At 41.4% G+C, this 144,179-nt stretch overlaps 4 protein-coding genes, 1 long non-coding RNA gene and 1 pseudogene across 22 annotated transcripts in view; 4 read left to right on the top strand and 2 right to left on the bottom strand.

Annotated features, from left to right (window-relative positions):
* Positions 1-12,725: 12,725 nt before the first annotated feature.
* LOC120610104 (uncharacterized) lies at positions 12,726-12,843 on the top strand (annotated as a pseudogene).
* A 35,714-nt stretch (positions 12,844-48,557) lies between these two features.
* Positions 48,558-55,500, top strand: WNT8B (Wnt family member 8B). Its single transcript, XM_039870905.1, has 6 exons — positions 48,558-48,625; positions 49,823-49,856; positions 50,573-50,771; positions 51,613-51,738; positions 52,515-52,657; positions 52,867-55,500. The coding sequence occupies exons 1-6, from the start codon at positions 48,558-48,560 to the stop codon at positions 53,410-53,412; spliced, it is 1,116 nt and encodes a 371-aa protein (XP_039726839.1). The 3' UTR covers positions 53,413-55,500.
* Positions 55,501-57,651: 2,151 nt separating this feature from the next.
* Positions 57,652-86,518, bottom strand: SEC31B (SEC31 homolog B, COPII component). 18 transcript variants are annotated; one of them, XM_039871495.1, is made up of 26 exons: positions 86,331-86,518; positions 83,739-83,862; positions 83,228-83,351; positions 77,087-77,282; positions 76,792-76,887; positions 75,703-75,846; positions 75,229-75,371; positions 74,277-74,376; positions 73,986-74,147; positions 73,325-73,459; positions 70,756-70,986; positions 68,782-68,856; positions 68,440-68,538; positions 67,943-68,081; positions 67,277-67,455; positions 66,884-67,010; positions 66,374-66,519; positions 65,507-65,680; positions 64,847-65,008; positions 61,325-61,505; positions 60,587-60,901; positions 60,268-60,326; positions 59,830-59,976; positions 59,428-59,538; positions 58,885-58,956; positions 57,652-58,749 (listed from the first exon to the last, which is right to left on the bottom strand). In XM_039871495.1, exons 2-26 carry the CDS (start codon positions 83,815-83,817, stop codon positions 58,570-58,572), a joined length of 3,576 nt encoding a protein of 1,191 aa, XP_039727429.1. In that variant the 5' UTR covers positions 83,818-83,862; positions 86,331-86,518; the 3' UTR covers positions 57,652-58,569. The 18 variants fall into 18 exon arrangements, with proteins under 18 accessions (XP_039727429.1, XP_039727431.1, XP_039727417.1 ...); XM_039871497.1 differs by having other exon boundaries at positions 83,739-83,825; XM_039871483.1 differs by lacking the exon at positions 86,331-86,518 and adding an exon at positions 85,818-86,324 and having other exon boundaries at positions 83,739-83,825.
* A 2,539-nt stretch (positions 86,519-89,057) lies between these two features.
* Positions 89,058-93,781, bottom strand: NDUFB8 (NADH:ubiquinone oxidoreductase subunit B8). The gene is made up of 5 exons (XM_039871504.1): positions 93,622-93,781; positions 93,244-93,370; positions 91,865-91,964; positions 91,288-91,443; positions 89,058-89,239 (listed from the first exon to the last, which is right to left on the bottom strand). Exons 1-5 carry the CDS (start codon positions 93,704-93,706, stop codon positions 89,147-89,149), a joined length of 561 nt encoding a protein of 186 aa, XP_039727438.1. The 5' UTR covers positions 93,707-93,781; the 3' UTR covers positions 89,058-89,146.
* A 96-nt stretch (positions 93,782-93,877) lies between these two features.
* On the top strand, positions 93,878-114,536 carry HIF1AN (hypoxia inducible factor 1 subunit alpha inhibitor). Its single transcript, XM_039871503.1, has 9 exons — positions 93,878-94,057; positions 97,736-97,954; positions 98,247-98,497; positions 100,551-100,699; positions 102,445-102,590; positions 103,393-103,499; positions 103,889-103,952; positions 104,191-104,301; positions 105,151-114,536. The coding sequence occupies exons 2-9, from the start codon at positions 97,778-97,780 to the stop codon at positions 105,193-105,195; spliced, it is 1,050 nt and encodes a 349-aa protein (XP_039727437.1). The 5' UTR covers positions 93,878-94,057; positions 97,736-97,777; the 3' UTR covers positions 105,196-114,536.
* Positions 114,537-142,255: 27,719 nt separating this feature from the next.
* Positions 142,256-144,179, top strand: part of LOC120609196 (uncharacterized) — a 20,241-nt gene continuing 18,317 nt past the window's right edge. The window contains exon 1 of the long non-coding RNA XR_005654701.1: positions 142,256-144,179. This exon is cut by the window's right edge and continues 2,736 nt beyond it. This is a non-coding gene — a long non-coding RNA (uncharacterized LOC120609196).

Below are 144,179 nucleotides of genomic sequence, written 5' to 3'. Positions count from 1 at the left end.
AGTTGGGCAGAGTGATGCCTCCAGCTTTGTTCTTTTTTCTCAGGATGGCTTTGGCAATTCAGGGTCTTTTGTGCTTCCATACAAATCTGATGATTTTTTGTTCTATTATTTTAAAAAATGCCAATGAAATTTTGATAAGGATTGCATTAAATCTGTATAATACTTTAGGTAATGTGGTCGTTTTAACTATGTTGATTCTCCCAATCCAAGAACACAGAATATCTTTCCATTTCTTTATATCTTCTTCGATTTCTTTTAATAGGGTCTTATAGTTTTCATTATATAGGTCCTTCACTTGTTTCGTTAAATTTATTCCTTGGTATTTTATTCTGTTTGTTGCAGTTGCAAAAGGAATTATTTTTTCCACTTCTTTTTCTGACACTTCATTATTAGAGTATAGAAATGCTATGGATTTTTGAACATTGATTTTGTATCCAGAGACTTTACTGTATTTGCTTATTGTTTCTAGTAATGTTCTTGTGGAGTCTTTAGGGTTTTCTACATAGAGAATCATGTCATCTTCAAATAGCGACAGTTTGACTTCTTCATTTCCTATTTGGATGCCTTTCATCTTTCTCTTGTGTGATTGCACTCGCTAGGACCTCCAATGTTATATTGAATAACCGTGGTGATAGTGGACAGCCTTGTCTTGTTCCTGATCTTAGAGGGAAGGTTTTTAGTTTTTCACCATTCAGTATAATGTTGGCTGAGGGTTTGTCATAGATGGCCTTTATTATGTTAAGGTGCTTTCCTTCTACACCAATTTTGCTAAGTGTTTTGGTCATAAATGGATGCTGTATCTTGTCAAAGGCTTTTTTCTGCATCTATTGATATGATCATATGATTCTTATTTGTTAATTTGTTTATGTGGTGTATCATATTAATCGATTTGCATATGTTGAACCATCCCTGTGCCTCTGGGATGAAGTCCACTCGATCATGATATATAATCTTTTTAATATGTTGCTGTATTCGATTTGCTAGTATCTTATGTAGGATTTTTGCATCTGTGTTCATGAAAGATATTGGTCTTTAGTTTTCTTTTTTTTGTGTTATCTTTATCAGATTTTGGTATCAGAGTAATAGTGGCCTCATAAAATATGTTGGGAAGTATTGCCTCCTCTTTAATTTTTTGAAAGAATTTGAGGAGAATAGGTATTAAATCTTCTTTGAATGTTTGGTAGAATTCACTAGTGAAGCCATCTGGTCCTGGACTTTGACTTTTGGTATGTTTTTTAATTGTTTCAATTTCCATACTGCTGATTGGTCTATTTATATTTTCCAGTTCTTCTTGATTCAGTCTAGGAAGGTTGTATTTTTCTAAGTACTGGTCCATTTCTTCTAGGTTATTAAATTTGGTGTTATATACTTTTTCATAGTATTCTTGTATGATCCTTTGTATTTCTGCGATGTCAGTCATAATTTCCCCTCTTTCATCCCTGATTTTGTTTATTTGTGTCTTTTCTCTTTTTTCTTTAGTGAGTCTAGCCAAGAGTTTGTCAATTTTATTAACCTTCTCAAAGAACCAGCTCTTTGTTGCATTTATTTTATTCTACTGGTTTTTTGTTTGTTTGTTTTGCTTTCAATTTCATTTATTTCTGCTCTAATTTTGATGATTTCTTTCCTTCTGCTGACTTTAGGCTTCATTTGTTCTTCTTTTTCGAGTTTTTTAAGATGAAGCATTAGGTCGTTTGGGCTCGTTCTTGTTTTGGAGGTAGGTCTGTAATGATATGAACTTTCCTCTTATGATTGCTTTTGCCATGTCCCAAAAGTTTTGATATGTTGTACTATCATTATCATTTGTTTCTATGTATCTCTTGATCTCTCTTTTTATTTCTTCTCTGACCCAGTTATTCTTGTTTAACCTCCATGTATTTGTGGTTCTTCCTGATTTCTTTCTGCAGTTGATTTCTAGTTTCAAAGCATTATGATCAGAGAATATGGCTGGTATGATTTCAACCCTCATATATTCGTTGAGGTTATCTCTGTGTCCCCGTATGTGACCGATTCTTGAGAATGTTCCATGTGCACTAGAGAAGAATGCAAAATAGCTGTTTTGGGATGGAAGTCTCTATAAATATCAATTATGTCCAGTTGGTCTAATGTGTTATTTAAGGATGTTATTTCCATATTGATTTTCTGTTTGGATAATCTGTCCATATCCGACAGTGGGGTATTTAGGTCCCCTACTACGATGGTGTTTTGGTCTGTTTCTCCCTTTAGTTCTGTCAGTAATTGCTTTACATGTTTCGGGGCTCCCTGATTGAGAGCATAGATATTAATAAGTGTTATGTTTTCTTGGTGTATGATTCCCTTTATCATTATGAAGTGTCCCTCAGTATCTTTCTTTACCTTTTTTATTTTGAAATCTATTTTGTCTGATATTAGTACCGCTACTCCTGCTTTTCTCTGAATGCTATTTGCTTGAAATGTCATTTTCCACCCTTTCACTTTGAGTCTATATTTGTCTTTGGAGCTGAGATGTGTCTCCTGGAGGCAGTACGTGGTTGGGTTTTGCTTTTTGATCCATTCTGCAACTCTGTGCCTTTTTATTGGTGAGTTCAGTCCATTTACATTTACAGTGATTATTAAAATATGAGGTCTTCTTATAGCCATTTTATCTTTTGCTTTCTGGTACTCAGTGTTTCCATTGCTTCCTTGTCCTTGTGCTTCTGTTTTCTTTATTTTGGTTGGCTTTTGTGGATTTTCCCTCTGGTCCTTCTTATTTTATGTTATATACAATGGTTCTGAATCTTTGGTGTGTGGTTACCATTATGAATATGGAAAAGATAGTTATATATATACAGTTGTCCGTTTTCTTCTGCGCGTGCCTTATCTCCATTCCCCTTTGCGAATTGGGATCTTTGAATCCCCCTCTTTTCAGTCGTTGTTATCTCAATTTGTTCCTATGTATGCTGAATGTTCATCACTATCTTATTATAATTATCTTCTTATTATTTAAGCTTATAATGCCCTGTTCTTAGTAAGAGTTGCACTCCTCTGCTTCTATTTGCCTGATAGTCACTTTACTCCTAATTATATAATTTGCTGATCTAGGATTTATATATATATATATTTGTCATTTTGTTTTAGGTGAACTGACCCCTTTCAGTATTTCCTATAGTGCAGGCCTTGTAGTGGCGAATTACCTCAATTTTTGTATGTCTGGAAAAGTCTTAATTTCTCCTTCATATCTAAAGAAGAGCTTAGCTGGATACATTATTCTAGGCTGGTAGTTTCTTTCACTTAATAGTTTAAATATTTGATTCCATTCCTTTCTGCCTTGTAAAGTTTGTGCTGAGAAGTCCGAGGATAATCTAATGGGTTTTCCTTTATACGTTACCCTTTTTTTCTCCTTGGCTGCCTTGAGAATTCTGTCTTTGTCATTGATTTTTGATAAATTTAATATAATGTGTCTTGGTAAAGGCCTTTTGGGGTTGAGATAATTGGGTTTTCTGTTGACTTCTTGAATTCCAAGCTCCAGCTCAGCCATAGCTATCCCAGGCAAGAATGTTCAGGGAACTCACCACATGAACTCGCCGCTCCTTCTCCCCTCCCCCTCCTCCTGCAAGGAATTCCCGAGGCTGCCAGATGCAGCTTCTTTATTATTCCCAGTCCGCCACCCGATACCTGGAGTTCTGACCTGTGGTAGCTCCTGTGCTCAGATCTCACGCTCAGAAGTGCTGGCGTGCAGTTTGGGTGTTTTTTTGTTGAGTTTTATATGTTCAGCTTATTGTTGTTTCAAGGGGAGAGATCTGGGGAATTCTCTTACTCCGCCATGTTTCTAAAGATCCTTGCATATATAGTTACCTTGTCTCTTTAGTTCCTTTCAATCTAGAACAGTCTTTTCTTGACTTTTGTGATCTTGACAACTTTGAAAATTAAAAGTCGCCTGTTTTGGGAATATCCTTTGATTTAGGATCGTCTAATATTTGCTCATGAGTAAATTTATGTTATGCACCCTTACCAGGCGTATCACAAAAGTGCTGATGCTATGTTTTCATTGCATCCTTTCAGGTGGCATATGATTTAGATTTGTCTCATTATTAAGAATATTAATTTTGTTCAGTTAATGGAGGTGGTGAAGGAAGGTTGGTGCTTAATCATTATTCCGTGGAGAGTTACTCTGAGAGTATTTGAATATCCCATTTCTCAGCAAATGAACGCCTTCCTCACTGTGCTTGGGGCCCAACACCCAGTTTTCAGGCAGCACCTTGAATGGATACCCCCTCACCTTCTTAATAACACCCCACTCTAGGTGCCACGGCCTCCCCCAACCATTCCCACCATGAAGAGACCGACCTTGCTTACTTAATGGCTTTTGGATTAAAATTGTTCATAAAGGGAAAGAAGGAAAGGGAGGGAAAGAGAAGTGAAGAGGGGAAGGGAAGGGGAGAGGAGGGGAGGGGAAGAAAAAAGTAGAGGAAGGGGAGAGAAAGCAATTCTGATTTAATTCATTATGGAGAATATGGAAATAATCTGAATTAATGTTAATTCAGCATTAAAAGACACCTTTTTTTGCATCTGAAAACAATAAAGATTTACTTCTTACACTAACATTTAATTATTATTCTTTTTCTTCATTGACAAGATTAGCTTATACTGTGATATTCATCTAATGTGGAAAAACTGAAAAAGATTTCTCTTGATCATATGGCAAATAATTTGCTGATCTAGGATTTAAAAAAAGTGCAGGGTCAAGTCTATCACCATCTCGCCTCCATCACCTCCACCTGGCTAGCTCCTGCCTTTTGCTTAGAAAGTATAGGTAGAGTTGGTGCCTCTACAGTGCAACTTGAGGGCCACCTACTATGAGTTCCCAAATATCTGCTAGAAAACATATTCCCCATTGATCTGTCATATCCCCACTTTCCCCTTTCATGTACCCTGAAGTTCACATGATTTGTCACACATCTGCAGAAGTTTAAAAAAACAACAACAGTCTGAGATACAGCTTTCCAGAAGACTTTATTTAAATGCACATTGATGGCCTGTGAAAGACAGGCTTTAAAGAAGGAGTCCTTTAAGCATCTCCTATTTGTGATTTATGCAACAAGTTCAGTTCAACGACTACCTATTGAATATACCCCTTGGACCAGTTACCGCTAGAGAGCTGGCAGGGAATGAGGCAGACATGATTCCTTGCCCTCATGGAGCATCACAGTATAAACATGGAATATAACAAAAACAGAAGCCACAGGGGGCTTGAAGAGGGTATAAAATGGAGAGCTCACCTGGATCAACTTTCCGAAGACATGAAGAAAATAAGAATTAGTAAGTTGAAAGGTTAGTGGTAGAAGAGAGAGAGGACAGCAGAGTGCTCTAGACAGAGAGAAAGGAATGTACTAAGGTTCAAAAAGCAGAGAATCCTGTAAATAGACAGCAAGGAAGAGGGTGGCCAGAGATAAAGTAAATGTTTAAGCAGGGAAGGGCCAGGCACAGAGGACCTTGAAGGCCATTGTAAGATGGACACTTGGCCTTCCATATTCATGGGTTCCAATGTTATAGATTCAACTAACCACAGATCAAAAACACTGGGAGAAAAAATGTTATATTGTTGCTGATGTGTACTATGTAGATAGGGCTACAACGGCTGCTTCTGTTTTAAGCAGGTGCAAACTTTTTTTCTTGTTATTATTCCCTAAAAAAAATCATAATAACTATTTACATAGCATTTCATTGTATAAGGTATTACAAGTAACCTAGAGATGATTTAAAATATATAGGAAGATGTGCGTAGGTTATATGCAAATATAACACCATTTTATTTATTTAATTTTTCATCAGGCATGAGGATTTTTTAAAAACATATGTTTTCTTATGTGCATTCAGGACTCATGCCCAGAGATATAACAAGAGGAGAAGTATTAATTAAGCAAACTTTATTATGTGTCAGGCAAAAAGATACTTGAAGGTTGGCAGGTTTCCCCAGTAATAGAATCCTAAAATCTTATGTTCTGTGGCTGGTACTGTTATCAGACAAAAGATGAAGCCATTTGAAAACCATCTATGCACACATTTCTGTAGGAAGGAGTCGAACTCCAGACATTTTCAAGCAAGACTCAACACAAGGTGCAGTGGCACAGAGTAAATTGGTAAGTGACAGGGAGGATGGGTGACAGAGAGAGATATGACATGGAGATTGTACATTAAAGAAATTTCCAGCAAGTCCAGGATGTTGACGAAGGTACATGTGGATAGCCAAAGAGCATGTAAGGATTTTAATACCACATTTGCAGTTATGACTAGAATACTACACTATTTTATGTAAGGGACTTGAGCATCTGTGGATTTCGTTTGGGGAAGGGAGTCCTGGAACCAATCCCCTGCAGGTACTGAGGAATGACTGTACAAACATTATGACTGCATAAACTTTATTCCACTGAAGGGCTTTAAACAGGGAAGTGACATGCGAGTTTGCCTTTTTAAGAAATCACTGTGGATGTAGTGTGGTGAATAGACTGCAGGCGCAAGAGTAGATGGAGGTAGAACTGTCAGGGAGCTATTTCAATAGTCCAAGTCAGAGGTATTGGTGGCAGGGGCATGAAGTGAAGAGGACAAACTGAAGAGATGTTTAGGAATTAGAATGGATAGGGTAGATAGAATTGATAGGTGATACAATGTAGGAAGGAGGAAGAGTCAAAGATGATTCCTTGTCGTTTCCTTGCTGGTGCTTATTACATCTATGATTAATTAGTCATTTGTGTGATTATTTACTCAGCGTCTGCTCTCCCCACAAAATTATATGCAGCACAAGGGCAGGGGCCAATTTTACTTAACATCTTCTCCCTGTGTACATGCTCTAGCATAATGTGTGGCACATCACTGTGCTTAAAAACTGTATTTTTGGTTGTAAGCAAATGGGCTAATGGTGGTATCATTCACTGAGTTGGGAACATGGAGGAGGAAGATGTTTGCAGGATGAGTTTTGACAGTGCTGAGTTACAGGTACCTGTGAAACATCCAAGGGGAAATAAATGTCCCTGGAAGCAACTAGAAATACAAATCTGCAACTCAAGGGAGAAGCGGTGAGCTGGACAGATGTGTGAATCACAATTACAGAAAAGGCAATCAAAGCCATGGAGTATGTGAGATAGCCTAATCAGAAGGTTTAGAATTAGAAAAGATAACCTGGGAGGGCACTTTGAGGAGGTAATACTTAAGGGTTGTACAGAGAGACTGAGAAGTGGCCAGAGTGTTCTGGGTAGGAGGGAATCCAGGAAAAAAATGGAGTGAGGTTTAAGAGAAGAATGCTTAAGAAAAGAGTCAACAATGTCACATGCTTCTGAGAACTCAAACATGGGGCAATCAATAACCAACCAGCTTCAACATGGTGGTGAGCAAAAGCCAGAGCGAATGAAGGTGAAAGCAGAAAAAGAGAATGAATTTAGCAAATGTAAGCAGCTCATTAATCAATTGATCAGATTGCGCTGCAGAGAGGATAAAATGAAGAACTAGAATCATAAAAAAAGAGAGAGCTTAGCGTGAGAAGTTCAGTCAAGCCCTTGATGAAGTGACAACATGCAGGTTGACAGGTAAGGAGAGAGCCCCATGGTGAGTGGGAGAAGAGTAGGGTAGACGATTTTGATTATTTCATCATTTTGCTTTAGTTCAGTCCTAAGCCTCAGTTTCAAAGGTCAAAGGATTTACTGTCAGGACTTAGTTAAGTAATGGAATTTCACCTCTCACTAATTTTGTTATGGTCCTCACTAAAATAGCAAGAAGACAAAGCTCTGGTGAGAAATTTTAGGATATTGCTCTATGCCTCTCAACCTCTCCTTTGCAAAGAAGCTATCCAGTGGAAAGAGCAAAGACTATTTAAAAACAACAATGAAACCTCTTATAGCTGAGAAATTGAGATTAATAGTTAGAACCTCTTCTTGGAGCTCCAGAAAGGCAAGTTTTTATTTCCTTTAATCTTTACCTATCTCTTCTTCTCCAGTTAAAAATTTCTAACCTCTTCTTCTTTCTTTGTTTTTGTGTGTGTTTTGGTTTAGGGATTTGATATGTTGTGTATCATCGTTCTTGCCCCTTATCTAGTTAGGAGAACTGATAAAACTATTTATGTGAAATGCTTAAAACCTTTAAAATCAATGATAAAAATCCAAGGTGAAACTTCCTTCCCTAAAGGTTAATAAATTAAACATTAACCTAAAGTTCCATTTACTACTGAAGCTTTATATATTCAATCCACTGGCTAGCTAGAAAAATGGAAAGATAAACTACAGATTTCATCCCTCATCTTAAAATTTCTAGAATTATAAGATCAGGAAAAACTAGCATGAAAAATGTCATTTCAAGCCTTAAGTACAGAAAAGCAGATCGTCACAACAGCCCTGACCTCTGAGGACTCACACTGACCTGCCAGGGACCTTGGATTCTAACAGCACTTCATTGAGGAGGCTGCACGTTCCATCTACTTTGCCCGGCCATCTGGTCAGTGCCTTTGCCTCTTAGAGGCCACATCTTCCTAATTTAAGAGGATGGGGAAGAGTCTCCTTTACTCTACGTTCTCTATGTCCAATCATTTTCACAACATTGTGACCACTCCTACCATACATCTTGTTCAGAAGAGGTTAAAGTTGGTTTGAACAGAAATCGAAATGCAGAGAGAGCAGAAAGCAACATTTCATGGCACATATTAGACTGTTATTAATAGGGTGTGTTAATTCAGAAAGTAGGCAAAATTAGGAATAAAGAAGTTTTACGAAAGCTGTCTCTTCAATACACTTTGGCAATAGCAAACAGTTTTTTGTGCGTGTATTCCTCACAAAGCTCTGCTCCCAGTGGACACGCATGCTAATGAGGATCAAGGGGCTTAGAGGCAAACTTAAAAATATCCAGGATTGGAGCTCCAAAAAGGCAAGTTTTTATTTCCTTTAATCTTTACCCATCTCTTCTTCTCCAGTTAAAAATTTCTAGATACAATTAACTCCTTTCCATGAATGTTTCTATCTATCATTATAATTTAGAAGAGAGCCCTTAAGTCTGTCCCTAAATTTCATTCATTTAACAAATACTTGTAAAGTTTCTTTTATTTTCCGCCATCGCGCCAAGCTCTGCAGTTACAAATGTGAATTAGATTTGATGCTTGATTTCAAGGAATTTATGGTTTAGTGGTGAGTCAAAAAAAGAAAGAAAGAAAGAAAGAAATTTAAAGAATTCTGGCAACCTAAAGCATTTCCTGAAATATAAAGGTAATAACACATTGGGTCTACTTTTGTAGATATGTACCATCTTCTGATTTTGTCTTATTGAAGCCATGATTCCAAGTCTAAATACACCTGTGTGTGTATATACCCTTAGATATTTACACTGTTAAATTTTAAACTGGTCCTTAAGTAGAGGGCTTTTGCAATTCATTTATTCTTGGGTTTGTTTCAGAGGCATTTCCTAATACTGAAGCACTTATGAGATGATTTAAGCAAACCCATCAATTTTGAGAGTCAAAGAGCATATCTGATAATAAGTATAGGGTACAGTGTCCAAGAACTTTTTGTTCTTCCTAGTTTTTATGGTTTTGTTTGCCTTGTTTAAAGAGATGTGTTTAAATATTATGTAGAAATCATATTGAACAAACAGCTTTGCAAAGCTGAGTTGTGACATTTGACTGACTATTTGCTCTTATAATTTCACGTCTGATCATCACTTGGTGATTGAAACTGAAATATACAGTCAAAGTAAGACAAAAGTTCACAATGTTTTACCAGAACAATTATTTAATATCTAGCCTTTCCTTTCATTTTCTAACTATGGATCAAAGTTTTGACCATAATGATTCTTACCTGTAATCTCTTTACTTAATGAACGATAAGTAGATTAAAGCAGAGCTATACGTAGCCCATGAGCCTGAAATCAAGTTATCTCGTGTATAGTAAATATTGCAATTTCATTTCATTTTTCATTCAACAAGTATTTACTGAAGGCCTTCTAAGAGACGGGCACAGTTCTAGGTGTTGAGAATATATCGGTGAATAAGACAGATAAAATACCCTCCCCCTGTGAGGCTTACATTTTAGTGAGCTTACATTCATTTAACCAAAGATTCCAAATAACAAGTTTTGAGAATGGACTCCATTTTTATGGAGGAAGAGAGACAAATGACAAGAATCCCAAATCATTTGAATGGTGTAGCATGGCAGAGTCGAAGGGCCACTGGATTTTCAATCAGGAGACATTGATTGCAATGGAGCTGTACTAATCCTTGTCATTTTCTGGGTCTTAGTTTTCTAAGTTTTCTGTTAAACAATGGCATTGAATTGGAATTTCATAATCTCAAAAGTCTCTTCTAGATTGAATAGTCTATTATTCTATGATATGTAATAGGCATTTACTTACTTATGTAATTAATTAAGATCAACTTACATAGCATGAAATGAACAAATCACAGAGATTTATTTTTTAAAAGTATTGAAATGTTCAGGAGTCATCTTAAACTCCTACACCTTCTGTAGCTACAGTACCGTGTAGAATTACATGTTATGTTCAGAGTAATGATCTTGAGACATTATAAAATGCTGAATCAGTGAGAGAAGATTTAATTATGTTCATTAGACTACTTATTAAGAAAATGTACTGAGGCAATTTAGAGATTTCAAACAAAAACTATCTTCTCATCAGCCCATAGTTAATCAGAAACCTAATTAACCAGTGTGCTCTTTTCCAAGATTTTACTGTTTTTAGGTTTATTTATTCTTCTTTATAACCATGACCGAATCACTGATCAAGATCCCAGCCATTTCACATTTATACCACTAAAATCAATGGATTATTTCTCCCTCAAATAATACGAAATGCTTCTACCAAAACAATCACTTCAGAGACAGGAAAGCAATTATTTAAATAAGAAATAGACATCAACAAAGTGATAAAATTCTGAGTTTTATTTTCAACAAATAAAGTGGTCAAGGCTCAGGATAAGGTAGATATCTAAAGGGACAGGTGCTGAAGCCTTTTAAAGTCATAGGTGCCTGGGAGAGCAGGACATTTTAAGCCAAGCTTAGAAGATATTTAAAGAGTCATGGGCTGAAGTTTGAGAACAAATTTATTAAAGAAGCAGGGATAAGGGAGTCACTTGTCAATGACCTGGTTAGGAAGACCCTGAAATGATCTTCCTCAAGGGAAGAACATGCACTCCTGTCATCTGCCATTACAAAAAAATTAAAAAGTAAAATAAAAAAATAAAGACATGAATGAAGTAATAAAATTCTGAGTTTTGCTTTAAAACACTCCAGATTAAAAACCAAGTAAAAAATAAGAAATAAAATATCCAAGTGTACTATTATTTGAATAAATATTAATCCTTTTCAAAATCTAAATATTTGTAAGCATTAAAATATGCTAAATAATGTACCTGGAAAATGTACCTCACTGATGAGATTGAGTGTTGGAATTGCTCCTTTTTATTCACTATATCCAAGAAGCTAAAGCTAAGACAGAATTCTTTGATATATTAGTGGACACTAAAACTGGCTCAAGTCTGCAGAATAATAAAGGAAGGTTTAAAAATGGTTTGGGTATTCAATTTTTGATGGTAGCAGTCAGGGAGGATTTGAAGCTTGGCCTATTGTATTAAATCTGTAGATTCATTCATCAATCTGAATTCATTCCAAAATTACAAATTTCTTTTACATTCCTTGTAGCATTTATTTTTTAATTTAATCAGTGAAGAAATTTTAGTTCTTATTTTGACCATGAATATCTCCTCAGAAGTTATTATTGTCCACAACAGCATTTCCAGTTTTTGGAAAAAAACTAGGCTTTAAATCCCTTTCTTCACATTGCCTTTGATTAGACTTTCTCTTCCATTTTCCTTTTCTCAACTACTTCCTCTCACTGGTCAGTTAAGTCAGTCTTTTGGAAACATTATTTTTTGATTTCTTTTTCTCTCCTGGTTCTTCTTTACTACTCACTCTTTTAAAAGGACCTCTCCTCAACCTGTCAACCTAAACATACATATTGAGCATGTAGTGTACCTCTAACAACGTGGGAGGCGAGTGTGCAAGGGATGTAAGAGATATAGATGTGGAGCCTGCAGTCAAAGGGCTTACAGCCTAGTGAGGGAGACAGCAAACATATCAGAGCTATCAAAGCCATGAGGAAACCATTACATTAAACCATGCAATCTGGCTATCAGTGTAACTCTAATTCAGAAAACCAAGTAGCTAGAAGATTCCAAGCAGAGAAACAAAGCCACACCGCCATCTTCCAGGAAATCTTACACAAATCTGCAGAAATGCGCATCCTTCTTGATGTTTTCTTCCAACTTCGAGGCCTATGTGCAGCCAGTGGAAAACAAGAGGAGAATGCAACCAGATGGACTGGTGGATTGATGTGAGCCTTAATATGTCCTCTTTCTAATTGTTTTAATTTAGCTGGATTAATTTAATTTAATTAATTTAATTAAACATGATTAGGCCGTTGAAAAAGTGTCCGGGTACAAATATCATAAAAAGTGTGTATGTGCATGTGTGTGTGTGTGTGTGTGAGAGAGAGAGAGAGAGAGAGAGAGAAAAGGAGACAGAGAGACAGAGATAAACAAACAGAGAGAAACTTAGCTAGGTGGGATTCAATCAGAACAACACTATAGAAACCCAACCTGCTCCACTAACTTAAACTGATGTGTCATTGGGTAGAATGTCACCAGGCAAGAGGCCTGATCTATTAATTAACACCTGACTCATGTGTACCATACAAAAAAATAAGTCTTTTAAAAACATATCTGAGTCTACGGCCATGCCACTCTGAACAAGCCTGACCCCGTCTGATCTCGGAAGCTAAGCAGGATCAGGCCTGGTTAGTACTTGGATGGAGAGCACCTAGGAAGACCAGGTGCTGTAGGCATAAAAAAAATTTTTTAAAATAAGAGATTGTAAGATGACAAGGTCCTTGCAATCTGTGAGGTCAACCAAGGGTTGCTGTGCCTAAAACAAATAAATAAATAAATAGATAAATAAATAAATAAACAAATAAATTAAATTAAATTAAATTAAAAAATAAAAACCTATCTGACAGCAAGTACTATCCCAGATAGACATGTCTTTATAAAGTCACACACTGACTTGGGGATCTCTTGTATAGTTTTACCCAGACCAAGACTATCTCAGAAGTTGGCTTTTAACCTTGGCAGGCTTGTGTCTGCCTACACACTTGGTCTTTTCTCTAGTTTATTCTAGTTTTACAACGTGGAGGTTTTTGATTTCTGATCTGGCAGGGATGTTCCATCCCATGCCTTCTCCCCTGAGATGTTTACTGAGATCATCCGTAAAGATAAGGAAAACTTCCTCACCTAAAAATGTAAGGAGGTGGTGCACTCTGCAGGATAAAATGGCAACTGCAGTCCCTGTGATATATTAGGACAGTGTCCTATGCTTTTTGTACCACTGTATTGTTTCCGTCCACAATGTGGCACTGCTGTCCTAAATGTCATTTACAGCTGGTTTAGTGTGGGTGACAGCGAGGAGAAGGTCTAGGGTAAGAGCACAAAAGAATTAGGAGATGAGTGTAAAGCATAAGAAATATAGTCAATAATATTATAATAACTATGTGTGGTGTTACATGAGTACTAGACTTATGGGGGTGATCACTTAGTAAGTTATAAAATGGCTAATCACTATGTTGTACACCTAAAACAAATATAATATTGTATGTCAACTATAATTGAAAAATAAAAAAATAAAGAATTAGGAGGAGGGAGAGGTTAAGGAAAAAAACAGGTTCTATTTGCCAGATAGGGCTTCTCTAGCACCCCAAATCAGGCCCACTGCAATTAAGCAAGTTATCCCCTAGCCCAAGTAGTCCATTTTGGAATCATTTAATCCAATAATTCCCAAACCAGGCCGACCAACAGAATCATCAGGGGAACTCTTTTAAAGATACAGATTCATAAATTTGGGGAAGGGCCCTGTCATCTGTCTTTTTCAAAAAGCTCTCCCAAAGATCAATGATGTCTCATTTATATAAGATTTGGAAGGGAAAAATATTTTCAGGGGACTCAGTCCTTGCAGGATTCTGCAAACTCAGCTTCTGTTTCTCAATTCAATAACAAAATGTAGTGAGACTCTATTTTGAGTCAGTGAATTCTCTAGGAAATCAAAGCACAATTTATTAAATAAGCTCATCTATACCTTAAGGAGCTTACTGGTCACACCTCTGTCCAGGGTTTTTTCCTGTCCATTTGGGCAAAGGATTTATGACCTGACATATTCATAATTCCCTAGTATCAGACCCCAGTCTTCTTTCTATGTACTGATCATCTCAGTTAGGGAACGGGGGTTACCTGGCTATCTTTGGCATCATTTGGAACTGAATTTAAATCTTAATTCATCAACTATGGGACATTAAAAAAGTTACCTAAAATTTCTGAACCTTTATTTATAATAGAAGATGGCCATACTTGCTTCTGAAGGCTGTTATAAGTCCTTAGCATCCTGCTTGGCACATAGTGTTCAGTAAATGTTATTTATTAATAATAGTAGTAATATTAGCTTGCTACCTTGACCTCTAGAACTTCTCTCCAACACCTGTGCCATCTAATGACTCTCTAATGCCCTGCTTTGAGAACTACTTGACCTTGCTGCCAATAACCTGTAAAGAAAGCAAATTAAAGAAAGTGTTCTTTCCTCCCCAGAATCGTAGCAGGCAGATAAAATAAATATATTTATCAATCCTTAATTCCTTTCCCTACTCCTCTCTATCTATAATGTTAGAATGATACAGTTGGAACTTATCTTAGCAAGAGTTTTCAGACTTTGGTGAGCTCTGTGAATTTTTTTTAAAAAATAACAGCTATAATGTATTATTTTTATACATTTAAAAAAAATCAAATATAGATGTTAGAAAGATGGCAGTGATAACAGCATAGTTATTTAATCTCCCCAGATCCCCACATAAAAACTGAGAGAGCAACAGATAGCAAAACCAGAATCCATGAACCACATTTTGCAAAACTAGATGAGACAGTATCTTCATGACTCCCATATACAGGCAGGTGAGAGCAAATCACCAACAGCCACAACATCTGCATAATTTCAGCATCTGTGTGAGAGAAAGCAGAGGAAGCAACAGGACATCAGACAGACCCCAAAACAGAAAAACCCCAAAATAATCAATAGAAACTGAGTTGAGTCAATTTGAGAACAAGAGATTAAACTGGAGGAGTTTGGCCTAATCCTATTAGTAGATGAATGCATGGAGCCCATGCTAAATTCTGAAGTGGCTAGAGCAATCTAGCCCCTAGAAACTCTTGAAACTGACCAGCCAGGGCTCCATTCTAGGACATGGCCACACACTGAGGGGAAACTTCTAGATGTAGAGTCAAAATTGAGCAGAATTAAGATAATAGAGCCAAGGAAAGAGTAGCTCTGGATCAAGTGCGGGACAGGAACAATATCAGGAATTTGCAGAAAGCAAGCCATGATATCTTTAAACACTATACTCATATCTCCTAAAATTTTAGAAAAGCAAACAGCAGATTAAAAATAAACAACAGGGAAATATTAAAGTTAAATTTAATAAAAGCTATTTTATGGAAAAGGAATATAAAAGGCAGAAGAATATTCTACAGGCAGTGAAAGCACACCAGAAATAGATTTAAACTATTATACTCTGCTTCAAAACAAACAGAAAATTTTTTTTAATGATACAAGACACAAAGAATATTGGAAATCAGATGTCAAAAACTTAAAAATAAAGTGACAGAACTCGTGAATTAGAAATAAACTGAAATTTTAAAAATTCAGAAATAAAGACTAAATGACCAGGAAGACTAGAGTGAATAAACAAAACAGATAATGACATAAAAACAATAGAAGGTGAAAAAGAGAGAAATGTAAAAGCCAAAAAGAAATAAAACATTTAAAAAGAAAGTGACAAATATTGAAGATAAAATAAGGACCTCGAATATTCAGATAATGAAAGATTTATACTCATTTCGTTGGGAGAGATCCCAACTATATCAGGAATATAAATATTTAAAAGTTTTAATTAGAACCCAAATACCACCTTTCTAATAAAGATATTCTCTAGCTAGTTAGAAAAAGAACACTCAGGATGAAGAGAGTTATATGGGTCAAGAAGCCCCTATATCTTGTACTGGTCTAGATTTATGGGTCTTGTAGCTAATACTATTTGAGGAGTCCTCATTAAGATAAAGAATACAAAAATGTCTTATTTTTGGAAATTTTACAAAAACAAGGGGCCTTAATTTAGCCCTATTGGAAACCTACCTCTGCTCAAGCTACTTCTACTATCAGTATAACCTGTCTTCTAGCTATTTTTATATGATTTTTTAAATAAAGGCTTTATTTTTTTAGAGCAGTTTTAGGTTCACAACAAAATTACAATGAAGGTATAGGGATTTCCCATGTACCCCCTGTCCCAACATGTGTATAGCCTCTTCTGCTATCAACATCTCCACCTGAGTGGTACATTTGCTCAAATTGATGAACCTACATTGACACATCATAATCACCCGAAGCCCATAATTTACATTGGTGTCCACTCTGGGGGTTTGGCATTCTATGGGTTTGTTTGGACAAATGTATTACGACATATATCCATCATTACAGTATCATGCAGAGTAGTTTCACTACCCTAAAAATCCTCCATGCTCTGGCTATTCATCTCTCCACCCAAGCCCAGGCAACCACTGATCTTAATTTTCATAGTTTTGCCTTTTCCAGAATGTCATATAGTTGGAAACAGTATGTAAACTTTTCAGATTGGCTTTTTTCACTTAGTAATATGCATTTAAGTTTCCTCCATGGCTTTTCATGGCTCAATAGCTCATTTCATTTTAACAATGAATAATATTCCATTGTTTGAACTTACTACAGCTTATTTAACCATTCACGTGCTGAAGGACATCTTGGTTGCTTCCAAATTTTGGCATTTATGAATTAAGCTGCTGTCAACATTCACGTGCAGGTTTTTGGATGGACATATGTTTTCATTTCCTTTGGGTAAATACCAAGGAGTATGATTACTGGATTGGATAGTGAGAGTATGTTTAGTTTTATAAGAAACTGCCAAACCATCTTCCAAAGTGGCTGTGCCATTTTGCATTCCCATTAGCACCAGCATTTGGTGTTGTCGATGTCCCAGATACCTGGTAGAAATGCAAAATGGTATAACTGGTTTGGAAAAGTTTGGCAGTTTCTTAAAATGTTGAGTATACACCTACTGTATGAACCAGACATTTTACTTCTAAATATTTACTCCAAATAAATGAAAGTATATGTCAATACAAAGACTTACACCAAATGTTCATAGCAGCTTTCCTTGTAATAGCTAAAAACTAGAAACAATCCATATGGCCATCAACAGGGGAATGTGTAAACAAGATGTGATATAGCCATATAATGGAATACCACTCAGCAATAAAAATAAATAAACTATTGATAAATGAACAACATGGAAGAATCTCAAAAACATTGTTCTGAGTGAAATAACTCAGAGAAAAAAGTACATACTGTACGATTCCATTTATATAAAAATTCTAGAAAATGTAAACTAATCTATAGTGACAGAGAGTAGATCAATGGTTGTTTGGGAAATGGTTTGGGAAGCTGGGGAGGGGTAGAAGTTGATAATACTGTATTGTATAATTGAAATTTGCTAAGAGAATAAAACTTAAATGTTCTCTACCCTCCTCTCCAATAAGATAAATATGTGATATGATGGATGGGTTAATTAACTCGATGGGAGAAAGTTTTTCACAAGGATATGCATATTTTAAATATCTTATAATTATATTTGTCGATGACAATTCAAAAAGTTGAAAAAAAAAAAGAGACTAGGGAATGACTGATGAGGAAGGATAACCATGACTGTTGAGAAACAGTAATAAAACACCTTCACAGAGATCCCTCCAGGAAATCTAGGTGACTAAACAACAAAGACAATGGTCAGCCAAGAAGCTGTGTATAGCCAGAGGTGAGGAGTCCCCTAGCTCATCAACAGAGGTATGAGTAGTTGGGTGAGAACAACTCTGTGTATTACTTGGTGCTCCTCTTATAAAAATTTAAAACCTATTTCTTCAAGAGTCCCTAGTAAAATAAAATCCCAGAGGGTTACCCAGAGGGCTGGCTTGTGGACAGGCTCCTTTGGTTGCTAGATATCACATTTCACTCTTGTTGGACTTAAGCTGAATTATTATCATCTGTCTCCTTGACTTGCTCTACAATTCACCAAATTAAAGCATTCTTCTCTCTCTCCATCCTGTCCCTTAGCAGATTGCTATTGCTGACACAGAGTAGATGCCTTCATTATTCTTTCCTTTATCTTATTTATTCTGTTTTAAAAAATTGTGGTAAAATAATAACATGAAATTTACCATCTTAACCATTTTTAAGTGTAGGTTCAAAGGCGTTAAGTATTGTGAAACAGATCTATCCTATTTCCTCTTGTGCCAGACCATCTCCTTCTCTGTTCTTCTTTCTCTTAACAATATCCTTGTCATCCAGATTCAAAATCTCAGAAACGACCTTTGACTACTTCTTTTATTCCACTTACTAATTCCAGTTTCACTTGTAAATTCTGTCGACTGAGTCAGCCTCCAGCATGTTTCTCATCTCATCTGTCCCTTTCTTTCTAATCCCTCTATCTTACTCCTAGTCTGAATCCATGTCACTTTTTGCCTGGATAATGGTAACAGCTTTATAAATGATTCTCTTATCTCCAGAATCTCCCCTTTTGGATCCTTTCTTAACCAAATTAACATTTTTGATAAAAGTTTTTAGTCATGTTATTCCTCTGTTCGAAAAAAAAAAAACCTTCAATGATTCCACCTACGAAATAAAATATGGTGCCTTCAGCCTAGCGTACAAAGTTATGTGATATCTGCTGTAACTTATCTTTCTAGCCTTATCTCTAATAAGCATAGCGTGACTTCAGGGGATAGACAAGCAGGAAAGAGTCATTGTCAATATACAAAGCAGAGAATGCAGCTCCTTCAGACCATTCCATCATACCAATATGACACTGATTTCATTAGTGCTTTAATTTCAAAGAATGCCTTTCCTATATCATGAAACAATGTAAGTGTACAAGCCGTTGTGAAATCACAAGCACTAAAAGTGAAAGGTTTATGCTTCTTGCATGTCTACATTATTTTTCTTTTGGAAATAATAGAAATACAATTCATTTGGAAAACCGCATAACCAAAGTACTGGAGAAATCTTCTGATCTGTTCATTTCTCTTTATGTCCACTGCAACCACTCTTGGCCAAACCACTGTCATCTCTCACTTGGACTACCACAGTAACCTCCTAAGTGGTTCTCCTGCTTCTGTTCTATCACCCCTCTAATCTATTTTTCACATAGCAACCAGAATACATTGTTCTAAAATATAAAGCATCTACTTCCTTGCTTAAAACACTCCTATACTTTTCCATTGCCCTGAGAATAAAATCCAAATATTTAGAAGACTCTTTCTAATCTAGTCCATTCTACCTCTTTGACTTATCTCCAGCTATTCTCTCCTCTTCGCCTACTATGCCTCAGCCATACAGATCTCTTTGCTCCATGAATCTGCCTAACTTGTTCCTACTTCTGGAGGAACCTTTGCGTTTACTATTCCATTCTCCTGGAATGCTCTTCCCTAGATCTATGCCAGATGGCTCCTTCTTGTCTTTCAGATCTCACCTCATATATTACCTTCTCGGTAATATATGCCTTGCATGACCACACAACCTCAGATAGGCCTCTAGTCATCTCCTATTATTTTGTTTCTTAGCACACAATATCCAAAAGTTTTAAATTATTTGTTTATTATCTATCTCCCTTGCCACCACCATCTCTGTATTGTAGACTCTATGGCAACAAAAGTTAGCTCCTGTCTGCTTCTCAGATGTCTCCCTTGTGCATAGAATAGCATCTAACACATCACAGGTACTCATTAGATATGTGTTAAACGAATAAATGAATTTCCTTCAAGCAATCTGGAAGGAGGCAGCCTGTTCTCTCCTTAAATATCTCCAGAGAAGTTTCCACCATTCTTATGAAAATGAATTGCAGTATCAATAACTTTCAGTTGTCAGAAAGGCCCTCCTGATATCCAGTCTAAACCCTTCCTAAAGCAATTGCTGTTTCTTCTCACTTGGTCCTCAAGGGAATCATTAAACTGCCTTTTTATAGTCGGTAATACATTTGCTATCAGGATCTCTTAACACCAACTCTACACCTCACACTTCCTAACACTGTTCTCTTCTGGTCCTTGTCAGAGTTCTCTGTCTCAAGCTTCACGTGTGAGCCCAATATTGAACACAAATATTTCTGCTTGAAATAATGCCTACATGAGAAAACCTTAAACTTTAATTGCCTTAAAAAAAAACAGTCCTTATATCACCCTGCTTCTTTTTTTTCTATAGGTTACACATACTCTTTCATAAGAGTCTTTTATGAAAATGCTTGGATCTTCTCAAGAATCTGTAGGTTCCAATGAGAAGTTGTGAAACAGCTAAAGTATGCAGATCCTAGAAAAGATTCTCAGTATGACTGACTTATCTGTGTTTTGGCCACTCCACACTATGCAGGTTACAGGCATAAGGTCTAAAATCCCAACAAACCAGGGAATGTTGAAGAGATAACTTTGGTGAGAAGTCATTAAGACTAAAAGTGGGCTTTGGAGGTAAACATCTTGAAATTGAGATGGGGGAAAGTAAATAGAACTGAGGATCCAAGTAACCAAGGCTATCTATGAGTAGAATTTGGTTTTGTTAGACAGTATAGCACTGTGATAAAAATAACAAGCTTTGGTGTCGAGCACACCCAGATTCAAATCCTGACTTGCCACTTACCAACTAAATAAACCTGGGCACCTTACCTTGCCAGTCTAAGCCTCAGCTTTTTCACTCAGAAATGTAGGGGAAAATAATACCACATCGCTTACAGAGTTGTGAGAATTAAATGACTTAATTCATGTAAACCAAATAGTAATCGCTCAATATATTTTATAGGATTATAGTAATCGCTCAATATATTTTAGTTACTACTATGAATTCTATCTTCTCTAAATTGATTTATTTCTGTGATTTTGAATTTTATTCTTTAACTCCTTAAATTTTTTAAAATTAAAGTTTGTTTGCTTGCTACTTAAGGACTAAACTAAAGTCCTTGGCTGAACTAAAAAAAGAAAGAACTTTTTGATACCTGAGACAGGATATCTAGGGGTATCCGAGTACATTGAAACACTGGATGTGCTGATGACAGCAGCCATCCATGCTTGTATAGCTCTCTGGGACCAAGTATGGAAAAAAAGGCACATCAAAAATCCTCATATAACTTTTGACTCCTCCAAAATTTTACTATTAATATAAGATGAAAATAGATTTAAAGACTAAAAACTTGAAATGAGACAGAAAGGAATATTTCATGTTAATAAAAATTCAAATCATTACCAAGATATTACATTACCATCATAAAATTTTATGCACCAAACTCACAGCTTCAGAATTCAGATTTGTTCAGATGCCTTCAGGGAAAAACCAGGCTTTAAGCTCAACTTATCTTTTTAGATTACTGCTTTCACTTACTTAATTATTGGTTTGGTCTCAGAATATTTCTTATAATCTTGTCAACTCATCAAATTCATTCAAACAGATTTAAAATTTTTATCCAGCACACACAGATGTTTTTAATGCAAGAGTTGCTCAGGGAATTAGCCTTTCATACTAAAGTGAAAGTTCTGGATCAAGCCTCTTAATTGTATAAATTCGAATTTTTCATTCTTCTCCGTGTGTTTATCATTCCTTTATTTTAAAATAGACTTTACATTTTAGAGCAGTCTTAGATTTACAGAAAAATGCAAAAATAATTTAGAGAGTTCCCCTACACCTCACTCATTTTTCTCTATTATCATCACTTATATTAATGTAACTTATATTACATTTGTTACAATTAATCAATCAATACTGATAAAGTATTCTTAGCTAACGTCCATATATTACTTATATTGCCTTAGTTTTTACCTAATATCCCTTTTCTGTTCCCTTTGAAAAGCTGAATATGGATAATAAAAGATCAAGGGTAAACACTAAAAAAAGAGAGTGTACAACTTCCAAGTTTCTAGAGGGAAATAAGGAATGAAAAAATATTCAATCACTTTAAAAGGCAAAAAAAGAAAAAGATGCATGAGGTGAGATAAACAGAAATCACACCAAAAAAGGAGGAAATACAAATATATCAGTAATTATAATAAATGTAAATGGATCAAATGGTCTCATTTAGTGCAAACACAGATTGATTTAAACCATATCTATATAGATGGGGTTTATAAGAGAGACAAGACACAGAACATTTCGAAGAAAAATGATGGAAAAAGATGTACCATGGAAACACTAACGAAAAAGACAATTTGGTTAGCTATATTAATATCAGACGAAATAAACTTTAAGGCAAAAGCATTACTTGAGATAAAGAAGACCAATTCATCAAGAAGGTTTAACAGTTCTGAACAACGTAATTCACAATTTTATCTAATGGACACATCTAAAAGATATCCAACATGACAATGTATAAATTCTTTTAGAATTAAAAAATACTTAGAATTGAATGACATAAATATATCGCTGTGTGATACAGCTAAAGCAGTACTGGAATAGAAATTTATGACTGAAATGCTTTTGAAAAGAAGATGATCACAATAAGCCTGCTTGAGTGTGTCCCCAAACGTGTCAGTTTGGCTTCCCCCAGAGCAAGTGATCCAAGAGTGAAAACAAATTGGCATACAACTTAAGAAGTTAGGAAAAGGAAAACATAATAAATTCAAAGAAGTTAAGTAAAAGGAAGGAGATAATAAAGATAAAATCAGAAAATGATATTTTACATATCACTTTCTATGTGCTGGGCACTGTTCTAAATTATTAGCACTTAAGAAAATCTTAACAACAAAGGAGGTTAATAAAGCCAAAATTTTACTTTTAGAAAAAACTATTAAAATTTGAAAACCTCTGATTGATCAAGAAAAGAGATTAGGGGGGATCCAAATAGTAATAGGTATAAAAATGAGACCATTATAAATATGACAGAGATTAAGTAGATACTAAGAGTATATTATGAAAAATGTGTATCAACAAATTTGAAAACTTACATGAAATGAACCAATTTTCAGAAAAAAAATTATAACTTACTAAAACTTACTCAAGGATAAATAAAAACCCTGAATAATCCTATAACCACAGTCATTGAAACAATGGTTTAAAATCTTGCCACAAAGAAATCAGGTACAGATGGTTTATCAGTGAGCTCTAACATATATTCAAGAGCCAAACATTCAAGTTCCACCTTATATAAATGAATCCAGAGTATAGACAAAGATAATTCACTCCTCAATTTATTCTGTGAAGCTAGCAAAATCCGGATACCAAAATTTGACAAGGACTTTACAAGAAAGGAAAATTACAGGCCATACTCAATAATATAAATGCAAAAATCCTAATGCAGCGGTGTTAGAAAACTAAATCTAATAATGTACAAAAATGACAATACAATATGACCTAGTTAGATGTATCCTAGGAATGCAGACTTGGTTCAGCATTAAAAAAATCAACCAACATAATTAATCATATTTGCATATTAAAGAAAGATAAAATGTTCATTCACTAGATAAAATGCATAAGATAAAATTCAACATCAATTTATAATTTTTAAAAATCCCTTATAAAACTAGGAATAGGTGGGAACTGCCTTAATCTAATAAAACCTCTACAAAAACTCCCTATATTAGTTATTCATTATTGCATAATAAATCACCCAAATGCTTAATGGCTTAACAAAACAATATTTATGTTCTTATTTATAGTTGCCAAGACATGGAAATAACCCAAGTATCCTTTGAAGGATGACTGGATAAAGAAGATGTACATATATACCATGAAATACTACTCAGCCATAAAAAAAGATGAAATATTGCCATTTGCAACAACATGGACGGATCTTGAGAGTATTATGCTAAGTGAAATAAGTCAGATGGAAATGGACAAGAACAGTATGATTTCATTCATATGTGGGATATAAAACAAAAAGCAACAAAACAAACAAACAAACAAAAACCTCACCCACAGAGACAATAGAATGGTGGTTCCAGAGGGAAAGGAGGATGGGAAGAGGATGAAGAGGATAAACGGAGTCAAATAGATGGTGATGGAAGGAGATTAGACTTCGGGTGGTGAGCAACAATAGACCATACAGATGTCGTATTATAAAGTTGAACACCTGAAATTTATATAATGTTCTTGACCACTGCTACCCCAATAAATTTGATAAAAACTATTCATGTTCTCACAGTTTCTGTGGGTCATAAATTGGAGCAGCTTAGTTGGATGGTTCTAGCTTAGAGTTTCTCATAAGATTGTAATCAAGAAAGGATAGTACTGCAATCAGCTGAAGGCCTGGCTGGGGTTGGAGGAGCCTCTTTGAAAGTGGCTCACTCAGAGAGCTGGAAAATTGATCCTAACTGCTAGCAGGAAGCCTATTTGCTACACTGACCCTCCTATAGGGCTGCTTGAGTGTGCTCCCAACATTGCATCTGGCTTCCGGAAAAGAGTAGCAGAAATATTAGGAACATTTCTCAGTCGCATAAAGCAGCAATCCCCAAACTTTTTGGCACCGGGGACCGGTGCTCCTGTGAGAGTCAATGCCTGACGCTCTGAGGTGGAGCTGAGGCGGTGATGCTAGCACTGGGGAAACGCTGCAAATACAAATGAAGCTTTGCTCGCTCGCCTCCTGCTGTGCTGCCTGATTCCTAATAGGCCACAGACTGCTGCTGGTCCACTGCCCGGGGGTTGGGGTCCCCTGGCATAAAGGATACTTACCTACGAAAAAATAATATTTAATGGTGAAATGTTAGAAGCATTTCCACTAAAATAGGGTAAGATAAGGAAGCCTGCTACTACTACTTACACTGTATTCAAGTTTAGCCAGTGTAATAAAATAAGGAAAAGAATTGAGCAGTGTAAATATTGGAGAGGAAAAGCAATTTGGTGATATCTATCAAAATGTCAAGTACGTATATCCACAAGTTTTAGATGGCCAATCGAATACATACAGTTTTCCCTTTTTCCTACCAGGACCGCTCCTCGCTAAAATAATGGCAATGAAATAACATATAAATAAATAAAACGCAGTGGTGAAAATTATGAGGGAGCTCATAAGCAAATGAAAGATTTCAACCACTATTTGGAAGTTAGAGAATGGATACAGAAGAGGAAGTTAGTGCCAAAAGTACATGTAGAAGGTGATACAACCAAGGACGCCGATCAGTCTGACTGAATCCTGAAAAAGCTTTTAATTGGCAAATGCCAGATACAACAGAGGGAATAAAGGAGATATGGTGCTTATTCATTTAAAGTCTGAATGCAGAATAGTTGACCCATTAACTCCACTCTTCCTTCAACAGCCAAGGATCTACCCCTTTGGAAAATAATTAAAAAATTTAAAAAATAGATCAAATGGCTCAATGAGAAAGGGTTCAATATGCAAAATGCAGGCTCTAGAACTTTTTTTGTTTGTTTAACATCTGATGTGTGGGATTTTACCACTCAAATGAAAGGGTCTGAAGTGTTAAAATCTGAGATTATGCAATATCTGAATAAGAGTACAAGATTTGTTGGAATTACATGTTTACAACTAAATATACCATGTGTTATGAGTTCCATTGTGACCTCAAAAGATATGTTGAAGTCCTGACCCCCTGTATCTTAAAATGTGACTTTATTTGGAAATAAGCTCATTGCAGATTTAATTAGTTTAGATGAAGTCATACTGGAGAATAGGCTCTTAATTCAGTATGACTGGTGTCCTTATAAGAAGAGAAGAGACACAGAGACACAGATAAACAGGGAGCGCACCATGGGAGGACAGAGGCGGAGATTAGAGTGATGCCTCTATGAGCTAAGCAACGCCAAGGATCGCTGACAGCCCCAGAAACTAAAACAAACAAACAAACAAACAAACAGCTTGGAACAGATCCTTCCCATGAGCCCCCAAGAAGGAACCAAACCTACCGACACCTTAATTTTGGATTTCTGCCTCCTGAACTATGAGAGAATGCATTTCTGTTGTTTTAAGCCTCCTAGTTTATGTTACTTTGTTAAAGCAGCTCTAGGAAACTAATACGCCATACACATTAGTTTTGTATCAACTTTTCTTTCTCGGTCTTGTATATTTCTTTCCCTCTTAGAATCCTTGAAAAACCTATGGCAAAGGAACAGTAAAGTAAAAAGAAATGAGTTAACCAGGACCCCTAGGTTACTGATTACTTGCTGTCTGGACTTTCCCTACAAAGAGACAGAATTCTGAATAGAGGCCATGTACTGTGATAAAGGATTGTAGCCACAAGTTGTCATTCAACATTAAACTCTCTGAGCCAGGTGTCACTTATTTAAGTTGATGTAGTTCTTTTGGTACAAATAGTTTGACCTCTTCCACCCACTGCTATAGGACTTCTGGATTCTCTAAGTCATCTATTTTAGAAAGCGTTTTGCTATCCCATGCTGCTTCTTTCTGCTCTCAGCATTCTTCTTTAGGAAAAAAAAAAATACATGGAATAGTCATGATACACTGAGAAGCTCAACTTGACAAAGTTACTATTTCCTCTCTCATTCTCTCTCTCATCCAAATTCCCAAGGAAGGAAACCTGATTGGCTCAGCTGGGGTGAGTACCAGCTTAGTTATAACCATTTGTGGGGAAAGGTACATGGTACAAAATAGGGCTCCCACTGGAGGTAATAAGGTAACTCATAAAAATAGTCATTATGAGCTGAGTAGACACTCCTAAAGTGTTCTGCTAAAGTTATTTTTTATACTAATTTGAACATGAATCTCCTTATACATACACCCTGATAAACATTACCTGATTAATTCCTTATGATAAATTCCTAACGGTAGAGTTATTGGGTCAAAATGTATTCATAGGATTAAAGTTATAAATTTGTTTTATCAAATTGTTCTCCAAAGCATTGGATTAGTTCACATTCCTACCAGCAGTATACAAAATGACATTTTGACAAAACACAACATATTTATTAGTATTGGATTTTATTTCTTAATATCTTTGCCAATTTGATGAATAAAGGTGGTACCTCACTGTTTTAACTTGCCTTTTCTCTTATAATCAGTAAAGCCAAATATTTTCATCTGCTTTTTGGATATTTATTTCTTCATTTTTGAAGAGCTAATTCATACAAAGTAGTTGTTTGTTTATCTTAATGGTTTGTAATAGCTTTTTATATATTAAAGAAATTTACTTTTTAATATATATACAGAAAATATTTCTATTAGTATTTTTATTTTGTTTTTTGTGGGGGGAGGTGCCTGATTAAATCTGACAGGATACTTTTACTTAATATTAATTGTCCTCAGATTAACTAATAATAGATTTTTAAAAGTACTCTGGGGACAATGGATTAAATATTAACAAATGAATCTTGAGTACTTCATGAGTATGAAGTGCCAAGCAAATATTCAATCATCGCAGCCTCTGCAATACTAAATAGCCATCCAAGTCCATCCACTTTTATTCAATGCTGTAGTTCAGCCTTTGTCTCTTCCCACCTGGATTTCTGCAACTGGTCTTAAATTGTCTCTGCCTCCAGACTCGTCTCAGCCATCTTTCATCACTGTCAAAAAATAATCCTTCTGATATACAAATTTTATGTGACACATCCACTTAACTTCCCATGATGGTTTCCAACTGCCTTCATGATAAAATCCAAACTCCCTAGCGCAAGGCCCTTCCCCACCTGCATCCTACCTGATTTCTTTGGCCTTCCTTTTATCTCCATGTCACACACACTCCAGCCACAATGGACTCGTTATAGTTCTTCAAAGGTACTCTATTGTTTCACAGATTTGTAAAACCTTGTTATTCCTTCTTTGTGGAACCTCCTTCTACTCTGTCATTTTGGGGAGCTCTTATTCAGTTTTTAGACTTAATCTTGTTTTTGCATATTCTAGGGAGCCTTTCTGCCTTTCCCCACTGTTCCTTTAGGTGTATGGCCTCTACGCGTTCATAGTGCTCCATGCATTTCTCTCTTTTAGCACTTTTAAGTGTTGACTAGTCTGTCTTCCAGAAGACTCTAAATGTGGTGACAGTCTCCTCTATCACTAAAATTCAGGGTCTTACACAGGGCTTGACACCTCACAGGCCATTAAGTTATTGCCAATTAAATATATAGACAAATGAACATTTCCATGTTTCTCAGGAAAGTGTATAACAAAATAAATGTGCCACTATCAGAGTTTTAATTAGGGATTAAACATCACAGAGTGAGTGTGAGGACATTAATCATAATTTAAGAGTAGTATCACTGAGAGTATTCACTATATTGCTTTTCCGCTCTATGCCTTAACTGACACATTTTTAGGTCTAAAAGAATATTACCAAGCAAACATCTTCAGAAGATAAACTAGGGCAGAAGAAGATTAAGACATTTGGTTGTAAATACTTTCATATATGTTACTGGTATAAAATTCCTGAAGTCCTAATAACATCTGATTTTCAAACACATATAATAGTAAAAGTTATTGAAAAATATAATATAATTCATTTTCAGAGGAATAATGCAAATGTAGCTCATTTTTACATAGAACCCTTGATTTGAGGATACTGAGAAGAAACTCCAGAGCTAAGATCTGGAAAAGATGAGAGGAACTTAAAAAGTTTATATAAACTTCAAAGTTGTTAAGAGACTAGATATTAATTGTTCTCACAACATAGTCGCACATCTTGAATATATACAAATTTTATTTGTCAATTATACCTCAATAAACTTGGGAGATGGAGAGGAAAGAGAGAGTGAAGGACCTAAAGTTGTTTGTGTGAGAATCAAAACTGACCAAGCACATTTCACAATAAAGAATCCCAAATAAAGGCCTGGTCTAGAAGATTCTAAGTGGACAACAAAATTACCTGGTCAAAATATTCAGGTGAAGACCCCTAAATCATTTGGCCTGAATAATAGTGAATTAATAATTCTTTATTTTACAGTTCAGTTTGCCAGTGTAGATGTGGCTAGAGAGGGTTCTGGAGCAAGAGAAATAAGGATAAAGCAAAGAAAACAAAGATAGACCATTGTTTCTGGGGAGCCCTGAGCAAAAGCAGAAGATGTGGCCAGGTAGAAGTAAGTTGGGGGCCCTCTGAGGATCCCCCTGCATGGTGACTAAGGCAGCCTTTCCTCTCTAGTGGGACAGAAGGGACAGCAACTCAGATGTGTGAACAGGAGGCTTGGGTGCCTTAGTGGCTTAGCCACCCAAGTTTAAGAGGGTAGGAATTTAGCTGCCTATTGAAATTTCGTCCCTTCTTTGATGATCAAATTCTATCTTCTTCAGAAAACTTTCCCTAAATCAGCCTATATGATTTATAATCAGTTTGTAGCAATTTAATACCTCATTAAATTGCATTCTTATATTATTACCTCACTAGGTTATAAATGTCTTTGGGGCAGAAATCATGTATCGGTTTTAAAAAATGTCCGTGATGCCTAGTGTAGGGTTGAGAATGTAATACATGTTCAACAAGTCTAAGTGTCTGATGGAAAGGATGAGAGGAAGAAACCATCGAGCTCCCTAAAGTTTCCTGGGCTCCTTTCTTAGAGAAAGGGTACCAGGGATGGTTGGGCTATATCCTCGTGTTCTCAAATCACAGGCTGAGGTTCACCCAGTACATGGTACATTTTTCTCTGAAGAGAGCTATCCTAAATGCAAATTAAGTCTCAAAGCCCTACAAAAGACAACCAGGAAAGCACAGTCCTTCCTAAATCCCCTTGGGGACCAGGCTCTCCTCTCTGTGTCTGTGTCTGCGAGTGAGTGTGCATGGGTGGGGGAGGTTGTGGTGGGGTGGGAGGCATAGGCAAGAGGGAGGAGAGAGACTCCACGCAGTAATTATGTGGAGGGGATTTGCCCTGTCTCTTTTCCTCCCCCCACCCCTCTTTCTTTGTCCTCTTTCTCCGTGTTCCTCTCTTTGTCCCCTTTTTCTCGTCCCCTTCTTCTGCATTTGTCTGGGAGGATCCTGGAGTGTTCTTTTGATCGACTCAATCTTTCTCTGGCACTTGAGTTCTGATTGGCTGAAGGACTTAGAGGGGAAAAAAAAAAACTTTAATTAAGTAGATAATCTCTTCTTTGGAAGTTTGGCAGCTCCATTTCACCTCCCCTTAACTCTGTTTGGGATCGCTTACACACCAAGGAAGTTGGGGTTTGAGGAGAACTCCATCCCACTACCACGAGGAGAATACTTCCCCATCTCATCTCTCTATCTCCCAAGTTTTTAGAATTTCCTATCTGTTACTCCAGAGGATTATGTTGCTTATGAAGCCTTCTGTGTGCATCTTTCTTTTCACCTGTGTCCTCCACCTCAGCCACACCTGGTAAGTAAGCTGGGCTCCTACCTGGAACTTAGAATTAGGTAAATGCATGAAATATATGAGAGAGAACTCATTTTTATTTCCAGAAATGTAGGACGCCTTGGGATCTCTCCTAGGAAAAATTGTTCAATGACGTGGGGCTTTTCCTCTATTTACTGCTGATTTCAGTAAATCCTCAGACCTTTACTAATAAAGAAATAGATTAAAAGATGGAGGGGTTTCTATTTTTTCTAAACTGCAATATCACAAATATCCTAAGTGGTTTTGGGGAAAAGACACTAGCCCTTTTTACCAAATCCTGATGTCAGCATTGCAAAAAAGAGGAAGGTGGTTGAAAGCAAGTTCTACTCTGTCGAATATGATCTTTGAGGTGAAGGCTGGAGACAAAAATTCAACAGTATCTTATTTTGCACTTTTGACAAATTTAATTTTTTCAGAATACTCTAAGTAACCACTCATATCATCACTTCTTTGAGATTAAAAATTAACTTGAGCTACTAAGTTGGTACTGGGTTAACAAACATGTTTGAAATAAAACATTTTGGAAATCTAAACTTTTCTACAAATTTATTCAATTTACTCAATTTACAAATATTTCTAAATTACTCAGAAAATGAGGTAATGTGTATAAAAGTGCTTTGTATACCATAAACCACTGCACGAATGATAGATGATATTATCATCATTTCCACTTAGCTCTTAGAAATCACATAAAATATCTATACATGGAAATTTTAATAAGTGAGTATGCAATAACATACAGATATAAAATAAGATTTAGGAAATGCATGTTGCTAGGGTGCTTGGAGCTTCTCCCCAACTGAGACTTGAGTTCAGTCTCTCGCTTTATCAGTTCTCATTTTGACCATCTATCTAACCAAGATATGAATCTAATTGCTACTAAACTATTGAGGAGGAAGCAAGAATAGGAACTGCTTTGCTGAAATCAGCTTCCCGTGTTGATTGAGAGTATATTCTTATCCTAAATAATTATAGCCCTCTTTATTAGAGAGTTGATAAGAAGTATGCCAAAATCAATAGAATGATTTGCCCGTTAATGCAACATTTTGCAACATTTCTAATTATAAACTGAACCACCAAATAATTGGTCAATTTTAATTGGCATTTTAATTAAATATTTTATGTTAAAAAAAAAATCTCTCTTCTCTCTCCCTCATGAGAACAAAAACACAAAAGAGAGAGACTATTTCAGAGCATTTCTACTGATGTTCATGGTGTTCTTCAGCTGATTCAGTATCAGCAAAAGAGAAACACGAGATTCCTTTTCCCAGTCACCAGGGCAGTGTGAAGAATTGTTCTATAAAAAATACCTTTACTGTGTGTTTCTTCCCTGCTGGAGGGGTCATGTTCATTTCATTCCGATACTGACACAGCCACACTGAAAGGTGGCTGGGTTGCTTGTCTGTCCAAATTCAAATGTCTGGATTCAAAAAGAGAGAAGAAAAAAAGAGATGTGAAAGAAAGTTCTAATTTAAAAACAGAGTTTAGGAACCTCTTCTTGCCTCGCTTGACTTTGAGGATAAAAATGTACAAATCTCCTGTATAATGCAATTAGATTTTAATTGCTTTCCCCCTATAAGCCCCAATTTGAATTAAACATTTATACTTTGCCAAGAGTCTGTTTTGGGTAGCATTTGAAATGTGAATTTTAAATTTAACATTAAATTTTGATTATTCGTATAGTAGAAATATCAGGGTTTTGCATGAGGTCATCTTTCCCTTTGTGCCATGCAAAGAAATTTGACCAACCATGGCCTTTTAGATGTTTCTCTTAGTATTTCATTATTAACCTTTTATATGAGGATATCAAAGGCATTTAACAAATAGAGAACCACAATTTCTGCTCGGCTGTTCAATTGTAGGCTTGCCTGAAATTACTGTCTAAAAGAGTCCATCGACATAAATTCCTGGGCTTGAAAAAGAAAGAATAAAGATGACATGTACCTACAATGTGCAGTTTTACTAGGTATCTCAGTGCAAAATACTTGGGAAAAAAAAAAAAGCATTCTCCACAGTTTCCTCTTATTGAGACCCTTCTGAGAGAATTATCTTTTAGTAACTTGAGAAAAGTCTTTTCTTTGAATTTGTTTTTCTTAATCCTAATGACTCCAGAAAAAATAAAAGAGAGAGAGAGAGAGAGAAAGAGAGAGAAAGAGAGAGAAAGAGAGAGAATGGGAAAGCATGATACATACAGCCAAGCAGATGGCTATGATTATAATGGTGGTCAAAGATACATCATTTGACTTTCCATTTCCGATACATTTACTCATCTGGAATGAATGACCCTAAAACATATTTTTCCTTAAATATTGCCTTCATTTTACTCCAGATGGTGTCTCATAACCGGGTCTTGCCCAGCTCTGATCATTTCTCACATGCACACTCTCTCTCTCTGCTCAACTCAATCACCAAATCGGAAAGATGCCCTGGGACACAGAGGTTAACTACAGCTCTGCTGGCATTCTTTAACAGAGATCACTACCTTTCCTCCTTTCCAAAGGATTTAAACAGAATCAATTTCTTTTCTGCAGTAGAGCAAGAATTTATCTGAACACTCAGGGTTTTAAAGCAACTTTGAAATACATCATCCCTTGGTTCTCTATATTTATACTTTTAGAGTAACTTTTCTATAGCTCTTGAAATTTCATCTGACAATGACATGCAGAACCCTGATTAGCAAAGCCTTCAGTTATTGGAAGGAGATCTTCAAATCCATATTCTCACTAGGCATCATTGATAACTAAAATTATTGTTCTCTGTACATACGTGCTACAACTTTTCAAATGTATATTATGACCAGCAAAATACACACTCACCTAAGAATTATTGAATTCATGGTATTTTGTTCTCATATTAAGTTTTTGTTGCGTTTTCCACACTAACAGTTACAAAAAGAATAAGTGCAATCAAGTGAGGATCCACTAAGCTTTGTCACACCAGAAAGGGATTCTCATTCTCCCAGAGGCTGGGAAGTTCTCAAGTTAAGGAAATAAAGTCAAGTGTGAACATTGCTTTGGAATCTGGAAAATGATATGCCAATAAAAGATTCACATACCTGATAGTTTCCCCGATTATTAAAAATCCATTGCCCACAAAAAAAAAAAAAAAAAAAAGCTTGGGATTTGGGGGGTAACTCTGAGAAAGTTTAGGTTAGCAGCTGCACTGTAGGAAGTTCTTCTAAGGGCTTGAAACATGATCAGAGAAACTTACTACCCGATTTCGCCATTGATTTCCTCAATAACTTGAGCCCTGTGTTTTTTCCTTCAGAGTCTCTATTTCTCCTGACATGAATAATAATAATTATTATTATTGCTATTATTATTATTATTTACAAAGGCTATGATGGCCTGGGAGGAGACACTTTATTACAGCTTTTCTTAGAAAACCAGTTTGTGTAAGTGGTGAGGAGGATGCTCTGCAGCGCATCTTCATTTGTGTGTGTGTGCATGTGTGTGTGTGTGTGCACATGTGCATGTGTATGATAATATGACACAAAGAAGGGTCTCCTTTTTGTGATATTATATAGAAGTAAATGAGGTCTAAAAAAAGGACCAGAAAAAAAGGAGTTTCAATCCAAACCCTCTCTCTTCCATAGAAGGAGTTTACTTTTTTTTCTTTTACCCAGCTGGGACAATTGGTTTAATGTTGCTCTCTATTGGGTAATACTAGTCTCTCTACAAACTATCATAAAATCCCCCTTTCCTGAGCTCCATTTGCCCTTTTCTATTTCCATCAGAGAGGCAGAGGAGAACTCAGAGGGCTTAGAAAGAGAGATCAATACAATTTTACTTAGGATAAACCCTCATTTTTCAGAAAGCAGATTTTTTTCTGAGGTGACTAGGTTAAAAGTTGGGGGAAACTCTGAGCTTGGTTCACATAAATAACATTCCCCATTGCCTCTTATTTGAAATATACTTACACTCCAAGGACCTCTTGAAAGAAACTGCCATCCACTCTGGACAGACTCTCTAATCTCATTATAAGCTGAACTTTTATGGTTTGTTTTTCTCAATCTTTATTGCAGGCCCCTGTTATTGATCATATCATTTCCCTATATGCTTCTTAGGTTAGAGTTTTTCCAGGCCAAGAGAAATCATACCATAAGGGGATCACTTAAATTCCCCTTTATCTGACCAGTCCAAATTCTTAATAGGTTTTTTTTCCCAACTTCAGCATCTTCCGGTAGCAGCATAGTACGAGGCTACATTCCAGTAGTCTCAATAGTTCCTGTAAGTAGGCCAATAGTTCAATATTCTTGTGCAGCTCTAAAGATGAAAATCTTGTGTTTTCTAGGCCAAGCTTAAACCATCCTGCATAAGGAAGAATTTCTCCTTCATTTAAAACTATAATTCTGTAATTCTCCTGTATATGCAACTAGATATGGATAACAACTGTAATTTTTAATAAATACTTCTAACAATAAAAACACTCTGTAATTCTCTTTTGCTTCCATGAATCTCAGTCCTTTTCCTTTACTCAGGCTCTTCAGGCTTTGAAGGTTCCATTCCATACCAATATCCAGAATAATAAATAGAAAACCAATAGATTGGCCATATTATCCTGTCTGGCATTTCTTCATGTCAATTCAAGGTGTCTGGTAGAGCCCAGGTTGCATAAATTATTGCTTCAGAAGAACTCTGTTGTTTAATTTTATATTATGGAAAATTCTTTTACAGAGAACAGCATAAATAACGAACGCCCATAATTCAGCTTCAACAGTTATCACCCCTTGGCTAATCTTGCTTCATCTATACTTTCTGTAGCATTTTCAACTGCATATATTTCTCTTAGTCTAAATCTTCCATATACTACTGTGGTTCAAAACGGGAGAAAGAAAGTTAAGAAAAGGAATCCCCTATCTTGTGTCCAAGAATTCTAGACCCAGTAAGTAGAGTGAATTTTGGGAAACATCGAACCTATATGACTGCCCTTAGGGGGAAAAATCAAGAACACAAATTAGTAAAAAGAGAAAATTCATTCAAACACATAGTTGAATTTATTTAAGTTTGAGCTGTGGCTGGTTAGACAAGGCAGCAGAAATTGATAGTTGGATGAGATTGAGGAGAAAACACTTTACTGCCCATTGTATTTAGTTCCATTAAGTAGTGAAAATGGTACCACAGTGCCAAAGCCTGCCAATTTCCCTACCTTGAACTGTTCACCTAGTTGTTTTATAGAACAATTCTTAGAGTTACCATGTACACCGACTTTCTTAATCCTGACATAAACTGGCATTGCATCCATCACCGCAGTTGAGAACATGAATCTTTTCTAAAGTTTATACTACAAGGACCAAAGTAACAAAATCTGAAAACAAAGCGAAATGCTCTGGTTCCATAATGATCCTGGACAAGATTCCTGCAATCCCGGGCTTTTTCTGGGAACAGTGGCTGGAGCTGTTCCTTAGCAGCTTTCACTTAGAAACCACAGAACAGAGAATGAGTACAGCTTATTCCCAGTTAGAGTCCTCATTTAAATGCTAAGTGCTGAAGTGCTTTTTTTTGTAGCTCAGTGTTTCTCAGTAGAGTTTGCTACAATACAAAAAGAAGGAAGGAAATGAGGACAGGGAAAGACAGCCTATCGCTCTATAAAATATCCTGGAATACAAATGACATTCCAGTTTCAGCGGAGCAGATTATCCCTTGAAAATCTGTGATTTGCTTGGGAAAGAGTCTGCCTGAGATTGTTTTGCAGAGACCCACAATACAAAGTTGTCCTGTAAGCTTTTACATGGTCTTTGCCAGTAATTATTTCTCAAGGACTGGATTTGAGATAATGTGAGATTTTAATATAAATTTTAATATGAGGACTACTATTAAAACTGACACATCTACTTAACTTTTTTTTTAAGTCAACGGGTTTACAAGACTTTTTATAGTATATTTTAGGGCATCGTATTATAGAAAATTCACATTTGTAAAAAATTTTGAGAATTATTTGTAGGGCTAAAGTCCCTTTGAGGAAAGAGATGAAGTTTAAATCAGTGAAATAGCTATGAGGATATGACCCAAAGCTACACATTCTTTAATTTTTCCTTTTATACACATCTTGAAAAAAGACTTCATTTAGCCCCAATCTTTACTGCATCTCTTTCTCTCTTTCCTTTCAATGTCATACTCTTTCAGTGAGTCTACACTAGCTGTTGTCATTTCATAACCGTTCACTCACTATAATCTGGCTTCCATTATTCTACTGAAATAGATTTCTACACTGGTATCACCTTTGTTCCCTCTTGACAAATTCTTAAGAAGGAGGAAATTTGTCTTTGTAATTCTGAATACTTCTTTTTTCTTCAAGACTTGAAGTATCTTGTGCCTTCTACTTCTTAATCCTTCCCCTAGCTAAATAGGAAAGAGCTTTTTTCGATTAGTGATATGTTACAGTGGATAAGAATCAATCACACTGTTCACCTTTGGAAAAAATTTGCATTTTAAACTTAACTCTTTCTAATTGTAGGGTGAATTGTTCTTAGCTTAAATATCCTTGAGTATTGTCAGAGGGGGTATTGAAAAATTTTGGACCAATGGGATATTATTTCACGGTTATTAGTAAGGCCTGCCTTCTCTGTAATTGTGTGTGTATGTGGACATATCTGTGTGTATGTGTTAATGCATCTGTGTTCTATGGGTCATATGTCGTAGCAGATAGAGAGAATCACAAGGAAACTTGCTCAGAAAGAGCTGTCTTTGGTCTGTCCCTGGCCCAAGGCATCTTGCTAGTTCCATGAGGTGGAAAGCTGGCTGTCAGACATTAATTCTAAGAGAAAGTTGCCTCACTGGAACAACTTCTAGCTACAGCTCCAGACAGCTCCCCTGCTGTGTACCCTCCTCTTAATCTTTTACTCCTTTTTCCCTGTACTCTCTCTGTGCCAGATCTCCAGAGGGAGATCTGCATCTACATTCATTCACTACCATTTCTCCTTTCCCCTGGGCATTCATCCCAAATGACAGTAATTACATGGTCTCTTCTGAAGTAGGCCAACTAGAGCTTCATGACGCAGAGACTTTTTATGGACTTCGAGAGATAAGATTAAAGGAGAAGGAGACACCAAACCTGTTATTCAAACTTGTGGGAAAAGTGAAGAGAGTAGGAATAAAATGGGGGATCAGAGGGCATTGAGATGAAAGTACTGGGCATTAAGAAAAAACGCCAAACTCTGCAGATTCATTTTCAGAAACTTTACGTTTAAAAATATGTGTGGGGAAGGGAAAAGGGTAATCCTAACTTAAATTTAAACTACATCAGCCTCTGGGGTTCAAACGTATCCAGGCACACTTGGCAAACTAGTTAGGTTGGTCTGCAAGAAGCTTGCTGCATGAGACTGAGTGCTTTCCTGGGAAGGAACTCTTATACTGAGGGGAGAGGGAGTCTGGCACACAAACTTGGCCTAGGAACAAGGTCTTAGTCATGCAAAGGAAGAGAAGTCTAAAGATAGCATAGTGCTTGGCACTACTGGTCCAGTGCCCATTTGTGTCATAGGCTATATAGAATCAGGCATGTGTTCTCACCATGATGGCTAAGCTGATAACAATGTGATGTGTCACGGACCACCTTGTAAGTGGTGTTAGTTTGGAAAAACACCCCCAAAATAGGGAAAAATGGTTGAAACATTGGATAGTGATTTAAACCTCTCACCCATCATTAGACATAACTGACAAAGAATGGGAATTTGAAATTTTCTGTGAACTTCCAAAGGTGGTAAAATAATAATAAATAATAAAAAATGATTAAAAGTTTCTTCAAACGGTATTAAGTGAAGAGAAGCTTTAAAAATTAGAGTGTAAGGATTAAAAATGTTAGGTCGAAAAAAGACAAACAAAAGAAACTTGGAGATTTTCCAAGAGCTAAAAGAGAAGCTGTGGCATTTGTATTTGGGTTGATCCAAAGTCCCTCCCATCCTGTACCAGTTCCCTGGGGAAAAAAATTCACTGGTGACCAGGCTGATTATAGAATAGGCAATTTGGGAGGCAGTCTAGCCCATAAGAGAAGCTACATGCTGAAAGATGTGGCATTTGCAGAGTTATAGAACTCTAGATCAAGAAACTTTACACTGTGGTTCGATTATGGTGACGTTATAGTCACTGAGTTGCTGCAAGGTTAAAGTTCCCTAGAGCAGAGACGAAATGGGAAAATAACAGAAAGTGCACAGGGCTCTTAGTGGTTACCCACAGCCTCAAAACTGCTAATGCATCTGTACTTGTTGTTTAAAAATAGTTGAAAAGATATTTAGTAATGAAGAAAATAGGAAGAATTTAGACACACATTAAAAGGAAGGAGAAGGAAGTTATAAATGTTGATATTAGAGGAATTGTGGCAGAAAGTAGTAAAGACAAGGACAAAAGGACACGATTTGGCTAACCGACATAGATGGGAGTGACAACAGCAGCTACTTACAGTGAAACGTTATTGTGAGAGCTCTGAATAAATGATGGAGATAGAGGGTGGGTGGGGAGAGAGAGAAAGAGACAGGCAGAGTTGATTGCTCTCCCCAATTCTTACTATTGATGGATTAACTTGGGAGAAGGATAAGATGGCATTAGAAGCTTGTAGGAAAAAGTATAAATCAAAAAATGAATTAAAGACTCATTCCAGAATTAATGACAAAACTGTGCAGGTCATCTGAGAATGCAAAATAATAGCTATGGTATTAAAGGCTTCCACAAGTGGAGGTACTTAGAATTTTTCCTAGAGGATAGATGGGCCTTGGACAACACCTAGAATCTTTGCCAGAAAGACAGTCTATGATACCGAGAAAAACTACAGGGAAGAAAAGAGATCCACAATTTTAGTGCCCAGCACAGAGACCTAGTCCCTCAGGGCAGTGACCAGTGAGAGCTTTGAGAGATACAAAACCAGAGGCACTATATCCAGACACAAGAGAAGAGAATATCCACCAATTTGTTACTGTTGCAGTCGGACCAGTCATTTTCCACAAGACTGAAGCAATAATTTGAGTCTCCTAGGCCCTCAAATTATTACTTAAGTATTAGATGCTTGTAGGCACCTCCCTATCCTCCTTCCGAACCAGTGTTTCTCAGAGTGGACTCTGAGTATCATCTTCACTACAACTGTCTCAGGAATGTGTATACACAGATTCCCACACCCGCTCTCTCACCCCTACACACACCGCTCGACAAGAGTCTCTGGAGCTGAGGCTCAGGAATCTTCTTATTTAATAAACTCCCCAGAGAATTCAGGTAATTCATTTTGATTCATTTTTAAATGGGCTTAGCATGTAAGGGCAGGTCAGGAGAACTGCAGGCTCCAGAAGTTTATCTAAATGAGTGAATATGGAGTCTTGCCAAGAGAGCGTTCGCTCCAAAGAAGAGATTAGAGAAGACCCAGGAACGAAGCTTGTCACTTGACTTTGTTAGCAAGCCCCCGAGTTTCAGTCCACTGAAGGGAGGTAGAGGGTGACTAAGAGGGTATGATAAGCAAAAACTGAAATAACTTTTTACTAAAACTCTTTAAGACTTTTGCACACAAATGGCAGTTTCGATACCCAAGTAGAAAAGCAAAACTCTCAAGGGGGTTAAAGGACATTTGTCCCACATTTAAAAAAAATTAATAGACTATTTTTATTAGAAAAGTTTTGGGTTTACAGAAAACTGGAGCAGAAGATAAGAGAGTTCCCATATGTTCCCTCCCTCTCCCTCTTGTCATTGAGATCTTGCATTAGTGTGGTACATTCATTTGTCCTCACTTTTTCAATGCATAGAATCTGGTGTGAGCAGCAGCAGTCTCCAAAATCATGCCCAGGGATGTGGTGTTCCTCAGACGGAGCAGAGCCTATGCCTGGCAGATATGGGTGCCTGGTGGACATGGAAGCAGAGGAAGAGCTGGAGCAATGGAAGAATAGAAAAGCAGCAGAGACAATGTGATAGTTAACTGGGCTTGTTCATGAGTGAGACCTCCAAAAAGCACTTATCAAGAACTTTTCAGGGATCAGGATTCCCGGATTAGCAGATGGGAATAAGAGCAAGGGAAATATGGGTTGTAGAAAAGCACAGCACTGAAGGAGCAGATGCTCCAGAATTAGGTTCCAATTCTGACTAGGTTCTGATTCTGGCTTTATCACTGAACTAGCTGTGTGTTGCTAGCTAATCACTCTATGTTGTGGTTTCAGTGTGTGTAAAACGGAAGACATATAGTTTCTACCTCATATAATTGTTGTGATAATTATGTGAGCTTAAAACATGTAAAGCACTTGAAGCAGTATTTGGTGTACACAGAATAAACACTCAGCGAATAGTATAGTAACTACCCCATGGGGTTGTTATATAAATTGAAGATATTGATACAGGTAAAGCACTCAGAAGAGTTCCTGTCATCTTCAATAAATGTTAGCTATTATTGTGTGATAGAAATTAAATTCTATATGGTGTCAGTATATATACTGGAAGACTAACAAAAGGAGAAGAGATAAAAAATTTTATTTGGCAGTGTAAAAGTAAAACTATAATTATTTATGTAAATTGCTTGCCACTTAGGCCTAATTACTATGAAGCACCTAGTATTAAGTATGTCAGGTAGACTTGCTAAAAGTTTTGGTTATGACACCATCCTCTGTGCACATGTACTCAGTGCTCATTGTTGCTCTGGTATGATCATCTGCTAAAGCAGCTCGGTCATCCACTCACAACGTTAAAAAATTAGTGGGAGCACTGGCTTGCCACGGACTTCCTTTGTCTAATCTCCTCAAGTCTTTTTTCTGGTCTCATTACCCTTAAATTTTCTATTGCATCCTATGATGCTTCCATCCTCTTTTCAAAACTCTTTAATTCAATGTTTTTATAGCGTACTTACTATGTTCAGGTGCTATAGCAGGAGTTGGAGAGGATACAAAAATAATTAAGTCAGCCTCACTTATAGTCACAAAAAAAGAAATAAAGGGAAATCTTGATATAAGTTGCTGTGAGGCTTCAGGAAATGCTGACTCCACGTTTTGAACTAGATACTTATTTGAGAATACGTAAGATTTTTACATTATTGCTTTATTCACATACTGTAAAATTATAGCTTTATTCACATACTGTAAAATTATAGCTTTATTCACATACTGTAAAATTCACCCTTTTAAAGTGCATAAATCAATGCATTTTAATGTATTCATGAACTCGTGCAACCCTCACCACAATCAATTTTAGAATATTTTCATCACTCTAAAAAGAATCCCCATATCCATTAGCAGTCACTTCTCATTTCCCTCCCCTCAGTCCCTGGAAGCTGCTAATCTACTTTCAGTTTCTATAGAATTGTCAGCTCTGGAAATTTTCATAAATAAAATTATACAATTTGAGACCTTTTGTGTCTGGCTTCTTTCATTTAGAATGATATTTTCAAGATTCATCTATGTGGTAGCACATATCAGTACTTCATTCATTTCTTTTTTTTTTTTTTTTGGCCAAATAATATTTCATTGTACAGATATACCAGATTTTATTTATCTGCTCATCAGTTGATAAATATTTGGGTTATTTTTATTTGGGGCTACTATGAATAATTCTGCTATGAACACTTATGTACAAGTTTTTGTTGGACATGTGTTTTTAATTTTCTTGGGTATATACCTAGCAGTCGAATTGCTGAGTCATATGGTAACTCCAGGTTTGTACATATACCAAAAACACAAGTGACCAAAGAAAATATTAACCTTTTGAGGAATTGCCAAACTATTTTCCAAAGTAGCTGTACCGTTTCACAATCCCACCAGCAATGTACGAAGGTTCTGATTTCTCCACATCCTTATCAACAGCTGTTATCGTCTTTCTTTTTTATTTTTGCTTAGAGGGTAAGAATTCCTGTTGGATTTCCCTGATGACTAATGATGTTGAGCACCTTATCATGCACTTATTGGCCATTTGTATATCTTTGGATATTCAGGTCCTTTGACCACTTTTTATTTGGGCTATAATTGCACTTTTTATTTGGGCTAAAATAAGTGTCTAAACAGATATATAATTTACAAATACTTTCTCTCGTTCTGTAGGTTGTCTTTTTACTTTCTTGATGATGCCTTTTGAAGTACAAAAGTTTTTAATTTTGATGAAGTCCAATTTATCAATATTTTCTTTGGTCACTTGTGTTTTTGGTATATGTACAAAAACCACTGCCTGACCCCAGATCATGAAAACTTAACACCTATATTTTCTTCTAAGAGTTTTATAGTTTTAGCTCTTGCATTTAGATCTATGATTGATTTTGAGTTAATTTTTGTATATGATGTGAGGTATGGGTCCAATTTCATTCTTTTGCATGTAGATATCCAGTTGTTCCGCATCATAGATTGAGAATACTAATAAGCAAGATTTAACAGAACAGCATGAACAAAAGCATAGAGGCATGAGTGTGTTGTTGTCCATGAATCAGCTGGACCAGAGGATTGGACAAGGAGTGATAGCCGGAAAAGTATGTAGGATCAGATTACAGAGGATCCAACTTCATTCTTTTGCATGTGGATATCCAGTTGCCTTTGAGTGGCAAGAGATGGAGAACTATGAAAGATTCTTGACCAGGATAATATAATTGGGCCTTCAGAGGATTGATCTAGCTGCAGACTATACACTGGATTGGAACAGGGTAAAAACTATAAGTAGAGAGGTTAGTTACTAGAGCTTCCACAGTAGTCTAAGTCGGAGACCACAGCTGTGACAGTGAGAGTCATTGAGACAGTGAGAGAGAAAGGAGAGAACTGGTATGTGAAAAATATAATAGAGATTAAAATACACACAGGTCTTAATAACTGACTGGATGGTGAGAGTGGATTGAGAGAGATCTGGGGAAATAGTGGCTCCACTAACAAAAATAGAGTAGTCTGGAGAAGTGGCCAGTTTGGCAGGGAAGATGAGTTAGCTTTTAGAGATACTGTCTTTACGATTCGAAACATTACCAGTAGAGAAGTCTAGCATTCATTTGGAAATGCAGCCCTGGATCTCAACATGGAAGTCAGGGCTGGAGGTAAAGACGTGGGAGACACTGTATAATCATGGTAGTTATGACCGCAGGCATGAATGAGGAATTCTCTCCTATTCTCTCATCTCTCTAGATAGCTGCTCCTTTTCCTCAAAATATACTTATTCCTGCTCCCATCCCTAAATGTGAGTTCCTTTGTTCTTCCATTCAACAAATTTTTGTTAAATGCTTACTATCCCTAGGCACTATTCAAAGCACTGGTAACACTTGGTGAACAAAACAGACCCCACCCACCCACCCCCCAAAAAAATCTGCCGTAATGAAGCTTACAGTCTAGTGGGCAAAGGCAAAGAATAATAATCATGAAAAAAAGATGTAGAACATAGTGTTCTGATGATAGAAGTGCCACAGAGAAAAATGATGAAACAGAGAAAGAAGATGAAAGGTGTTGCAATTTAAAATAGGATGATTAAGGACAGCTCAAGGAGAATGACATACTTGATTAAAAGGCTTGATGCAGATGAAGGAACAGGCTATGTAAATATCTGAGTAAAAAGCATTTCAGGCAAAGAGGACAGTTAGTGCAATGGCCTGGAGGCTGAAGAGGACCTGATAGTTCAGAGGAACAACAAAGAGACTATGTGGCTAGAAGAGAGTCGAGAGAGGAGAGTAGTAGACTAGGCCAGAGGTATAGCTGGAGAGGCCACATTGCATAGGGTTTTATAAACCAGGATAAGAATTGGGCTTCTGCTCTATGTGATATAGGAAATTACTGGAGGATTTTGAGCAGAGAATGGAAAATTCCGACTTATATTTTAAAAGGATCAGTCTTTAAAGGGATCAATCATTCTGAGAATAAAATGTGGGAGAATAAAGGTGAGAGCAAGGACATTACTTAGTAGGCTTAACAGTAAACCAGGCAAGAGCGAATGATAGCTTGAACCAGGGTGCTAGCAGTGAAGGTACTGAGAACTGGTTAGAGCCTGGATATATTTTGAGCTGAAGCTGGCAGGTTTGATGACAGATTGAATACAGGATGTGAGACATAGAAAGTAATCAAAGATGACTAAGATTTTTGCCTAACAACTAAAAAGAACTGTCCTTTACTTAGATGCAGAAGACTGCAGAAGGAGTCGGTTTGAGATGGTGGCAGTCAAGATCAAGACTTCAGTTTTGGATGTATTAAGTTTGAGGTGCCTATTAAACAAAATGAGATACGAAGAATATAGCTGGATATGCAGGTCTGGAATTAAAGAAAAGGTCTGAGAATAGTTGGGTGGGTTCAGGAAGGCATAAACCCTTTGAATGACACCCAATGTGGGTAGTATCATCAGCAACTGTACATCTGGGGAATGGGAAACTTGTACCTCCGTCTAGGAGTGTGCTGCTTGTACCACGTTCTGCAGAGCTGTCTCCATCCGCTAAACAAATTTTATATCTTCTATTGTTAGCACCTTTCTTCCAATTGTGTAATTGTCCCTAGATGGTACTCATACAAACGCTTGAATTCCTTCTTCTTTGGCTCCCTTTTTACCTTTTAATATCACACCGTCACTATGCTTTCTGTGACCTATATTATATTTTACCCTCAAAAGAAAATCTTGCCATTGCCTCATGAATCAAGAACAAAATCCTCTTCCTTTGATGCTCACCACAAGGGCACACAGACTTTTTTTTTCCATTGAGCTAAATCGACATTTAACATTATATTAGTTTCAAGTATACAACATGATTCAATATATGTACATATTGTGAAATGATAGTTGCAATCAGGCTAGTAAACCTCTGTTGCAAGTCTTTTCTCAATCTTTTGAGAAAAAGAATTGAGAAAAAGAATTGGTATGAATGAGTAAGCCAGCCATAATGGTTCAGATATGTCTGCAAATAAGGGGTTAATGACACAAGTCAATTTATGGGAATGTTGTCCAAATAAGGCCTTCGGTCTTGTCCCATAGCAGGCGCTCAATTAAATATTACTGATTAATCAATTGAACTAGATCAGTATATCATACAAACCTTCAAAAACAGAAGAATCCTCTAGTATCTCTGCTCATCACTCCCTGTGATTCCAACTTAGTATCCTGTCACAGCAAGTCTCTTTATCCAGGCTTATGGCAAAGCTTTCTCTTCTGCCATTCAATTTTTGTTTCATTGCTTTGTCTTATTTCATGATACTACCTGTCCTATGAAATGGGAACTGGCCATTGTCTGGCCTTGTAATGTCCGAAAGACATTGAAAGTTATTCCTATCATAAAGATTGTCTTTCTAAGACAAAGGGCTTGACTGACTTTTCTGACACCAGCCTTTCAGGATCAGAAATTTATCTGCAAACCTGGAATGGCTTTGGCAACTGTGAATTCATTTGAATAGTGTTGAATGTATTTTTGTACTTTGCTGATACTACCACCCCCAAGAGAGCAGTGCTTTTTAGTTGACTTAATTTTGCCTGCCAAACTGTGAAAAGTGGGCTTTAGTTTTGTTAGACTCTGTAGTCTCTTATGATTTTCTAAAATTCTATTACATTTCTTTCCAAATCTTCATCATCGTCTCTCATATGGCAGCCCCCCAGTTTATTAATACTGTTTTTCAAAAACTACCCACATTTTAGGTGTGTGTTTTGTATGAAGAGAATCAGCCCAGCTCTTTTGGCCTCTCACAAAAGACTGAACTTTCTCAGTCTATTTCATTTCCAATCCACTTTCTGATAACAGCTGGCATCTTATTGACCTTTAGAATTGTGGGGTACACCAACTTTCATGGAACAATACAATATGATCTCATGTTATTTTCTTCCATTATAAAGGGAAAAGAAAGATAATAGGTAATATGTTTGGATTAATTTTCAAATGCCTATATTGAAGTCCATTTGCTAAATCTTCAGCATTGAATTTTTATTTTTATATAATTATAGACTCGCAGAAGTTTGCAAAGAAATGTCCAGGGAAGTCCCACACAAGCCACCTCCAGTGTTAACATCTTACAACTATAGTACAATATTCATAAAGCTTATTCAAACCACCAGTTTTTCATACTCATGTGCGTGTGTGTATGTATATATGTGTACAGCTTGATGCAATTTTGCCACATGTATAGCTTTGCATAATCATACCACAATCAAGACATTTAACTCTACCATCACCACAAGACTCTCGGGTGTTATCCCTTTATAGCTACATCCATCTCCCATCCCTAACCCCTGGCAACCATCAGTCTATTCTCCAGCTCTATAATTACCTATTTCACAATTGCTACTTAAATGAAACCATGCATTATGTATCCTTTTGAAATTGGCTTTGATCATTCAGTATAATTTCCTTGAGGCTCACCCAAGTTGTTGTGTGTATCAATAGTTCATACCTTTTTTTTTTGCTAAAAATTTTTTTAATTTTTTAATAATTTTTTTAAAATTTTAGTTTCAAGTATACAGTACATTGGTTAGACATCTATATAGTTAGTAAAATGATCCCCCCAACTGCTCTCTCCCTCCCGACCCTCCATCTACCCAATGCATTGACGTTAACTGCATTCCCTATGCCGTGCTCCCCATCCCCATCCCCATCCATCAGCTACTAATTTGTACTTCTTTAACCCTTCATCCCACTCTCCCAGCCTCCCAAACCCCGCTTCCTTCTGTCCGTCACCAAATTGTCCACTATATTTGTGAGTCTGTTTTTGATTTGTTTGTATTTACTCCTTAAATTCCGCATATAAGTGAAATCATATAGTATTCATCTTTCCCTGTCTGACTTAAATACCTTATAGGTTCATCAAAGCAATATCTTTTTCCATTCCTTTCCTTTTCATATATAAGGGTCTTGTTTTCTTATCCTTTCAGCCACTTTATCTTTTGGTTGGAGCACTTAATTCTTTTCCATTTAAGGTACTTATTCATAGGAATGTAGTTGTTACTATTCTTTTTGATACATGTTTCTTCTTCTTAAAGAAGTCCCTCCAACATTTTCTGTAATTCTGGCTTGGTGGTGATAAATTCCTTTAGTTTATTTTTGTCTGAGAAGCTCTTTATTTGTCCTTCCACTTTGCTGGACAAATTATTCTTGGTTGTATATCCTAGGTCTTCATCCTGTTGAATATTTTTTGCCAAGCCCTTCTGTCCTGCATAGCTTCTTTTGAGAAATCAGCTGCCAGTCATATGGGTGTTCCCTTATGTATAATTATTTGTATTTCTCTTGCTGCTTTTAATATTCTTTCTTTGTATTTAAACTTTGGCATTTTAATTATGATGTGTCTTAGTGTGAGCCTCTTTGGATCCCTGAGTTTTGGAATTCTCTGAGCTTCCTGGTGTTTTATGTCCATTTCCTTCACCAGGTTAGGGAAGTTTTCCATCATTATTTCTTCAAATAGCTGCTCAGCATCTTGATTTTCTTCAGTTACACCGATCAGACGAATATTTGGAGCCTTAATAGTGTCCCATATCCTCCTTAAATTATTTCTATAGTCTTGCCATCTTTTTCCTTGCCATTCTGATTGAGTGTCCTGTTTGGCTTTCCTGTCCTCTAGATAGGGCATGTGATCCTCTTCTTTATTCACTGCTTATTCCTTTGTTTATTCCATTTACTATACTTCTCATCTCAGATAATGTGTTCTTCATTTCAGACCGGTTCCCTTTTCTAATTCCCATTTCCATTTTTACGTTTTTTATCTCTTTGTTGAAGTTCACACTGAATTTATCTACACATCCCAAAAGTTCATTGAGCATCTTTATAGCCAGTGTTTTGAACTCCGCATCTATTAGATCACTTAACTCCATTATATCTGGATCTCTGTTCTGTTCTCTCATATGATTTCTGCTTCTTTGTCTTCCCATTTTGACTACCTTTCTGTGTCTGTTTCTATGTACTAAGTAAAGCTCCTAAGTCTCCTGGTCTTATTAGTGTGGATTTGTGAAGTAGGTGTCCAGTGGCACAGTCCTAAGAGGGGCTCAGCTGCAGGCCAAATTTAGCCCAAGCCTCTACCCCTCAGGGGCCACCTGTTAAGATTCAGCAAGCAGTCCATAGATGCTGTGTTTATAGTTGCCTCAAAAGACCACACCAGAAATCGAGGCCAGCTGCCTCCACCAGTGTGAGTCTCAGCAAGGAGCACCTGACTCACTGAGGATACACCATGGGTGGGGCTCGAGTTGGGGGAGGTGGGATTTCAGAGAATCCTCTGGGCGGAGTGACATTTGTTATTCAGTTTGATGACGTCACAGCTATGGTGGCGCTGTGTCTGACGCACTGGTAGGGGGGAGGGCTCAACAGGGAACAATGGATACCGCCTGCACTTCTGTACCGAGTGAGTCTCGCCTCAGTCCTCACTCCGACAATGTCTCCCTGTAAGTCCCTGGTGCCCCTGCGCGCAGCCAAATCAGCACTGGTGCTCAGAGAGAGCAGGTCCATCGCCCTGGAAGTCCGCTCGTGGACGTGGCCCCTTTAAGAGGGGTCTGCTGCTGCCACAGCCTCCGTCTTACTCAGCCGCTCAGGACCCGGCAGCCCCGTGTCCTCGCCTCGTCCTACCTTCTGCCGTTGCAGGGTGCTTTCTTGGATTTCTCCGTAGTTGTATGGCTTGTTCATCTAGATCCCAGGCGATTTTTCCTTGTTGCTGCTCCTTGTTTCCCTCACAACTTTGATTTGGTCACCAGAGGGATGAACAGAGCCTCTATCATCTACACTGTCCCCCCACCCTAGGTCATTCATTTTTATTGCTGAGTAGTACTCCATGGCGTGGAGCACCATAGTTTTTTTTAACTACTCACCCTTTGAGGGACATTTAAGTAGTTTCCAATTTTGAGTTATTATAAATAAAGTTGCTATGAGTATATGAGTACAAGTTCCTGAATAAAATTAAGCCTTCATTTCTCTGGAATAAATGCCCAAGAGTAAAACCCTTAAGTCATCTGGCAAGTCCATTTTTAATTTTAAAATGAAAAGGCAAACTATTTTCCAGAGTCAAATTGTTTTTGGAATTTAATTATGACTCAATTCCTAGAAAGATATTTCACTGTTTACCACTCTCTGGTTAGAGAACTATCCTTCTCAGAGTCCAGTGGAGTCAGAAGGACCTGGATTCAAATCCTGCTTCAATTACTTATTAGCTGGGTGAGCTTGAACAATATATTTAACTTTTTCAAGTCTCAGATTCCCTATTTGAAAAATAGGGATAATAATTCCCGAGATAGTAAGGATTTGACAAGGTCAACATGTAAAATATTGAGAGTAGAGCATCTGGTACACAGTAGTGAGTTAATAATAGCTCTTTCCACCCTGGCAAAATGATGGTAAAACATTACTCTCAACATGTTTGGTATTTGAAATTGTAAAAATTCAAAAGAAGCATATTAGCTCCTTTGTACATATTCTTTTTTACTAAACGAATTATCTATTGCAGATTCCTTATGCATAATTTTTCCTTGGCAAATTCATTTTCCCTTTCTTCCTATCAATTATATTTTCTGAAGTAATACTTACAACTCTTGGCAGCAGAAATGAGTTGGTGCGTCTCCGTTATGCTCTGTGGTTTTCCTCTCTTCTAGGTCAGTGAACAATTTCCTGATGACTGGTCCAAAGGTAAGAAAAAAGTTCCTTTTATTTATTTGGATTTCACTAATCTTAGCTTCTTGATGAAGTCTATACATGCCAATTTTTAAAATTATATCCATATCTTTTATTATGCTGTATATAGACAGAAAAAATGGTGGCACAGAGACGGTTAGGGGTGTACCCCAAACCATACAGTAAACTAGTGTCAGAACCAAGACAAGAACTCAGGACTATTGATTCTGAATTTATGGCCAGAATTTCCAGAGCCAGAAAAGTCAACAGCCTTTCACAGTGTCAGGCTGCAGTCATACAGCCTTCTCAGTGCAGTGGTGGGATGCAGTTTTCCATCTTCGAAATGCTGGCATTTTACCGTATTATTTCTAACAACATTTCCAGTTCCAAAATGTTCTTTTCTAAGACAGTAATGAGATGAGAACAGTTGAAAATTCATGAATTATGTAATCTGGGGTAATTTTGAATAATATAGTGAATAAAAGCTAGTGAGGTCTATTGTTTGATAAAGCTGAATTTCATTCCTACTTCTACCATTTGCTAGCTGTGGGACCCTGGGCAAATTGCTTTATTTCACCTCTTTGAGCCTCAGACTCCTGTTCTGTAAAGTGGTTCTTATTTCACAAGGTTATCTGTAAAGTTAAATGAGACAGCAAACTTAAAATGCTTACTGTGTTGTTATTTTGGAGGGATGGGAGAGTGAGCAGGAAAAGCAGGGCTGGCCATTTTAGGGCAAATGTCTCCCAAGTCCAGCTGCTGAAGTCAGAATTTTGACTCCTGTATCCTTGCAGGCTTACCTGATCTACTCCAGCAGCGTGGCAGCTGGTGCCCAGAGTGGTATTGAAGAATGCAAATACCAGTTTGCCTGGGACCGCTGGAACTGCCCCGAGAGAGCCCTGCAGCTGTCCAGCCATGGCGGCCTTCGCAGTGGTAAGGAAAGCCTCGGCCACAGCTCCCTGGACCCCCTGGCCACAGGTTAGAGCCCCACTCTCCAGGGATGGCCCCCTGCCTTCCCTCCACCCTTATTTCTCACCTGGTCTCTATTCTCAGGTCCTTTCTCTCTCTGGGATCTTCTCTGTTCCTCTTCCTTACCTAAAGAGCTTTTTACTTTTTTCCCTAATACCTTCATTGCTCAATGAATGGACCTTGCCTCATCCCCAATCCTATACCATCCCTGGCTTCCTGGTTGGCTAAAGCCTTTCTGACATCAAGAGGTAGGTAGGGGCCATAATTCTTTGTGCCTCTTAGCCCCTTCCTTCAGCAGGCTCAGCAGAGAGGTACAAGGCAAGTGAGAACTTACTCGGAGACCAGATTCCCGGAGAGAAGATAAAGAGTGGCCATGCCAGTAAATGGAAGAGCTGCCAATCGGAAGTTCTTTTTAGGACTAGCTGGCGCATGCCTCTTAGTCTTCAGTGTTCCAGGAGGAAGTGGGCATGGGTTCTTTACAACCTGACCTTTAGATTCATCTCCTCCCCTATTTCTTCCCCAGGCTCTTTCCCCCCTAAATCCTTTCCAATTGTGTATATCAACAAAAATCTAGTCACCTAATCATAAAATGTGTGACCTGAAAAGATAGGAGGGGAAAGAGTAGGGCTGAGACCTGAGCTGGCGTAGACCCCGGAAGAGAGTAAAGTAAATGATAAAGGTGGGGAAATAGGATAGAGCTGGGAAAGGAAAATACAATGATGACATTAAAGGAAGATAGCATGCCTGATATTTCTTCGGGTTGCAATCCCTCCCTCTAACTCATCCAATTTTTGTTTCCTGCCAGCTAATCGGGAGACAGCATTTGTACATGCCATCAGTTCTGCTGGGGTCATGTACACTCTGACTAGAAACTGCAGCCTTGGGGATTTTGACAACTGTGGCTGTGATGACTCCCGCAATGGACAACTGGGTAAGTAGTGATATTGGGGGTGGGTAGGGCAGGCCCACCCCTCGAGAATGAAAAGCTTGGTGGGGAGCTGGGTGGGATAAAGAAGAGTTGTATTCTTCCAAATCTGAAGAAGAACGGGGCAAACCAGTTTAAGCCCAAACTCTACAGAGACAAACCAGGCTAAATGGAGCATGGCCCTCCTCCCACGGAATGGTTTCCTTAATTTAAACACAATAATGATAAAAGAACAACGCTCCCTGAGGACAAGCCCTCAGATTGGGGAGGGGGAAGTCCTTCCACGTTGTCTATCTCAGTCTCCTTTCCACTCTTTATCTCCATTGTCCTCTCCAATACTCTCTGCCCTCTGGCTCAACTTCCAATTTAGTTGTTAAATATTATTTAAAGTACTCCTCTCTGTCCCTCTCAATGCTCCCGCTTTCCTCTCTCACCCTTTTCACGCCATTCTTTCCCTTCCGTGAGTCAATCTCTGGCAGGGCACGTGCACACTCTGCCCGAAGGCCAGAAACTCTGCAAGCAAAACGGTGCACCGGCACCTTGTAGAGAATCCACTAGGCAACTACTTACGTCATGGAGCCCTGAGCAGCGGATTGGCTGAAGGTGGACGTGGGCGCGCAAAATGGCAAAAACAAATCTAGGCTGAAACTAATCTGGAGAGAAGGCACTCGCCCAAACTTAATCCTTCCCCAACCCAGATCCCCTAAACCCAATTAGAAACAGCAGCCCAGGAGGGTCCACGTAGTTTGCTCAACGACCTTTCCTCCCCTGCTTTTTTCAAGGAGGTCAAGGCTGGCTGTGGGGAGGCTGCAGTGACAACGTGGGCTTCGGAGAGGCAATATCCAAGCAGTTCGTCGACGCCTTGGAGACAGGACAGGATGCCCGGGCTGCCATGAACCTGCACAATAACGAGGCCGGCCGCAAGGTGAGTCCTGCAGCCCCTGGGGTTAAGCAGATGGCTCCATCCATTACCAGCGCTAGGTGCGGACAGCTCTTCATTTCACTTAAGTTTGGTAAAATGAGGTACTAAGGCGGCTGGCCTCGCAGACAGGCTAGATACCTGGCAACTCCCCAGAGGCAGAGACTCCCCACGTGCTTAATCCCTGGCCCGCTCATTCCTGGCTCTCCCCTCAGGCGGTGAAGGGCACCATGAAACGCACGTGTAAGTGCCACGGCGTGTCTGGCAGCTGCACCACGCAGACTTGCTGGCTGCAGCTCCCCGAGTTCCGTGAGGTGGGTGCGCACCTGAAGGAAAAGTATCACGCAGCTCTCAAGGTGGACCTGCTGCAAGGTGCTGGCAACAGCGCGGCGGGCCGTGGTGCCATCGCCGACACTTTCCGTTCCATCTCCACTCGGGAGCTGGTGCACTTGGAGGACTCCCCAGACTACTGCCTGGAGAACAAAACACTAGGACTGCTGGGCACCGAAGGCCGAGAGTGCTTGCGACGCGGGCGGGCCCTGGGCCGCTGGGAGCGCCGCAGCTGCCGCCGGCTCTGCGGGGACTGTGGGCTGGCAGTAGAGGAGCGCCGCGCGGAGACCGTGTCCAGCTGCAACTGCAAGTTCCACTGGTGCTGCGCTGTCCGCTGCGAGCAGTGCCGCCGGCGAGTCACCAAGTACTTCTGTAGTCGCGCTGAGCGGCCGCGTGGGGGCGCGGCGCACAAACCCGCGAGAAAACCCTAAGGGTCTCCTTTCCCCACTCCTTTCCCCATTTGTCGTTGGCTTCTTTTAGAGACTCCGGTAATAGAGGAACCAGGGGAATGGGGATCCTGCACTCCCAAGCCAAGGGATTCCGAGAGAGACGCTGCAGTCTCTGGAGTCTGTCACCCAGTTCCCCTGCGCTCCACTGGAGCCGTCTGTCTGGTTCTCACCACCCATAATTAGGTCTGAGAACTGAGAGTTTTGAGCTATTGATCTTCCCTGAACGAGGATGAGAATAGACATTTCCCTCTTCCTTTCTTAGCTGCCCTAACGCAGGACCTAGCCTATGGAGCCGTAGAAACAAGAAGACCCCTTCTCAAATATTCAGGGCCCGCGGGTAAAGCCATGGCTTTTTTTTTTTCCTTACCCCCAGCCCATTGTCTGCTGCCAGATCTCTACCACAACTGCATCTTCCTTTTACAGAGCTACCCCTGTGCTTCTTATTCCCTGCTGTTGGTATAGACTCCCTGGGAAACTCTAATGCCTTCTCTCCCCTTCTCCCTTTCCTTCTTTCCCTAAAGAGAAACGGAGAAAACTGATCCAGGAAAAAAGCATGTTTTGGGGGCTAGTTCCTAGAGGCAGGTGTTGAAGATGGGGGAAGTGGGACCCCTTGAGTGCTTGCTGCCTTGCTGAAAACCAAGGGTGCTACTCATCTTTGTCCCACATCTCTAATGGACTTTACCAGTGGGGCGATGACCTTCCTAGACAATCATCCAAGGTGCTTCACATACCCACAGTGTCTAGGAACTATGTAAGGTCAGATTACCAGTCATTTCCTACCCTGTAAAGTAACCTTCTCCCTCTCCTAACCTATTTCCTCCTAGCAATCAATTTTACCTCTTCTCTTTCCACAAGGGATCCTAGCTCCTCTGAGCCAAGATTGAACTCAATAAAGCCAATTTTCCATTCATTTCTTGGTTTGTACCTCTAAAGGCAGGCCATAAGGAAAGAGGAGCTGGGACCCTTCCTGTTCACTAACCTGGTTCTCAGATAGGCAGAATTTAGGAGCCTGGATACGTTCCTTCAATTAGTAAAGTTTCTGCAATGAAACTTGCTAATAGGAGGTTCAGCACCTTGAATCTTTAATGTATTGCAGTCACTGTGATATGTACCTTTTTCCATATCACAGGGGAAGGCAGGTAGGAAATAGAACCTCTAGACCCCTCCCTTCCCTCTTACCTTGCCAGAATACCATCCTCCCTAGAGCCTGACTTCCCTGATGGCCTTAGTTATCCTGGCCTTGCTGAGGCTAATCTGCCAAGGATTAGTAAACCATCCATATAAATCTTCCACTAATACATTCACTCAATAGCTTAGAGCTTGCTGTTTGTGGTGCTTGAATCTCCCGGTTCTCTTAGAGAGATGCAGTACAGCAGGGACTTGCTTTTGAAAGAGGGCTCTGGGAGGGGAGAGCAAATTCCTGAATGATGTTCTGCAGCCCAGGGGACTTCCCAGCCATTTCCCTTCCCCTAGGCCTGTCTTGGGTCTGCTCTTCAGGAGCACAATTAGTCAGATGCTAGACAACCTCATCCCACCTCTCCCAGAGCAGGAGAGAACACAGAGGAGGTGTGGCACCAAGGAGGTAACAAGGGCTGAGGCTCTAGGGGCCAGCCCGTGAGAGTGGAAGGGCTCGTATATTCCAAATTGATACAGTGACCAGATCAGACTCCAAAGCCCTGGCCTCATTCCTATACCTCTTCTGGTCCTACTAATACTTACGGAGAGAGGTTCCCCTTCCTTCCTTACAGGGGACTTACTTCCCTTCAGGGTCTGTGGAGAGCAGATTGTAAAATGACAAGGTCCTTGCAATCTGCAAGCGCAACCAAGGGTTACCTCGCCACTGCAAACTCCTTCTGAGAACAAGATAGTACAAATGTAGCCACAGGAAAATAAATAAGCTGAAGGTCATGAGAAAATGAGGCCCCGGAGAAGTAGAAGAAACAGTGTAGCTATGCTTTAGAGAAACTGCTTATGCCAGCCGCAGTTGTATGTGCTTATATAAAAGCAGCTTGCAAAAATAAAACTGCGCCATTGCTCCTCCATCAGTGGGCAGTGGACCTCCTGATCCCAGCTTTCTGTCTTCTTTCTTTTCTCAATCTCCCACCATTCCCACTCAGGTTGATTTTTCAGGGCCGCACTGGACGTGGCAGGATTTACCACTTGCTGGACGCGGCAAGAGTCTCCTAGTGGTTCATTTCCAGCTCTATTGGTAAAAGGCCTTTGCTTCTTCCCCCAGCTTTGATCTGAGCTTCTTGAGTCTCCCAACTTGCCCTTCTTCCCTCATGAAGCTACAGCATATACCAACCTGGCTGCCCTGCTTGGCAGAATTATTTGATGGTGTACAGTAAGAAAACCTGGCAAGGCAGCTAGAAAATATAAAAGTACAGTGTTGTAAAGGAAAGTTGCATTCTCCAGGAGGTCTCTCAACATAAAAGGAGAACTATTGTGCTTCATATTTGGTAACTCCAGATTAATACTCAAAACATGTCACGCTGCCAGAAAGTTCCTTCACAGGTTATTTTGTATTCCCAACTGGATATATCGATAGCAGATTCATTTAAATTCTATAAAGAAAACATTACTGAGCTACCTTATATCTGTATTGCTTCCTCCCACCCTGCTCCTTGCATTATCCATCCATTCATTTGTTCATTCAAACACTGGAGTGGAAATAGAGTGGTGAACAACATGCTGCTCTCCCTGGATTCACGAAGTTTTAGGTTCTCTCTCAGACTCAGTCACCGGGTCTGTGTTTCCCTTTGCAAATGTGGACAATTCCAGAACAGCTGCTTGGGAAGACACTTCAGGTTAGCTAGTCAAACCTTTTTTGTTTTACAGATTTAAACTGATGCTGAGAAAGATGTCTGGCTTCCACCAGCTTGTAAGTTACCATGGGGTACGTACTGGAACCCAGGCCCCTTCTCGCCTCTTGTGTGCTCTTTAAGGAGCCCATCTGTCTCTGACAGAAGCAGAGGGAGGACCTGAGAAGTGACAAGGACACTGGTTGGGGGGAGGGATTGCAAAACACTGTCTCCTTCCTGTCCCTGGCCCGTAAGCCTACACACAGGCAGGGCTTTCTTTTCTTGAAAAGAATCTCAGCCTCAACTGGCCTTAGCAGCAGGTTAGGGCAAAGACAGAGACAGGGTCGTGCTCAGCGCTGGTGGTGCTGGTGCTGGTGGGAGGGGAGGGCAGGCCAGGGCACTCGCCTATTGTGGGTCTGGATTGGATGCTTCCACTCATTCATTTCCTTTTAATTAACCCACATTCCTGGAGGAGAAATATTTATGTTGGCTCCCATAGAGCCAATCTGCAGACTGGAAAGAAGGGGGAAGAAAGCCTGCCTTAGCAAAACAATATCTCTAAAGAGCTCAAGAAGAGAAAATAAGAGAACAAAATGCCATTAAAATAGCCTTCTACCCCCATTGGAGTCAATGAAAACTTCATTTCACATGCTAATCCCCCACTCCGCCCCCTTCTCTTCTCATAACACCTTTTCCGAAGTGTTTGGGAAAAGTGTTCGCAGTCAGTACACAGCTCCCTGCAGCTCAGACTTCTCCTTGTGTTAGTTCAGGGCCCCAAGTGGGGCTCTCACTCCAGCAGCGGCTTTTTTCTCCCCCCCTTTAATTTAAACAAAGACTTCGGAGTTCATCAACCTCCCACTGAAATTCACAGCTGCTGAACAAACTAATCCCCTCTCCCAGCCTTTCTTTCCTTCAATGGGCTCTTGGCTTCAAAGACACTTTGGGAAAGGACTTTGCTGGGGCTCACACTGCTTCATCAATAGAAGTTAGTGCAAGTATTATCTGAAGAGCAAGTGGCTTTATAAACAAATACTGCCTAACAATCCCTTCCTCCCAAACACACACATCTAGCCCGCAGACATGATGGGATCTACAACAGGATTAGAGATAGTACCCCCTGGCTTCACAGCCAGCCCCTTTGTGCAGCTGAGCTCAGTCCTGAAGTGGTGTGGGGAAAACCCTGGAGCTGACTGTCAGGCACGGATGGATAGAGAAACACACACACACACACACACACACACACACAGCAGAGTGGCCACAAATGCTGCAAGGAGTCTATTTCAGTGACAATCTCCTTTCTTCAACTCTCTTGACTCCCCATCTGTCTCCAAGCCTCTCCCTTGCTTTATTAAGGTGCAAGAAACAAGAACAAAGAGAGAAAGAGGGGTAAATACAAAAATAAGACCCAGGAGACAATTCCTGCGAGATAACTGAAGAAACCAAATCAAAGCAGCTTTATTGCACATTAAATACATCAGTGCCTCAAATGTAGCACCCAACCATGAAAGTGCAGCCAGAGAACGTGGCCCTGAGACATGTGGGGGCTGAAGGGAAGAAGGGCCTCCAACCCTTGAGCAGTGCTGGAAGAGTTTTTCACTAATGTGGCTCCTATTCTAAAACTGGGCTTATACGCACAGAATGAAAGGTCTAGGGCCTTGGTCAAGTCAGAGGCCATAGGCTCCCAGCAAAGATAGTGCATCCCTCCTACCTTCCACCTAACCTTGCCCACCTTTACTAATGCTGGCAGATGAGAAGTTCCTTTTGAAAGGGGCCAAAGTTCCTTCTCTTGGTCTGCTCAGCACTCACCCCTCATGTCCATGACTTGTTCAAAGGATGAACAGTCAACTCTACCCCAGCCTTTGGGGCTCAGAGAAATATGGACCTGGAAATATGAAAGCAGAGGCAAGGAGAGGGTAAGGTCAGGCTCATTACCCACAGAAGGTGAAAAACGAAAGACCCACAAGATGGGTAGAACAGAGGTAGACTTGGAAGTAATGATCCTGCTCCCCCTGTCAGAAGCCACTTAAATAGAATATCCTTGATGGGGAGGGAATACACCCTGCCCCAGGTCTTGTCGGAGAGGTACAGTCTTAGAGAAAGTGCAGAACTGGCTCTATGTCAGCCTCGAAGGCTGGGCATGCCTTGGGCAGATCCTAGAAGGCCAGGCACACAGGGGTAGAAAGCAGGCACTCTGCTAGTTTGGAGCCAAGAGTACAGCATCATATACCTGGCAGCTAGAAAGAGGGTTGAGAAAAACAATCTCTTGTGAAATTCCTGTTCCTCAGGGACGAGTTAAGTAACAGTAGAAGTGACCTCCCTGTAAGAGAGGCCGCCTGGCTTACACGTGCAGCTTCTGAGCAATGGTGAGGACAGCCTTCAGGACAGGCATGAAGCTGGAGACCTCACTGAAGCGGCTGCAGCCCACCACCTGGGCATGCACTGCGAGGCCCTGCTCAAAGTTTCCTGCATCCACACATCGGGCCACCTCGTGAAGCCCAGCCAGGACATGAGGCGAGAGCTGCGGAGGGATTGGCCCTTAGGTTAGTAAGCCCAACCCAGCCCCAGTCCCAAGGGGAGGGCCCCCCGGGCTCCCTTTGGCCATGGGTGATGGTGGAAGAGCAGGAGGCAGAGGAGCACTACGAAATGTACTTACTGTCCCCTCGCAGAGCTTCTCATATAAACTTTCGAGACGTTTCGCTGCCTCATCCAGCTTCCGTTTTGTCTTCTGCAAGGAGGAGAATGGATTCTAACTCCAGCTCTTAAGTCTAACACTACATAGGACTATAAAGAATCATAGCAAATTAGAGCGAGAATGACTTAATGCTGCTTCTTTCATTTCACAGAGGAGGAAATGGAGCCCTGAAGAGGATGAGGGACTTGCTCAGGCTGACACAGCCAGTGAATAAATGGCAGGTTTCCTTACTCCTGGTTTCACCCTCCTCCCAGTATTCTCTGCAGCCTTTTCAAGAGTTAAGTCTCAATGCTGCTGGGTCCTACTACCAAGGTGCTAGACTTCAGACCAGATAAGTTCCTCCCCCTCCCCACCCCTGCATGGACATGAAATAAGCATAAGATACAGACAGCACGTCCAGGGACAGGGAAAAAAGAGTCACACAAGGAACTGATCTATAGCTAAGGGGTCCTGGAACTAGCTATGGGGTGTGAGGCAGGCATCATGGGGAAGGTTCAGACATACTAAGTCGGTGGCAGACTGGGAGCAGCGTTGTAGAAGCACCTCAAAACTGGTCTTCAAGGGCTGATGCTCTGGGGGCAGCTCCTTCCTGTCCATCTTCTCTGGTGGCCATTGCTGAGGAAGGAGAAGGGAGATAGGATAGACACACAAACCATCCTTCTCATAGTTTCCCTAAGGACTAATCCTCAGTGATTCAGGATCACATTGCTCCCACTAGAGCATAGCAGAGCTGGGGAGGGGATGCCTTCTGCAACAAAGACACCAGGCATCTGCTCCTCCTCATTCCCCAGCTCAGAGTCTGCCTCCACCTTGAGGAATTAGGCCCATCTACCATGCTCCTGGATTTTCTATACCCAAGAAGGGCTAAAGGCTTCCAAGGGAAGGGGAACACACTGTTCTTGTCACCTGCAGACCGCGTTCTCCTGGCGCTCCAGGGGGAGCATGACCCACACTAGGGACATGGGGCTGTGAGGAAAGAACCCCTCGTGGCTCAGAAGTGAGGCTCATAATTGGAGCGGTAATTGGTGCTGGGGACGTAAATGTCGCTGGCAACTAAAGAGAGAGAAAGAGAGGCATATGAGTCTAAGCCGAGAGATTCCCTAGGCCCTGATTTGAGAGAGAGGCAGAAATTATGAGTGAATAGGAGAGAGAATAGTGAGTGGGGAACCAGAAAGTGGGAAAACTGGTGTATGTATGTAAGAAGGAAAGAAGAGGGGGCTGAGGGGAGAAGAGTGAGTGGGAAAAGAAAGGGAAGAGTAGGTGCCTAAGGATGGGAAGGACTGGGCTGAATTCTGTAAGGAAGTAGGATGTGAGTATGAAGGGTGGGTGGAGAGGTGCACTGACCTTTCTCCTCTGGAGGTTTGCCCTGGGAGCTGGAACACTTTTCAAGGAATCTTGAGTTCCTGTAAAGTACAAGGATAGAGGTATTTAGGGACATGGTCAGGTACAATTGGAAATTTTTAGTCTGAAGGCCATTGAAATTATTTTAGTTGGGAGTCTACCACACCTCCCTCTGCAGACCAGCTATACTTTCAGTTGGCATTCTCCAGCCCAAGGGGCCTCACTTCATTGGCTTGAGGAAGAGACTCCCAAGTTGGTAATGGGGAGGGGAGGAGAGGAAGGCAATGACCCAGAAGAGAGAAGCCATAGAAGGAAGACTGACCTGGATGAGGAGTTAGGATGTCAGTGATGGAGAAGGCACTAGAGCATGGAGCACCTGGTCCTCCTGGAGGGTGTGCTGCAGGGAAGCTGACAGGAGGGGCTGGGGGCTGGGAGCTCATAGGGCCAAGACCTGGTGGTCTCACAGGAGGCAAAGGGAGCAGTCGAGCATTCTCAGGCAGGGAGGCAGAGCTAGGCTGCATGATGTTTGATGGTGCCATGAGAGGAGGGTGACCAGGAGGAGGCCATGTTCCAAGGAATCCCACAGGGTTAGGGGCTTGTACCCTTTGCCCTCTTAACAGCTGTGGCTGAGATAAAGCTGAAGTGGAACAAAAGCAGGTCATTTACCATCAAATTTCAATTTGGGAGAGACTCTGAGCATATGAGGGAGGAATAAGGCAGCAATAATAATTTATAATAATAATAATTAATAATAATAATAATAATAATAATAAAAATACATGTGTATGGAGATATACCATTTACAAAGTACTTTTAACTATACTCATTTGACCCTCAAAACAATCCTATAGGGTTGAAATGACCAACATAACAACTATTCTTACTTTTCAAAAGAAACAGAGTAACTAAGTGTATTGCCCACAGGTACAAAGCCAGTAAGTGATAGTATTGGGAATTCTGACTTCACTCATTACATAGAAACACTGCCTCTCAAATCCATACTGGCCATATCAATTGTTTTCCTCTGTGTTCTGCCCGGACAGATCACTCGCTCACTCACCAGGCCTTTCCCCAGGGCCCAGAGGCAAAGGCTGGGTTATCTGGGGCTCAAGTACCCTGTAGTCATTTATATTCTGTATTCTGGAACCTTGATAAGGGCTAGGATGGGAAAGTTTGGTCAAGGGCATCACTAGTGATGACTGAGATGTGAAAATTCTTGACCTTGGAGAGGGAGTTGGAATCTGTGAAGAGAAAAGAAGTGTTAGTACTTGGAAAAGGCGAGAAAAGGTAAGTAATTGAAAATGGAAAAATAATAGGAAAAAACTGAAACAAAAATTTCTTCCCAAAAAATCAACAAAATTGATAAATCTCTATAACAACTGACAAAGATAAAGAGAGAAGACATAAGCTTCAAGATTAAAGATGAAATGGGGACTATAATAACAAATTCTGTAGCCATTAAAAAGATAATAAAGGAATATTACAAAAAAACTTTACATATATAAATTTGACAATTTAGAAAAAATGGACCAATTCCTCTAGAATCACAAACTACTAAAACTCAGCCAAAATTAAATAGATGACTTAAATAGTTCTGTAATTATTAAAAGAATTAAATTTGTAATTAAAAAGCTCCCGCAAAAATAAATCCCTAGGCCTAGATAGTTTCACTGGAGAATTTTACCAAATATCAAAGAATTAACACAAAGTTTATACAATCTCTTCCAGAAAATAGAAGAGACATTTCCTAACTCATTTTATGGGTCAGTACTTCTCTGATAACAACACCAGACAAAGACAGCACAAAATAAAGCTACAGACCAATATTTCTTATAAACTTAGACTCAAAAATCCTCAGCAAAATTTTAGCAAATGAAATCCAACAATGTATTATAAAAAATAATACACCACAGCCAAGTAGGATGTATTCCCAGTCACTCAAGACTAGTTCAATATATTTAAAAATCAATGTAATCCACCATAACAGGCTAAAGAATAAAAAACATTAAATAAAATGATGCATTAAATTAAAAAAATGACAAAATTCAATACTGATTTATGATTCAGTATACCAAGAATAGAGGAAAACTTCCTCAGATTCATAAAGAATATATACAAAAAACCTACAGCTAACATCATGCATAGTGGTAAAGGTTGAATATTTTCCTTTTAAGATTAGAAACAAGGCAAGGATGTTCACTCTCACTATTCTTATTTTAGTACTACAATTAGGCAAGAGAAAGAAATTAAAGGCATACAGATTGAGGGATTGAGAGGAATAAAGCTGTCTTTATTTGCAGACAATATGGCTGTCTACATTGAAGATCCCAAGGAATCCACAAAAAAAAAACAAAACAAACAAACAATAAAACCATCCCAGAACTAATAAATGAGTACAGGAAACTCATTACTGAACAGTGAAAAGTCACAAGACACAAGATTAACACACACAAAAAAAATTAATTGCATTTGTATATATTGACAATGAATAAGTGGAAACCAAAATTAAAAATTCAATACCATTGGGTTTTAATTGCTCAGGTGAAAATTAAATACTTAGGTTTAATTGAACAAAACATATCAGGATCTGTATGACGAAAATTATAAAATGCTGGAGACGGCATTGAAGAGATATACCATATTCATGGATGAGAAGACTCAACAATTCTCCTTATGTTATTCTCTAGTTTTAATGAAATTCCTGTCAAAATTTTAGCAAGTTTCTTTGTAAACATAGACAATGTTATTCTAAAATTTATGCGGAAAGGGCAAGGTCCTAGAACACCCAAAGTAATTTTGAAAAAGAAAAATAAAGTGGAGGGATTACTTTTCCTCACGTCAAGACATTATATAAGGTAGTAATCAAGACAGAGGGGTACTGGCAGAGGGACAGACACATAGGTCAGAAGAACAGAATCAAGAACTGAGAAATAAATCCATACAAATATGCCCAATTAATTTTTTACAAAGGAGCAAAATAAATTCAATGGAAGTGGGACAGCCTTTTCCATAAATGATTCGGGACATCCATTGGTAAAAAAAATGAAGCTTGACCTAAACTTCATACCTTATACAAAAATTAACTCGACGTGGAACATGAATTTAAATGTAAAACAAAAAATTATAAAACTTCTAGAAAGAACTGAGGAGAATTTTTGAGGGACCTTGGACTAGGCAAAGAGTTCTTAAATTTGACACAAAAAGCAAGATTCACAGAGAAAAACTATAAATTGGACCCTATAAGTCAAAAAATTTTGCGTTGTGAAGGACCCTGTTAAAAAGATGAAAAGAGAAATTCTTACATAGTTACACACACACACAAACACACAGACACAGTATATGTAAAACTGGTGAAATATGAAATCTGACTCTGGATTGTACTAATGTCAATTTCTTGGGTTTGATATTGCACTGTGGTTGTGTGGGATGTTGGCATGGGGTGGGGTGGGGTTGAGATTCATGAGACTTCCCAGTACATTTCTTTGTGACTTCTTATGACTCTAATTATTTCAAAATAGAAAAGACAGAGAAGGAAAGGAGAAGGGAGAGAAGAAAGAAACTTAGGGTTGGAATTGAAGGTGGCACAGGATGAATCAATCATCAGAACTCCTGCTTGATGCCTCTATTTACAATCTCACTGATTTTGTTCCCCAGCCCCTCCTGGTATCATAAGTTAACAACAACAGCACTCTACCACCCAAGCACTGTGGCCAGGAACCTAGGGACCAGTTTCCTTACTCACACATTCCTCTAAACCATCACCGATTTCTGTCAATTCTACCTACTAAATACCTCAAATCCAACCTCACTCTCCAGCTTTAGGTTATTTCATGTCCTCATCATCTCTCACTATAGCCTCCTAACTGTCTCCAACCTTGTCCTTCCTAAACACATAGCTAGTCATTCCCCTGCATAAGACCATTTAATGGCTCCTGACTGCTATCAAGTATATCAAGTATAAGCTCTTCAGCTCAGAATGCCAGGTTCTTCTTGTTACTCCAGCTTCATCTAAGCCCATTCCACTACCACAAATACCTGTTTTGCAGCCCCATTAAAATGTTAGTAGTTCTTCAAATGGGCTTTGCTCACTCTCCCTTCAATGCTTTTTTACATGCTGTTCCCACTGCTTGAAATAGCATTCGTCTACCCATTCTTTTGTCTAAATAATTTTTACTCTTCAAGACAGATCAAACATATTCATTCCGAAATATTACCTAAACTTCCCCACTCCCCAGAGTAAATTGTTTTCTTTTGTGTAATTCTGTAGACCTTATCGTACTTCAATCGTGGCATTTATGAATTTTATTGTTGTTATTTTTCACACATCTATCTTTCTACAAGACTATGAGCTAATTAAGGGCAAGGATCATGGTCTGTGAATTTTTCTGTTCTAAGAGTCGAATAGTTGTTCAATAAACAGTTACTGGAAAAATAACTGAATCTATGCTTTATGAAGTTAGGAATTTTCATCATTTTTGTTCGCTAATATATTCCAAGTGCCTAGAACCATGCCTGGCACTTGACAGACACTTGATGAGTATTTTGAGAGAATGAACAAATCAATAAACAAACAAGGTCTTACCTGCTGAGAAGGCTGGAATCCCAATCTGAAAGATGATGTCTCTTTAGAGTGGGGGGTAGCTCCCACAAGGACTCGAGGAAAAGGGAAAGGAGGAGACTGTTGGCCCAAGACACCAGCGCCCTGGGCATGAAAAAGCCTATCTCTCAGCTGCTGAACTGGTGGCTATAAAAGTTATAATAATGAAGAGCCGTGTTAAAATTAAAACAAGCAAACATCCTCTCTTATGAGCCTAGCTCCATATAGCATTCAAACTTCAGATGACTCTCTATACTCTAGCCACCTTAGATAACTCAAAGATCGCTAATCTCTGCCAAGCTTCCCTCATTGCTGTTCTTTCTGCCTAGATTGCCCTACATCTGCTGATAAGCTACTTCTTTTTGGAGATCAGCTCAATAATTTTAACTGCTTAGAAGCCTTCCTTGACCTCTGCAGGCAAAACCAGTTCTTTCCCTGGAGTCCCACAGTGCTCAGTATAAGCTTCTGTTACGGCACTATAAGTTATCTGATTTCTCCCCAAAAGATTGTGAGCTTCCTGAGGGACTAGATCTTATTTACCCTGGGAGCTTCAGCATTTGACATAGTGCCTGGAACATGCGAGCAATCAGCCAGTGTTAGATGATCTAATGAAATGGTTTGCTCTCTCCACATGGCTCCACTTACCTGAGCACAGTCACTGGGTAGGTAGCTCATGGCAGTGGCCAGGCTGCCCTGGGCTGCCAGGAGGTTGGCATACTGAGTGACTCTGTAGGTTGTGGCAGGGCCTGGGCTCACCCCATCAGGACCCCGCAGTAGCTCCAAGCTCCTGTTGAGGACCATCACCTTCTCCATCAAGTCCTAGAGGAACAAGGATGGAGGCAGGCAACCCTCTTCAAAGTATATTCTGCTCTTTAAGCCCAGGCAGCTCACCCAGGGACTTCCTACTATGGGTAAGAGGGTACCTGGCTATAGACAGGTGAAGATAGCAGGAGATGATATATGAGACATGACAGTTAAAGGGTCACTTGGCCTCACCTCCCGAGCTGTTAGCATTGGGCTCCACTGGTGCCATATGGGTCTTAGATTCTTGTATATCTCTGCCTCTTTTTTGCTTTCTTTACCCTTTCTGCTAGTACATCAGCAATTTCGGACTCAATTATACTTTGTGTGACTTTGCCTCCTGATGAGTCTGTGACTCTCACCTTCTCTGGTCACCTGCAGAGTGTCTGGTACAATTTAGATCCACAGAGCTTTTCATAGCAGCTAATCAAAGGCCCAGGCTCACAATTAGTCAAATATAAAATAAATGCGTATAACCAAATCTGAAGTGGGAAAACACTATGAAGGTTAATACTTAAGCAGCTGCTGCTCAGTGTCCCCTGACTCATCCTTGGGAGAAGGTCCCAAACATTAGAGCCCTTCTCTCCTCCCTCATATCCTGACTCTGGCCTGGGTACCCAGAAGACTTGCCTCTGATGTCCCTGCACAACCCTGCCACCAGCCTCTCCTAAGGCCCCGGTATGGAGAGACCAGTGCCCTGCAGAGGAGTACCTGGAGAGCCATGGGAGATGAAGCCTGGTGGCATTTTGCCCAGCACTCCACCAGCCGCTCCACACTCCTTGAGCACACATAACAGAGTCTGGCTTCAGAGGTGAGTGCCCCGCCGCCCTCCTGCTCCATGCGAGCACCCAGCATGTCTGCAGAGAGACAGAAATTTCTTTAATGGCAGTTTCCCTTTGTTCCTCCTCCTTTTCCTGTTTGGAAATAGGTGGAGGACCATGAGCTATGGTACAAGTAGCCACAGTGGCTTTGGACAACACAGGCTAATCCTGCTCTACAGTGAAGGGGAAAGCTCTTGCTTCAAGATGTGACAAGGAAAAGTAAAACAGGTCAACGAATGAAAGTAGAGGCATGCACTGTAGTGCTTGCTTCCCAGCTGAACCAGACCTTGGCCCTGACAACATGGCCTGACCTCCCAGAGCTCGGGCTGCTCTTCTGCCTCCTCCCTCAGTGTGTCCACTGGAGTCACACCACTCCATCCTGACGCCTAGGGCCACCTACCACAGAGCTCAGGGAATTTCTCTGGCCCTGAGTATGTCAGGAGCAAGGCCAGTGCCTCTCTCCAGTTCTGCAGACTACAGGCACACACCATATCCTTCCAATTCTTCCGCACAACACAGGCTAGCAGCTGTAATGGGCAGAAAGGGAAGGAGGCCATCAACCACCCATCCAGCACAGACAGCAGGAGTCTCACTCAGGAATGTGCTAGAAAAGCCACTCATGAGCAGGCTTCCCATCAGACCATTGACTAGGGGCTCGGGGTGAGGTCAGGATGGTTAGAGTGAGAAGGGAGAGACTGGCAGATCCTCTAAACACCAGTGCCAAGTTGCAGGCATCCACCTGACAAGGGCCAAGTAATCCCCTCTTCTCCTGTCCTGCATGGTGGGCAATTACCGAGGAGATTCTGGTTTTCTTCTTGGCCAAGTAGCACTCTTGTGTTTGCTTCAGCAGGTCTGCGCCCCCTGCATGGGCCAGGATGATAGCATCAGCAAAGCGCTCTTCCTTCAGACACAGCTCCACAGCAGGGCCCAGTTCGCCAAGCAGGAGAGCCTGGCTCAGGAGTCCATCCATGTCTGTGGGCAGAGGCATCCCCTCCATGTTAGCCTGCCCTCAGACCCTAACTTCCTGTCCCCTGCAGGGCCCACACAGCACACCTCTTATATCTCTGTATCACTCAGCCTCCATTGCCCCCGAACAAAACTCCCAAGTTCATTTCTCAACAACAAAATGTAGTGGGGGTATCTTGGGGTGCCCGGGTCTAGTAGCAACTCTCTAAGGAGAGGACCCAAGATGAGGCAGAGACTCGTATGGCAGTATCACAGGTGTGACATGTGATTGCTCAGCAAGAACAAGGTCACAGTTCCTTAAGCAAGAAGACAGAAGGATAGAAAAAAATATCTTGGTTGAAGGCCAAAATAGCAAAGACTCATCTAAGAAAATTTACAGCCAGAGAGAGCTCTAACCCATAACAGAACTACCCAGCATTTATGATAGTGGGAGGGAGGTGGGAGGCAAGGGGCAAGAAGGAAATGACGTCGAATCTGAAAACTGTGAGCCCACCTACTTCCAGAGGGTTTCTCTCCCTCAGGGTCAGGGTACCTTCTGTGATGGGGATCTCCCATGGAGTCATGTCCTGAGGGACCAGCTCATCAAAGAAGGTTGAGGAAGCAGAAGCTTCCTCTGTGATATATTTGGAAGCCTGTACAAGGAAGGACAGAGGTGGCTACTTAGAAAATGAAGCCCAAAGACAAAGAACTGACTTAGTAGTTCTCTCTTGGAGCTCTACTATTTGGCCCTTAATGGGTGAAGCTAAAATAATAACCAGGAAAGGTTTGGGAAGGGCTCTAGTTCATGGTTAAAACACAGCTCTACTCCCAGCCCAAAAGCATATGGACTCTGTGTCCACAGTGGTTCTAAAAGAGGGAGGAGTCTAATGACTTCTACTGAAGCTGAGCATTTCATGAAAGCAAAGCAAAGCAAAGGGCCAAAAAGGAAGATCCCTTAAAGGCAGGTCTCCTATGCTACCAAAGGTTGGGCTGGCTGGGCTCCTACCACACCTGGCTGCAGAAGGCCTGTTGTCTGTTACTGTTGAGGTCATCTCCCTTGGGCTGAGGACTCTCACCTAGCTCCAAGTCACTCTTCAACCACGTGGCCACCTATCGGGACAGACCTATGAGTACCACTCTGCCCCGCACAAGGTCAAACAAGGATTATGCTTTCTTCCCACCTCCAAACCCCACCAAACTAGACTATTTTCCTGTGAAAAAGCCCAACTCCAGGAGTTCAAATGTTCATATGTGCATTAGTCAAGCTCAAGAAGAGGTATTCTGAGATGGTTTCCATTGACAGGATTTTCTTCTCTCCATCAAGTACATATTTCTGATGTGAAAGTAGCTTACCTTCTTCTGAAGCTCATCTTTATTGTATCCTAATAGCTTTAGGAATTTCGTCCTGGAGTCTTGTTCTAAGGTCACCTAAGGAACCACAAAGCACAGAAGTCTCCATTAAATGAATGTGAATGACCCCCTCCTGCACAAGCTGGACATCTATGCCAGTATACCCTCATATATAGCTCTTTGTACTGCCAGAAGTACCCTACTGAAGCCAACACCATTTCTACCTTTTTCTCCCCAGATCTGATTCCTCCTGGGCTGTGGGCATAGTGTTAACAAAACCTATTCCCCGTTCTACATGAGAATTGGACCTTCTGTTGACTTCCTAGATCTGTTATCCTGGTAACCTGATAAGGGTAAAATGTCATTTATGTTTCTAGACAACATTGCTTGTGATTGGTAAATTGTATTTGGAATGGAATGATGTGAACTGTAAATAATTGATGTGGACACCATGCTCTGGGCTTCCATGATTGCAAGGACTCTTGCAAATGAACAGATCCCTGGCAGGGCTCTAGACATTGGCTCTTATGGGCATGAGGCTTCTAAGTCAGGGCAACTTACACACCTGCCTGATGTACATCTCATCTCCTTGCACCTGAGCTGTCTTCTGGGATCTGAAGAAGAGAACTCTGCACTGCTGCAAGGACTGCCAGAGAAGGGGGACACCTGACGCTGCCCTGCTGACAGGTTGTGCTTCCCGTCGCACTTCCTTCTGAGGAGACTGACGCTAAGTGAGACTACGGTGGTCTTCTGAGTCTAAGTATCTAGTTGAGAAGATGCCTGGTGGAAGGTGCACAGATACAGTAAACACAGTCAGCTTACTCACTTGTGACCCGAGTACTGAGAGGCCAAGCCTTCCTGAAGCCCTACCCTAACTCGGGTCTGCTGGTCTAGGCCATTCATTTATCCTACACTGAACCACAAATTCTGACTACCATCTTTCTCATAGTCTCTCAGAGTCCCCTCCTTCTTCCATGCTCTTCCCTTGGAAATGTTCCTCCACACTCAGCTTCAGGACCATCATGATGTACAGCTCACGGGTAGCTTTTCAACTGTCCTATGGGCACCGCCATGTGAGTAAAGGCTGAACTCCTGATCACTCCATTCTATTCCCACCATTCTTGTGCCATAGGAATAGCTACAGGAGCTATTACCTGTATCCTACTTATAAGAAAAGCATCATTTCTTACTCTTTTCTTCCCACATCTTTTTTATCTTCACTCTATAGTTGATGATCTTTCTCAAATCTTTTTCTTCTTCCCAGATTCCTGGTGTCGACCTTCAGAAAGTTCTACCATGTCTGAAGCACAGACCTCAAGTCCTTATCAGACTCCCTGGGACAAGGTCCTGTCCTTCTTTTTGCATTCTTCTCTACAATCCCAAAGATATGAATGACCCTCTCACTGTCTGTTCAGTCAGTTGTTTCTCTTTCTTCCTTCAGCCCTCTCCTCTCATTTACTCGTTTCCTTTGACAGCTATAGTACTCCCCCTGGGATCATAAGCAACTTGAAATTAAATTAGCACTATAACTGAGGTCCAGAGTAGAGTGGGACTTGAGCCCTGAGTCCTACCACGATGACTTACTTTGGGTTACTTTAAACAAACGCAAAGTGATATACTCTTCCAGCTAATCTTCTTCCCTTCCTTTCCATTCCTCTTTTCCCTTCCCATCACCATATCTGCCCTTCTGCATGGCACTGTGAAAGGCTTCACCTTGGCTCTGGTAAAGTACCCGGAACATCAGCGATAGTAGAAAAAAAGGTAAATGTCACTTGTACTCAGCTTCTTTAGCTTCAAAGGGCCTCTGATGAAGATTTTGTGTCCAGAGGGTGGGTGATGTGTAGGAAAAATCTAACATGGGCTAGAACCTCTGAAATCTGAGTCACAGTGTGGTTGCACATCTCCTGGAGATGACAGAGGTTGGAGTACCTGGCTTTGGGGAAACATTTCTGAGCCGCAAGCCTTCAGGCTTCCTACCTTCAGGAACTGCCAGAGCATCTTTTCACTTTGCAGTGACGCACACTGGATCTTGTTCTGACAATAATTCAGGAGAGTCCCTGATCTCAGGGCCTCTTGCAGCTCAGCTGACTGCATCAGGAATTTGGATTCTGTGATGACTTGACTGATGAAGACTAGGCGGAGGCAAGGCTGTGTTTCCTGATGGGCAGGGGTACTGGGAAGGACAAAAGTAACCAGCTTCCCTCCAAACTGGTGAGGAAAAACAAAAAGAATAAAGGTCATGCCTTCGAGCTAAAAATTCACACCACGTCAGGATGGCAGGAAAGGCTATATGTTGGTTAACTTCAGGAGATCAATCATAAGAAAACTCCCGAGGGTAGAATAAGATCAGAAATTGAGTAGCAAATGTGTTTCCTATACCAAAACCATCTCTGCATTTTTAGCACCATCAGCTTAGAACTTCAGCACATGGTATTCATTTTCTCATCTGTCCCGGTACCACCCTTCTCCCAGTTACCTGGACCAAACACCTTGACATTATCACAGTCTTTATACCCACTACAGCCAAGCAAAAACAAAATCTTACCTCTTCTTGTTCAATGTCTCTCATGCGGGGTCCTCTGTTCCATTCCCAGTGCTAGCACACCTAGATTGCTGGAATAGGTGGCTAGCCTCTAGGTTTTTTCCTCCTCCAATCCAAGCAGTAGACTACCACCCTGTACCTGTTGCTACTCAGGATCTTGGAATGGTTTCACAAGGGCACAGGAGAGAGCTAAAGCTCTTCTGCCTGTTGTGCCCCAAATCCTCCAAAATTGGGGCCAGACCACTCCAGCACCTCTCTCCCTGCTCATTTATGTGATAGCTTCACACCCTCACCCCCCACCGGGGGCCCAGTTCATTCAGTTTATATAAAGCACCTGGCACAAAGGCAGAGCTTAGTAAAGGTTCCCTACTCCAGCAGTTTTCCACCTTGGCTGTACATTAAAACTACCCGAAGAGTTGTCCAGAGTTGCTGGGCTATACCCCAGACAATAAAATCAGAATCTCTGGGAGTGGGACCAGGAATCAGAATTTTTAAAGTTCTTCAGGTTATTCCAATTGCAGCCAAGGTTGACAACTCCTGCTTTACTCCCCAGCTATTCACTATTTCTCTTCCTAACACCCACCTCCTTAATAAACTTTCCCAGGCAGAATTCTTCTCTTGACCCCACAGCACAAAATCTACACTACCAATTAGTGCTCAACAAAACCAGCTTATCTTTGAATTGCTATAGTACTTGATAGTTTGACAAAGTGTTTACATATATTCTTATCAGAGGTTCATGTCACTTTACTAACATAAGCTGGGCAGGTATTACCATTGTTTCACAGATAGGAACACTGAAGTCCTGAGTGATTTGCCCAACCACTAAGTGACAGAGCAATGATAAGAATTCAAGCCTCCTCACCTCAGAATTCTTTACTTCACTCCTCTTGAATATATTGGTCTTACCTCCTTAACAGAACTGTTGGTTCTGAAAACAAGAACCTCTACTTTTATTCATCTGTTTTTAATTCAAATCTAATATTTAAAGCATTGAGCCAGGTGCTTTAGGGCCTTGCTACTCCTCAAAAAGCAGCCAGGGCATTGCCTGGGAGCTTGTTGAAAAATCAGAATTTTGGGCCCTACCCCAGACTGAATGAACCCAAATCTCAATTTTAATAAAATTCTCAGGTGATTTGTATGCACATTAAAGTCTGAGAAGCACTTCTTTAGGGATAAAAATGAATAAGATGTGGTCCTGAAGGAGTCTATTACTTAGTAGGGCCTCCAGACATGTATATAAATAACTTCAGTACAGTTAGAATGTATCATGACAGGGTATAAATCTGAAATTACAGAAGTGAGGTTAAGCTTCACTAGACTTAAAGATGGGCCTCATGAAGGGGGTGGAATTTAAATGAGGGACCTTGGAAGGCTGCAGCAGGATTCAATGTCCTGGGACAGAAGCTAAAGACTGGGATACAGGTGGAAGAAGCAGAGTTGGGGAGTTATTCATGGAACAGAAAAGAGTCATATTTAACTGGAGCACAGAGAACACATGAGAATAAAGTGGGGGGAAGAAAAACTAGAAAGGTAAGTGGAGTTCTGTGTACCTTTGGCCTTGAGCCTAATAAGGCAATGAGGATCAAAGGTTTTGAGCAGAGGAATAACAAGATAAAACCATTTTTTCTTTCTTTCTTTCTTTGTACTCCAATCCTTACATAGCTGGACTAACTACCAGTCCAGACACAAAAGGGTTAGTGAGAAATACGGTGGAATTTCAGGCAGTTTTCCATAACCAGGAGGTTTAAAGCAATCAATTCCTTTTAGACAAGATTGGCACAGTGAGCAGGTGAAAGGGTAGAGAGGGAAGCTATAGTAACTCTCTACTTGAGCAGTGAAGTGGGACCTGATCTGAGGCACAGAGAGCAGAAACAAACCTCTTACAGAACACAGCTCCATGTTGGGCACATGGCAGGCTTCACAAACATGCACGTACGTGCACACGCATACACACACACACACACACACACACAACCATACACATACACACACTACACTTACAGCAAATGAAACACCTGCTGGCCTTCTCATCCATTTGGGGGTTTTTTTCAGGGGAGGTATCAATGATGCTTGGGCTGCTTGTTCTGGCACCTGCGATGGTGGGAGAGGCTGGCCTTGGCTGAAGGAAGAAGAGATCTGGGAGCAAAAGGACACCTGTATCATTGGCCTGACGTGGTGGCTTAGCCAGGAACTCTACCTACAAATTCTATTTTGGGAGGAATCCCTGAGATACCCAATCTGACCCACAAAGGCTGGACTCCCATATTCCAGGAGAATAATAGCGAGGGTGCGATTCCCATGCAGTAGGCTTCCAAAAAGGTCTACAGTGGAGTGTGACACAAAATGGGTCAATAGGAAAGAGGGAAGTAAGACAGTTCATACTTCCAAAATAACGGTCCCAGCATGGAGGTCCAATGTCCCTGAAATACCACAAAGAACATCCAAGAACAAAAATCAAGGTAAAGGCCTCCTTTGCATTATGGCAGGAACTTACATCCTCCCAGGAAGGTGGGCACTGGAGCAAAGGTGCAGCCCTCCCAAACCCAGGGCCCTGGCTTCCCACTCTTCAAGAGTCCTCACCTCTTCCCGGCCCATATGTCCTCTCTCCCTGTAAATTGAGACAATCCCTTCCCTCCAGCATTCTCCACCAAGCCCTTCAAACCTTGTCAACTTGTCTCATCTGCTGAACTTCGCAGCTCCTACCCATCACAGAGTACAAACTGATCCAGCCATCAAAGGAGGCAGCAGAGAACACTGGAGGGTCCCGAGGACACCACTGCACATCAAAGCACCAGCTGCTCTGTGTGGGTAGCTTATATACCACCTAATATGAGGGAACACACCATTAGGGAACCTCTGTCATAGGTAAGGCAGCCCAGAACACACAGTTGAAGCTGGATTCCCCTACCCTCTCATCTCCCATCCCAGCATGCTCACAGAAGGGCCAGCCTACCTCACTGCTCGCCAGGTCCCAACACAAGACCTGGTTGTCTTTGGCACTACTGAGCAGCAGCTCAGCATCAGCCTGGCTCCACGACACTGACAAGATCCCCCTGAAAAGGAAAGAGAAACCAGTATTTACTGAAGGCCTACTATGAGTAGGGTACCTTATATATCTCAAATAAATCTCATCCCTATAAAATGAACAGCCTGATTCCATTTTACAAATGAGGAAAATGAGGCTATAGAAAATTAAGGAGCTTTCAGTGGTCAAGCAGCCAGAACCCAAGGCAAATCCCAGAGCCTGTGCTCTACCCACTGTACCACTCTGCAGCCCATAGGTCACTGCAGGATGGCCTGCTTCTTTGTCCTGATTGTAGAGTAGGGACTATGAATCAGTATGAATCAGGAAAGCACTCATCTCGGTAGGTGCTTTTAGCCCAGGAGGGTAGTGAGGAACTAACTCTCAAAAGTCCTCAAGGAGGTATAAAAGCAACATGGCCTTTTAGTTGGAAAGAACAGACTCAGGCTGCTTTTTCTGTTATGAGCCCAAGAGCTACAGCTTCGGAGGCAGGCCTGTGTGCAAGATAGGCAGGAGCCAAGGTCCTTTTTTAAAGAAGTCTTGGAGGAGGCAACCTCATCACCCAAAGAAATGAGCATTATCCTCAGATCAGAGTTTGAGGACTCTCCCAGGGGGACTAAACACTGGCTCCAAACTTCTCATGACCCCATCCCCACTCCCACCTCTGGAAGTTAGATGGAATCTTAGGCTCTTCGCCATAACTTCTGAGTCTAAAGAAACTTCTCTTGATTGGGACTAGGACTGGGTGACTGCGTGTTCATTGGGATGGCTTTGAAGCCAGGAAGGATGTTTGGTAGCTAAAGTGAGGCATTCATTGTCTCCTACGCAGGTCAGTTATGTTCCCACTCTCCACCAAGGGCGTAGATGGGGTTTGAAATGCTACCTGCTGTGACTCTCTAGCACCTTCAGGGGCGAGGAGGCAAAGCGCAAGTCCCACAGCTGAATCACTGGGAGACGATCATCTTCTGAGCATAGCACCAACTGAGTGGCTATGTCAGGGTGCCAGGCCAGTCCTGAGCATTGCATCTGTGAACAAAGCAGACCCCAATGGGTGATGTAACCTGCCTCTTCTAGTTATAAACCTTTTATGTCCACTTGGAATGAGACTACTCTGAGGGCAGGTTTTGTGTCTCTTCTAGGTGACTGGGAATATCACAGCCATGAATAAATAAGGAGCATTAGAGGTCTCCAGCTCAGCTCTGTTTAGCTCACCTAAGCTTTCACTCTCATAGGAAATCTGCTGAACCCACATGTCCAACAGCTGAAAGCAGAACCCTGGCCTGGGCAAGAGCAGCTACAAGGACTAGAATGAGAGAGAAGCCAGGGCCCAGACCTGTATTCTGCCTCCATGACTCACCCTGTTGCTGTGATCACTGACTTTGATGATGGGTTCATTCTTCCTGAGATCCCACACAACTGCCTTACCACTGGGATGAGCAGAAGACAGAATGTGTTGAACTTGCCGGTTCCAAGAGAGTGCCTTGATGTCTTCTGGAGGCTGCTGAGGAAGGATGGGGGGAGAGAGTGGAGGACAACCTGTCACCTCCTTATCCAAGAGACATCTGCCATTCCACTGCTCACAACCACCCACAGAAAGCCCAAGAGTAGACATGGATGGGGCAACCCAAACCAACAGTCTCAGTTGAATTTTCCAGAGAGGATCCTTTAGGGAACTGGTGTAGAAGCTGACAATGGCAGGCACACTTGGGTTTTACTCCTATCCCAAGGTGCTCCTGAGAGGATAGAGTCAAGATTTAAAAACAGCCCTTATATCTATGACAAAGAGAGAGGAAAAAAGGAAGGTGAGGGAGGGAGGGTTACAAAGACACCCAAGATCCCCAGAGAGAGTGAAGCAGAAAGACAGGCCATTGCTACTTTCAGGGAACAAGGTGCTATCAAATTCATGCTTAACTTACTGCACGATAATATAAGCATAAGACAGAGAAAGTCAGGAAATAAAAAGATAGGCCCAGTTATAGACTGACAGGTACGCTCAGAGACAGAGAGACACAAGACCACCGACTGCATGGGAGAACCAGACAGAGACAAGGCTGATCTTCCCCACAAAAAGGACAGAGTAGATCTGGAAGTCGTGTCTTGCTCCCTCTCCACTGAGCCCAGAGCCCTACCGAACCCTACTGATAATAAACTGTACCCTCATTCCTTCTCTCGATGTCTTTTACTGCCTCTCTCTCCTTTCATTTTCCTTCCAGAAATCTCTAGGATAGTTAATGACCACAAACCGCCTCACCGCCACACACACCACCCCCCTCCTCCTCTCCACTCCTGATATCATCTGGCTAGTAGCTTATTAGTCTGTGGAGCTTTATTGCCCTCCAGTGGTAAAGGCTGAAATCTCCTACGCTCTGGCAGCCTCTGGAATTCAAGACTTTCCCTGGGAAAATCAGCTGGACACTCTAAGCAGCAGCCCCGGGAGCCTCCTTACCTGTGACTTGTATCCTAGGGTCATTGGTACACTCAGGTTATTCAAATCCCAAATGAAGATTTCAGAATCATTGGCTCCTGAGGCCAGGAGGTTGCCCTGTATGAAGAACACACCAACCCAGGAAAATATGAGAGCAGGAGAGGGGGAAAGAGACCCACATATAGGGCTGCCAAAGCCCATCCTGTAACAGCCTGGGAAGGACTCAGAGTTACAGACTGGAGGTCATGAGTGAATGCTTCCATTCAGATCTCCTGCTCTATGGCTTGGCTATGTCTGACCAACTGAAATGTAGTACCTGGAAAGGATTAAAGTCGAGGGCTCTGACAGCCCCTGTGTGCTTCTGCCTCTGGGCAATCACAGGATCCTTTCCCGAAGACAGGATGTGGGTCACATTGTATAAAGTAAGCATGCCATTGTCCCCGCCGCCTGCAATAACCCCGGAGCCTTCCAGAAGCCCACTGCCAAAGTTCCCCCAGATCAGCTTGTGAAACCTACAAAGAGGAGGAACTAGTATCAGCACCAACTCAGGTCAATGTCAGTAAGCAGAGGGTGGGCATCTTTGTCAGCCTCTGCCATTATGCAGGCAGGCATCCCTACCCCTAGCTGGGGACTACCTCCCTCATTTCCCAGACACAGATATCCTCTGCCTGGTCTTGTCCTTCCTCTGAAAAAAATATTCCATCTGTGTTACACTAGAAGCCAGGAGGCCACCGACTCAAGAGTTTTGTGGGGATGCCTTTTTTTAAAGTTAATATTATTGGGGTTATATAGGCCTAGTGATAAATACTTCAAATAGATTATTTCATCTAATCCTCACGACTCAAATAACAACAACTAACACTTACTGAATACTTATGTATCAGGCACTGTTTTAAGTGCTTGGCATGTATCAGCTGATTTACTATTCAACTATCCCATAAAGTGTTACTATTAATTCCACTTTCAGTTGAGGAAACTGAGGCACAGAGAAATTATGAAACTTCTGTATATATAGCTAGTAATTTTATCACCATTTGACAACTAGGAAATGACAGAATCAAGGTTCAAAGTCAGGCCCATTTTATTTTAGAGCCTGAGCTCAATCATCATTGAATACTGTCCTCTGTTTAGAGGAAGATCCAAACTTTTCTGTACCTGACTAGAAGCAGGTTCTCTAGATAAACAATTGCTGTCCCCTCTTCCCTCACAAACTGAAAGTGAGAAAAGACCCAAGGACCTCTCTACCCCATGCCTCTCCCACGTGGCTGGCCCATTGGAACTGCTACATGGCTGTAATGGGCCATCCCTAGAGACGAAGAAGCATGAAGAATAAACACGTTGCTTAGGAAACACTTGTCTGGCTTTCTGAGAATGCTTCTAACAAGATGTCAATGTTCTATGCATAAAGGAAAAAGATGGACCCCCCCCAGGGCCCCCTGCATAGAAGTGTGGGTCCTCTGCAAAGCCTATAGAGAAGGTATGTGAAATCCCCAAAGCCTCATAGGTGGTTTGTCCTCCATTTCACAGCTGCTAGCCAAGAATATTTCCACAACCCTTCACAGACGCCAGATTTCACATCGAATGATGTCCTAAGATTCCCCAACTGAAATGAAATGTTCCCACACCCTAGGAACAATCAACAAAGAAATCGAGTGGGGTGACCAGGCAGGAACCTATTTGACTGGTCAGCAGAGCAAAACCAATCTGTCAGAAGTAAAGAGCTGAGCACCAGTTCAGACCAGGTCAGCATCTGAAGCAAACCAGCAGAGCTGACACAAATGGTAGCTCTAGAGCTACTGTCAGAAAGGCTATGTTTTCTGAAGTTGTGCTGATCTTAATAGAGCAGAAGAATGTATACCATACTGGCTCAAGAGGCTGCCATTCAAGAAGAATGTATACCATACTGGACTAGAGGTCAGTGTGGGCAGAGGACATGTCAACAGAGTGGCTAGAGAAGTCCATAATAGGTCACACAGGAAGCAGAGGGAGGTATGGCCAGTGAAAAACTCACATGGAAATGGTAGAATAGGTGCAGTGATCTCAGTACGGACAGAACACATGAGATACAGACTAGAGTAAAAGGTACCTGAGACCTCAAGGCGGTGCAAGGGAGGTGGGGGAGGTCACCAAAGGGTTTGAGAAGAGGGCCCAGTTACTTTAGAGTTGCCTAAATGCAGAACACAGAGTGTGGCAAAATGATTTTCTTTCTGTAAACATGTAAAAAGTACATTTTTATTGTTAGCCGCTTGTGAGGGTGACGCTGGAGCCTAAATAGGATGAGATACAGAATACCTGGGAGAGTGGGAATACCTGGGACAAGTCAAGCAAGGACGGAAGAACTTGATTATTCAGTGAACTCAAGGCGTGTCATTTCTGCTCTGCAAATGGACAGGAGACAAGAGATAGGGGTGTGTGTGTGTGTGTGTGTAAGTACGTGTGTAGAGAAGAGAGCACACGTGAGCATGTGAACAAATGTGACAAAATGTTAACAACTGATGAATCTAAGTGAAGGTATATGATTGTTCATTGTACTATTCTGCAACTTTTCTATGTTGGAATAGTTTAAAAATAAAGAGTTTTTTAAAGGTGGCCTTTGGCCTGAAAATACAAAATAAGAGATTTAAGGGGAAGGTATAGGGAGAAGAATTTGTATGAGAAGGTGGAAACTTTCAAAACATAAGAATACGGATGGAGTTCTCTGCTAAGAAGTTTCCAAGATAATGATGACAACGGATGGAGACAATATGACAGCCAGCACAGAATGATGGGTGGCACCTAAATAAAAAATAAGTTCTTTGAGTCCTACCCTGACCTTGTAAAGCAGAATTTCCAGAGACAGGTCCTCAGAATCTACATTTTTAATTAGACTCTCCAGGTAACTCTTAACAAGCAGCCCAGGTTGAGAACCACTGTACTAGATATATCAGACTGCATACCAGCCTAAACAATCGAGGAAGATGTTGAATTCATAAAGAAGGAACCAGCCCAAACAACCAGCTATGCTTCAGGCAAAAAGTAAAAGGCAAGGCTAAAGAGAATAAACTGAGGCCTGTGAGATCAGAAGGTCATACCAGCTAAGATCATCTGAGGCCAAGCTTTAGCTACCTTATGATTAAGTATGATGTGCTGTATAAATTCTTGCTCCTGTAATTTATGTACTGCTCTTATATTTTGCTTTCACTTGCTTAGAAAGGTTCCCTTTGAAAAATCCCAGCCTTCTGCTGATGAGCTAAAGTGGAATAAGTTTTGTCCACCTCCAGAGCAAAATAGCCGAGGAACTCCAAGTTTCCTGAAGTCACAGAGCAGTGAAGGCGGTGCTCCGAACTGAAGAATGAAGACAGTGGAGTAGAGCAATGGCTGTTTGAGAGAGCTACTTTTCTTAATGCATAGTAGGCACCAGACCACTAAGTGCCTACTATATATCTCAAATTTACAGCAGAGAAAACGGGGCCAGAGAAGTTAAATAACATGCCCAAGAGGACAGTATATGTCCAACAGCAAAGCCCATGTTCCTTCTACTCTCACATCTTCTAGAGAAGGCAAATCTTGGAAACAGGAAAACTAAGAGAAATACACAAAGTGATCTTTTTCTGTTTGGTGTTATCCCTTAAACAGCCACCCAAAGAGAGGTCAAAGGGCTCCCAAAGAAGCTAGAACTGAGATAAAGGTACTGGAAGATAGATCATCTACTTTCTCTATATTATTAGAAAATGAGTCAGACAGATTACAGAGGCCACTCAGAGATCTAGAACCTCAGTGTAGACAGAGGTGGAGAACAGGAGGTCACGTACTGGCCTCTGACATCATTCAAACACAGCAGCTCAATTCAAAAGTCAATACATAAACAATGTATTATTCTCCCAGAAATCTTTCTTCTTGAGTGAGATTCATCTAACAAAGCAAACATCGCTTGCTTCAGTGCACATGCTAATCCATATTGATTCTGATTGCATCCAGGGACATTTATCCATGCACTCCGTTTAGTCTATTCACAGATTTAGGCTGTCCCTTATCTATACCTATGCCAGTGTTTCAGAATATTTCTCTTTCAGTCAGGTATTTCTAAAAAGATATTTCTCTGATGCATCATGGATTGAAGAGATCTTCAGGATTCAAATGTGGTTGAGGCATGGGCCCGGTGAAAATGTCAGGCAAAGGAAACGGGAAGATTTTGAAAAGTATGTTTAGTTAATAATGAAGAGACACAGGAAAGAGTTTTTTTAAAAATAAAGAGAAAGGACAGAGACTGAGCTAGAAAATGAAAGGGAAGGAGAGACTGAACATACTTGAATTCAAGCTCAGCAAGTTCTTAGAAATTGTCTGGTACAATCTCTTCCTTATACATAAGTGAGGAAACCTAAGACCACTGACAAAGTCACATAGCTTAGTCAAGGCTGCAATCCAACATAACTGTGCTTTCCAGTAAACCACGCAGTAGATGACATGGGAAAGAAAGGAAAAGAAAAGCAAGCGAGCACAAAGCAAAAAATGAGTAGCCCTCTTCCTACTCTGATCTTCTTGGTCAATAGACAATGACTTTTGAGTAAGTGACCTAACCCAGGCTGGAACAGAAAGAAGTGGATATCTTAGACCCTGGGGTGTTTAAGATGATTTCTTCATAAAGACATCAACAGGATTGTGTCAAAGGTAATTTCTTAGGTCTTTGGGAATGAGAACCAATCTCTGGAAACAATTACAGAGGTGGAAAAAGAAAGTAGATATGAACACTATCTACAGTGTTAACTGTGCATTTATTTTGGTTATAGCCCTTAAATCCTGGCAGGGTGAGCAGGGTATAAGGTGAAGAGGTGAAGTTCCTGACTCCCACATTCAGCACCAACATTTCGAAAAGGTTCCCTTCAACCAGTTGGCTGCAAAACAAACAGACCATCATCTTTTAAAAGCTCTTAAGGCACCGAGACTAACTGAAGACTATAACTGACTGAAGTGGTAGATAGAATGCTCAGTTTGGTAACACACAAGTTCCTGATATCGTTCATTCATTCATTCAACTAATATTTATTAAGCACCCAATGTCAGGCATTGTTCTAGGTGCTAGAGATACAGCAGTGAATAAAACGGGCAAAAGTCTCTGCCCACGTGGATCTCAGGATTCAGTTTCAAGGTTTCTTAAACAATTATATTGCCTCATTTTTAGAAACTCAGCCCTAAGGAGTCACTACTGTGCTGAAGCTGCCGCTCAGCTGGTCAAGTATAAGAGCCATTGCCCACTGCCCCTTTTCTTATCTCCAAGAGTATAAACACTATTGAATTAGCTCACCCCTTTCAGGGGCCCTTTCTGAAATGCTAAGAATATCTCATCATTATTGGTAAACCCTCAAGTGCCTGCTCTTCAAAAGGTGCAGGTACTAGAAATGCAAAGAGATGTAAAAAACTGCAAAATAAGAGTACTGTCATAAAGTAATATACGGCTCAAGAAAAAGACAACAATAACTAATCTTTCGTTATTAGATTAAACCATGAAAAGAAAGAAGAGGTACTTCTATAAAACAATCTTAACTAATCTCTCAGATGGACCCAAAAATGCACGAGAGAACATTCTAAACCAGTAATCTCTAAAGTGAGATAGGCAAGATAATTCTCTGGGCTGTAAGATTTACATTTTTAATTTTTAAAAAAGACATAAATTGAACTTTATTAATAAATGTAATAAATGTATATTATTTATGATGAATCTATAACTTGAGTATAGTTATTCACATTTTTCATGATGGTAAAAAGAATTTGGAGACCCTTGCTTCAGACTGTAAGCCTCGTCTTTACAAAACCTATAAAAGAGCAGTCGAATAATAGAAAGAAGGTAGGCTTTGGAGTTAGGCTGAGACTTAAATCCTAGCTTCTCGGAGTTTTGGTTCCCTCCTATATGAAATGGGAATAATGATATTTATTGCTTAGGCTCATTTTGAGGAATGAATGAGATATAAAGAGCTCCTAAGATAGTTCCTGGCATGTTTACATGTGCTCAGTGAATGTTGGTAAGTGAATGCCAGCCCTGTAAGCCTGCCAGAACCATGAAATCCATGAGTACCCAATCGGCCCCTGACGGCCGTGAGAAGAGGATCATTCATTCTCCTCTTGCTGGCAGAAAAGGGGGATATTGTGCAAGGTTCTTATCTTCGCAAGAGCCATGCGAGGAAAGAGTCAATACATCTTGGTTCAGAGAGATCAGATAGTCATGGGTCCAGGCTTATGTGAGGCAACTCTATCACATGATTCCATCTGCTGCTGCTGCTGCTGCTCACCAGAAGAGACAGGGTGCTTCTAAAATCCTTTTGCAAAATAAACCCAGAGTTAACTTTTCTCCAACGTGGTGAAGGGCTTTCTCCCCTCACTTGTCTCCTCATGAGCCCCGAGAGGCACACACTACTACAGGATCCCCACCAGGGTCTGTATCAGGATCTGCCCTGCATATCCATCAGCAATTCAGATATAGTACCTGCTTGAGGCAGAAAGGACTCCTTTGTGTTTCAAGTTCAAAGAGGGGTCCCTGAAATCAACCTCAAAGATTTCCAATGTGCCATTTGTGCTAAAGGAGGCATCTAGCTGCTGGGCAGATGTTCCTAGGCACAAGAAAAGTCAAGAAGAGGCAGCAAATGAGCAATAATATATGCATAGATTTGGGGTTAGGGTATACCCAGTCCTCTCCTGTTCCTCTCCTTAACCCTAACCATTTAGGGAATGGAGAGGAGGAGGAACAGGAGAGGACTGGGTAATCCCTTCTTCAAATGGTAACTGCAAAGAAGCATGAGTTGCCTAGCCTTAAACTCTAGCCCAAGGCCTCCCCCAAGCAGCAAAAACACCTAATATCCCCTTGTTTATGCTGTGAGCCAGTCCCACCCTTCCATGATTCTAAAGCTTTCTCTGATTCTCAATAAAACATTCTGGATACTAAGTCTCCCCTCGATCTATGTACTTCCACTGTAATCTAGTCCACAGAATCGCCATACCTGTAGCCAGATACACAGGGTGCTGACTGGCTGGGCTCCACACTTGAACTGCTGGCCTCTCAAGTTCCTTCAGCTTCATGGTCTGCCCTGTAGGTGGCAGAAAACTGACATGGCCCTCAACTCACTGAAAATAGAAACAGCAAGCTTAAGGGCCAGATCCAGGGAGCACCCGTGGACACGAGATCTTGTTTCTCTCTCCCCATCACAGGATAGGGCATCTCAGGGCAACATAGGGTGACAAATACATGACCATCTGCAGAACTGTAAGGACAGTTCATTTATCCAGTTACTGAAATCCAATGCTTTAAATCCAAAAAGATACTCAACCACAAGGGATACCACAGACCCCATGGTTATAACCATCAAATCAGATAATCTTTAAGTGACCTTATCAATTCCTTTGGCTTTCAATATTATCAATAAGCTGATGACTCCCAAATTTATAGAACCATACAAATCTCCCCTCTGAGCTCTGAGTTCTTATACAGAACTGCTAATCAAATGTTTCCACTTAGATATAGCAAAGATACCTAAAAGTTAGTCTATCTAAAATGAAATTATTCTACATCTCCTCCCCGCAAATCTGTTCTTCCTCAAATTTTCATATCAATAAATGGTACCACTATTCACCCAACTACTCAACTGAGAAACCTGAAAATCACTCTTGTTCCTTCCTTCTCTTACTCCCTTTTCATCTATCATTAAGTCTTCCAGATTTTATATCCAAAATGTATCTGAATCTGTCTACTTTTCTCTACCACCACTGCCATTCTATTTGAAGATCCCATCATCTCTCACCTGGATTACTACAATAATCTTTCTATTGGTCATCTCCCTGCTACTTATACCCAATTCATTCTCTACACAGCAGCAGGAGTGAACTTTTAAAATCAAAAATAGATTTTTGACATTCTATGCTTAAAATCTCTCAATGGCTTCTATCATACTCAAAATTCAAACCCTTTATTATGGCCCTGCTCAAAGGCTCCAGTCTATAACTTCAAGTTCATCTCCTGCTACTTTCCCCTTTATTCACGGTGCTTCAGCTGCATTAGCCTTTTTGTATTTCCTGCTTTTCCCTAACTTACAGCTTTTATAAATTGTTTCTTATACTTGGAATACTCTTCCTTTCAATCTCTGTATGACTGATTCCTTATCACAGCTTTCTGGGCTCAGCTTCTCACCTCAAAGAGGTGAGCCACCTAATCAAAAACAGCCTCAATTTTTTTTCTTCATAGCGATTCATAATTACATGTTTATTTATATTTATATTGTTAGTCTCATACACAAAGTAAACACCATGAGAGCTAGCACCGTGTCTTTGTTCACCGTATTATAACTGGTGCCAGAACAATGTCTGGCACATAGTGCTTGATAACATTTGCTGAAAAAAATGCAGGCATCCCTTTTAACTCCGTAGTTTCCAACCCAATTCTAATGCATATTCAAGGTTTGCTAGCCCATATCCCAACGGGCTAGCAAAGTGGCAAAAAAAAAAAAAAGTTTTTTAAAAAGGAAGTAACATTGAACTTGAGAGAGGAAACTTGGAACCCACTAAGACCTGCCTGAGCAAGCTACAGGCAGGTTACTTTCAACCTACGAAAACAGGAGATAAGTATTAACCTCTAATGTACTTTCCAGCTTGAAGAAAGCTTAAGACTGTCAATTTAGGCAAGATTTCCAGGAGAGCCTCTAAACACTGGAGGCTCCATAAGGTGCCTTCTGACAGTATCATACTACGTATCACAGTTACCAGTGCCACCTGCTGGTCAAAGCCATTTTCACGTTTCTGGGGGAAAATGCCTTAAAATTAGGAGTTGAGATTAGCACTGTGCACTTCCATGCCTATCTCATTTAATTTTCACGATGGTTCTATCCGGTAAATACTATTATCATCGTCATTTTAAAAGAAGAAAACTGGCTAGGTCAAGATGCGAGCCCCTATCGGCCTCCAGAGCCCAGGGCTTTTAAGCATTACGCTAGTCTAAACTAGACTCCATAAAGCATTTAAATCCGAACAGTCTAGCCTCTGGGAAGATGGGCTTTTAATCTACTTTGTTCAGAGACTACTGTTCATACCAAAAGCCCCCGCTTGGGGTCCGAATGGGCAGAAGCCGGGTTGTTGAAGGTAGGAGAGCAATGACCATTGAAGAGCTGGCTGAACAGACTCTTGCAGTGATGGAAGGCACCAGTTACCCTTAGCACTCCGGTCCCTGTGGGCAGAGGTCAGCAGAGCTTCTCTCCGGCTTTCCCCAGAGCGCGGCGCACAAGGGTCAGTCATGACAAGCCTTCTCGCTCTGGCAGGGAGCACATACTTGGAGCGAGCCACCAGGAGAGGGCATGTCAGGGCCCAGGGTGGACGGTAAGGCACGATGGCAGCGCTGAAGAGGGAGCCGGGCGCGGCAGGGAGAGTAGAGCCGGGTACAATTCGAGGGCGGGCGCAATGTGGACCCCGAGCCGGAGCCTGGGGCGGGCCGGGGTCTCCGGCGGAGGGCGAGCTCCCCGCGGCGCTCTCCCAAGGAAGGAGCGGCGTTCCGGCTCCCCAGCACGATCTCCGCTATCAGGGGCCCCAGACAGGTAGGGAAAACCAACCTGCCGGGAGAGCCAAGGCCAGGCCAGGCCAGGGGTCAGGCGCAGCGAGCTAGGGCCAGTCTTCACAAAGGGCTTCTGGGCATAGCTGGGTGCTGCGGACGGCGGCTGTGCAGGGCCAAAAGTAGTCCTGACCCGCAGGGCATCGCCGCCCACGCGTGCCCCGAAGCGCAGAGCGGAGGACCCAGCCCACCCACGGAGAGGATATAATAGGGTTATATTTAATGGGTCTCCCTCACCTGCCCAGTGATTGCGCAGTTCTGCCACAGCCGGTCAGATCCTGCCACCAGTAAATTCTGGTTTATTCAATTTGAGCTAGGCTCCGGGGGCAGCCTCTGAAAAGGGAAAATACTAATTCATTATCTACTTATTGAAGCGGAGAAAACCCAGCCCCAGCTCCAGGAGCTCTCAATAGAACCCTAATTGAAAAGGTAAAAAGCAATCGAGGCCATTAATAGCGGTGAGTGTCACACTGCAGCCCAGCAAGTGGTGCCCAAAACTATTGGTTGAACTAATTAAGGGCTATAGGTGTGCGGATGGTGAGGTACCAGGGGCTTCCTGGAAAGTTTTGGGTACATGAGACTGGTGTTATATCTTGGAGCTGCAAGATAGCTGATGTCTCAGCAAGAGGAAGGGCCCAAACCGGCTTATAGCCACCTTGCCACTTCTCATAACCATGAATGAAAAGAGGCTATGGATAGGGCTTGATACAAATTGTGGAATACCAATTCAACTCGGAGGTAATTGGGAGTTGCTAAAAATTATGGGTAGGGATGCAATAAAATGTTGCATTTTGATACTAGCTCTATGGCTCCCCTTAGAGAGAAGCTGGAGGCAAGGACTCAGATTAGGAGACTAATAGAACAATCCAGGTACCAGGTGACAAAAGCCTGGATTAATATAGTGGCAATGTTTGCAAAGTAAAACTGGACAGGTTTTTGTGACTGATAGAGGAGTTGGAGGGAATGTTAAAGATCATATATATTTATGTCAAGAGAATTATGGCATTTCCAAATAAAAATGGCCTGTAGGCAGCTGAAGATCTTAGACTAAAGTTATTTGATTCAACTTTCATATAATGCATCAATTCTACCATATTCCTGATATCTTCCAAAGATGGTGAGCTGTTACCTTATGACGGCGTCCCAAGTCACTGTGACAATTCCTTTCACTTAGACTTGGGAGTTTCCAAGTATCAACAGAAGACAATTTAGGGCATTGTCTGTGCCTCCCCACTCTACTAAGTATTTCTTGAACTTCTTAGCACAAGTGGATGAGACCTGAGGGAAAGTCAACAGGGTTGAAAACTGAACCTTTGGCAACACCTCAAATAAGAGAATAAGGCAGAAGTGTCACCGATGGAGTGATAGCTCTGAAAGAAATTTGAACCAAAGGCATAAGGTCACTTTCAAGCAGGACATTTTTTTTAAGTGCACTCTTCTCTCAATTCACACATCTCACGAAATTCTTTTCGCCTTATAACTGCCAATCTCTTCTTCTAGGTAACTATTTGAAGGCAACTATTTTATATTGTTCAACTTTATATCCCTAGGGCCTTTCAGTGTCTGATATATATGAGGCACACAGATGTTTGTTAAATGATAACCAAATGCCCTAAAGGACAGAGAATGAAGACATATAAAAAGCTAGTGGAGATTTTCAGCGAGGCATTTCAGAAGTACCCACTCCCTGATCTCCTAAGTCTTTCACTGCCTGGACAACCACTACAGGATCCCTTATCTCAGGGATCCCCGACCCCCAGGCTACGGACCGGTACCAGTCCATGGCCTGTCAGGAACTGGGCTACATAGCAGGAGGTGAGCGGTGGGCAAGCAAGCGAAACATCATTTGTATTTTCAGCTGCTCCCCAGCGCTAGCATCACTGCCTCAGCTCTACCTCAGATCATCAGGCATTAGATTCTCATAGGAAGCACTGGTCCCTAGTACCAGAGAGGTTGGGAAATGCTGCCTTATCTAACTTGAACAGACTTGCTTCTATAGATCATATTGAATGTATGCTTTATGGGTCAGGTTTTCAGGAAATATTGATTGTAATTTAAGAAAATGTCCCCAAAGGGAAGAAGAGAATATAAGTTGGTTCACTTAAAAACAAATGCATTGAGATAGGATCCTCGAATATATGAATTTCTTCTAAGGCTGTTATAGGAGCTCAGATGAATCATTAAGGTAACATAAGCCATGCATAGGTTGAATAATAACTGAATGAACTGTCCTCTAATTCATAAATATAGGTTATGTTGGCTTATAAGAAGCTAGGATTCAGAAGTTGCTTTGAAATAATACATATTCTTATGAAATAGGATGAGGCAGTCACAGCCCTAGGCCAGTCCAAAATACACTTGAAACATGTTAGAGTACAATTTTTTCCCAATTTTTTTCAAGTTTTTTTTAAAGTTAATTATTATTAAAGCTTTTTATGGGAAATAAATCTTGTTCCAACTTGGGAAGTCAGGAACAGCTTCCACCTTCCTCAACCCTGTAAGTGGGAAAAGGAGCTAAACTCACCCACCTGCTGCACAAACGGAACCCTTAACTCCCTTCGTAGCCCCAGCAAACTAACAAATTAACATCTTCCTGGGCTTAACTTCCCCCACCCTCCCATACTTCCAATCTAGAGTGGGGTGGGGCTTACAGACAGCAGGCACAGAAAAGAGAAAAGAATGAGGTTCCTCTTGGCAGTGGCTATTCCCAGGGAAATGAGACACAGACACCACAGCACTAGGTTTTATTAGGGATTTCATTAATGTTAAATCTGTAGGAATGAGAGAGTCAGTCGGGAGCACAAAGCCCATGAAGCCTCAGATTTCATAGTGAACCACTGGCTCAGGTTCTTTGGTGGGATCCCCGCCTCGTTCCAGGTACAGATTATTATAAGGGTACTGCTTTGGCCCCTAAGGAAAAAACACAGGTCAGCAACAACATACATCCAGCCAATACCTAGCTAGCCCCTCGCCCCCAAGTTAAAAGTCACGCATAGTAAATGGGTATGCAGTAGCCTCTGGTCAGACTCAGCTGGGCTGGAATAGCAGGAAGAGCACTCCTTTTCCCAGATCAGCCAGCCCAAGGCTGAGAGAAAGCCTAGATTGTGTAAGAGAGTGGTACTTCTACACTGCCTGTGTCAGCAGTATTGATATTATTATTGTGTGTGTTATTGATATTGTGTGTGTAATGTCAGAAGACAGAGAGACAGAGAGACAGACACACGTAGGGAGGGAAAAGGGGAGAGGGAGAGAGCGAGCGTGCGCATGCATGAGGAAGAGCTTTCTAAATGAGACGATGCATCCATCCATCCCACTCTCTCTCGGGGTCGAGACAGACTCAATCTCCTTTAAGTCACTCAGCCTCTAATGGTTCCACCACTAAAGTGGCCTAGCAAATGAGGCGTGCAGGAGCAGCAGTGGGGGAAAGCACAGAGGAGACACGGCTGGGACGTGCTTTAGGGGCTGCTGGCTTTACCAACAAACAGCTGTCAGAGAACACAGCTCAAGGGGAGGAGAAAAGGGTGATGTGCTTACAGAACTGAAAAATGGAAGAGCCACACTGTGTTTCTTGCTCTCCTGAAGTGAAGTTAGTGCTCACACCAGCCTTCCATGCACTCTCCAGCCTGGGGCCCCTGGGGCTTGCAGGAAGGCTCGTGTCAGTGCACACAGACATACCAGCTACCATCAGGACATTGATTATCTCTGCAGAGGTAGCACTGAGCAGCCAACTGCAAACACAGCAGCCTCCCTGCTTTCAGTTCCTTTCTTTACAATCTATCCTGTAGACTACTCCTAGATTAATCTTTCTAAAAACCTAGCTTTCATTATGCCGTTCTTCAGTTCAAAAATCCAGCATGGCTCCCAGCTCCCTATAGGCAGACTAAGTCATCACTGTATCCCCAAACCTTAGCATGGTCTGTACCTGGTACATGTAGGGGCTTCATAAATATTCGTTGAATTAATTCATTACTATACCACTAAGTCCAAATTCATCAGCCATTGAGTAAAAGCTGCCCAACCTAACCGATCAATGCACCTCACAATAATTTTTAATACAGCAATCCACATCTGATTTTCCAGGACATCAGAATTCCCTGGGAATTTGTTAAATATTTACTCTAGAACACCACTGTGGAGCTATTGAATTAGGCTATACAGGAAGTGGAGCCCAAGAATCTAAATCTTTAGCAGCTCTCCAGGTAACTAGTTATCTAGGATCTCCTTTATATGCTTGTTCCGCTCCAGCTAACTCTTCTTTTCCTTCCTTCATTGTTTTCTCTTGCCCTAAATGTTCTCTCCAACTTCTCCCTGCTATCCAGAGTCTATATATATTTTTAGCATCTAGCATAACCCTTCTTCTTAACACTTCATATCCCTTAGCACATACATTCACCACACACATAAATACACAAAAAACTGTGCCAAATTCCTATATATCTATTCAAATGTTGCTCATCATGTCATTTATCTAAATTTTCTTATCTAAATTCAATTTCCTTAGAGCCAGATAGTATTTTTTCTGACATTTACATCCTCCAAAATGTAATTGTCTATATTTACTGTAGTAAACACTTAATTGCTTTCAGTACCCAACAGAAAGCACACTTCACTCCTCCAAAAAGGATAAGGCTCTAGGTTCCATAACTCTACCTTGAAAGATCACTTGATGAAATATAGTTGGTAAGTACAGTCCCCTAATGGCAACTCTGAGAGACTAGCTGGCTTCCGTGTTCTCATCCCTCCCCGAGTCCTAAACTGTTTCTTCTCACTCAGACTGATCCAAGATGTAGGCATGGAGCAGTGCCCTGGTTCTTGTGTCAGGCCAATGTGTAAGGCCCTCTATAGGCCTTACCAGAAGCCAAGCTTGGTATTGGCTGGATCTCTAATCCAGAGACTTCATTTCCCCAGGAGATGGGGCTAAGTAAATGCACCTAAGGGAGCACTTCTCAGATACTCACCACAGGCTGGTAGGAGGGGTAAGCCTCCCCGACCCAAAACATGAACAGCATGAAGGCCACGAAGCCGAAGAGGTGCTTACACATGAGATTCCATGAAACAGGTGTGGGGGAGGTGTCTACACGGTTCCTGATATACATGTCTAGGTCCCAATGAATCTGAAGCAGAAAGGCAGATAACTGTCACATACAGTTCTTCCTGCAAAAGGCAGGCAATCCAGAGTGATCAGAGCCTGACAGAAGGCTTGAGAAAGGCATTCTACTGCCCTGGGCAACATTCTGAGGGCCAAGCTTGAGATACTCTGGCCCAAGGACTAGATGCTAGCTTATGTCTAGGTTCTGCTGACCAGAGATAGCTCAATCATGGACATTTACAACATTCACAATACAGAACTTGTTTATTCTCAGAAGTCTCATTTCACATGCCACATATGGAACCTCAGATCTCAGATCACTGGATTCTTCTTTCAGCAGAAAACCTTAGTGTTACTTGGATAGAGAGGTGCTATTTAAGCTAAAGAATTCCCACGAAGACATTAGCAAGAAGGAAGGAAGGTTAAATGGGATATGGTTCTCTCACCGGTTCACCCCAGTTCAATCTCAGATCTGGATGGTCCCAGTCATACCATGGATCCCTCTCATGCTGTGAGCGGGCTGGGAGCTTCGGATAGTCGCCGTACCTGAGAGACAGCAAGAACTTCTAAAAGGGGCTCTGAGTGTCATTCAGACAATTCAGAACCTCCACATCTCAAAGATAAGAAACCAAATGACAAAGATAACTGCCTCACCTAAGGATAGAGGAACTGACTTTCAAATCAAGGTCTCAATTTGTAGTCACTAAGCATAGAACTAACCACAGAAGTCCAAATTGTAATTAAAAGTTCATGTCAAACTCTGAAACATAACACATATAAGCTTTTACCTTTTTTTCCAAAAAGAAACAAAAGTCACTGTGTCACAGTGTGAATGTTAGAAGGGAATTTAGCTACCAATCACACTGATTCCCTCGTTGGACAGAAAATGAAACTGAAGCTTAGTATCTGAACCCAAGGTCACTAGCTAACTGGAATACAAACAAAAAGGGTACAGATTAGAAAAGTATTCTTTTCATAGCATGTGTTCCTCAACCACCGAGTTGGCCTACATCTCCGTGTGTCAAACCTCATGGAACTTCTTGCTAAGCTGGGTCTTCCCCAACAAATCCAGGTTCAACTTATACAGACTGCTCCTGAGGTTGCTCTGTTCCACAACACGATAAAAGACAGGAAATGATTACAACTAGACGCATGACACAGAAACTGATTGGAAAATGAGACAAATAGGAGCTGCTGAAACTACAATTGAAAGAGTGATGTTAGGACAGAAAATGAGGGTGATGGTAATCACTTCAGATAGTTAACCACAGAGATGCTACGTGGCTGGGGTGGGAGGTGCATAACATCAATTGGAGTAAAGGAGCTGGCTGTTTAATCTGCTTTACAATTGCTATGATTTCTACAGCCTCAACAGTAAAGACGTTTTTTTAAAAAAAAAAAAAAAAAGACACAAATATAGAGTACTCCATCTACAAATAGGGTTCTCATGACAGGAGTCCCGCTCCGGCCTGGTCACATGCCTGGATGACAGCACCTGAGCCCAGCAGATGCTCAATCCAAATGAAACCTTGCACTCTGGATGGAGCCAAGGAAGGTTCCTGCGATTCCGGGGTCCTCGAGGGAACTATTAAAACCTCGCTTCCTCATTTGAGGAAACAGCTTGAGCCAAGGAGAAAATTGAAGTACTCTCTGCTGCAGCTGCTCACCCATCCTCTCCTCCCTCCCTCCACCGAGAAAAGCACCCACACTATTGACTATGAGGGGTCACGGGAAGGTTCGGGGGAAAAGATTCAGAATCAAGCCAGCTAACCCAGCCGCTTTCTCCCATCACTGCCCAGGTGTGAGCCAACCCGCTGTATCTCACCCCATGCCATCGTCCGGGTACGGCTCGTAGTCTTCCACCCGCATATTATATTTCTTGGCGGCGGCAGCCCATTCTTCTGGGGTCTTGGGATAGGGCCCCGGGAGCATGTCCTTGGTAATGTGGGAGGCTAGAGGGCAAATACGACAGGTCAGAAGGGACCCTGTTTCTCTTGCAGCCCCGAAGGTATCAAGCTGCAGTGCCTGCGAAGGCCGGAGGACCCAGCAAGATCCTCCACACGCTTTTCTGGACATACCATCTCCACCTCCGCCCCCAGCCCGGGCACGGCCGCCGCAGTATCCACGATACCCATCCTCTTCCCGACGCACCAACCCTCAGGCATTCCCTTCCTACACTGAGGCCTCGCCCGTTCTCACGGACCTGTTCGTGCACCCAGCGGCACCACGTTCCGGGATGCCCTTTGCAGCCATCGGACTCCCAGGACCCTAGCCCTGGCCGCCGCCATCTTCACCTTCTTCCCGTTTCGCCCCGCACATGCGCAAAGGCCTGCCACGGCGGCTGAGCCGGGCCAAACGCGTCGGAGAAAGCAGGTCGTAAAGAAAAGTCTTAAGAGTTCAACAGAGCAGGACTTAAACGGTGTTGGGAAGCCAGAGGAGAGATGAGCGGATGGTTTGAGGCAGAGAAAGAAAGGAAGAAAGGGAGAAAAACCAAGCATGGTCACTGCTTTGATATTTCAGATTGCTGTGTCTCTTTTCTCGCTCAGTTGACTTAGACGCATCGGAGATAATGAAGACTCGGAACCTGAGCATCTTAGATGGATAGCTGACCCACCTCTTGCTGGAGCAGTACAGATAAAGTGAGCCTGCGTTAATCTCTGCCTGCTTGCCTTTTCTCTCTCCTTCACTAGCACTTAGTCTTTTCATCCCCCAATGTGATCATTCTTCAGATTCAGCCCTGGTCTTGCTTATTCTTGTTCTTTTTTCCAAATTCGTTGATCTCTTTCACTTAGACGCGCAGTGCAACACACAAATCGACCTCAAATTGTCTCCTTAGTTTCAGTCCGTATTTACATACCAATGTCCCAGTCACCTCAAACCAACAAATGTAAAATAAATCCTATCACCAAAGGCAGGTTTCGGAAGTGTCTGATTTGCTAGCGCTCGGATAAATACATTTCAAACCAGAACACAATTAACAAAAACTAGCTGACTTAAGAATGGGAGACGTTATTATATTTGCATATGAATGTTTTCCTCTTATTTACACAAGTGGGATTTGCACATATTTCCAGGAACTTTTAGGGTAATGACTGTTTTGGAGCAGAATCCATTATTATAGACACTTCCCCAGTGTACATCAGAGCAATAAAAAGTGATATAAACTATTCCATATATAAATTTTGGGGAGAACTACTTCACAACAACTTGCCTTCTTGTAAATGACTGTCACTAGTTGATGTTCAGGATAATTGAACATTCCGCATTCAATTAATAGCAAACCCTGATCTAATTTGGATCAAAAACAATTGATGTATTATTTTAAGATGTAATTCACATACCAGAAAATTCACCCCTTTAAAGTGTAAAATAAAGTCATTTTTTAGTATATTTACAAAGTTGTACAGTTATCACCACTGTCGAATTCTAAAAATTTTCATCACTCCCAAAAGAAACCCCATCTTCATTAGCATATATCCCCTACAACCACTAATCTATTTTCTGTCTCTATGGATTTGCCTATTCTGGACATTTTATGTAAATGGAATCACAATATGTGGCATTTTGTGTCTGATTTCACTTACCATAATGTTTTCAAGATTTGTCCATGTTGTAGCATGTATCAGTTCTTCATTCCTTTTTATGGCCAAATAATATTTCATTATATGGATATATGCCATTTTAATCCTCATAGACACATGGGTTATTTCCACTTTTGACTATTATGAATAATGCTTCTGTAAACATGCTTGTGTAAAATAGGGTAATTCTGTTTAACTTTCTGCGGAACTACAAAACTGTTTTTCAAAGTATAGCTGCACCATTTTACATTTCTGCTGGCAGTGTATGAGGCATTCAATTCCTCCACATTCTCAACAACACTTGTTATTGCCTGTCTTTTTTATTATAGCCATGCTAGTGGATATCGACGTTATCTCATTGTGGTTTTGATTTGCATTACGCTTATGACAAAAGATGTTGAGCATCTTTTAATGTGCTTATTGGTCATTTGTGTATCTTCTTTGGAGAAATGTCTATTCAAGTCCTTTGTTCATTTCTTAATTGGGTTGTCTTTTTTTCATTGAGTTGTAAGAGTTTATGTATTCTAGGTATAAGTCCTCTATCAGATACATGATTTGTAAATATTTTCTCCCATTCTGTGTATTGTTTTTTCACTTCCTTGATAGTGTCCTTTGGGACTTCATTTTAATCCTGAAAGGTGTTGGGGTTTGTCAAAAGCTTTCTCTGTGTCTATTGAGATGAGCATGTGTTTTTTTTCCCTTCTATTAATATTGTTACTTTTTGGATGTTGAACCAACCTTGCATTCCTATAATAAGTCCCACTTTGTTGTGGTACATAATCTTTTTATATGGTGCTGGATTTGGTTTGCTAGTATTTTGTAGAGGATTTTTGCATCTATAGTTATAAGGGATATTGGTCTGTAATTTCCTTTTCTTGTGATGTCTTTGTCTCATTTTGGTATCAGGGTCATGCTGAATTCATAGAATGAGTTATGAAGTGTTCCCTCTTCTATTTTTTGGAAGAGTTTGTGAAGGATTGGTGTCAATACTTTTCATCAGTGTATCCATCTGATTCTGGACTTTTCTTTGTGGAACATTTTAAATTCCTAATTCAATCTTTTCACTTGTTACAAGTCTATTAAGATTTCCTATTTCTTCTTAAATCAGTTATGATAGTTTGTGCTTTTCTAGGAATTTGTCCATTTCAGCTAGATTATCTAATTTTTTGGCATGCAAATGTGTGTATATAGTATTCCTTTATATGCCTTTTCATTTATGCAAAACCAGTAGCAATATCCCTTTCTTCATTCCTGATTTTAGTCATATGAGTATTCTCAGTATAATTTTTAAATTCCCAAGGTTGCATATTAATATATTCTTGTAAAAATTCAAACATTGCAGATAAAACTAAAGCCTCAATTGCTACCCTCAGCCCCACACCCTCCTCAGAGGTAACTCCACTATCAGTTTGGTATAGCATAGTTATTATGTAGCATAATTACATAGTTAAGCCAGTATATTAGTTTTCTATTGCTGCATAACAAATTACCATAAATTTAACAGCCCGAAATAACACCAATTAATTACCTTACATTTTCCATTAGTTAGGAGTTCAGGTATGTGTTAGCTGAGTCTCAGCTCAGGGTCTCACCAGGCTGATATCAAGGTATTGTTTGGGGCTGCTATTTCATCTGAGGCTTTGTGTCTTTTCCCAAGCTGAGTGGTTGTTGGCAAAATTCAGTTCCTTGTAGTTGTAGGACTAAGGTCCCTGCTTTCTTGCTGGCTGTCAACCAAGAGCCTTTCTTAGTTTTTAGAGCCTACCTGCTGTTCTCTGCTACATAGTAGTTAGCTCCTTAAAGGCCAGTGGGAGAGCTTTTATGGTTTCAGTTCTCTCTGACTTCTGTCTCTGACCTCTAGATCCAGATTTAAAGAGCTAGGTCATGCCTATCCAGAGTAAATCTCCCTTTTGATGAACTCAAAGTGAACTGATTGGGGACCTTAATTACATGTTTGTCATATAATATAACCTCATTGCAGAAACGATACCCTATCATATTCATAAGTCCTGCTCTCATTCAAGGGAAGAGACTTATACAGGGCATGCACGCCATGGGATGGAAATCTTTGTATCCATCTTAGAATATGGCCTTCAACAGCCAGCCATAAGAACTGTGTAAGTAAACAATAGTGGTAATTGATAGGGCCTTTTATAACCAATATAAATTGTTTGAAAATGTAGTATGTTCATGGTTGGCAAATAATAATGACATTAGTTCCATGGCAATGGGACTTTCCTATCTTCAAGTAGGAAAGATGGTAACACAGGCAGAAAAATCACATGATGCTAAACAAAAGAAAACCATCTTTGGTTTTAAAAGAATTCAGTTTGCCATATATCTTTTGCCTAGGCCTTCAGAGCAACCTTTGCCCAACATCAATCTGACAATTGCTTTTCCTTCTAACTTATTTAGGTAGGTCAAGAATTTGCTTCTCTCCCCATCCATTAGTGTAAAGTTTAATGCTCCACTAAACTTGCCCCTTTCTTTGCTTTTTGTGTAGGACTGGGCACAATGAGGCGGCAGTAATGTTTTGTGACTTGGTTAACCAGGTGATTACCCCTTTTTAGTGGGACTAACGTCTGGCCCAGGTCTTCGGGGGTGGAGCCTAGGGTGTAGAGCTGTAGGTCACCATTAGGAGGAGTTCCCACAAACCTCGGCTCCGTGTTTTTAGTGTTTCTGGACCGCTCTTTCTCGCAGCCCATCTCTATGGTTTGTGTTGTGTTTTATCCGGAATAGGCGGAGTTTCCGGTTCCGGTGGGGCCGTCCCTAGCGGCGGTGATGGAGGCTACGGCGGCGGAGGCTGCGGCCTCAGGCTCTGGAGAACCCCGGGAAGAGGCTGAAGCCCCCGGCCCCGCCTGGGATGAGTCCCAACTGCGCAGTTATAGCTTCCCGACTCGGCCTATCCCGCGTCTGAGTCAGAGCGATCCCCGGGCAGAGGAGCTTATCGAGAATGAGGTAGGGGGCGGGGCCGCGTCCGAAGCGGGTGGGGGAGGGAGCAGGTTGAGAGGAGAGGTCAAAGGCAAACGGTGATAAAAGTGAGGAACTGGCAAGGCTGTGGACTAGGGTCTGACGGTAGCTTGAGAGGGAAGCGATTAATTACCTTAAATCGATAAATGGGATTTGAGGGGCTCGTGTTGGTTAACAGGAGAAATTATTCTCAAGTTGGGTAGTGGTTGGAATCATGGGACAGGAATCCACCAGCTTCTTGGGACAGCTTCATTTGTTTTCACCTGGTGTTTTTGCTTAGGAGCCTGTGGTGCTAACAGATACAAATCTTGTGTATCCTGCCCTGAAATGGGACCTTGAATACCTGCAAGAGAATATTGGCAACGGAGACTTCTCTGTGTACAGTGCCAGTACCCATAAGTTCTTGTACTATGATGAGAAGAAGATGGCTAATTTTCAGAACTTTAAGCCAAGGTCTAACAGGGAGGAAATGAAATTCTATGAGTTCGTTGAGAAACTGCAGGATATACAGCAGCGAGGAGGGGAAGAGAGGTAAGTTCCCAGATGTTGGTTTTACGTTGGCTCTAAAGCACTATTTTCCTTTCCTTGTGCTTGTTCAAGAACATAGAGTAGTCGGATGAGTTCTCTAGATTGAGGGAGGAGGGAATGATGAGACTTGAACCGTTCTGTGTCGTTTTCATAAAGTGAGAGCCGCAGTTGCCTAAAAGGACCGGTCAGGTAGGTGAACAAAATGAGTGAAGCTGGGTAAAAACTATGATGAGGCTGAATGCATACACCCTGTTCAAAGTGAGAAGTCATTACTTAATTCACTTCCATTTGGGAGTGCAGTCTCAGGGTAGCCAGATATTCTGATTTTTGAAGAGAAGCCAGAAATCAGGATATTTAAGTAAAATCTTTCAGATTTTTAAATGTGAGCAGCAAATTTAGATTTTTAAAAATGCTGCAGAGTGCCAAACAAAAATGTTTCATTTGATTTATACAGCAGCGAGGAGGGGAAGAGAGGTAAGTTCCCAGATGTTGGTTTTACGTTGGCTCTAAAGCACTATTTTCCTTTCCTTGTGCTTGTTCAAGAACATAGAGTAGTTGGATGAGTTCTCTAGATTGAGGGAGGAGGGAATGATGAGACTTGAACCCCGAGACTGCCAGTTGCACCCTGTGTCCTAAGATATTAGGCTGGCTGGGGACAGTTCAAGCTGAAAAGTTGTGTAAATTGTTGTGATCCTGGGGCGAAGGATATCAGGATCTTCTAGTTTAGGGAAGACAAGATTAGATTGACATTGGGGGGGTGGGCGGGGAGGAGGAGCAGGGGAAGGGTATTGATGTTCCATGTTGTACTAGTGATAGCAAACACAAGACACACATACACGGGAATGATTCTTTCTCTCTGCTTTTATCCCTATTTATGAGGACAGCCTCTTAGGTAGGTCTCAGACAGTATTCAGTCTCATACTAGAACATTGCATCTGAGGAGTTGCTTTCACTAAGTACTTCATGGTGATTGACCATCTCCATCTCAAATTTGGTACCCAACCCTGGGCTTCTCTCTAGTCTCCTGCCTCAGTTCTCTTCCTGACTCCCTGTTATCAGTATACGGCTAAATTAATGCATTTGAAATATCTTTTTCCCATCTTCCTGACACTTAGTTGTCATAATGATAGAACTTTGACTAAAACAGTTTCTAAAATCTGAACCATGATTGATTTGTTATTTATATCTCATGAAGACTGGTTTACTTGAATCATCTCATACATTAATTTCTCAAAATTAACACAGCATGCATATATGTACATGCACACATACACACATCCAGTGTTCAGACAGATCAATTTAAGCAGTGCTGGTGGAGTGTAATTCCATTCAGTGAACATATGTGGGTCACCTGGAAGAGGCTGTGCTCTGACATCATCATTTTCACTTTGGGATCCAGATTGCCCCAGCAGCTGCTGTTTGAAACTTTGCAGTTGCTGTGGCAGAGGGAGAAGATGCAGTGGTAGTGTGTACTGGTTCTTAAAATTATAGTTTGGAAGCAACATAAGTCACTTCTGTGGACATTTCATTGGCCAAAGCAAGTTAAATAAGCAATCCTGGTTTCAAGGGGATACAGAAGAAAAATTTCCCACAATGAAGGGAACTAGTTCTGGGTGAACAGTAATATGATCTATCACAGTGGCCATTAAGGGCCATTGGGGATGTCTTGGGCCCTGAGAGTCTCTGCATCAAGACTGATTCATCATTCTGAGGTCTGTGATAGGCTTTGAGGAGTCTGTGAAATTGTGTGAAAGTTCTGTGTATACCTGCATTTTTATAGGGAACCTTCCTTGGATTCTTAAAGGATTTATGCTGTGACCAGAAAAAATTAAGAATTACTTTTTTAAAATAAAAAATTTGGTATTGAACAGAGCTCAAAGAAGGATAAGTAAGGATTCAATTCTGTGAGAACCTGTGTTGGTTAAGATTCGTGTCACTGTAGCTCTTCTCTGTGGGACATGCTGTTGTGAGTTTGGGCTTAAGTTTCCAGATGTGGGGAGGCCCTGCCAAAGGACCATGTGTACATGCACTAATGGGGTCTTCTTGGGGAACATAGGTTGTATCTGCAGCAAACACTCAATGACACTGTGGGCAGGAAGATTGTCATGGACTTCTTGGGTTTTAACTGGAACTGGATTAATAAGCAACAGGGAAAGCGTGGCTGGGGACAGCTGACCTCCAATCTGCTGCTCATCGGCATGGAAGGTAAGAAATTTTTCAGAGAGCAGCATAGCTTGGAGTCATACAAACCTGGTTCCTAATCCTGTGCCCACCATTTATTCACTCCATGACTTAGAGCAGTCACTTTCTCAAGCCTCAGTCTCCTCATCTGCAAAAGGAACACAGTATCCTACAGTTATGAAGATTAAATAAGAATGTATGTTAAGTCTTTAAGCTAGTTTCATGTACTCTAAAAAGGAAGTTTTTTCCCTTCTTCAGTTGCTGTATGTGTATACTTAGATATTTCTGAAATACTGCTCTGTATTGGATCTGTCTGTATTCAGATTTTTATCTCAGTAGAAGGAGGAAAATTATTTTTTCAATATAAATTGAACCTTGTCTTCTGAATAGATAATACACGTACAGGGTTAAATTCAAAAGATATAAATAGATATGTAATGATAAATCTTCCACTCCTGTTTTCCAGCCTCCCAGTTCCCTGCACTGAAGGCACCTCATGTTATTCATTGTTTGTGTCTCTAGAGAATTTTATGCATACATAAACAAATATGTGAATATGTTCTTTTTTTTTTTTCTTTTTGAATAAAAGATTCCTTTAAATTCCAATCAGGAGGAAGAGCTTACTTATCAGCCAGGAACATTGTTTCATTTTTATTTTTATTTCTAGCACTAGCTCAGTGCCAGGCCCATACTTAGTAAGTGGTGAGTAAATTGGGTTGAACAAGAAAGCAGAGTAATTATTCATTGTCATTCACCACTGGGCTCTGAAGTATCTTCTCCCCCTTTGATTGTTCTTTCTTCAGCTTCAGCTTAAAACTGCCCTTTTGAAGCCAGCTCCTGGTTCCCCTGCCAGGAGCCAGTTCTGGTTTACCTGACTGCATTTTTCTGTTGCCTTTTTATCCTGTGGTGGAGTGCAAGGAAGCGAATCTGTCAGGTAGAGATGAAAGAGCAAATCCCCTTTGAGGATGCACAGGAACTCTCAGCACTTAAGAAAGCAGCTGTCTTGGCTCACCTTGGTGGACCTGGGGAATTTTCTAAATGCCATGGCCTGTAGAGTGCCCTTCAGCTCTCAAGGATTACACAAAGGATAAATAACAGACATGGCCTCAGTTATAAAGAGTAGATGGAGCATACACACACAAAGGCAGAACTAATTCAGGATGGCATTTGAAATAATTTGTCTTATCTAGATTATACAGCACTCTTTAGAAATTTGATATGCTTCCTCCTGTGAGAATCAATAGTTCCAGTGTTGCTCTAAGAAGTGTTGCATCCCATAGGTGTGTCAAAGTGGGAGGAAAGGTTGAGAATCTTGAGCTCCAAAAGAGCTACCCAAAGCAAGTACATACTTAGGCAACTTAAATGACCATTTATCCTTGACAAATAAGATCACGCATGCATTGTTGATACCATTCATTTCAGTTGTTTCTAACTCTTGTTTTGCTGCCATTGAATTCTTGCCATAGTCAATAAGAGTATAATTATATATTACTTTGCTAGACTTGTGGGTATAATTTTGATGTGCCGTTGCTTCCAGTAAGGAAAGCATTTAAGCCATCACTTAAGAAAGTCTACTTTGCTAATTGATTCTGAGTCCTAATCATGAGTCTTATTTCTGGTTAAAAGTATAACACCTAATTTGCTGAGTCGTAATTGCCATCTCCTTGATTCTACTTGAAATTTTGATTAGGAATCCTGAGCTGAGAGGGCAGGATGGGTTTCTTTCTAGCACTGGGCCCTGTTCTAAGAAAATGTCTTTCTTTCTACAGGAAATGTGACACCTGCTCATTATGACGAGCAACAGAACTTCTTTGCTCAGATAAAGGGCTACAAGCGATGCATTTTATTCCCTCCGGATCAGTTTGAGTGCCTCTACCCATATCCTGTTCATCACCCATGTGACAGACAGAGCCAGGTGAGTTCATGTGATCCGAGGAGGGCATAGAACTCTTTGGGGAGCCAAGGCTGGAATGTCTTCCCCCTTTCCCTATGGTGGTATGCCAGGTTTGGACAAACTTAGAGGATAATTTCACAATGTAGCTCATTTATTCCAGGCCCCTGTGGTAGTCCCCAGATGTTTATAAGTATGAATACCACCATAGAGCTGATTCTAGAGATGATGCTGATGGAGTTTGATTGGGTTCCAAGTTCATGGAACAAAATGTGTATGTCTCCATTGGATTAAATAATTGTTGTTTTCTTTTGTTGTGGATGCAACTTTTTGATGGAAAGAAGGGCAAATAGCACTGAGATATGTTACTTAATGTCTTCTCTGGATCCAAGCGGGGTATATGGTTGGCTTTGTGGCCAACCAGAGAATTCTGTTTCTTTTTCGAGGTGAAAGTTGCCTAGCTACTACATGTAGGAGTGTTGGCTGGTTTGAATATATCTTTAGGAAAAAGTTTGTGAAGGTTGGGTGAAGGATGAGTCCTCATTCCTCATCTGCCGGCCATGAGTAAGGTTTCTAACCTGAAAGCTATGATGATTGGCTTCTAACCTCAGGAGCACTGAGGCCTCGGATTCTTTTTCACTCAACATTTAAGTATGGCCTGTCTTACATCATTCTCAGAGAGTGTATGTATGTTTAATATGTGTTGTGTCTTCTGCTGGATATAAATTCTGCAGACATTTTTGAAACTTTTTTTTTTGACTACCAGAGTAACTAGCACATAAAAATTTGGTGATGTTTTTTTTTTTCTTTCTCTTGAACCTCTCAGGTGGACTTTGACAATCCTGACTACGAGAGGTTCCCCAATTTCCAGAATGTGGTTGGTTATGAAACAGTGGTTGGCCCTGGCGATGTTCTTTACATCCCAATGTACTGGTGAGGAGGTGGCTGGGACTGGGGTTCTTGGGAGCTTACTTTTCCAGTCCCTGGAAAGCCTTATTTGTGTCCCTTCTGAGTTGTGGCAGGATTGGCCTTATGTTATCTACAGGAAGGTTGGCATATCCAGATGTGAGCATACTGAACATGGGGGAAATGATAGCCCTGTCTCCTCAGGTCCAAACTGGTCCCAGAGGTTCTAGGCTGGAGAAACTGTTCTTGGCTCTTTGGTATTTAGAGATCAAATACATTGCCTCAAGCCTCAGGGTGTGTTTGCCTGAATGAGCAAAGATACTGTCTTCATTGTTTCCCTTAGCTGGACTCTAATTATTCATTCTTTTCTCTGAAGAGTATTGGTGGCAAACAGTAGCCTATTTATTTTCTTGCAGGTGGCATCACATAGAGTCATTACTAAATGGGGGGATTACCATCACTGTGAACTTCTGGTATAAGGTGAATATGTTTTGTTTTTTTTTTTCCTAGATGGGACTGGGGTGAGGTAGGTGTAATAAATTATTTGGAGGCAGGGTGGGGAGGTTGGCTATCTTTGGAAGTGATTCCCAGGTCTTTGGGGGAGATGAAGAAGGATGGGCTTGAACTGTGTTTCTAAGAAGGGAGGATGGTACTCGGAATAGGGGATGACACAAGCCTTCTGTTAAAGGCATTTCCTGAGCTGCTGCTTCCTTTGCAGGGGGCCCCCACCCCTAAGAGAATTGAATATCCTCTCAAAGCCCATCAGAAAGTGGCCATAATGAGAAACATTGAGAAGATGCTTGGAGAGGCCTTGGGGAATCCACAAGAGGTATGTGGCTGCCCCAAGGTGGCACTCTTATAGTTCGTTGGGCAGTGACCAGGGAAAGTCAGGATTGGTGTCACATTTTCCATAGCACCTGTGTTTCAGTATCTGGTGTCTTCATAGAGGTTATGGGTATGTTCAGAAAATCCTTGTTTTCTGGTGAGAGCTGGATTTGATTGGCAGATCAATTATATTCTATTCATGCTAGTGGTAATGTCCCCCATGGGGCTTATGTGCCAGCTAGGGACCCCTGAAGGGATTATTCTAGAATGAGACGCGAGCAATAAAGCATCTCCTCACACTCTCCTAGCTGTGCCAAGGCTGCTCTAGGTAATATTGAGGCCCCGCTTCCCACACAGGTGTACCAATGACCCATCAAGTAAATGGGGAAGGTTTGTATTTATAACACTCTTGCCTCCATCCTGTGGATAGCATCAGCATCTAGACGACCTGTGGGGTTTGGAGATGGCACTAGCCCCAGTTGCAGGTGACCTTTTCAGGATATAGAGGCATGTAACATTCCTAAGACACATTTATGAAACATTCAGACAAACACTTGAGTGTTTGGGGATTATTAATTATTAGCTCCATTGACTTGTCTGTCAATTTGGTGCTGCTTATAGATATAGGGTATTGTGAGAGGGAAGATAATAAAAGATGGACCCAGAGTAGAGGGCAATGTCCCAAAATACTGGGTTCATCTCCAGGAAGAGAATTGGTTAGAGGGTTTACAAGATTGAATGAAAGCCTAATCTCTGCCTTTGGCTGAATATCGAATGTCTCCAGACACACCCCCGTCCGGCTCCAGGATCAGGGAATAGGCAGTTCTGACTGGCTCCTCATGTCTCTTCACAGGTGGGGCCCTTGTTGAACACAATGATCAAGGGCCGCTACAACTAGCCTGCCAGGAGTCGAGGCCTCCTGCCAGGTGACTGCTAGCCCGTCCACACCGCTTCATTGATGAGGACAGGAGACTCCAAGCATTAGTATTGCACGCAGCACTTAATGGACTGGACTCTTGCCATGGCCCTGGAGGCAGGTGTTTGGGGCAAGGCAGGGTGGTTGGCACTCCACTCCCATTTGGAGGGACTTCTTACCCTTGCCTCTGTGCCCCAACACCTTCCCTCTCTGCCCCCCCTAAAGTCCTGCATTCAGTGTGTGGAGTCCCAGCTTTTGGATGTCATCATATCTGTGTGTCAGTCTGTCAACCTCAAGATGTGTGTGCATGTTACGTGCATGCACACGCATGTGTGTATCTTTCTTGGGCCCTCCTGGGTCAGGACGCCACTTCTGGCTCTCAGCCCTATTTCCTGCAACTGCTCAGTGCCTCAGTCTGAGAGAGGAGACACTCTTGGATGCCCACTACATCTGGGCTGTAGGGCCAGAGCTATCCTGATCCTTAGGTCAGTCAGCCTCTTTTCTGGTTTCACAGAGTCAGGTTCTAGGCTGGGTGGGGATGGCTCCTGCGACTATAATGGGAGAGTGAGAGGGAGGCTTCCCTTCAAAAGCCTAGAGAGCATCCTATGAAAGAGAATTAGACAGGGTTCCAACTTGGACCTTCTTGCTCAAGCCATATATAGAAAAGAGCCTTGGGACCCAAGAACCAAGGACTGTGCGTAAGTTCCAAATTTCAGACACACATAGCTTCTCTCTTTCAGCACCAGCTCTTGATCCCTGTGCCGAGTACTAAGGGAGTCCTAGCAGTGGCTTCCCTGGGTTCAAGAGGTGCAAGCTTCTGTGTGGATGTGTGTGTGTGCGCGTGTATTCACACTGGCCTGCCTCTGCTTACCAAGTTTCTCTACTGCTTAACCTTGTCCAGTGGGACATACAGTGGAAACCCCAGGGCAGTACTGCCTGATCTAACCTAAAGCTTTTAAACTCAGTTTTAGCCATTGGATGTTGGTCAGCTTTCACTGCAACCTGCCTGAGGCTGATGCTAGAGCCTCCAGGTCCTGCGACTCTCCTGCCCAGGGCACATTCTCTACGCCTGTGGAGCTTTCCGGCTGAGTAGACAAAACGGGGTCAAGCTTAGGTAGCTAACTCGTTGTGTGTCATCCACCTCACAGCAAGGACAAAAATGTTGCCTTGTTTCTTAAAGCTAGCGCCTCTGTCAGACCCCATGCTAATGTTCCACAAATACCCTCAAAAGTTGGGGCAACAGGTGGAGCAGAAGTGGCATTTCCTTTTTGTTCCATAGTTACTCATGGGAACCCCATTTAGGGCTGCAGCTTACAGCTGGGCAGCTGTACACTGCACAACTTGAAGGGCCATCATTCACATTTATTCAGTGGAAGTGGGCCCCTAGAATTGGGCAATGTGGTGGCCCTGTGTTTTGTCACCTCCACTCCCATCTCCATGCCCCTTCTCTGGAAGGAAAGAGGAGTTGGAGTCTCTGGGTTTGTTTTTTCCTTTTTTTTTTTTTTTTTTTTGGCCAAAGGTTTACTTCCAGTGTCTGAGCTATGGCTCCTACCTCCAGAGCTCAGTTTACAGTCACAGTGCACTGATGGACTGAGAGGACGTGTGTAGGTGTGTGCACCTGTGTGTGTGTGTTTTGGGGAGGGGTGTTTATTTTAGTACCCCGTTCTGGGGTTCTCTGATGCAGTGCGAGTGTGCAAACATGGTACCTTCTCAACTGTAGTTCTTTCAAATATAGCCAATGCTGGAAATGTGATTGCAGTGATGTCCATCCCTCCATCTCTTTGGGGAAAAAAGAGCACACAAAGAGAAAAGGCAGATGGAGGATAAACTTGACCACAGCCACACTGTGAAAGATAGTAGACTGTTTTCCTTCTCAGCAGGCCTGCATTCCTGGCTCAGCCCACAGAGATGTGGGTGATATGCAGCAGGGAGGTGTGTGCTTTTTAGCTGGTCCTTGCTGGGTCGTGTGCTGACACAAGTCTGACCTATGGTGACCAAGGGGCAGGCACCTTCACAGGACTGGTTCTGATGCTTGAGTACTATAATAGTGACCCCTGATTATTAGACACCTAAGACGGGTGTAGTGCTTTTATCTTTGTTCTTCACTATCCTACAAGGTAGGTATTCTCATTTTATAGCTGAAGAAATGGGCTCAGAGAGATTGATTAATGGCAATTAGGATTCGAATCTAGTGCTGTTTAGCTACAAACCCCCTGCTGTTCCTTTTCCACCAAAGTTTGTTGACTCTTACCTCCTCCCTTGTATGTCTATCCTCAGATCTCACCTTTCTGGGCAATGTCTAGTGTTGGTTGGCACGCTTAGCCCAAGAAGGTGCAGTGCGTAGTGAATGCTCTTGGTTCCAGCCAAAGACATCTGGGAAAAACTGCCAGGAAGCCATATTATGAGTAAAGAGTTCTGGAAGGAGCTATGGGGAGGGGAGACCTAGTTCTGGATCCCATTGTGTTACTAGTGTGTCCTTGAATAGGTCCCATAACTTCTCCCACCATGCTTCTGCATTGATAGAATTGAAGATCTAGTTCTAGATGATCACCAAGAAGCTTGATTCATGTTCTGCTGCATCCTTTTCCCCCAAGGAAGAGATCATGGCTCTTCCCTTCACTTACCTGGATTAGGGCCATTCAGGCTCCAATTCTACTTGGGGTGGAAAAAACATTTCTGCGTTGGTACTTACCCCTGTTGTGGAAGCAGGCACCAAGGGAAGGTGGGGGTCGGGGCCTCTATGGAGGTCAGCCATGATGCAGGATCCCATTTTTTTACACCAGCAGGTACAGAGAAAACTACTCTTCTGTGAAGTCAAATATTTGTTGGGGGGCTGGAGTTCGGGGTGGGAGGAGGGGCTGTTCTGGGCATCAGTTGAGCAGATGCCCAGGATGCCTGGGGGAGACCAGCTTCCCCTACAAATCAGAGCTCTAAATTGCAAGGTTTTTACCAACGTGAACAGTTGGGGGAAGTCGTCTGCTCTCATTTGCGTAATGGTTTCTGTCACTGGTGATTAGACACAGGATGAAGGAAAAGAAATTTGACAATTAGGAATGAGCGATCATTAATCTGAATCTGTTAGGAGACTGAGAGAGGAAGGATCCTTATCAATGGCCCAGCCCAGTGTTGGGAGACCCTCTCTCTGCCCCCTAGAGACTTAGGTTACCGACACTTTCATTGTTCCCACAAACAGGCTGAGCTGGTCTTTCTTAAGAAAGACTAGGTGGACCCATTCCCCAGCCTGAGGTTGCTACAGGCAGGAACCAACAAAGGGATAGAGAGATGGGTGTCAAATAGAAGCCTGGGGCAAAGGATAGTTTGGACAATGTTTCCTGTTTGCAAAAAATGTTTTTATAATCAACGCTCCAGATACCCCACCTGTGACAAATATTTGTTACATTCCAACACTGCAGGATGTGGAGAAATCCTCCAGGAGCTTCTTAGTTGGAGAGTAAACTACATAAAATAACTAGACGTTATGAAGCCATGTATTGTGTACCCTGTGAGGATAAGATTAGACACTCAAGGGAGGAAGTAGAGAGCAGGGAGCTCTTCCTCCAGGATCCGCTCAGCCTTGGGCTCCCAATGGAAGGACTCTTCACTCTGGGCCTCCCAGCAACATTGATTTTCTTTTTCCCCCCACAGTGCAGCTGTAGTTATTTGGAGGGCATTGAGGCTCCTACCCCAGTGTTAGAGCAGATATTAAGATGCTGAGAAGCCCAACTTAAAACTTCTCCAGGTCTATGTTCCTCTCCTCCCTCCTCTCTCTTCAAACTTCAAGGACAATATTAATTTGAACCAGTATTCCCCAGTTTTGTGACTCGTATTTGGTGAGTTTCTTAGACTAGAGGTTCCCGACAAGTGTTGGGGGGCAGTATGGCAGTATGCTGGTTCTTTGTCTTCTCTCAGAATGTGAACTTCCTGGATGGGGCTGTCTCACTCCCTTTGGTAAGTTTCCTATCTCTGGGTCTTTGACCCTTCAAAATTCAATGCAGAGTTTGGTAGGGCTGCAGGAAATGGCTTTCAGTGACCAGTTTTACCCAAACGGTGGATGCTGAGATGCACCTGTAAGTGCCTCATGGGGTTCCAGAGGCTCTGGTCTGGCTTGATTTCAGCCCTTGGCCTCGAGTCCCTGCCCACATCTCTGGTGTCCTTGCAAACTGCCTGCTCTAAAGAGATGTCTCAACTTACCTTTCCAGAGCTCCCCATTTCTCCTGCTCAGCCTCCCCCTGCGCAGGCGCTCTAGCAGCCCTTTCACCAGGGTCTTTTTTCCTAAACAGTTACCCTTTCATCAGAAGCTCCAGAATGCTAGTGTTTCCATGGACTTTATAGCTCCCTCTCCCCGGGGTCATCGCTGTTAATCTTAGTCCCTTTTCTTTTTTGACTTTGATAGTTTATTAATTGAAGGTTAGTCCATTTGTTCTATGTGTGCTCTGTCCTCTTGTCATTCTTTAGTCTGTTCCATACATCCCGGTTTAGCTTTTCTAACCCTGGTGGCCCTTTCCGCTAGGCTGCAGCCAGCTTTGTTTAATCCTCACCAGTCTTGGGATCCTCAGAACCCTGCTGAACACTTTTCGTGTATTTCTAGGGGAAGAAGCTGCAGATGTTAGCAGCCTTGAGGCCCAGGGGCCTGTTATCATTGAGGCCTCCAGAGATGTGTGAGGGGAGGGTACCTAGAGAGTCATGAACATTGGAGAACCAGTGAGGGGGTATTGGGCAGGAGACTCCCCAGGAGTGGCACCTGGCAAGCCAGAGTAGAAGAACTGAAGTTTGTTTCCATCTAAATGCATCTGTGTGCCTTAGGGTCCAGCAGTTAGGGGATGGTGGGCATTTTGTAAATGTCTCCTAATTTCTCTCAGGTGTTTTTGGCCATGCTCCAAGTCACCAGGTTGAGTTTACCTCTGCATTTCTGCATTTGCTGGAAGGAAACAGCATATTGAGTAGTCATATCAGGAGTGGAAACCTACAGTGAGCCGAGGCCCTAGAAGCCTGGGCAGCAGGAGAAAGGGACCCAGTGGTCAGCTTGTTCCCAGGCTGTCTCTTCACTCCTCCAAGTGTTTAAGTACAATAGCTGATTATGGGCCTTTTTCCCCACCTAAAATCTGGTCTTTAGGTAATATTTTGGGGTGGAGAATTTCTTTCTAACTTCCAATGAGAAACATTCTAGCATAGTGTTTATGAGCATGGATTTTGGAGTCAAATGTCTTTAGTTCAGATTTCTAGCATCGCTGCTTACCAGCTGGGTTTGACATTGATTGACTTAACCTGTCAGCCTCAGTTTCCTCAAGGGTAATGATATGTGTGGGAGGAAAGGGGTTGTTGAAAATATCTACCTCGGGGTGGTTGGATTAACTGAAACAATGTAAAGCTTTAGCACAGTGCCTGGCAAGCACTTAATAAATGGCCTGCTGGTAGTGGCGGTTATATTTTTTATGTGACTTATTCAGAAACTTGATTTTAGTGATTTCTAAGCAGATCTCCAGTGACTCTCCCTCTCAAGAAAAGCATGGGGAAGAATAAGGAAAATACCTTGGAGAAACCCATACTGAGCTGGGGGCAAAAGGCGCCTTGATACCTAAACTTGTCCTAGAGGGAAGGAAACGGAAATGTCGGGGCTCTTCTGCCTGGTCAGCCAGACTTTACTGCTCTTCATACCAGCCTGGAGCCAGGGCGAGAAGCTCTCTTTACACTGTGTCAGGGGCGAGGGCAGCTGAATGAGTTCCCACCACACCTGGAGAAGCTATTGCCAACAACTTCACACTGTGAGACACTGCAGCCATCAAATCGGGCCCCCTTCGTTCAATTTGATTCTCTGCCTGTCAGTGTATTTATATGTATTTTAAGATTGTTCTAGGTCAGAGGGGCATTCAAAAAAATATGAGACTGGGATCTTAATAACTACCATTTGTGGAGTGCCCCGGAGCATTTCTGGAAGACCCTGTGCTTGTTCCAACCCATGTGCTCTCAGTTCAGTGGGGGCAATAAGCACGCAATTAGCATTACACAGGCACAAAGGAAAGCACCTGACAAGCTCAGGTATTCACCATAGGCTTCCTGCAGGGAGTAACGTACTTTAAGCTGAACCTAGAAGGTAACCAGGGGTTAGGGAGTGGTAAAAGGCATAAATTTCTCCTTTGAGTTCTGTCAGTCCCAGAACAAACTCTCCTTCGTGTTTAAGGGTTTTGTTAATCATTCCTGGGAAAGAGCTAGGTGATGGACCTCAAAAAGAAGAAAGCCCTTTGGTTAGTCACAGAATCTTTGAAAATCATTTTGGTTGCTGGGCCAGATTTGTCTTGGAGTAGATGGACTTGCTCATTTGTGGTGCCTACACTGCCCCCTTCCTCAGAAGACTGGCCTCTGGGGCCATCTGATACCTTACTTGGAGGAGATGCCGGACCCAGTTAACTCGGACCTCGGCCCAAGGTATATTCTGGCTGCCTTGAATTCTCAGCTTCTTCCATACTGATCTCTTAGGTTCTGCCCTATTCTCTGCTGCTTCCCTCTTCCCCACTATGAACCAGTCCTTTCTGCAGTCCCCCTCTAGCCATATACATCCTCTTTCCTCTGACCATGATCCTTAGTCCCATGGGTGAAGAAGACCCCTCTTTAGCTTGCGCTAAGCCATTTCTGGACTGCAGGCCATTCTGTAGTCAGCTTGCATTTACCTCTTCGCTTCTAGATTTCTTTGGCCCTAGAAAATTTTGCTATATTTTATTTTATTTGCTTAAAACCTATTCACTTGGTGGTGAGGTCAGTCCTGCCCTTCAAGGAAGTTCTGCTCCTTAACCCAAAATCTAAGCTACATCTAGCTTAGGTTTTTTACCTCGAGTATATAGTGTAGAATGCAATATAGGTAGTGGTTGAGAATGAGAGCTTTATATAGCTGCCTTTGCATTCTAGATCTGTCATTCTATGTGACCTTGGGCAAATGGCTACCTGAAACTCAACTTCACATGTATGGGTGTAATAGTACCTACCTTGTCAGGGTCACATGAAATAAAGTATGTTAAGAAAGGCTTAGCAGAGTAACTTCCATATCAGTCATCACTGGCTTCCAGTGGTCCCAACCTTTCTCTCTTTCAAAGCCTCTACCTCTCCAAGCTTTCTGACTTAAGTTCCTGCTTCTAGTCTTAGGGCGAGTCTAGTTGTCAGCTTATAAACAGAGCAGAGGTGTGAGCATAAACTTTCCTGTTCAAGTTATCAGTCTCTACCCTTACTTAGGGACCTCTGACTCAAGGACAAGTTCAAACCACCTTTACTGGGAAATGGTGTTCAATAATTTCTATAATATTAAAAATCCCTGAAACAGGTCTTGAGCAGAAGCAGAGCCCTAGGCTCTAGGTTACCACCTAATCCCCAGAAGAACAAAGGGTGTCTGTGGAGGACACAGTGTGGCTGAGTGGAAAGAACACAAGGTTCAGGGGCAGTGAACCTACATGTGAACCTCAGATGTATTTTTCATAGGCTGGGTGATTGGGGCCATATTGGTCTGTCTATGTTTCAGTCCCTTCATCTTTAAAATTGGTTAATAGCACTGCTACCTTCCATACAGGGTTAATAGGATGAGATATGTGAAAATGCTGTCTAAAATGAACACCATATGTTTGTTGTTGGGTGGGGGTTTAGGAGAACTTTTCCATAGTGAGTGGGTCACAAGAGTTGCAGGAGTTCACAGATTTGCTCATCCTGTATTTTTAACAGGAAGTAGTAAAGCAGCATTTCCCACCAAAACCCTGTTCTTTCACTCTGCCAATATTTGACTAGTAAGGATTTTGTTTTGATTTAAGAAGGAAAAGCAGTGTGGTGAGAAAGGGTATACGTTTTGGAGTTATATGGACTAGGTTTGAATCTTGGTTTAACTGATAAGATGACTTATCTCTGAGCTTTGATTTCTCAACAGATCCCCTCATGTGGCTATTGGGAATGAATAAGACATCAAGTGAAACAACCCAGTGCCTAGGGCCTACCTAGTAAGTGTCCAATAAACGTTAATTCCCTTTCTTTCATTTCTGTTCCCCCTAGAAAGCATCCAGTTTACCCAGTATAAAGGGGACTCAGTTGTCCACACCTTAATGTAAACAAGTAGTATCAGATTTCCCTTTTGTAAGGTGAGATCAGTTGCCCTAAAAGAATTGGAGTGTGAGGGCGATGAGAAGAATCATGGAGAAGGAGGCAGAAGTCTGCAATATTGGTGAGGAAGTAGGGATCCTGTGGTCATCTAGTTGACATGGGGGTGGGTGAAGAAAGGATGATGAAAAAAGAAAAAAAGGTGGGTGCTGAGTGCTAGAGGGTGAAGCCAATCAAGGGGGAGGGGCAGTGTGGAATGGAAGATGGGACTGTGACCTAAGGGCGAGGAGACCAGAGTTCTGCCGGAGAACCTCAGGAATTGTGACTACAAGTCAGAGTTGTGAGAGAAGGCCTGCACTCAACCAGCTGTCATTTCAATACCTGTAAGGGTGCGGTTCTCTCAGAAAGGAAGAATCTAGAAAGAATGCAGAAATCATTAAGACGGAAAGACTTCTGAGTGTTTTCAGGGCCAAGGCAATGTACCTCCCAATCAAGGTATATGGCAGCCTAGGTAAGGTTCTAGACTTCTGAGAAAATGCAGTTAGGTACTGAAGGGTATTAAACCCAGGCATATGAGCTGGGTGACCCCACCTCTTTAAGTAATGGAGGTTCTGTGATTGGGCCCTCACAGGCCGCAAATAGGATTTTCTAGATCCCTTCTTGGAATCCAGTCTGTGGCCTAAACCTTCTTTCTGGCTGCTTTGCAACCTCAACCATCCGAGAAGGCAACCTCCAAAATATGTGGGGCAGCATCACTTGTTTCCTTGATAGGTAAGCATCTTTAATACAGGAGGACTTAGACTGAGGGATCGACATATTTAAGAACATCAAACCTACAGCATTGCTGTGTGTGCTTTACAGTTTGTATCTTAAATCCTTGACGTGGAAGAGAATTTGCTTCTAAGTTTGACAGGTTGACCTTGTAATGTCAACTAAAGAGTGCCGAGTATTTCGACTTGAATTTTAAGTTGAAATCTTGCTAAGTTCCTGTATAGTTTTAGAACACTTAAATGATTTAAGATGTGCTGTATTTATAAACTTAATTTATGCGAGATATAGTAATTAAGTACTTGGGAAGGTTTGTTTTAGATAAATGAAGTCCTTAAGGAAATCAAACATTAACCTTATATTAAATCAAACTTTTTTGTTTCATAAGCAAAATAATAAGGTTTGTAGAAATTGAACTTAAAAGCTTAGACAAGAACTAGGATTTTGAATATGTAACTTTGAAAATTGAATATAACTTTTAAAACCAATGTGATTTCTGGGTAATTATTTCTATACAGAAAAGTAACCCTCATGGATATCAAAAAAATCACAGGGAAACTAAATGTAGTGTTACCACAAACCCAGGTGTCTTAGCTCTCGAAGTATCAGGCAACTGGCAGCAGTTAAGATGGCAGCCTACAGACATGTTTTTGAAAGCTTTTTAATTCGTTGGCAACATTTAAGATAAACTTTCATCTAAAATAAAAAAAAAAAAAGATTTCTGGCTTATTTGGAAAAGCAGAAGATCTGGCAACAATAAAATCACATTTCCCATATGCCTACAGTTCGCTGGAGGCTAACAGCTGCTATCCCTGTGGTCATATTCCTTCCAGCTTGCCATAGTCACCACTCCTCGTTTTGGTACTTTATACCTGGTTTGTATCACTTCTGTGACTTGTCTGACTTAAATAGATTTTTGAGTGTGTGACTCCTGAACTAGAAGTTCCCTGGGTTCCTAATGGCTGGTTTATAGTCTGGGATGAGAGCTCAGGAAAAGTGCAGGCTCTGCCCTCCTCTTTATTTTTATCGTCCCTACTTTAGCCAGGCTGTCTTTTTCCATCTGACCTGGGCCCAGGACTGGTTTCAGCCCCTACAGGAGATACATTAGAAATTTCCAGGCTCAGACTTATCTGTGTTTGCTGCTCTTGTCTGTGACCGGACCTTTCTAAGTCTTCTCTTGCCCAGTTTGCCTCAGCTCTAACTTCATGTCTCAGTTCCCGTGAACTTCCCGATCACCTTGTAATTTGACCACAGCTTCACTTTGGTGTGTCAGGGCTCCCAGGCTCCCTCTTTATTAAGCTTCCATACCTGAGTATACCTGATTTCTCAGGCGTGGTTGTGAATCTTCTGACTGACTCCCAAACCCCGACCCCATCTCTACCAACACTGCTTACTGTCCGGGCAGTGTAGTTACTCAGCTGCGGGATGGAAGATTGCTGAAGGTTCAGGAGACATGGGAGGTGAGGTTGGAAGTATTTGGATTTTTGGAGATATAAGCCAAGCACAGTTTAAGGAGGCAGCCAGTAGAAGGTGGTTTAGGTGAGGGAGGCCACCACACATATTTGTAGGCAGAGAAGAAGGTTGTAGGAGAGAGAATTTTAAGTATGAGAATAAGGTCTCAGAGAAGGCACTGGGGTGATGGGATAGGAAATAGTAAAGTCGATTACACCCAGGGAGGTCCTAAAACTCAGAAACATCTTACACCTCAAGAGATGCAGGAGGGGGCACCGTTGGAAGTCTATAATCTCCTGAAGGTATGGTTAAATAATGATGCTTGAGGTTTAGAGAGTAAAAAGAGGGCATGGCCTTGACGTTGGGGCTACAGCCTAGGGCAGGAGAAATTTCTGGCAATGCAGCTGACAGCCTCTCACAATATCTGTAGATTTAGCAGAAACATCTGAACCAAATGCTCACGAAGCTTGGTGAAGAGCCATACTCAGTGAAGGTTGATAAATGGATCCATGTCAGCCTAGACTAGAGAGAAGTCTCCAGAATTATGCCTTAGGGCTCAGTCTGGGCCTGTGTCCTGTCTGACATTTTTATTGACAACTGACCAAGACAGCAGGCTCATCAAGTTTGCAGGTAATAGAGCTAGGAGGGGCAGCTAGTACTTTGCATGAAAGAGGATTCAAAACGATTTCAACAGGCTGGAACCAACAAGATTAAATTTAACCTGCACTCAGGTTAAAACAAAATCAATGACAAGTACCGGATGAGGGGCGGGCCCAGCTTGACATCAGTTCATGATGAAAAGACCTGGGGGGTTTAGTTGACTGCAAGCTCAATATGAGTCAACCGGGTGATGTGACTGCTAAAACCTCTAATACAATCACAAATTGCATTAACCAAAAAGGAGCAACCAGGTCAAGGGAGGTGCTTACCCTACTGCTTTCTGGAATTATCAGGCCACGTGGAATACTGGGTCCAGTTCTGAGGTCCTTGTTTTAAGGAGGTTGGAGACAAATGAGAAAATATTTTGAACAAGCAGCCAGCCAGCATGGCAGTGGTTTTGAATACTACCAGACTTTGCCAGAAATGCTATGGTGGCTGAGGTTCTAGAATGAAGGGCAGGGGTGTATAATCTGACCTGGGCAAAGACCATTGTATCTGGAGCAATTTTCTGGGATTTGAAAGAAAATATGGAGGCTGCTTTTTCTCACATCTGTTTGAGTACCCAGAGACATTGGCCTGTGACTCTCATTCCAGGCCTTCGTGAATTCCAGGGATTAGGAGTTACTTAGAATGTGTCTAGGATGGGGATCAGCATGGGAGTGTGTTTAAAACGGGACGGTGAAGTGGGAAATTTGGACCTCAAGAACCACCTTTCCAGCACCCTCCCTCAGGACGTGCAGTCCCCACTTCAGGCACAGAGTGGCGCCCTCGCTCCACATGGGGATATCGAGCCAATGGCAAGAGAGAATTGGGCGGCATAGCCTCAGCTGCGCTTCCCGCACTCCCCAGTTCAGGGAGCTCGCAGGGCCACTCTGCTTAGGCACGTCTGGCCTGGCACTCTTGTGTGACAAGAAAGTGACTGCGGTGTAGGAAAGCTTGCCTGTGGCACAAACATGTGAAATCCAGATTTGGCTCCTGTTAGGGCCATGCATTCTGGCCTTAACTACTCTGTGCGGGGCCTATTGTCTTCCTAACACTGTGCCCACAGTGCAGAGGGCTGTTCCTAGGCACCAAAGAGCTCCATCTCTCTGTGGGGTCATGAGCTAGCGTGAATCCCCTGCCACTGACAGCCTGTATGACTGTCACCAATTTATCTAAGCTCTGTATGTCTGGGGTTCCTCATCCTACCTGTTTGAAGTAGAATAACACTGCCAAGTTCATAGAATTATAAGGCATCTAAGGCAATGATTCTGAACTGTTAGGGGCATCACCATAGTAGATCTTGGTGGAGCTCAGGAATCTCATTTTAACCAATTTCCCTAGGCGATTCTGATGTCCATGGTCCTCGGACCACATTTTGAGAAGCTGACCTACGACATACAAGGCTACCTAGTATACATTTCTTTTTCTCAGAGCCCACAAGAGGGACAGTGGCAATCATGGTGCTGAACTGACAATACACGGGCTTGTTCTCCAGATGACTATAGCCATCTGGGAGAAGGTGGGGGAAGGAGGACGGGTCTGGACGTGAGATACAATATATAAGCTCAGAATAGATTTTGAGACCTGAGAAGATTGGATGTACAGAAGGCATAGAAGAGTTGGGGTGCTAGCACCAGGACTGGGGGACCCTTAGTGGTGGGGCGATAGGGGTGTGTCACTGTATTGGAGTGTTGAGTGTAATGTTGAAAGGCATGGGGTCAGAACGTGCTGGGAGGGGAAGGAGCTGAGACAATGGAGTGGAGTACGTTAGTGTTTTCTTGGGCTGGAGATGGAGGTTTGTTACATCATGATGGGGCCAAGAAGTGATGGAGACTGCAATGCTCAATGAAGCCCCATGGGGGCAGCCATGCTTTGTGATTTGTGGTGAGGCCTTGAGCCCAGGCTTCTGACAGTTCTCTTTTTTGGAGAAAGGGGAGAAGGATGTTCCTTAGGAGCTTCTGGGGGACTTTTTCTGCCCCCAGGGAATAGAGGTGAAGTGCTTGCGTGCGTGCATGCGTGCGTATGTGTATGTGTGTATGGGGAAGGGAAGGTTAGCTTATGCAATGAGATTTTCAAAAGTTCCTTTCTGGATTTCCTGACTGACTTGAGGAGAGGGAGTCAATCTCCAGGACACTCTCCTCTCCTCTACCTCCATACAGAGAATGTTTGACCTGCCTGGTTTCTCTTCAGCTCCCCAAAAGGGGGCACTCTTGTCAGCAGCTCATGCGCATGTGGATGTCTGCTAACTGAAAACACCTTCCAGAAATTCTGAAGACCTCCCCAGAGAAACAGTCTAGAAAGAATCCTCAAATTCCAAATCCTTGGACACTGGAGCTGGAGAGAACTTAGATACCATCTGATGCGGTCTCCCTCAGATTGTCCTGAGGAATAGACACCTTGTGTGGACACTCCACTTTCTAAGCCTCTTGGGATCCCAGAGCCTGGTGTGGGAGACAAGACTCACACATTACCTAGAGAAACGGGAGAGTCAGCAGTACATTGTGGGCTCTGCCAGTAAACACCTAGGAGGTCAGAGGTGGGTGAGCACCTACACAGGAAGGCTCCCTAGAAGACAGCAGCTGGAGCTGCACCTTAAAATGGATAGGATTTATTTTGTTATTTTTTCTATGATTTTATGGAAAATGAAGAAAAATATTGAGTTGAGAGGGTGGGGCATGTTGGTCTGTCTATAGAATAGTGAAACTACAGAGGTGTGAATCCATCAAGATTTGGAGGACAGTAAAGAGACTAGCTTGGTTAGCGGGGCTGAGACCACTGTGGGGCAGAGTGCAAGAGGGCAGAGAAATCTGGCTGCAGCAGATGGTACAAGGCTGGAAGCAGAGGAAAGACGCTCAGGGTTAGGCTCATAGTAGGGACAGTGAGGATTGAGGCTAGAGGAACAGATGAGAACACCCAAGGAGACGGGGAAAGAGAAAACAGGGTTTCAGGGACAGGTGCAAACATGCCAAAGAAGTACTTCCCAGGTAAATAGAAGTGGAACCAAGGGCATGGAGGTCATTTAGATAGGGACACAGGAAGGAGGTCACAGGCTCAAACTCTGAAGAGGAGTTTGTTGTAGGAGGGTGGGGGGGATGACCCAGTGAAGGTCATTACAGTTGATGATTAAGAGGTCAACAGAATGATAGGGGTTAAAGAATGAGTTGGTGGAGAAGAAATAGGGGCAGCAAGTGTAGACAACTATAGGTTATTCTTTGAGAAATACACAGAAGACAGGCCCATGTTTTGAAAAGCTGTAGCAAAGCTTTGTTAATCGATTAGAGGAGCAAATTTGTAGATAGGATGAAGGAGAAAGAGCTATTGGAGAAGAAAAGGTTGAAGCTACTAGAAAGAGCAGATACTGGGAAGACCCAGGTTCTAGAAGGGAAAGAGGAAGGACCAGGAACCAGGGCTTGGAAGAGGTCAAAGCCTTAGGTTGGAAGAAAGGTGTAAAGGGGACTCCTGTTGGGCCCAGTCTTTGACATAAATGTAGGAGTCAAAGTTGAGGTCAGCTCCTTCAAGTAAGGGTGGCCAGAGTGGGACTGAGCTGCAGGGACACAGAGGAAGGAGTAGTCTGGACATCTGACATATTGCCCAGTAGGCCCAGGTCTCAGTGAAGCTGGGCCGGGCTTTGCCTTGGGATAGGTCTGATGTTCCGTATTGTGAGAGCAGGATGGAACAAGCAAGCTGGGTGCAAAGAGGTCACAGCAGTCTCAGGGGCCTAGAGGCCAGGACACCGTGAAGGCAGTGAGGGGCCTCACTGGTGGAAAGGAAGGACAGCAGTCAGAGCATGGCCTTGGAGGGCTTAATGGAATAGTGTGGGCAGCCATGCAGTGGGGGGGTCAAAAGCCTGAGTTCAAATGTGAGGCATTACCATTATTACTATTTTTAATTATCTGAGGTGGGCTCTGAGTAGAGAGAACATAAGATGCAGAAAGAGAAAGTTGCATTGTGTCAAACACTATTGTATGTTAACTAAGTTAATCTCACAGGACCACCCTCCCATGAATTATTATTATTACCACTTTACAAATGAAGACATTGAGGTTCAGAGAGGTGAAGTAATTTGTCCAAGGTCACACAGCCTGTGGTAGCGAGTTGGTATTCAAAAGTCTGCTTCCTGCTGTGCTGTTTTACCAACTACTTACTACGTAGGTGACCTTGGGCAAATTACTTAATTTCTGCCTCACATTCCTCATCTAAAAAGTGGGGATAATAGCAATACTATTTCATAGATTTTTGTGAGGATTAAATGAATTAATATATATAAAGAACTTAAAACAGTATCTAGTACCTAGATAGTGGTACTTAAGGAGATGTCATTTATTATCATTATTGTCATTTTTGTCATTATTCCTCACAGCCTCCAGCCAGAAACTAAGAACTTTGAAGAAAGTGAAGAAAAGGTTCTGGGGTATATTGGTAATTTATAGAGAAAATCAGGAAGTGGGGGAAAGGTGAGAGAACAGCATCCAGCCAGTGGTTCTCAACCAGGGACATTTTTATTGTCACAGTGGCCTGCAGGATCTAGTGGGTTTTGGTGGGCAGGAGCCAGAAGTGTGAACAGTGGTCATTCACTTTTCTCAGTTGAGAAAGTGCAGGAAAAACTCAATGGGAGAGGCTGCTTGGGATTTAACTCCTCAAAAGAGTAGCAGTTCCAGAGATTGGAGCGGCTTGAGCAAGTGTCAGGCATTTGAAATGAGCTTGGAGGTCTGTAAGGGGCTGGGATGAGGTCTCTAAGGGCCGAGAAAGTAGATTGAGACCAAACTTCAGAAGGCCAGGCTGAGGGGTCTGGACAGGGAGCTGTAGATAAGGAGAGCTGTGGGGTTCTGATGAGGGGCATGACATACTTAGGAAGATCACTCCTGGAGCCAGGGAAGAGGTTGGATGGGAGGGGGAGAAGCTGAGGACCCATTAGGGGAGTGGGGCCAAACCCTGGCAGGAAAGCCACATGAGCTGGGCTGAGTTTGGGGTTGGAGTGTGCAGGTAACTGACAATACGGCGGGCCATTTGAAGGAAAACCCAGTGTGAAGATGTGTGAATGGAATGGAGGCTGGGCCAAATCTAGCAGGCACATGACCTGGGAGGGGTGGGCTGGTTGGGGACTCAAGGTGATCACAGTGACTTTTAGGTGATGATGGGAGTTTGGAAGGAGATCTCTAGTGAGGAGCTAGAAATGCCTGTTGGAAGTCAGGACTGAAGTATCGACTTGGGAGCCATTAATCTACATCTACTGAGGACCCATGACAGTCAGTACACATAAAATAGGGCCCTTTGAGGGTCATTTCTATGGAGTTGCTGGTTAAAATTGAAGTCTTGCTTATGGATAAGTTGGTCATGGGAAGAGAGTAGGGAGATGGAAGTGCTGAAAACCTTCAGACTGAGCCTGGGCTCTTTTTGCAGATAAGGGAGGAGGAGAGTTGCTGGGAGAGAATCAGCGATGTCAGAGAAGTAGAGAGAGCAGAGACCTTCCAGAAAGGTATCACCAGCACAAGGTACACACCGAAGAGGCCCAGGGTTTGGCTGCTTCCAGAGCAAGTGACTTTAGGACAGTGGTAGGGTAGAGACCAGAGACAGCCCGTGGAGCCACAGAAGGAAGGAGGCAGTGGGTAAAGATGACCAGTAAGCTGGAGAAGTTTGGGAGTTCAAGGAGAGAAGGCTATGGTTCTGAAGGCAGGTTGAAGAGGATGTATTTGAGAGGAAACATTGAGACCGATAGAGGGGAAGGAGTAGGAGAAGGTGGTATTCTCTGAGCTGAAGAGTTCCCAAGGAATCAGGTACAAAGTAGATTTCTCCAGGCTCAATTCTCTGGCCTTTCTCTGCCCCTAGTTTAGGCTATTTCCTCTGCTCCAGCCTCAAAGAATACAGAGAAAAACAGCCCTGTCCTGTACTTATCTTGATTTATCTGGCTTTCCTACCTTGCCCTCCAGACTCAGTGATTCCAACTTCTCCTCCCTCAGTCTTTGCTTCCCCAGGAGAAAGTTTAGTTCCCATAAAGTGACATGAATAGAGTTTCTTCCTGTTTGCCATTCCTAGTGCATGTGGGTTTTTCAGAAAGCTTGTGGACCACCCTACATCACTCTCCCCCTCCACCACCCCTTGTCTTCTGCTACTCCTGTTCTGGCTGGACTTGCTTTTTTTTTGGCCCTTGCTTTGATCACAGTCCTTTCTGGGAAGTGGTGCCCTGATCCCTCCCCCACCAGTTCCCTGGTCTCTTGGAGTCTGTCACCAGAGTTAGAAATCAGCAGAGGATGTTGAAAACTCCTCTCCCCTAGGAATACTCCTCCAATTGGGCTCATTCAATTCTTATTGCTCTTTTCCTCTGTCGATCCTGCAGATGGGAGTGGGGGGTCCACGTAGATAACTTTGCAGATAAAAAAACGCAAGTGCTCCGGTATTGTACTGTTTAAGAACGCTTTTGCTTCTGTTGCATTGTTATATTCTGGAAGAGAACTAGTGATCACCCAGCAGTGGAATTTCAAAGAATATTTTAAACTTTAGAACCTTTTATTCAATTCTGGAAACGGGGAGGGAGGGAGGAAGGGAGGGAGAGAAGCAGAAGTACAGTGGCTGAAGTTTGCTCACCTTTGCTCCAGCTCTTGTCCTTAGCAGCTCCAGATGCTCCTGAGAACCCCTAGAGTGCCACAGAGCACATCCTGAAAGTCTGATGCCTTTATTTACAAGTGAGAAAACTGAGGCCCGGAGAGATGAAGAGACTTACCTAAGTTCACACAGCAAGAGCAAAACCTCAGGATTTTCCCCAAATTCCTTAGTTCTAGCAGTCTAGGACTTATTAGCTTCTAGCTGAGCTGTACCTCTAGTGTTCTTTTATGTACTTGTGTTTTTTATTCACATAACAGGTGTTTATTGAGTACCTACTATGCACTGGGCACACAGTAGGCCCTCAGAACTAGTAGGTACCAGTTCTGGGAGTCAGTAGAAGCAAAAGCTGATATGCCCTCAATAGGGCTTTCAGTCTAGTAGTGGGGCCAGAAAAACTTCACTTGTGAAAAGTGCCATAGAGGAGAGATAAACAGTATGATAAGAAAGGCTTGTAAGTGAGGTGTCAGTTTGGTCAGGCTGCTGTGGTGTAGGGGAGGACATAGACTATTTGGCTTATAAACAGCAGAAGTTTATTTTTCACAGCTCTGGAGGCTAGGAAGTCCCAGATCAAGACACTAGTAGATTTGGTATCTATTGAGGGCCTATGTCTTTGTTCATAGATGACCATCGCACTGTGTCCCCACATGGTGGAAGGGGCAAGGGGGGAGTACTTTGGAGTCCCTTTTATAAGGACACTAATCCCATTCATGAGGTCTCTGCCCTCATGACCTATCACCTCTCAAAGGCCTCACCTCCTAATGCTAATTAGGCATTAGGTTTCAACATATGGATTTGGGGGGACACAGTCTAGCAACATATGGATTTGGGGGGACACAGTCTAGCATGGGGGATTTAACCTAGTTAGAAAGTGACCTGGAACCAAGAGCTAAAGGGAAACTAGGAGAATAGAGAGAAAAGTGTTCCAGATAGAAGGAGCAGCATATGCAAAGCCCTGTGGCAGGAGAGAGCAAAGTGGCATGAGGGAATAAGAGTAGGCCAATGTGGCTGGAGCGCAGGAAGTGGGGAGCCATGGCTATGCAGACCAGACAGGGCTGCGCAGGCTGTTCAGGAGGGCTGGGGCCTTATTCTAAGATTAGATTTGTGTTCTGAAAAGATGTCTCCGGTCGCAAAAGGTAACTGCCTTGTTCCAACCCTGTCCCAGCTGGTTCCTTCCATTCCATCTCCTTCTCTCTGCTTTTCTGACATCAGTCACTTGTGGCTTGGGGCATTCTAAGCAGGGCTTGTTTCCACTTTTTGTGGCATATGCATTTCAGCTCTAAGGTATATGTGTGCAGTGTAGTGTGTGAATGTGCTGTTACTGTATCATTTATTCATTCGATAAATATTAAGTTATTAAGTGACACTATGAGCCCGGTAACGGTTTGATTATCGTTATAGTCAACCCACACGATGGGTGATAGTGTGTTCTAGTGTGTGGTGGTGGTGCATTGTGTCATTATGTATGAGTGCTTATGTGTGAATGTGTTGACTGTGTGCTCTAAATGATGGCCACTGTGGGTGACTGTGTTATCTATCATATGGCTGTTGCGTGAGTCTCCTCTAGGTGTCATTGTGTGTGACTGTCATTGTGGGTATTGTGTATAACTTGTAACAACAGTGGGTGTGGCTGAGGTTGTAGGCGGGAGGTTGTGTGTCACTGTGCAGTGTGGATGTAGGACTGTCTGTGTGGCACCCATGCCCTGACCGGGTGAGGCTCAGTTGGTGTGATGTGTGTCTATGTCTGTGTGAGGCGTGGGAGACCCCCAACCCCTGCCATAAATCCACAGGGGAATGAGCTTTCCAGAACTGTTGGAGGCGCTCTCCGTGGCCCCTGGGATGATTGATGTGGGGAGTGGAGCCTCTGCCTGGCGCTGCCCTGGGATGTTGGGGAGTAGGAGCCTCCCCCTCAGGCCCTGGAGGGGAGAAAGGTGATGGGGCGACTGGGAGGGTTTTGGGATGGCCAGACGGGGCCAGATTAATAAAGAGAAACCTGGGGGAGGGAAGGCCAGGGCGGGTGGCTGTGGCAGGAGGCGGCTGAGATGAAAGTGGCCCGACTGGCGGGCAGGCAGGTGGCCTCTCCCCTGCCCTGTCAGCACTTTTTAATGTCCCCTTGGTTAGAATGTGTGGGAGGAGTGGGGTGAGGGAAGCTGGAGCTCACCTTTCCCAGGCCCTGGAGGAAGGGGCTGGGGCAGCCACCAGGCGGGGTTTCTTTAGGGGGTGGGAGGAATGTGGCTGATAGGTGTAACTGAGAGAAATTGCCTGGCTCTTGCTCCCTCTCTGTCCACTAAGAAATTACCTCAGCTCAGTCTACTGAGGGGAGGCAGGATTAGGAAGCAACTGGAGATAACCAGAAAGGGAGGTAAAAGGAGATGACTATGCGTGAGATTATGTGAGATTGTGAGCGTGCCATATGCAGGTTACTGTCGGGGGCATGAATTTGAAACTGCATAAATAAATGAGGGTGAGGCTGAGTTCATGAGACCATGTGAGCAAGACCTGGTGCGTTTGTGTTTGTTCAGCTCTCTGAGTGTGGGAATTTAAATTTTAAAATTGGGGTCTTACGTCCTGTCTTGGCCTGTTGCTGGTGTGTGGTTTGAGGCCGATCACTGAACCTCCCTGAGCTTCGTGTATGCATCTCTAAAGTAGAGATAAGGGTATCTCTTTCACAGGATGATTATGGGGCTTAAATAGACTGAAATAAATGTTCAACTGTAGCTCTTTCTATAAACATGCAGTATCATTGTTAATAATCACATGGGGCCTGTTGGGTGACTGCGTGCAATGGTGTGGGTGTGTCTAGGGGCCTGGGTGTCTTTGTGTATTGCTCATAGTGGGTGTCTGGGTGTTAGTGAGTGTGAACTCTACAATGAAGTTTGTTGTGAGAGTGAATGTACAGGTATTAGATGTGTATTTGATAGCTATAGTAAAACATGAAAATATCTGTGTGGATCCAAGAGTGGTGAGTGTGTCTGTGTGACTGAATGTGTGTGTTTGTCTTTGGGTGTCTGCTTCATTGTGTGTATCTGTTTACAATAGATGATTTTGTGTTTCTCGGGGTGTATGTGAGTTGCTCTGGCACCTGAGACGTACGTGTGTGTCTTGGAGTGTGTGCTGGCTATGGAGGGTGTGTGTGGGGATGGGTTTTGTGTGTCTTTGGGTGTGTGTCTCAAAACAAGTGTGGTTGAATGTGCCTTTGTCTTGGTTGTGTGAGTGTGATGGCAGTATATGGTGCCTTGGTGTGGCTGTGTGCGTGTGACAGTGTGTGTGTGTGTGTGTGTGCGCTTGTATGTGAGTAATGCGTGTGTGTGTGTGTGAGTGTGTGTTTGGTGAGCGGCTCTGCTGCCTTAAGCACCTTTCGAATACATTGGCCACAGCTCATTGAATCCTTTAACAATCTGACTCTGCTCTTCCTTCCCCGTTTTTTCTAATTCAGTTCCTCTTATTACAAAAATAAAAAATAAAGCGCTGCCCCTTTCCAGTGGCTGGCCCCGTGGAGCCCCCGCCTCGGGACCAGCCTCGTTTCACTCCATTTCGGAGAAAACGGGAAGTCGGTAATTTTAAAAAATATTTTCTACTTTATTTGGGATTTAATGTTCTTACAGAATCCTGCTGCCTCTCTCTCCCCCACCCTCCCCATCTACCCCCGGCCCCACATGCAAGAGGTGTAATGGCCCGTTCAGCATATTAGGGGAGCCAAGCGCACACCCGTGTGTGTGTGTGTGTGTGTGTGTGTGTGTGTGTGTGTGTATACATGCGTGCGCACGCGCGCACACACACACACGCACACATAAAAATACAGAGACCCACAGCAGACACACATAGGAATACACAGCAGATCAAACATATATTCAAACATGAATTCAGACACTCTACGCTAATACTCAAATACCACACAAAGACAGAGCCCCATCCCCAGACACAGTCATACTCTGAAGGGAACACAAAAGCAGGAGCACTGTCAGGGGTGAGCCTCTGGAGAAATAAAGGGAATCAGAAAGGCAGAGAGTGGAGGATGGAGAGAGACATGTTCCCATTGAGAAATCAAAAGCAACTTTTATGCATAAAGGAACGTGACTAGAGCAGTTCAAGTAAATGAGAAGGGGTTGATCATCCCGGGGCCAGGCATTGTCCCTTTTGTACATGGGGACACTGCATAGTCAAGAAGTGATTACTGAAGGTCATATAGGGAGTCAAGACTAGATATGAAGACAGAAACAAGAATCTTGTATCACTTTCCTGTGCCCTGCTGTCGGAGTCCTAGAGCAATAATTATGTACATGCGTGTGTAAGATGTGCTTTTAAACAGCATTAACTTAAGAGCCATGTACATATTAGGTTCAACAAATGCTTGCAGAGGCTGGCAGGGCCTGAATGTGACTGTGTGTGTCTATAAATATATATACTTGAGAACCTGTGTCTGCACACACATGGGAGCATCCATCATGGCATAAAAGCCTATATACGTGTGGCTATGTATAGATATGTCTACGCATAGACCGTAAGCCCCAGAGGGACAGGAACTATGTATCCCCTCTGTGCCCCCATCACTTAAGAAAGGACTTGGCACATAGTAGGTACACAATAAATATTCGTTCAAGAATAAATCAATGAACAGAATCACTCTGGGAGCTCAGATAGCTGGGGGCATGGGGCAGAGGGGCGGTGCCTGACTACCACTGGTAGAGATCATGAGCAGCCCAGCCTCCGGGCAGGACCTGGGAAGAGGGGAGATGATGCACCATGATGTGGTGGGGTGGAAACTCCAGTGATCTTTCCCTGCTGCCATCTCTCTTGCTAGGAGATGTGGGTTTTATGGTCTGGTTTGTCCAGAGTGATGAGTTTCAAGAGTTATTTCAGACTATTCTGTAGTGGAAAAAAGGAAATGAGCTATCCATTTGTTGAATATGGGACAGGTCAGGGAGAGAAGGGCAGTAGTGGACAGAAACTCAAGATAGATGGACAGAGACAGATAGACATATTGATTAAACATAAACTGATGAATAGATTTATTTATAGATAGACCAAAAGACAAATAGAGACACAGATAAATAGATGTACAGATAGACACACAGACTGACATGAATAGTCAAGCAGGCAATCTCCAAGAGTGACTGACTGACCAACAGACCAGCAGGCCAATCGATAGATAGATGGACAGCTGATTGTACAGAAAAGATAGATGTATAGCCCAGCATACAGAATAGGCCTACCCAACAGTCGTGCCTTACATTCTGTCTTCTTGCTAATGGAACTGACTCTTGTTCGGTGTTTGGAGACCAAGTGCTTTAGGGAGGACAGAATCTCTCCCTTGTCCAGGGGTTAATCTTAGCCAATCCAGGAAAATCATGGTCATTTCACTTCCCTTGCTGGGGATCGATTTAGGAATGTGCATATGATACAGTTCTGACCACTGAAATGTGGGAAGAAGTCTGTTAGGGAGACTTTGGGGGAAATTTCATCTCATACTTATGATGTGCCCTCTTCCCTCCTTCTGGATTTTTGAATTTGCTATGTGAAGATGTAATGTACCGAGGTGCTGCAGCCTTTTTGAAACCTTAAGTTTCCTCCTGAATCAAAAGCCAACATGCCATGGATGGCAGAGGGGGGATGTAAAAAGAACCTGAGTGCTAAGTTATGTCACTGAGCCACATTAACCAATTTGAGAATCTTCCTGCACCTAAACTTGTTATATGAGGTAATAGTTTTCTTAGCATCTTAGCCACTTTTGGAAGGGTCATCTGTTACTTACAGTCAAAAGCATCTTAATTGTTACACAAATCGACTTACAAATTGGCAGACAAATAGTAGAGATTCGAGGAGATACATGAGAAGAGAGATCAACCAGTAGACAGAAAGACATACAGATAGATGACCAATAGATCAACAGATAATAAACAGATTCTTCAACTGACAAAGAGGCAGATGGTTTGTAGGTGGATACTAGGTAAGCAGACAGATGGCCAGAGGTAGATTAGACAAATGGAAATATGGATTGGAGCATGGGAGGATAAATGGAAGGACTGACAGATGGAGACATATGCAGACAAACAGGCCACCGACACCTCCAGTGGATTCTCTTTCTCAATGTTCCCATGGCTACCTCCACACAACACCATATCAGCCCTCACCTGTTGTGTGGTGGAAATTGGTTTCCTTATCACTCTTCTTCATGGTAAGTTCCAGGTCACAAGTTCCTTGAGGATAGGAATAAAATCTTACCCACCTTTAATAGTCACAGACTAGCACAGAGCTGAGCACACAGTAAGTTGTGAATAAATAGCTATCAAATGAACAGCTGTAGGTTGATAATGGAAGAAAGGGAAGGAGGAAGAGAAGAAGGAAGGAAAGAAAAATAAGAATATGGATAAAAAGTTTTACAGGTAAATGGAAATGGACAGACAGAATTTGGCAAGCAGGTTGACAGACCATCAGAGACATAAATAAATAGTATGTTTATGTATGTACCAGCAGCAGACAGATGAACAGGAAAACAGAATGATTCATAAATATACAGATGGACAAGAGAGAATGAGACTATGAGTATGGATGAACAGATCACAAGAAGGCAGGTATGTTATGGATGAGTGGGTAAATGGATGGTCAACCAGATTGTTAGAGCAAAAACAGGTAGAAAAATAATAAATGGGCAGGTGGACGAAGAGCATGTAGATATCTGGCTCATTAGACAAAAAAAAAAAATGGTTACATGAATGGATAGATGGACAGAGAGATAAACTGATAAACTGGAGAGCAGACAGGTAGAAAGACATCAGACTCAGTGACCCTGATGTTTACGTTTATCCCCCATTAGATACTTGTTTCTATTATGTAATTTTCTTGTTTGGGAAAAATTCATTCTCTCTCCTCACACTCTATCCCACCTCTCTTCCCTCTCTTCCTCTGTTTGTCTTTCCCTCTCTCTTTTTCCTCTCTTCCCATGTCCTCCCTCTCTGCCTTCTCTCTGCCTCTTACCTGCTTGTCTTTAAGAGTCCCTGTACCCATAACTGACCCTCTGCCTCCCTAATAAGGCATGTCATTTGTGTGACAGAGGCTGCTTCTGAGCAGGGCCTGGATTTGGGATGGCAAAGGAGCATGGGAACCATGGGAAGGCAGAGAACCTCCTCTTACCCCACCCTTACCCTCAGCAATCCCAGGCAGTCTAAGTCCTGGCCTAGGGTTCTTTTCTTGACCGCCCTACCGCTCACACTCCCAGCCAGAGATTCCAGGAAACTGGAGTTGGACATCAGAAGTCTTCCTCTGAGATCTGTTTGTTTTCTAGACTCAAGAGGAGGGAGCAGACTCAGGACTTGCTCTTTTGTTAAAGGGCGGGGAAACGGTGGCAAATACAGTTGACAGCAAGGGAAGGGAGGTCCACCAAGCTCCTCAACCCCAAATCTGGGTTCTTTCTGTCTTTTGTGTCCACCTCAGTTACTGGCCACTTTCTGAATCTCCTCTGAGTCTCTCAATTTAACAAATAATTCTTAGCTGCTCTGGTGTATGAGCTGCTGCCTGGTGCTATGGGAGACAAATAGGAACTAAGACAAGTCCCTCTCTTGGCTTTCTTCTTCCTTTTACGCATATCTCTCTTTGGGGGTCCCTGTCTTAATGGATCAAGAAATACAGTAGCCACTATATGCCTTGCATCTGGGCTCTCTTCTGCAGCTCTGCCCTCTTTTCCATACCACTCCCACCTGCATTCACAGTCTTCAGTTCCCACTTAGGCTACAGCAAATGTAGTAGGCACTTTCCAAGAACACACAACCCAGGAGATTGAGGACTCTGTGGCAGTCCCCTTCTCCTTTCCCCCAGGATAACGAATCTGTCAGAGGACCATGGGGGTCGGGGAGATGACTTCACAGGATGCAGGCGGTGGGTGGCTGCCAGGGTATTCCTGCAGGCTGTTATAGCCCTCCCTCCTTGTCTTTGCCCTTTGTCTTCTGCTGCTTGATTATTCTTTCTAAAGCATTACTCTGAGCAATCGCTCCACTGACTAAGATGATTCAATGTGGTATTCGGGGCTCACCACAATAGGCCTCAACTTACCCCTCCCAACTCCCTACTCCCACCCCCACCCACAAGCCCTTCAGGACTGGCCACCTTCCTTGACAGGCCTGCAGTTTCCTGCTTCTCCACCAACCACATTCCACATCTTTTCAAGCCACATTCAAATGTCACTTGCTCTAGGAAGCCTTCCCTGATTGCCCCTGTAAGATGCCCCAGCTCACACCAAATACACCTTTATATACATACATACTAACCTACAAACAACAAATGTTGATACCAACACCAAAAAGTTTCACAGCCTTATCTCGTGCTTTCTACCATGCTCTGGTCAGTCAGGGCTCCTCATCAAACAAGCTTTCTTAAGAGCCTACTGTGTACAGAGTGTCTTCCTCCCACACCCCCAGGAGCCAGACTGCCTAGGTTCTAATTCAGGCTCTACCTCTTACTAGCTGTGTGACCTCAAGCAAATTACTTAACTTTTCTGAGTCCCATTTCCTCATCTGCAAAATGACTTTCATAATGGTACCTACCTCTCACGATTGTTGAGAAAGAATTGATTTGGTATAAGTAGGGTGCTTAGAACAGTCCCTGATACGTAGTTAGTACCATAAAAGAGTTATTATTCTATTATGCCTCTGGCTCTGGGGTTTGGGGATTCTCAACTTTAGAGCAAGAGGACTATCAGCTACCTAGCAGCCCCCATGGGCTGAGGGTCTTACATGTGGTATCTAAAACACAAACAAACAAACACCCTTGTGAGAAGATATTGTCACACACAGGAGCAAGTGAGGCTTTAGGTAGCTGAAGTGACTCATACTGAGATATCCTTGATTCCAAATCTGTACCTTTTCCAAGACACTGTGCTGTTTCTTTGATTTGAGGATCTGATTAGGATTTGGACTTGTAATTAAAGGTCTGAGAGTGCTGGTGCTTTAGGAGTCCACGTTATCTTGGCTGGAAGTAACTTGTTTTCGGAGTGGTCACAGTGTGTGGCAACCTCCTTTCCAAACATCCTCACCCTCTGCCTTCCAAAATCAATGCTTTGGCCTCACAGTATGGTTTGGGGGTTTCTGGGGGATGGGGTCAGGCGAATACTGGAGAACAGCAAGAGTCACCAAATTAGTGACACCTGGAATCAGGAAGTCTACCTGACCAGATGAATTAACTGGTTAAAAAGCCATGACCAGGTGGATCAATGGAGGTAGAGGGTTTTGTCACTTACTGCCCCACATTTAAAGAGCTGCACCCTTGGGACTGGGGCTCATGGAAACTGCTGCCTTTCTCCAGTAGTGCCCGCAGCTGGATCGCTGCATCTCAGGGAACTCAGAGCCAAGTTGGAGAGAGATAAGCATAGGGGGTGGGGTGGGGTGGGGTGGGGCTTCCCTAGGAAGTAGATTCTGAGACAGATTAATGTGCAGGGATTATCAGGAAGCTCTTCAGATCAAAACCTGTGGAAGGAGAAGGGGGAATCAGGATTGGGAACCAGTCCGTGGTCTGTTATGAACTGGGCCGCACAGCAGGTGAGCGGCAGGCAGAGCGAAGCTTCATCTGCATTTGTAGCCTCTCCCCAGTGCTAGTATCATCGCCTCAGCTCCACCTCAGATCAGCAAGCTTTAGATGTTCATAGGAGCACCAGCCCCTCGTGCCAAAAGGGTTGAGGATCACTGACCTAAATCAATGGTCTCAGATGTTGTTGTGTATCAGAATCACCTAGAGCATTTGTTAAAATTCAGATTGCTGGGTTCCACTCCCACAGTTTCTTACTCAATAGGCCTAGGGTTGGGCCAAAGAATATTTTTTACAGCATTATACAAAGTACTTTTTTTTTTTTTAACAACATTATATAAGGAATAATTGACATACAATAAACTGCACATTTAAAGTGAACAATTTGATAGGTTTCTACTTATGAATACAATTATGAAACAAAAACCACAATCAAGATGATGAACATATTCATATCCCCCAAAGTCTCCTTGTGTCTCTTAATAATCCCTCTTATCCTTCCTTCAACCTTCACCCCCATCCCTAGGCAATATATAATGTGTTTGGGTCACTATAGATTAGTTTGCATTTTTCTAGAATTTTATGTAAATGGAATCATAAAACATGTACTTTTGTTTCTGGCTTTTTCATTCAGCCTAATTATTTTTAGATTCATCCATGTTGTATCAGTAGTTCACTCCTTTTGTTTCTCCATTCACGAGTTGGTGGACATTTGGGTTTCCAATTTGGGGCTATTCCAAATAAGCTGCGAAAAACATTCGTATAAAAATCTTTGTGCTTTTATTTCTCTTTGAAGTAGAATGGCTGGGTCATATGGTTTAAGTGTATGTTTAACTTTTTAAATAACTGCCAGTTGTTTTTCAAATTGCTTGTACTATTTTACACAGCTACACAGAATTCCAGTTCTGTATCTTTGCCAATATTTGGTATGATCAGTCTTTTTAATCTTAGACATTCCTGTGGGTATGCAGTGGTATCTCAGTGGTTTCAATTTACATTTCCTTAATAATTAATGTTGTTGAGCAGCTTTTTAGGTGCTTGTTTGCCACTCGTATATCTTCTTGGGTTAAATGTCTGTTCAAATCTTTTGCTTATTTTAAAAATTGGATTGTTGTCTTCTTACTATTGATCTGCAAGTGTTGTTTATATACCGTAGAACATATGTGCTTTGTTGGATATATGTTTTGCCAATAATTTCTCCCAGTATATGGCTTACTTTTTCATTTTTTAAAACAGCAACATCTTTTGACGAGCAAACATTTTTAATTTGATGAAGTCCAATTTATTGATTTTTTATAGTCTGACTTTCGGGGTCATATTTAAGAAATCTTTGCCAAACCCAAGATCACGAAGATTTTTCTTCTAGGTTTTCTCATAGAAGTTTTATGGTTTTAGTACTTATATTAGGTCTATGATCCTCTTCAAGTTAATTTTTGTACTTGGTGTGGTGTGAGGTAAGGTTCTTTTTTTTTTTTTGGATATGGCTATACTTTTGTCAAAAATCAATTGACTATTCATGTGTGGGTTTATTTCTGGATTCTGTATTTTGCTCCATCGATCTGTTTGCCTGTCTTTATATCAGTACCACACCGTAATGCTATATTTTTATAAGTCTTGAAATCAGACAGTGTAAGCCTTTTCCACCTTTGCTTTTTTTTTTAAAGTTGTTTTAGCTATGCTATGATCTTTGTATTTTCATATGCATTTTAGAATCCATTTGTCAATGTCTACAAACAAAAAGCCTACTGGAACTTTGAGATTGTATTGAATCTATAGATAAGTTTGGGGAGTGTTGACATCTTAAGAATATTGAGTCTTCTAATGCATGGACATAATATTTCTCCATTAACTTGGGTTTTCTTTAATTTCTCTCAGCACAGTTTTATGGTTTTCAGAGTACAGGTCTTACATGTCCTCAGTCAAATTAATCCCTAAGTATTTAATATTTTTTGATGCTATTGTAAATGTACCATATTTTTTAAATTTCTATTTCCTATTGTTTATTGCTAGCATATAGAAATACGATATGCGTTTGTTAAAAAAAAAAAAGATTATTAGGCTCCAACCCCACAGTTTCTGATTCAGTAGGTCTGGCATATGATCCTAGAATTTGTAATTCTAACAAGTTCCCAGGTGAGGCTGATGCTGTTTCTCTGGAACCACACTGAGAGAACCACTGATATAAGTGTTTTGCTTGACCCTCTTGTTCCAAACGAAGCTCATCACCTGGCCCCAAATAAGCTCTTCTTCTGATTTCTCTCTTTCCAGAAATGGTCCAACCATCCAATTTCATGTCCATTGATCAGCTGTCTGAGTTTCCCATTGCAAAGTCAATCTGGGGATTATTTTAACACCATTGCATCTAATCAGCTGCCACCCTAATAATATACTGCTGAAGTATGTCTCCCCTATGCTCCCTTCACTTTCTATCTCATATCTTTATCACTTCCCTGCCTCAACCAGTGAAATTGCCTCCTAACTGATCTCTCTGCCTCTGGTCTCTTTCTACTACAATCTGTTTTCCACACTCCCAGACTAATATTTCAAGTCAGCAACTTGGATTGTGCCAGTCTCCTGCTAAACAATCTCCCACAGGGCTCCCACTGCCAGATGAATTAAGTCTAACTTACTCTGATGCTGCAGAGACTTCCAGTTGCCTACTTGGTATCCATTCTCCTTTCATCTTTAGAAACAGGACTCATATCTTATCCAAGGAAGCAGTATGCCCCAGGTTTTTAACAATTATATTTCTCAGCATCTTTTGCAGATAAACAGCCATGTGATGAAGTTCTGGCCATTAAGATGTAAATATAAGTTGTTTCTGGAAAGTTCCACAAGGGTTCCATAAAGAGGCAGATAGATGGTCAGATTGTCTGTCTTCCCTTTCTTTTTCCTCCATGTCTGGAATGCTGGAGCTCCAGCAGCCATTTTGGACCATGAGGCAACTTTAAAGATGGAAGCACTTGATAAGGACGTGAGGAGCCTGAGTCCCTGATGACAGTAGAGCTGCTATACAAATCCCAGATCATCAAACTTTGATGTTATTTTACTTAGAGAAAAATAAGCCTTTATGTGTTTAAGCTACTGTAATTTGGCTGCTGCAGTCACCCTAATTCTGACTATTATACTGGATGTTCAAAGCTCTCCAAATATTACTCCAACATACTTTCCAGTCACCTCTGATTCTACCCCTTTACAAATACACTATGTTCTGGCCAAACTATACTACTTTCCGTTTTCTAAGGACAATTTGTACCTTTCTTTCTCTTCTTCTTTACTCATGTCATGCTCTCCTTCCATGTCTGCCTATTAAAGTCAAGGTCAGATGTTCCCTCCTTTTTGAATCCCTCCCTAATTCTACTATCCAAATATGATTTCTCTCTCTTCTGAATTTTCAGAATATTCTTATATCCTTCTTGGCACTTAAAGTCTGCCCTGAATTATCATTACTTAGATGCCTATCCTGCTAAATTGTAAGTTTCCTGCATGGTGCCGAGCACAGGGTTATTGTTCAACAAAGATGTGCTGAAGGAATTCATGAATAAATAAAGGCATAAATGAATGAACACAAAAAGTAAACATTCTGTTCCTCCCCTCATCCTACATCCATCTCAACCCTTTCAAAGAAATCACTTGAGGTTAAAAATGTTCCCGCGGTAGATAAGGAGAAGACAGGCAGTGGGCACAAAGTAAGCCAAAAGACTTCCTCTGTATGGAGAGGACAAGGCTAAGGGAAAATTATCATACTTGGCCCAGCCTTCATTGTAACAATGACTACAACAATAACAACAAATATTTACTAAACACTTGCTATATGCTGACACCACACAAAGTTATTTACATGCATTATTTCATTTAATCCACCAACAGCCTATGAGATTGGTAGTAATCTTTCCTCTATTTTACAAGTGAAGAGACTGAGGTTCAGAGAGATTAACTCACTAATGCAGAGTCACAGAGCTTGGAAGTGGCAGGGCTGGAATTGGGACTAGGTTCCGTTTGATTCCAAGCCATGCTCTTAATTATGTGCCAGACCATATGAGACAGGGCTGTCTGTCCCACTAAGTGGTGAAGTATGGCATACAGGAGCCATAATCTATATAATGCTTGCCCTGTAGTACCTACACAGTGCCTGTCCTAAAGGTTCAGTAAATTGATTGGTATTAAAATGATCACAAAGATATTTCTATCCTAGGAAGGTAAAATAGACATACTTTTCCCTACTCCTTCCATTAAGTACAACTTTAAACCCTGGATGTCATACATAAAGCAAACATAAGAAGACTGAAATGTAGAAAGAAGAAGGCAGACTGGAAAGGGACCTTGGAACTCAAGGAATGATGTGGTGAGTTCCCTGAGTTTTCTGTTTTGTCTTACCTCATATGTATCAGATCTGGAGCTGAAGAAGCCAGGAATCCAGAAATACCATAAGTGCAGACAAAAAAAAAAATCTCAAGGAAGGCTTGTTCTCTCTATTCAAAGGACTAGGAGAGGGGCAGCCCAGCAAGACAGCTGTAAGACAATAACTACTCTACTCTAGCCAACTGCCACAGAAAAACCTGTGGTCTCACTTCTACCTGTGGTCTCACTTCTACCTATGGCAGCAAGGATGAATGCTAAGCCTAGGCTTAGACTCTTACCAGGCTGTATTGAAGCATCCCAACCCTTCTGCAGGATGGTGTCAGAGAAGGCCAAGTAGGAAGCCTGGACATTCATACTTGCCAGTGGTAACAAGCTCCCCACCCCCACCCAGCCATAATGAGGCGACCCTTCCCTGCCACATTGTGGTCGTATTGGAGGAGGCCTAGTAGAAATTAAGTACTTTCATTCCCCTATAGTGTCAATGGAAGCTATGTGGGTAGCAGTAACAAAGCACTTCCTACCCCCTCATAGCTGAGAAAGTATCAGAGGAGACCTAGTAGATACCTGTTACTTTCACCTCCATCCAGCAGTAATGAGGAGAGAAGCCAAGTAGGGGTCTAGGACTTCTACCACACCTTGCAATTACAAAGTAGTGCTCTCCCCTTCCTCTGCTAGAGGAGTATCAGAGGATGTCAGCTAAAACAGAAAGTTTAAATAAAATCAAGAGTCTTATAGCAATACCCAAAATGTCCAAACTTTGATTTCAAAAGATCATCATACCAAGAACCAGGAAGATCCTGAACTAAATGAAAAGAAAAAAAAAAAAAAAAAAACACATAATAAATAGATGCCAACAATGGGATGACAAAAATGTTAGGATTATCTGACAAAGTTGTTAAAGTAATCATCACAAAAAGGCCTTAACAATTATGAACTCACTTGAAACAAATGAAAAATAAAAGTCTCAGCAAAGACATAGAAAATCTTAGCAAAGAAATAGAAAATATAAAGAAAAACCTAATGGAAGTTTTAGAATTCAAAAATACAATAATAGAACTAAAGACTTTAAATGGTAGGCTCAAAAGCAAAATGGAGAGAACAGAGAAAAGAATCAGTGAACTGGGAGATAGAATAATAGAAATGACTCAATCTGAACAACAAAGAGAAAAACACTGAAAATAGACTGCAGGACTATAACAAAAGATCTAACATTTCTGTTTTTGGAGTCCCAAAAGGAGAAGAGAAAGAATGGGGCTGAAAAAGTACTCAAAATGGCAGAAACTCTCTCAAATTTGACAGAAGACATAAACCTACAGACTCAAAAAGTTGAATGAATTCAAACAGGATAAACCCCAAAAAATCTACACCAAGACACATCATGGTCAAACTTCTAAATACTGAAGACAAAACTCTTGAAAGTCATAAGAGACATTAACCAGTGTCACCATAAAAAATTTAATTAAAAAAAAAAGTCATAAGAGAGAAATAACACCTTACCTAGAGGGGAAAACCAATTCAAATGCAGTGGATTTCTCATCAGAAACTATAAGGTAAGAAAGAAGAGGCACAACATTTTTCAAGTGCTGAAAGAAAACTGTCAACCCAGAATATCCAGTGAAAATATCCTTTGGATATGAAGGGGGAAATCAAGACATACTCAGATGCAGGAAAACTAAGAGAATGTGTCACTAACAGACCTGCCCTAGAAGAATGGCTAAAGGAAATTCTTAAAATGGAAATGAATTTATAAAAGGAGAAACCTTGGAACATTAAGAAGGAAGAAAGAACATGGTAAGCAAAAATATAGGTAAATACAATAGATTTTCCTTCTCCCCTGGAGTTTTCTAAATTATGTTTGACTGTTGAAGCAAAAATTATAACATTGATGATATGTAAAGGAAACATTTAAGATAATGATATTATAAATGGAGGAGGATAAAGGGATGTCAAATGAGATAAGGTATCTACATTTGAACTGGTAAAATGACAATAGTAGACTGTGGTAAGTTATACATATGTAATGTAATACCTAAAGAAACCACTAAAAAATAGCTGTACAAGGAGATAAACTCAAAACACCATAAAAAATGAAGTCAGAATTTTTAAAAAATTGTTTAAATAATCCACAGAAAGGAAGGAAAAAGAAAACAAATGAAAAATAGAACAATCAGAAAACAAAAAATAAAAGAGCAGACTTTGGCTCTAATATATCAATAATTACCACAATAATTAAATATAAATTATATGAATATACAAATTAAAAGAAATTGGCAGAATGATTTAAAATTATAACCTAAGTATATGCTGTCTATAAGAAACTTGCTTCAAATATAATACGCATATATACAGGCTGAAAGCAAAAGGATGGAAAAGATATATCATGAAAACATTAATCGATGGAAAGCAGAAGTCTATATGCATATCAGTTTATATGCCATATTAATATCAGATAAAGTACACTTCAGAGCAAATAAAATAACTAGAGACAAAGAGGGATATGATATATTGATAAAAGGGTTGATCCATAAAGAAGTCTTACAATCCTAAGTATGTATGTGCCAAGCAATGGAGCTGCAAAATCTGTGAACCAAAAACTGATAGAACTGAAAGGAAAAACAGACAAATATACAATTAGAGCTGAAGACTTCAACACCCCCTCTCAATAACTGATAAAACTAGACATAAAATCAGAATTCAACACCACCATCAACCAACAAGATCTGATTGAAATTTCCAGAACACTCTATCCAACAACATCAGAATACACATGATTTTCAAGTGTACATGAGATGTATACCAGGACAGACCATATCATAGGCCATAAAACAAACCTTAACAAATTTAAAAGAATTGAAATCATACATGGTGTGTTGGAATTTTTTTACTTTGGAATTGGCAACAGAAAGATGATGTTCAAACATTTGGAAACAAAACAGCACACTTATAAATAATCCATGGGTCAACATTAAATCTCAGGGGAAATTTTAAAAATACATTGAACTCAATAAAAATGAAAATACAACATATCAAAATTTGTGGGCCATAGCTAAAGCAGCACTGACAGGAAAATTTATCTACTATTGTTATGCATTAGAAAAGAGTAAAAGTCTCATAATATTACAAGCTCCTACTTGAAGAATCTAGAAAAAGAAAAGCAAAGTATATACAAAGCAAGAAGAAAAATAATAAAGACAAGAACAGAAATCAATGAAATTGAAAATGGAAAAAAAATCAGTAAAATAAAAATCTGGTTCTTCGAAAACATTAATAAAATCAATAAGCCTTTGGCAAAACTGACAAAGAAAAAAGGACACAAAATACCAGTACTGAGAATGAAACACGAGATATCACTACAGACCCTGCAGACATTAACTGGATAAGGGAATAGTGTGAACAACTCTATATACATTGAAAAACACAAACTACCACAACTCATCAAATGAAACAGATAATTTTAATAGCCACTTAACTATTAAGGAAATTGAGTTAACAATTTTAAAACTTCTATAAAGGAATATCCAGGTCCAGATAGTTTTACTGGAGAATTCTACCAAATGTTTAAAGAAGAATAAACAACAGTGCTACACAATCTCTTCCAGAAAATAGAAGAGGAGGGAACACTTACCAATTAATTGTATGAAACTAATATTACCTGGATATCATCAGACAAAGACAGTACCAAAATAAGAGAAAGCCACAGAACAATATCTCTCATGAACATAGGTGCAAAAATTTTCAGCGAAATACTAGAAAAACAAATCTAGCAATATATAAAAAGAATTATATGTCATGACCAATTGGAGTTTATTGCAGGCATGAAAGGCTTGTTTAGTATTAAAGAAATCAACGTATTCTACCCTATTCATAGCGAAAGAAGAACAATTCCATAAACATATTAACTGACACAGAAAAAGCATTTGATAAAAGTTAATACTTATTCACAAACTCTCTGAAAAATAGGAATAGAGAGGAAATTCCTCAATTTTATGGAATGCATCGAAGAATCCTGGAACTAACATTATGTTTAACGGTGAACCACTTAATGTTTTTTCTATTATGACTGGGAACAAGGCAAAAATGTCCACTCTCACCACTCTAATTCAACATAGTACTTGAAGTTCTAGCCAGGGCAATAAGGCAAGAAAAGGAAATAAAAGCTATAATGATGAGAAAGAAAGACATTATTGTCTACTTAGGAAATCCCAAGGAATCTACAAAAAAAAATAAAAAACAACCTCCTAGAACTAATGAGCAAGTTCAGCAAGGTTGCAGGATACAAGATAAATATACAAAAAAATCAATTGTATTTCTATATACTAGTAATGCACATATGGACACTTAAAATAAAATATTGTTTATAATTGCTCAAAAATAAAATACTCGGGTATAAATCTAACATAATGTGGCCAGTATTTGTGTGCTAAAAACTACAAAATTCTGATGAAAGAAATCAAAGAAGATTTTTTTTTAATAAATGGAGAAACCATATTCACAAATTGGAAGACTTAATATAGTAAAAATGTCAATTCTCCTAAAATTTACATATGTTTAACACAATTCCTATGAAAATCCCATAAAGACTTCTTTTTTTATAAATGTAGACAAGATTATTCCAAAATTTATATATAAAGGCAGAGGAGCAAGAGTAGCTAAAACATTTGAAAAAGAAAAATAAAGTGGGAGGAATCAGTCTATACAATTTCAAGTCTATTACATAGCTACAGTAATCAAAACTGTGTGGTATTTGTAGAGGTATAGACACATAGAACAATGGAACAAAATAGAGAATCCAGAAATAGACCATAGAAATATACCCAACTGTTTTTTGACAAAGGTGCAAAGCAATTCAATGGAGAAAAGATAGTCTTTTCAACAAATAGTGCTAGAACAAGTGGATATAAATAAACAAAGAAACAAGCAAAAACAAAATAACCTTCAACCTAAGTCTCACATTTTATACAAAGATGACTCAAATGAATCATAGATTCAAGTTTAGAATATAAACCTATAAGGCATTTAGAAAATAACATAAAATTGTCAGGATCTAGGACTACGCAAAGAGTTCTAAGACTTGATATCGAAAGTATGATCCATACAAGAAAAGATTGATAAATTATACTTTATCAAAATTCAAGAGGTTAGCTCTGTGAAAGTCCCTGTTAAGAGAAAGAAAAAAAAAACAAACTACAGACTGGGATAAAATACTTTCAAACCACATATTTAACAAATGATTAGTATCTGGAGTATATACTCTTAAAACTCAACAATAAACAAACATACAAACAAAAAAAAGACATACCTACATTCAAGCAATCTAACTAGAAAATGGGCTAAGGACTTGAAGAGAGACATTTTACCAAAGAGGATATACATATGGCAAACAATCACAAAAGACATTCAGCGTAATGCAGAAACAAAAACAAAACCACAATGAGAGATCATTAAACACCTGTCAAAATGGCTTTAAAAAATAGTGACAACACCAAATGCTGGCAAGAATGCAATGAAATGATCACTCGTACATTGCTGGTTGGAATGTCAAATGGTATAGTCACTCTTTCTTTTGAAAAAGAAATTGTCAAACTAAATTATATGTTTATCATATAACCCAGGAATTGTACACCTAAGCATTTATCCCAGAAAAATGATAACTTATGTTCACACAAAAAGCTGTACACGATTGTTCCTAGCAGCTTTATTCATAATAACTAAAAACTGGAAACAACCCAAATGTCCTTCAATCGGTCAGTGTTCTTCAATGGAAGAATAAACTGTGATACATCCACATCATAGTATATTAAAAAAGGAGTGAACTGTTGATACACACTACAACCTAGATGACTCTCTAGAGAATTATGCAGTTAAAAAAAAATCTCCAAAAATTGTATACTGTTTGATTCTACTTATATAATATTCTTGAAATGACAAAATTGTAAAATTGGAGAACAAATTAATGATTGGCAGGGGTTAAGGAAAGAGTGAGGGCTGAAGGGACATGGGTGTGGCTATAAAAGAGCAACACGAGAGAGCCTTGTGGTGATGAAAATGTTCTGTCTGTTGCTTGTATCAATATCCTAGTTGTGATATTGTGTTATAGTTTTGTAAGATTACCATTGAGCAAAAATAGGTAAAGAATATTATATTTTTTCTTACAACTGCATGAAAATTACCTGAAAACAAAAGTTTAATTTTTAAGAATAATCAAAGAAAAGTAGCACTGCTTTGCACAAGTCCTTCATAGACCTCACCCGGGAGATCTGGCACAGCTAAAAATATACACAAAATTACAGAAGGTCTAAATAAATGCATGTGCGATAGGTCCCTAAGGCAGTGATCCTTGGGGCTCCTTAATGCCAGGGAGGGCAGCCATGTCCCCTGTAACACTCTTTGGGATTTCGTCAGTACTGGAACCTGAAATTAAGAGAACCATAGGGCAAACTTGGAGGGCAAATGTTGGGTTTTTGTGTTGGAGGAAGATTTGAAAGGAGTTGAGGGACAGATGTGAGGGAGGACATAGCCAGCTCAGGAGCCACCTCTCTCAGGAATCCTCCACACAGTTGCCCAAATTAGGTATCCCCTCTCCTCTGCTCCATAACCTGCATTATAATCTCCTATGATCAATAACTTGTTTTTCTGTCTTCCCCTCTGACTGTACATTTCTTGAGGTCTGGGATCACCTCTCAATTTGCCTCTGCATATCTTAAACATTTTATTTTTAGGTTAAAGCTAATAAAAGATTATTTACTCTCTCCAGTTTTTAGATGTAGGGCCAAGACCTTTCTTTGTGTGTGGGTGTGCCGATAGACGTTCCACCACCATTTTTCTTGTATGGGTTACAACCAGAATGCATTGACTGCCATTTTCAATTTTGATTTCTTTAACATGGATTGGAAACTGAAAAGTATTTGAGAAACAATCTGAATGCAGAGTCCTAGTTGTTGTTTTTTTAATGATTTTCCCTCTTCTTTTTCAGTTGTTTCACCAATACATAATTTGATAATAGGTTTTTTTTTTAGCAACTTACTGTTATGGAATCTTTCCAAACTGCAACATTAGTTTTACACTCATATTTTACTGGTTTATGTAACATTTAGTTAAATTATAGAATAAGAATAGCTGGTATAAACAGGCTGAGTTAAAAACAAATGACTCTTGGTAAGCATGCAATTCAACCAAATGGGGGAACACAAGTGCATGGCATCCTAGCCATGAAGGTTTGATGAGCTATTTGTGTAAGTCAGTATGTTTTACAAAAGAATTGATGGTGTCACTTAAGCCAGTGAGCCAGGTAAGTGCAGGTTGTTTAAAGCTCTATTTTAATAATATCAGTAATAATAACTAACACGTATTGACTGCTTACTTTGTGCCAGGCATCTGCCCATATCTCAATTAATTATTACTTGAAGAAAGTATTATCCCCATTTTATAGATAAGGAAACCGAAGTTCAGTGAAGTTCAGTAACTCTCCCAAGTTCTCATAGCTATTAGGTGGTAGAGCTGAGTTTCTGTCCAATTCCCAAATCTGTGCTTTTATGCACAATATATTATTTCTAGTATTTGTTTTA

Source organism: Pteropus medius, unplaced genomic scaffold (assembly GCF_902729225.1).
Source record: "Pteropus medius unplaced genomic scaffold, Ma_sr-lr_union100, whole genome shotgun sequence".
Classification (NCBI taxonomy): Eukaryota; Metazoa; Chordata; class Mammalia; order Chiroptera; family Pteropodidae; genus Pteropus; species Pteropus medius.
The sequence above is the reverse complement of the archived record's forward strand: the minus strand, read 5'-3'. Positions and strand labels throughout refer to the sequence as shown.

Coding starts and splice junctions, on each gene's coding strand:
- WNT8B (XM_039870905.1), top strand. CDS start 48,558: ATGGATACCGCCTGCACTTCTGTACCGAGTGAGTCTCGCCTCAGTCCT. Junction 48,626..49,822: donor CACTCCGACAATGTCTCCCT/GTAAGTCCCTGG, acceptor CCTCTCTTCTAG/GTCAGTGAACAATTTCCTGA. Junction 50,772..51,612: donor CCATGGCGGCCTTCGCAGTG/GTAAGGAAAGCC, acceptor GTTTCCTGCCAG/CTAATCGGGAGACAGCATTT.
- SEC31B (XM_039871483.1), bottom strand. CDS start 86,019: ATGACTGACCCTTGTGCGCCGCGCTCTGGGGAAAGCCGGAGAGAAGCT. Junction 75,847..76,791: donor CCCTAGGATACAAGTCACAG/GTAAGGAGGCTC, acceptor ATCCTTCCTCAG/CAGCCTCCAGAAGACATCAA. Junction 73,460..73,985: donor AGATGAGACAAGTTGACAAG/GTTTGAAGGGCT, acceptor TTTTGCTCCCAG/ATCTCTTCTTCCTTCAGCCA.
- NDUFB8 (XM_039871504.1), bottom strand. CDS start 93,706: ATGGCGGCGGCCAGGGCTAGGGTCCTGGGAGTCCGATGGCTGCAAAGG. Junction 93,371..93,621: donor GCCGCTGGGTGCACGAACAG/GTCCGTGAGAAC, acceptor TTTGCCCTCTAG/CCTCCCACATTACCAAGGAC. Junction 91,965..93,243: donor TACCCGGACGATGGCATGGG/GTGAGATACAGC, acceptor GCTGTCTCTCAG/GTACGGCGACTATCCGAAGC.
- HIF1AN (XM_039871503.1), top strand. CDS start 97,778: ATGGAGGCTACGGCGGCGGAGGCTGCGGCCTCAGGCTCTGGAGAACCC. Junction 98,498..100,550: donor CAGCGAGGAGGGGAAGAGAG/GTAAGTTCCCAG, acceptor TGGGGAACATAG/GTTGTATCTGCAGCAAACAC. Junction 104,302..105,150: donor CCTTGGGGAATCCACAAGAG/GTATGTGGCTGC, acceptor GTCTCTTCACAG/GTGGGGCCCTTGTTGAACAC.